Source organism: Lethenteron reissneri, chromosome 50, assembly GCF_015708825.2.
Source record: "Lethenteron reissneri isolate LAM-NWPU_2019-01 chromosome 50, ASM1570882v1, whole genome shotgun sequence".
NCBI lineage: Eukaryota > Metazoa > Chordata > Hyperoartia > Petromyzontiformes > Petromyzontidae > Lethenteron > Lethenteron reissneri.
This window is the reverse complement of record NC_083828.1, coordinates 5,969,451-6,113,629: the sequence shown is the minus strand read 5'-3', so window position 1 is coordinate 6,113,629 and position 144,179 is coordinate 5,969,451. Positions and strand designations below refer to the sequence as shown.

The 144,179-nt window shown below is 46.6% G+C and overlaps 2 protein-coding genes across 3 annotated transcripts; both read right to left on the bottom strand.

Moving 5' to 3' along the window:
• Positions 1-32,770: 32,770 nt before the first annotated feature.
• On the bottom strand, positions 32,771-46,672 carry LOC133355152 (actinia tenebrosa protease inhibitors-like). Of its 2 annotated transcripts, none has more exons than XM_061572483.1 (6): positions 46,539-46,672; positions 40,583-40,831; positions 37,553-37,741; positions 36,815-36,853; positions 35,497-35,575; positions 32,771-34,226 (listed from the first exon to the last, which is right to left on the bottom strand). In XM_061572483.1, exons 1-6 carry the CDS (start codon positions 46,624-46,626, stop codon positions 34,157-34,159), a joined length of 714 nt encoding a protein of 237 aa, XP_061428467.1. In that variant the 5' UTR covers positions 46,627-46,672; the 3' UTR covers positions 32,771-34,156. The 2 variants fall into 2 exon arrangements, with proteins under 2 accessions (XP_061428467.1, XP_061428468.1); XM_061572484.1 differs by lacking the exon at positions 46,539-46,672 and adding an exon at positions 42,319-42,750.
• A 435-nt stretch (positions 46,673-47,107) lies between these two features.
• On the bottom strand, positions 47,108-111,144 carry PIK3C3 (phosphatidylinositol 3-kinase catalytic subunit type 3). Its single transcript, XM_061572434.1, has 25 exons — positions 110,729-111,144; positions 108,321-108,509; positions 106,467-106,610; positions 104,226-104,355; positions 94,085-94,171; positions 91,888-91,983; positions 89,296-89,367; positions 87,267-87,371; positions 84,919-85,011; positions 74,122-74,307; positions 68,135-68,292; positions 66,036-66,123; positions 65,177-65,244; positions 63,827-63,932; positions 59,999-60,115; positions 57,628-57,765; positions 56,272-56,400; positions 55,901-55,970; positions 55,362-55,426; positions 52,957-53,041; positions 52,587-52,661; positions 51,960-52,128; positions 51,484-51,574; positions 50,592-50,717; positions 47,108-50,016 (listed from the first exon to the last, which is right to left on the bottom strand). The coding sequence occupies exons 1-25, from the start codon at positions 110,794-110,796 to the stop codon at positions 50,002-50,004; spliced, it is 2,670 nt and encodes an 889-aa protein (XP_061428418.1). The 5' UTR covers positions 110,797-111,144; the 3' UTR covers positions 47,108-50,001.
• Between the last annotated feature and the right edge of the window lie 33,035 nt (positions 111,145-144,179).

Below are 144,179 nucleotides of genomic sequence, written 5' to 3'. Positions count from 1 at the left end.
TTCGCTTGCTTGCGTGCTTGCTTGCTTGCTTACGACCGTGCAAATCTTTCGGCCGTTTTTTAACCCACTTCCAGTGATCCAATCGAGCTGATATTTTGCACACAGACTCGTTGTGCGAGACAATTAATGTTCGTGAAAAAAAATTCAAAAATTTTACACTGTTTAGGGAAAACAAATTAAATATTTAATTACCAATTGCTTAATACTGGCAGACAATCATCTGACCCATAGGTGGCAGCCATCTCAAGCCAGAGGACGAGAGGACTCTAGCCGCCACGCATATAAAGGATTTATAGTGAAAAACTTTGTTTTTACGGGTTATACTTATTTAACCCACTTCCCGTGATTCAATCGAGCTGACATTTTCCACACAGACTCGTTGTGTGTGACAATTAATTTTCGTGAAATTTTTTTTCCAAAATTTTACACTGTTTAGGGAAAAATTTAAATATTTAATTACCAATTGCTTAATACTGGCAGACAATCATCTGCCCCATAGATTGCAGCCATCTCAAGCCAGAGGACGAGAAGACTCTAGCCGCCACGCATATAAAGGATTTAGAGTGAAAAACTTTGTTTTTACGGGTTTACTTGTATTAAGTTCGCTTGCTTGCTTGCTTGCGTGCTTGCGTGCTTGCTTGCTTACGACCGTGCAAATCTTTCGGTCGTTTTTTAACACACTTCCCGTGATCCAATCGAGCTGACATTTTGCACACAGACTTGTTGTGCGTGACAATTAATTTTCGTGAATTTTTTTTCTCCAAAATTTTACACTGTTTAGGGAAATTTCTTTAAATATTTAATTACCAATTGCTTAATGCTGGCAGCCATCTAAAGCCAGAGGACGAGAGGACTCTAGCCGCCACGCATATAATGGATTTAGAGTCAAAAACTTTGTTTTTACGGGTTAATTTTTTATAATCCGCCACACACCTCCCCCGATTCGCCCCGCATGATTGCGAAACGACGGTTACACAATCTTGCTTTGTAACATCAACGTTCTGTAAAAAGATGTGATACTACATTTGAAAACAACAATGCTGGCTGGCTGGTTGGAGGGACGGAGGGACGGTTACTTCCAAATAAGGGTGCGGGCTGCTCGTCTGATAATAAAATAAATAACATTGGCTACAGCACGCAATCAAATTTTTGCGGCACCTCCAATATAACATCAAATCAAATCCGTGTCGGCGGATCGATTTTAAAAACAGCGCCCGCACACGCGGCGTGATCCGGGCTGTCCCGATCGCGTTGCCTGCTCTACCCGCGAATGCCGAGGGAGCAGTGATGGGGGTCACGCATTTTCCAAAGGCCACCCCAAACCAGCCCGGGCAGAGTCAGCGGCTTCGGGGAACCTACTGTGGTGTAATTGTCAGCACACTGTGTGTGTGTGTGCTCGTATGTATATTGAACTGCTTTCGCACGTAGCGTGCTAATCGGAGGATGTGTTGGGGGAATTGACAACACTGAGCTTGTCATCCAAACGGGTCTTCAGTTCGATTTGGTCTCCGGGCATGGCAGTTGAAGCGATGGTGCAAGTTTTTTTTATATTTTATAACCCACCACCCGCTATCCATCCGGCGGTGTCAATGGTCACACCACGGTTATTCATTCCATCGGCAGGTCACGCGCGGTGGGGTAAAGTGTGGGCACTCTTGCCTCTTCCAACACGCCTGGCCTGTGCCAAAGCGAAGGCCAAACGGCCCGTGTAGAGCTCCCTCAAACGGAGGCTCTCATGCCAGGAGAGGTCGTGGGCTCGCAATTTTTGCAGGGCTGCGCCGAGCTGACGCAGACCAACCCGACCACGGCAACGTTTTCTCACTTCAGCCTCGGTCTGTCGACAGCTGCGCACTTGCCGGTCGCGCCGAAGCTTCAAAGGCAGCGCGCCGCCGCTCCCGGATCTCGGTAAACAAACGAATTCCTGACACCGGAACGCGGCTGGGAATTGCTGGACCGTCTCTGGGTCAGCCCGTGCAAGTGACCAGTGCGAGATGTACCTTTGCCACATTTTAATGTCTCTTCGGGCACGAGGCGCGGCGCGTGCACGCGCGCGATAAAGTATATTTATATAATTGGTGCTTCAAAGCGGGATTGTTCCATTACCCACAACCCCAAACGTCTTTCATTTCTTTGCGCCGCTTCAAATCACGTGTAGCAATGTACGCGCTGTCAGAAACCCAACGCGGGCAAACGTATTTTCGCGCCGGCCATCGTGGTCCAAATGTGATGAATTGTTCGCGAATTTACTAGAATTTCAAAACCACTTAGTAACATCGCCCCTCCCCTGCTGGCGAACTAAAGTCACATCCTGCAGGCAGATGCTGTGTACACCTTGTGCGGTTTAAGAGATAGCTGCCACGGGGGGGGGGGGGGGGGGGGGGGTCTGGGGGGCGTTTCCTTGCAGCAAGAGCGTTGGAATAATTGAGATGAGATTAGACATGCACGGCGCTTTGAGTTGCTGCTCAGGCATACAGATCGCGCAGTGCTTTCAGACGCGCGGCGCTTTCAGAGGCGCAATGCAGCCGTCTGGAACGCTCTTCCTTCCGATATTCGGAAGCCCACTGGAGCTTGGCACTTTTAATTCATGTAGATTGAAAGCCCATTTCATTAGGACTGCTTTTTTTGTTTTTAGTTTGTTGTCCTTCCCTCCGCGCCTACGATTAGCACGGTTGGTTGCATACGGTGCAAAAGAAGTTCAACATACTCTTTGGTTCTTTAAGTAAAGTCACGTTTGTATTTTATACCTACGTGACTTTATTATATACCTACGTGACTTTACAGAAAGAACCAAAGAGTATGGATTCCTGCAGTCACGAAAGCTTCAAATAAAGAAGTTCAACATTCATACCCGTGGACAGCCTTCCGTCCTGCGCTGATTGCCAGCTTCGGCTATTACACTGGTCAACAACAAAAAAACATTTTTTTCTGGCCTGGACTTTTGCAGCTGTTTTAGACTAATTTTAGGGTGCTGATTCCAAATCTGATCTCAGATTTGCTCTATCACATCTCATTTTTATGCTATCGGCATACCCCATTTTCATTGATTTTACCCGAAATTAACTCTGTCACTTATGATTGCAAGTTGTTGCGAGTCAGTGACTGCTTTAGTGTTAAAATATGGTGCTGTATTTTTAGGATAGTGTGTTTATAATATAATTTTATGTAGATATCCACATTTATTTAATATTTTTCTTCTGCAGTTTTCTATTGAAAATGCAATATTTGATATCTCAAACAGCTGATGTGATAGACACAAACTGATGCTAGATTTGGATTCAGCACCCCAAAATTACATTAAAACCGTTGGAATACCTTATTCCAGAACAAGTGTGTTGACCAGTGTTATCAGTAGCGAGTGGACCGGCTCTGTCTCTCTCTTCACCGGCCCACACTGACTGGCGTGGCGAAATGTAGTTAAGCATATCCTCATCCCTTATCCCACGGTGGTGACATTGAGAATAGCGTCGGGGAAGCTATCGTCGAGGGAGTGAATGATGGTGGGTAATTATGGGAGGGGAATGGCTAGTAAGGAGATGGATGGATGATATGTGGTGGTCTGTGTGTGTGATAGATGGCTGAGAACGAGCCGCAGAGTGTTCGCGACTAACGAAGGGTCGAGAAGTCTTCTCACGTTTTTCTCATCTCTCACAATGTCACCATTATTCAGATGCGAACAAATTGATCCAACGTAAGTCACATTTCTGGTATTTAAATGGCACCCACAGATTAGCAACCGAGGGGAAACACCATTTCAAATGCAGTGTTTTTAATAAAAAAAAACTTTCCTCCCAATTACATTGCAAATGTGCTAAATTACCCTCGACGTATGTATGCTGAACTCCTTTAGAGGATTTAACACGTTGGCTTTCGCGACCAATTTCTATAATACAGGTTTTTTCCGTTAGATCGCGTAATAATATAAATGTGTCGTTAAACCCGCCACCACCCGACACAGCCAATTAGTGAGGTTTGTCACGTAAACAGAACGTGCCAACTCGTCACTAGTGTAGTGACTACATCGAAGAGAGTAAGACTTGGAGTCACTTCTGCTATTTAACGAGCACCATCGGGATAATACCCAACGTGGGTGCACACTCTCCAGTCGCTCGCCTCTACACAACTCTAACCGTCTAACACCGACCGACAGCGCTGATGGAGACAGCCAAGGCCGTAATTATAATATATATTGGGGGGGGGGGGCACATCCCCCCCCCCCCCAATATTCAAATATGCTCAAAATGTCCCCCCCAATATATTGCTATAAAATAGATTTCTGTTGAAATGATTGTGGTTATGGTTGTACTTTATTAATCCCTAACCTCTGCCATTACACACAATGAAACAAGAAAAGGTAACAAAGAAAAAACCAGAGCAATGTAATACAATAAACTATTAGACATTTGTTGCACACTCGAAATGAAGGACGTGGGCAGGTGCTCCAAATCGAGGGCAAGCACATTTATTGTGGTTAATATTAATCTTGTGAATAACAGCACCGTCACTCTGTAAAATGCAACAGCACGTGTTACACGCAGCAATTCTTTCGAGTCGCAATTAACCACGTGGCTGGTTTGCACGTGCAGTTATTCATTAACCCTGCCAGCCGCCTACAGGCCCGACTCAGTCATCACATGCTGCTGTACACACATGCTGCTGTACACACATGCTGCTGTACACACATGCTGCTGTACACACATGCATTGATGCACTGCACAGCACACAAGGACCTTCAACAGAACCACACTTTACTCCCTTGCTGCACAAGGATATAATTAAAAGAGGGATCCATTCCTAATGTGCCACACATTATTGTAAAAAATACAAAAGTCCATCCGATGTGTTAGTGATTTTTTTTATATTTTAGGCAACAAATTGCAGGAAATTCGTTTTAAAATTTAGATTTTTTTTTCTGTCGGGGGGACCCCCAGACCCCCTGGAAGATTTGATCCCCCCCAATGTTGACTCCTTGGCTACGGCCTTGGAGACAGCCAACGACCATCTAGCAGCGCAATATCGAGCGAAGACGGCAGCAGCAACGATGGCGACGAGACGACAGCAACGATGGCGACGAGACGGTAACGACGACGATCTTGAACAGCACAACGGGGATCCCACTTCCAGCGACAGCCACGTGGTCCCCCACAGGGGCCCCTCGCACACTCCCAGCGTGGCCTCGCTCCGCCCCCTACCACGCCCCCTCTCTGGAACCTACTAGCGGGCTCCCGCGGCTTCCCGATGGGCCCCCTCTGTGACCTTTCCCCTTTAGATGTCCCCCTCTCGTGTCTCTCATGGCCTGCTGATGTCAGTACTGATGTACACCGCTGATCCCCCTTTTCGCCAGCAGCCAACGCTATGCCACTACACTAGTGCAGTACAACCGGTGTGTTGGAGAGGTCAAGCCACAACATTTACAATCTGAGTTTCGATGTTTCGACAGTGATTACAACTAGCATCATCAGGCGACAGCCAGATTTGTGGAGAAGTCCACCCATTTCGTTCCTTAAATAGAGGGGTAGATGTGATGACGTCACTTGTGAGCTCTTCTTGCGCGAAGTGGGGGGAGGGGGGGATTAATGAATGCATAGAAATAGCTATGGGTATCCATTGCCGTTTTGGTTATTTATATGGCAATCCTTATTGAAGTATGGTGACCTGTTTCGGCATGCATTTAGGGGGGGGGGGTTGTCCAGAGTTTCCCCCGAATCTCCGGAGGCTCCTCCGTCGTTGCAGCCGGAGCGAGCAATTTCAGGGGCTGCATCTTCACGATTTTTTTTCACCCTCTGAATGTGCCAGCAGTTAAATTAAAACCCTTTTTACATCCTTTATATTAAGTTCGCGTGCTTGCGTGCTTGCTTGCTTGCTTAGGACCGTGCAAATCTTTCGGTCGTTTTTTAACCCACTTCCCGTGATCCAATCGAGCTGACATTTTCCACACAGACTCGTTGTGCTAGACAATTATCGTTCGTGAAAAAAGAATTCCCAAAATTTTACACTTTTTAGGCAAAAAAAAATTATTTTACATATATTCAAATAGAACGCATTCATGGCTTTGGCTGAACGTCAGAGTGTAAGAGCCCAGAGCGTAACCCCTCCACAGGCCGTGGTGGAGTAGCGCAGTTGGTAGCGCCCTCGCTTCCCATGCCAAAGGTCGCGGGATCGATCCCCGCGTCCTCCACAGGCGAATATATTTTTATATCCTTTATATTAAGTTCGCTTGCTTGCTTAGGACCGTGCAAATCTTTCGCTCGTTTTTAAATCCTTTATATTAAGTTCGCTTGCTTGCTTGCTTATGAAGTATTGGAAATGACGGCAGGAAACTCCTTGACGGGTAACACACTTTTTATTAAATCTTGACGTGTCACGATACAACGTGTGGTCTCTATTCTTCTGACTATACACTTCACTTAACTCGTGTAGACTCTATGCCTCTGGCTACACACACTTCACTTAACTCGTGTAGACTCTATGCCTCTGGCTACACACACTTCACTTGACTCGTGTAGACCCTATGCCTCTGGCTACACACACTTCACTTGACTTGTGTAGACCCTATGCCTCTGGCTACACACACTGCATTCCGCCTCTGGGTTACACAGAGTCCCTGGTCCCTTCAGGACAGCGGGACTAGGTACCGCAGGGCCCTATCTCTTCCTCCCCGTCTTCAGTCTTCGCTGGTTACACACTGCCCGTGCGCCTGTGTGCATCCCCTTATATAGCCCCCGCTCACGGGAGACGGAGCGGATGCGGACCTCGACGTGAGCATCACTCCTTAGTTAACCAATGATGACGCGCTGTTCCTACGATCCGTTTTCCCCAGCGCGTGTTACCACTACCCAACCAATCACGCCGCGCTGCCACCCGATCACTCCCTCTCAAGCGCGTCACCGGCACACAGCCAATCAGCACCACATAACCCACGACCCCGCGCTGACCCCTGATCTTTCACCGTCAGCGCGCGTCACCACCCACACAGCCATTCACTACGCGCTGACACACGATCCCTACGCCAGCGCGTATCACCACTACATCACCCCCTCCCACATAGCTCGCAGCCGGCCCGGCTGCTAACCAACAACACAACACAACGTCAACACAACAAAAACCCCACCCCCCAGTGTGCCCCGTAACGCAACAACAACAACACAACAGCAACACTTAAATAAGAAGCAATGTACAGCCCGGCGAACAACACAATAAAAGCGAACTCTAGAAAACGAACGCGCCAAGTGTCTCTGTGACTAAACGCAGTGACGAGGCGCTCCGGCTGCCTCGACTCCTCACGTGGTAGGTCATAAAAAGTAGCGCGACCTAGCGCGAGTCCGTCTGGCCGGTCCGTCGTATGGGACGGGACGCTGACGACCGTCCGGTGGCTCCGACTGCTCTAGTCGGCGCGGATCGGGCCCGGAAGGACCGGCCCCGCCGCGAAGATCCGGCCGCCGGTGGTCGGCAGCTGTCAGTTCCGAGACACCTGGGAGCGGATCAGGCGGAGACATGTGAGGATCAGGCAAAGACATTTCCCCCTTTGGGTCGTCGGTCACGTCACATGCTCGGCCCTCACGACACAAGGGGAGGCCATATGGAGGCGAGAACGGTTTCAGTCGGGAGGGGTGGACGTACCAACGGCGCTTTCCCCATTTTATCTGAACGCACTGGGGGCGTGCAACCCGCACAACCTCCACGGGTCCCCGCCATGGCTTCAACAATTTAGGCGACGTAGCCAAAGGTGCCTGAGGGCAATGCAGCCAGGCCCTGTCACCTTGTTTCCAGTTGTGCACGGACACCTTCCGTGCACGCAACCGCTCGTTTGCAATTTGGCGAGCCCGCGAATTAAGCCGTGCGGCCTCACTTGCCTCTGTCAGCTTATGAATATTAAATTTAATATGCTCTGCCAATTTTGAATTAGTTCGTGGTGCGGACAGGCCCAGCTGCGTTTCCATGGGCGGGTCGGCTTCCCGACCGTACATCAGATAGAATGGGGAAAATCCCGTTGCTGCATGGGGGGCCATTCTATACGCGGCGAGGACCCCCGGCACCTGCAGGTCCCAATCAACATGTGCCTCACACACCTGCTGACACAGCATAGAAGTCAAAGTCCTGTGGAGTCTCTCCACCATCCCGTCCGTCTGCGGGTGGTACGGGGAGGTACGCACCTTCTTAGTACCCAACAGATCGCACACCTCTTGCAGCAATTTACTTGAAAATTTTTTCCCTTGGTCGGTCAGCAAGCGTTCGGGAGCCCCCTTGTCCAGGACGTAGCCCTGGACAAAGGCGTCCGTCACAGCCGCCGCCGACTGGTTGGAGAGTGGCCACGCCATAGGCCACCGGGTAAAATATTCGACCCCCACCAACAGGTACTTATTACCCCTAGGCGTGACTGGAAAAGGCCCCAGAATATCGAGCGCAACGAGCTCGTTAGTGCGCAAGACCTGAATAGATTGCAGCGGTGGATTAGCTGGCACGGGCGGCAGGGTTGCGATTTCCGCACCAATTTCCGCAAACATGCTGTTTTCGACCGCATTTCGCGGTAGTTTCTGTGACCCTCTTCCGCACAAATTTCCGCAATTTGCGGTGATTCCTGGGAAGACTTCCGCAAATCGTGACTTCGATTCCCGCCTATACCGGTGCCGTACTCGCGCGCAGGGTTGCGATTTCCGCATGGAAAATGCGGAAGGAGGGTTCAAATTTTCCCGCATTTTTGCTAAAGTCAACCGCAAACGGTGGAAAGACTACTCCTATGACCGCGCGCTTTTAACAACACGTTAATGCGTTCTATTGGAAAGGATATATGCAAGTCCCAACATCACGCAGGGCTTTGAGCTACTGATTGCAATGAATATATGATTTCCGCATTTCCGCACAAGAACCACATACTTTATTCAAATGCAGAGCCGTGATTACGAGCAAATGTACTTTATTCAAAGGCAGAGCGTGATTACGAGCAAATGTACTTTCTTCTTCTTGGTTCTTTCGGTAAAGTCACGTAGAAGGGAAGTAATAAAATAATAAAAATAAAACATAATTAAACAATTCTCACGACGTTTCGGCCACAACGCAAGCAGCCGTCCTCAGGTGAAGAATGAGACAATGCCAAGCTAGGAGCTTATATATAAGCTGCGTTGGAGGTGGAAGAAAGAGCGCCTTAACAAAATAATGTGCATATGAAGAGGAATTTAGCATATACATGGAAAATGCGTAGGAGGTGGGCGGGGGGGTTTCAAAGTCATATTATGCTCATGCATTATGCAGGATCAACAGCACCAAGGGTGGGTGCAGGGATTAGCAGTAACAAAGGAAAGGAATGTTAATGATGTGTAGCTGCAGTTACTCAACAACCACGTAGAAAACTAAAGTATAAACTACATAAAAAAACTTTAGTTTTCTACGTGGTTGTTGAGTAACTGCAGCTACATATCATTAACATTCCTTTCCTTTGTTACTGCTAATCCCTGCACCCCCCCTTGGTGCTGTTGATCCTGCATAATGCATGAGCATAATATGACTTTGAAACCCCCCCGCCCACCTCCTACGCATTTTCCATGTATATGCTAAATTCCTCTTCATATGCACATTCTTTTGTTAAGGCGCTCTTTCTTCCACCTCCAACGCAGCTTATATATAAGCTCCTAGCTTGGCATTGTCTCATTCTTCACCTGAGGACGGCTGCTTGCGTTGTGGCCGAAACGTCGTGAGAATTGTTTAATTATGTTTTATTTTTATTATTTTATTACTTCCCTTCTACGTGACTTTACCGAAAGAACCAAGAAGAAGAAAGTACATTTGCTCGTAATCACGCTCTGCCTTTGAATAAAGTACATTTGCTCGTAATCACGGCTCTACATTTGAATAAAGTATGTGGTTCTTGTGCGGAAATGCGGAAATCATATATTCATTGCAATCAGTAGCTCAAAGCCCTGCGTGATGTTGGGACTTGCATATATCCTTTCCAATAGAACGCATTAACGTGTTGTTAAAAGCGCGCGGTCATAGGAGTAGTCTTTCCACCGTTTGCGGTTGACTTTAGCAAAAATGCGGGAAAATTTGAACCCTCCTTCCGCATTTTCCATGCGGAAATCGCAACCCTGACGGGCGGTGGTTTCCGTCTGGCGCACTCAACACATCCCTTCAGAATATTCACCACGTCACTCCCCATCCCCGGCCAATAATAGTCACGCTGAAGCAGGGCAAGCGTTTTGTTTACTCCCAAATGCAAGAGGCGTTCGTGTGCGGCCAAGACAACTTTCCCCCTCACAGCGGAAGGCACCACAAGTGCGTGCCGCCGAGACAAACTGTCCCATCTCATTAACAGGCCTTGCTTAAGTACGTAGGAGCCAGTCCGCTCCTGGTCCTCTTCGGAACCCCCCACCCTGCGGCGCAATGCTAGCAGGGAGCTGTCCGCCATTTGGAGACGGCCCCACTCAATCAGCGACAGTGAGAGCAGCGAGTCCTGACCCCCTGGGGTAGCGGGAACATCCCCAATTGGTGCGCCCGCGGTCGCAACCAATGCCCCCATACCTTCTGTAACTGGCGGTTTACAGCGCGCCGATCCCGATAAGCACGCACATTTGTGACAAGGCAACAATCGCGACAGTGCATCGGCATTTGTGTGTCGCAACCCCTTACGGTATGTAGTCGTGAACTGATAGTCCTGGAGGACTTCCAACCACCGTGACAATTGGCCCGAGGGTTGGGCGACCCTCAATGAATACTGGAGCGCCGCGTGGTCCGTCCGGACCGTAAAGTGACGACCATAGAGATACGGTCTGAATTGTTGTACAAAAAAAACAATGGCAAGCAGCTCGCGACGGGTGACGCAGTAGCGCTGCTCCGCCGGCGACAACACCCTGCTACCATAGGCGACCACCCTTTCGACTCCCCCAACGACTTGGGATAGCACCCCCCCAATGCCCGTGTTGCTAGCATCCGTGTCTAGCAAGAAGGGACTCGCAAAGTCAGGATAGCGCAAGGGTGGGGCACCCACCATGGCGTCCCGGAGGGAGCAGAACGCGGCCTCCTCCTCCGGTCCCCATCGGAACTTCACTCCTTTCGCCGTTAGAGCGTGCAAGGGTTTTGCAATGGTGGCAAAGTGCTCAACGAATCGGCGGTAATAAGAAGCAAAACCGATGAAACTGCGCACGTCCGAAACTGACGTGGGCGTCGGCCATGAACTGACACAGTCCGTCTTCGCGGGATCGGTAGAAATCCCCGAAGAGTCGACAATGTGACCCAAGTATCTAACGGACTTACGAAGAAGGTGGCATTTGGCCGGTTTAAACTTTAATTTAGCCGATCGCATTCGCAAGAACACCCCTCTCAATCGCTGGAGGTGTTCCTCAAACGTTTTACTGAAAACAATGACATCGTCAAGGTAAATCAAGCACGTATCCCATTGCAAGCCCGACAAAACCAACTCCATAAGGCGCTGAAACGTCGCAGGAGAGGAGTGAAGTCCCATGGGTAACCGGTTAAACTGAAACAGGCCCCCTGGAGTCTGAAATGCTGTCTTAGGTTTAGACTCTTCGTCGAGTGGCAACTGCCAGAATCCCGATAATAAATCAAGAGTCGAAAAATATTGCGCACCAGACAATGCATCGAGGGACTCGTCCATCCTGGGGAGCGGATACGCGTCAGCCACAGAGATCTTATTCAGGCGACGGAAATCTACGCAAAATCGCAAGGACCCGTCCTGCTTTTTAACCAGCACAATAGGTGCTCCCCAAGGACTGGAAGAAGGCGAAATAATGTCGGCTTCTAGCATATCGTTGACGGCCGACTGAACATGTTCCTTCTCAGCAGGACTCAGTCGGAAGGGATTTAGCCTGACCGGTGCCGCATCGCCCGTTTCAATGTGGTGGCGTAACAGGTCCTTGCACCCAATGTCATACTTATGTTTACTGAACACATCAGAAAATTCTATCAGCAACCCGCGCAGCGCACCCAACTGTACCGCTGACAAATCGTCAGAGTCCGCGCACAGCGAATCGACCCATTCAAGGTCCTCCTTCGGTTTAATGTTCTGCGTGGGGCTCGGATCAGCCTGCGCAACCAGCCGCTCTTCCGCAGGGACCCGTGCCGCGTGAGCTAGCACGGTGCCCTGCTGAATGACGGCCGGCCGCGACCCAGCGTTTAAAACCATCACAAACGGATCCCTGTCAGCCCTAACCAAAGTGTGAGCCACCGACAAATCGAGACCTCCGACAGCCCTATTAGAAGGACCCAAAAGCATGCCTTGTTCCGAGGTCTCCCTCACCCATGGTTTCCGCAACCGGAGGGGAATTAACATCTGTGAACCCGGGGGCACGTGCATGGTCTGTGTCGCCAACACTTGTATCGTAGCGCACGCCGTCCGAATTTCAGTAGGGTTCGTCAAAAATGAAATACGGCGACCCGATGGTAGTTCAATGCAACGCTGATCGATGAGAATTTTAATGGGCATTTTAGCCAAAAAATCAGTGCCCAATAGACAAGGAACCGCCAAGGAGGACGAAACGAAAACGGGTCCTGACAATTTGATATCTCCAATGCAAATGGACGCCCTAATCTGACCGATAATGCCCAACGATCCCCCATTAGCGGCGTAAAATGGCACATCCACTGGAAGCAGCGGACGACATTGGACGGGGAGAATGTTGTAAATGAGGTCCGATATAATAGTCGCCGACGCCCCCGTGTCCACTAACACCCTGACCTCGACCCCATCAATAGATCCCGTAACGACGGATGAACCCGCTGAGGCAGCCACTATTCTGTGCCCCAACTCCGACCATTTAATGTCTCCCCGGTCCCGGCCGAACCCCCCTCGCCGAACCGAATCCCCGAACCCTAACCGGCTCTCCTCCGCCGCAACGCGACGGCCCATGCGTGTCGAGCATGCAGGCCGAGCATGTGAGGTGCCGCGACTTGCCGGGGTTAGTAGGGATGACTTGGGGCCTTGGTCGTCGTCCAGCCGAGGTCCCATGGCGCGCTGACGTGGGGCGCGGCAACCGGACGCCACGTGGCCCCGGAGGCCGCAGTTATAACACGTGATGAGGGTCGTCGGAGATCTCGGTTGCTCCAGCTTGCGGGCCGATCGCAGAGGCGAACGACCCCCCGACCTCCAGTCCCCCGGTCGTCCCGCGGTGAACGCCTCCTCTCGTGGGCTGACGACTTGGGGTTCGGTGACTACCGGGCCCGGAGCTGAGGCCACGGCAGCATTGCAGACGACCCCCTGTTTACGTTGAAGGACCTCGTGCGCTTGTATACTTGTAGCGACCCGCAAGGAAGAAATATCGATCTCGTCGGCCGTGTTGATGGGGACCCCCAGGTCCTGCGCCAACTTGAGCAGTTGCTCCAAAACCATCGCATCTTGGCCCTCCTCGTCCATACGAGGGAACGCGGCGTCAGGCGAGAGCCAGCAACGCCATGCGATAGGCGAGCGCGGTCTCCGTGTCCGCCTTCCCCAGCGCGTGTTACCACTACCCAACCAATCACGCCGCGCTGCCACCCGATCACTCCCTCTCAAGCGCGTCACCGGCACACAGCCAATCAACACCACATAACCCACGACCCCGCGCTGACCCCTGATCTTTCACCGTCAGCGCGCGTCACCACCCACACAGCCAATCACTACGCGCTGACACACGATCCCTACGCCAGCGCGTATCACCACTACACTTACGACCGTGCAAATCTTTCGGGCGTTTTTTAACCCACTTCCCGTGATCCAATCGAGCTGACATTTTGCACACAGACTCGTTGTGCGAGACAATTAATGTTCGTGGAAAACAAATTCCAAAATTTTACACTGTTTAGGGAAAACAAATTAAATATTTAATTACCAATTGCTTAATACTGGCAGACAATCATCTGACCCATAGGTGACAGCCATCTCAAACCAGAGGACGAGAGGACTCTAGCCGCCACGCCTATGGAGTTATAGTGAAAAACTTTGTTTATACGGGTTATACTTATTTTCACCCGGTTAGCGCCGACTGAGATATGGCGTTCTTTTTTTCGTGTCAGAAGAGACCTGACTTTTACAACGGATAGCCCAAGCGAAGTGGCTTATTTTGTGGAAATGTATAGCGGCCATTCATTTTAAATGCTGAGCGGAAAAAAGAAAACTCAGGACCCGGAGTAAAATGCACGTGACCACGGGGAGAGAAAGAGACACGCAAACTCAAAATATAGTTTGCAGGCGTCAGGGTCAGGATCGAACCAACGTCCTATAAACTATTTTTATTTTTTTATTTTTACCAGGCAAGGCCCACTGAGCGATATATCTCTTTGTCATAAGCGACCTGGACACAATTGAGAGCTTATGATCACGTGGAAATGCATTTATGGCAGCCAAACACTCCGAACGCACGTTGATTAGTAAATACACACGCGAACAACCTGTATACCAGGCGAGGTAGTTAACATCTCCTAGCCACCGCGGCGCGCCACACTCGCTCGCCATCCTCCTCATTTCGGAGGCACTCCGCGTGCAGCCAACGAGGCTTTGAAGCCGCCGCCGTTGCGTCGTGTACCCTTTCGACGCGGCGATTGATGGCGAATTGCTTAATAGCATCGTCGCCTCGTGGAACGGGGCGGTTCATCAAACGGGGGGGAGGGGGGAGGGGGCCACAGCGTCGCTTCGGAGAATGGGGGCGGAATGCGCCGATAAGTGGACATTAAAGAGAGCGCGTACCGAGCGCGTCCATTCATCTTCAAAGTTCGAATTTCGGCGAGGAAGGAACGACGGACAGCGACGGTGTGCACCTGTTGATTTTTCTCCCTCCCTTTTAAAGCCCCACGCACGCTTGCACCCACGCATCACGATCGTCGCGGGCCACAATCTACGACATAATCACCGCTGAACCAAAGCATGATGTCACCATCCCCAGCAGTCTTGATGCCACCCTTCCTATTTAAAACTACTATTTTACTTTTTATTTTACCAGGTAAGGCCCGCTGAGCTATGCAGCTCTTTCTCAGAAGCAATGATGGCCACAGATGATTGCTCAACGAAAGTGGCTTATCACGTGGATATTTTACAGCAACCAAATACCCTAAACGCATGTTTCTACATGTGGAGGGGAAAAACCGGAGGACCCGGAGAAAAATCGAGGCGACCGTGGGGAGAGAGAGACGTGCAAACTTCAAATATACAGGGATCAGGGTCGGGATGGAAGCAGCGGCTTCCTGTATACCAGGCGAGGTAGTTAACATCTCTGTCACGGACGTTCTCTGTGGCGCGTGTCCTTCTTGCGGCTGCTAGGCCATCATCAATCTCGACCATCGGCCGTCACCCCCTCCTGTCTTGCCCAAGCCCAATTATTCTTTTTTTTACAGATTTTTATTTAACTCACTTTTCGTCTGTTGTATCCTCAAAAAAGAAATCTTGTAACTAAAATTGTACACACTTCCCAATGTGCTATCGACTGCAAACTTCGTATAGGTATGTCAAACTGATGACAACACGATATTCTATCTTAAAAAAATCCAAAACATATATTTTAAAACTTTTTACACGCTTTTATTTAACTTACTCTGTGTGTTGTCGTATCCAAAAATCTTTAAAATATATTTCAACCGTATTCCCAATGTCGTATCGACAGCAAACTTCGTATAGCTATGTCATACTGATGACAACATGATATTCTATCATTGAAAATAAAAAAGATAAATATCTTTTTAACAATCTGTTTAACGGCTCTAATTGTCCACGCTCAACTCACGTTGCCTGTAAATCATTACGTGGTCCCTGATGTCACGGCAAGCCACGGGGAGCCACGCCCAGGGGCGGGGGATGTGGAAGGAGGGGCGATGGGGGAAGGGGGAAGGGGGAGGGGCAGCTCGGATAGTAACATTTCATTAAAGCGTGTTTTTTTGTAAGTATTTAAAAAAAATGTAACACTCAACCACGATGCCTCCAAATTCCGCGAATGAGAGAGTGAGTGATGATCATGATGAGAGGAGAGAAAGGAAGAGAGGGAGAACAGAGGAGCAAGCAGGCGTGAGTCGCACGGAGGAGCGGCGTCTGTTTTCACACAGGGCGGGGATTCGGAGTGGGAGTGGCCACGCACGTGTCACGTGGTTTACGGGATGCTTGAGCTGATGGAGACAGATCACGCAGCACGCACTCGCACCCCCCACTCACTCACAGCCCCCACCCACTCGCACCCCCCACCCACTCGCACCCCCACCCACTCGCACCCCCCAACCACTCGCACCCCCCATCCACTCGCACCCCTCCCACTCACTCGCACCCCCCCCCCCACTCACTCGCACCCCCACCCACTCGCACCCCCACCCACTCGCACCCCCACCCACTCGCACCCCCCACCCACTCGCACCCCCCCACTCACTCGCACCCCCACCCACTCGCACCCCCCCCCACTCACTCGCACCCCCACCAACTCGCACCCCCCACTCACTCGCACCCCCCACCCACTCGCACCCCCCATCCACTCGCACCCCTCCCACTCACTCGCACCCCCCCCCCACTCACTCGCACCCCCACCCACTCGCACCCCCACCCACTCGCACCCCCACCCACTCGCACCCCCCACCCACTCGCACCCCCACCCACTCGGTTCTCTGGCTCACGTGCTTTTCTGTTTCCGTGTGTTAATGTCAAACCTTCGTCTCTTGCCGCTTCTTTACATACGCACGCGTGCGGCGAATGTGGTAATACGATTATGAAAATAAGATTATGTTTTACCCTTTCTGGCAATAAAACAGGTGTTAAGATGTTCAAAGACCAAATAGAAACCTGCTGATTAAAAGGTCCAATGATATAGCTTTTGATATTGCCTTGTCTTCTCTGGTCTGACACTGGTGAGACAAGGTAATAAATAAAGCTGTCTCTCATGTAGGCCAATCAGTTTTAAAGACAATGCATATATTACCAGAACATGTTGGTTTGCATGTCCACGAAAAAGTACGTGTGGTTAATGTTGACTTGATTCCTTGACTTGACACCTTTTGTATTGCCAGGAAGGGTAGAATCTATTATCATTATTTTCCATGCATTGATATTGGCAAGAAGACGTCCCATGATATAAACTCTGATAATATATGCACTGTCTTTGAAACTGACTGGCTTACACCACAAAGGGCGAACACCTCATGTTTCATACTTTGATCCTGGCAAAAAGGTTCCCATACTCATAGTTCTTTCAGTAAAGTCACGTAGGTAAAAAATGAAATTAAAATTAATAAAAATAAAATTACAATCACGACGTTTCGAAGGCAACACAAGTCTCCGTCATCAGGTGGGACCGTCACAGCCAGATTTGCTGCATCGGTCCCACCTGATGACGGAGACTTGTGTTGCCTCCGAAACGTCGTGATTTTTATTTTATTTTTATTTTTATTAATTTAAATTTCATTTTTTACCTACGTGACTTTACCGAAAGAACTAAGAATATGAATCCTTGCAGTCACGAAAGCTTCAAATCTAGAAAAAAGGTCCCATTGTATCGTGGTAATAATAATAAAACTCACGGACCGCCCTTTGTCGATCACCTGGTGTCAGTCACGACTCATCACGACCTTCCCATCGGGCCAGCCGAGCTGACGTGAACCAATGCCGGTGAGATGCCAGGTCGATGTATGAACATCTGGCAGTTCACATGCATTGGTTCAAAAACAAGACGAATGTCATAAGGGTTTTGCTTGCGTTGATCCAATGCTGCTGATATTCTGCACTCCCAGGAAGACAGTGCGACTGACGGTATTTGCGTCAATTATATCGATATATCTTCTTGGTTCTTTCGGTAAAATCACGTAGAATGGAAATAATAAAATAAAAAAATAAAACATAATAAAATAATTCTCACGACGTTTCGGCCACAACGCAAGCAGCCGTCCTCAGGTGAAGACCAAGAAGATGAATCCCTGCAGTCATGAAAGCTTTAAATCGAAATATATCGATATAGTTTGTTTTTTTACGTGGAGGGACGCGATATAGGAAGGATGCGCACTGTCTATTTATTTTGTAACTTATTTATTGCGACGGAGAAATCTCTATTTTTTAAAATATGGTTTGTATTTATCTCTCTCTCTTTTGAGGGCAGCGCTATTGAATAATGCCGTCGTATCGCTGTGATGGGCGGCTGAAACCCATCATTTCAAACCAGGGATCCGAACGGTGGCAGCCGGAAGCTGTGGCATGATAGGAGACCCCCCGGCTCACGCGGCCACATTCAGTAGCAGGTGGACTGTCGCTCAGTAGATTGATTGCCTCAGCCTGGCTATCGGCGATTGCGGCAAAACATGGTACAACACATTATATATATACAACCTCACCTCAATACCCCTCATCATTGTAACTGTCTTCTAGGATAACCCATGTATAGCGAGATGCTGTTTTGAACAGTGGAAATCCCTCCAAAGTTATTTCTCCGAAACACGAAACTGGCGTAGACTTTCGATTTAAAGCTTTCGTGACTGCAGGGATTCATCTTCTTGGTTCTTTTTTATAATAAAACATAATAAAACAATAATTTTTTTTATTATGTTAAATTTTTATTATTTTATTATTTCCATTCTACGTGACTTTACAGAATTTTGTTTTATTATGTTTTATTTTCATTATTTTATTATTTCCATTCTACATGACTTTACCGAAAGAACCAAGAAGATGGCGTAGACTTTTTTTGTTTGTTTTACGAGGTCGCGTCAGTTATGAAATGTGGAGCACTGATTTTGCTCCGTGAGCGTACAACCATCACCACCACCACCACCAACAACCACAACAACAACAACAACAACGGCGTCCCTTCTGCTTCGTCCTAGCTGAATATGCAACACATTTGTGTAATTTAGTTTCCCCCCAATCCCATTTAATTCGATTTAGCTAAATTATGAATGCTAAAATATATCATTAGTGTGCAGCGTATTGGCAGGATCGTGACTAAATTGCATTACACGCACTGGATTTAATAACAATAATGAAATAAAGAAAACCCCAACACATTCGCCAATAGCATAATCCATCAAGATCACCATATAATGTGTTGGATTTAATCGTATATATTTTTTCAAGCTCGTGCTGGAATGGGTATTCTGGGCCTCGGAGACGTCGCGTGACGTGACGGGGCTGCCAGGCGGCCAGGAGTTGTCAGCACCAGACATTTATTGAATCCATCCGTGTGGAACTTCGAGCGACCACATTACGCGTCGGGGTTTCTCTGCAGGTGCAATACTCCGGTTTCCTGAGTACGACGTTTCGCCAGTAATTACAACTAGCTTCATCAGGCGTCAGCCAGATTTGTGGAGAAGTCCACCTGTTTCGTTCCTTATATAGACGCGAAGATGTGGTGACCACACTTCTGCGCTTTTGCGCAAAGTGGGGGATGGGGGATTAATGAGTCATCTGATGATTTATTAAGCGACCAATTCTGGCAATCTGCCTGACGATGCTGGTTGTAACCAGGGCCGGATTAAGACACGTGGCTTTAAGGGCTGCAGCCCAGGGGCCTCCGCCAGCTGGAGGGCCTCCAGAGATTAAGTGAAAAGTTATTTAATTCGTGAATGCTGAATTTTATTTGTTGTTAGCCTTTAAATTTTTATTTTTATTCAACTTTTGAAAATATTACTGGGGGCCCTCACAGTGCCTGTAGCCCCAGGGGGCCTACACAATCTTAATCCTGCTCTGGTTGTAACCATGGGCGACACGTCGCACCCATTGGTTGTAATACGTTGTGACGTCGCTCCGCAACGCCGCCATTGGTTGTGTAATATTGTCAATTACGGCGGGAGACCACTTGACATGCAGCACACTTTATTAACACTTTCCTTAGCCACAATAACACGTGTGGACAACTACAGCTCTTCCTTAGCCACAATAACACGTGTGGACAACTACAGCTCTTCCTTAGCCACAATAACACGTGTGGACAACTACAGCTCACGCTACACGTTCCACCCGGCTACACACACACGGGCTCTCCAGCCCCGTAGCTTCCAGGGGAACTCACAGACCCACCTCAGCTGGGGTATGGATCACGACCACTGGGTCCCGCAGCCCGGCCCTCACAAGGACGTCCGGCCGCGGGTCCCAAGGTCCCGCCTCTGAGCCACACAGGGTCCCGGCCCTTACAAGGACAGCGGGGCTAGGGGTCTCAGGGCCCTATCTCTTCCTCCTCCGTCTTCCGTCTTCACTGGTTACCAACTCCCCGAGCGCCCGCGCGCATCGCCTTTTATAGTCCTCCGCTCCCGAGGGGGCGGAGCCTATGCGGACCGCGATGTGAGCACCCACTCTAGTTGACCAATCACCACACGCTGCCACACGATCCCTTTTGCCAGCGCGTGTCACCCCCACATAACCAATCACCACGCGCTGCCACACGATCCCTCACTGTCAGCGCGTATCACCACTACAGTTGTAATACGTTGTGTAGTGTTGGTGTACGGCGCTTTTTCGGCAATATTTTGCCGTCTTTTCTTGGATTTTCTGTTTGCACTTAGTCACTTTAAGATGTTTTCTTGTTCATGTTTTTAGTTTTTGTTTGTTGCGGTTGCACCCGATTCAAGAGCCGAATGGCTCACAGGGCTATGCCTAATAAATCAACTTGAACTTGAACGTCGCCCCCCAACGCCGCGATTGGTTGTAATACGTTGTGACGTCGCTCCCCAAAGCCGCCCCCGCAGGTGCTGCTTGAGGCGGCGTACAATTGGTCGCGCTTTGTCCGTCACGTGACGGCGGTGTCAATTGTCCGTGTCGGGTGGAGGCGGGTTTACGACACAGCGTTGTTGTGATATTGGGGTGGCGAAAGCCTTGACGTCTTAGCTTAGCGTCTCTCATCTCCCTCTCTCTATATTGTATCCTCGTTCCCTTGCCTGTTGCCACTGCCTGCCCATGCGTGAAATAACCTCCATCTGCCCGCCCTGTTGCAAATGCTCATTAATAATTTCATGCACCGATAGGACTTTTAATAGTTTAGTTTTTATATTTATTCCGGGGACCTGTTCGTTTAAAATACGACAGGTGCTTTTTTGGGGGGCAATTTATTTATAACACCTGCTTGCAATTGCAATTACGCCTAAACGAGTGGGTAGATCTTCTTGAATAGTGGAGGGTCTTAGCAATTTCGCTGTGTCCCTTAATGATTGTTATTCTTCGTGGAAAATCTGTGTGCAAGTACGTGCGCCTCTTTAATGAACATCTTCGGCGTAGGATAATTGCGAAGCGAGCGTCCCAGTGCCCCCGCATAATGATGCGGACACTTGTTACTTTCCATTTGTGAAGATTAAAAAACAAACACCTGTGAGCTTTGTTTTTCATCGTTAAAGAAATGGCATTGCACTTCCCCGCCTCCCAACTTCAGCTAACATCGCGTGGGGATGGGTGTTAGTGGGGGCGACTGGGGGAGGATATGTGGGTGGGTGTCGGCAGGTGGGGACGTTGGAGGCTGGAGGAAGACTGTCGTTCATTGACGTGGCACTTTCCCTAGATGATACAACAACAACAAAGTTTTGCCGGCTGGCTGGCTGACTGGACGGACGGTCACGTGCATGTTGCTAGTGGGTGGGTGGGGGGGGTATTCAGGTGGTTTACACAACTGTGTAGGTGATCGCGGTTGTGCTGTATGTGTTGTTGGCGTTGTGCCACGCGTTTTTTGATTTGACGTCCGACGTTTCGCTCCACGTGCTGGGAGCTTATTGAGGAACTGAATGGAGCGTCTGAATTTCTCCCTCGACTATACAGCGTTGCCAGCTGCTACTGATGCTGCCGATGCTGCCGATGCTGGTGGCGGTGTTATCGGTTCTTAGGGGCCGTCCATAAATGACGTCACGCACCTAGGGGGGGGGGGGGCGGTCAGACATTTGTGACGATGTGTGACGATGGGGGGGGGGAGGGGTTTGAGAAACGTGACGTCACATCAAAATGCGCAACTTTATATGAACATAGACAACACGTTCTACTTAATTAGATCGACGTTTTAATAAATGTTTTCTCTTACAACATCAGAGTGCAGCGCCACATTAAATACGCGCTACAATGACAATAGTTTAAAGCGATTTGAAGCATGTTTTGTTTTTTGGGAGGGGGCAGAGCTTTGTGACGTCATATTTGAGGGGGGTCTGACTTTTTGTGACGCCGTGAGACGAATGGCGGGGGGGGGGGATGTAAAAATTCGTCCAAAATCGCGTGACGTCATTTATGGACGGCCCCTTAGTACGTCAAGGCAGTGGAACCCAATGTGAGCTAGGAACCAGCAGGAGCAGCAGCAGTCTACCTACTAGCTGTAGGTAGACTACTGCTGCTTAATCCATCCAGAGCCATGCTGAGCCGTGTGACGCTTTTTCAGAAGGGTCCTGCCCCATTGCATTTGGCGAGGTACGGTGCGAAAGAAGTTAATCGCACATTCGACTCGCGTGCTTGGCTACGTACGGTGCAACAGAAGTTCAACATACATACGTTGCTTTTTTTTTAAAGATGTCTTTTTAACCAATTAACGTTATTATTACACGCGGGAGGAAACCGGGGCACCCTGGGAAAATCCACGCGCCCGAGGTGGCAACGTCACTGTATCCCGTATAGATGGAAACAGACGGTGATGAGTCCATTTGCAGAACTGCATTCCCCTTGCGAGCCAGGCAGAGTAAATGGACTTCCTCGACGCCTACGCGGAAGGGATTATTCCACAATGTCTATCTGTGCTCCACCAACCTTCACCGCTACTGCCCGAGGTTACCACGGCGGGGGGGGGGGGGGGGTGGCAAAACGTCGGACGTCACACCGAACAACACGCGGTGGCACAACCTGGAAAGGCAGCGGAGAGTGTTGCGCACGGATTCAATGCCGCGCGTGTGTCGCACGGATCTCCATCGCCGCCACCGCAATTGTCTACAGCCACGTGATGAATTGTGATGCACGGGCACACAGCTGACGAATGCCACGCTCAGCAGAAACGTGGCCGTATCCTTGCCAACACCTGCTTTCAAGGCAGTCATGTTGGCGATAATTGCTTCCTTGATTTCGTTCGTGTCCCTAATTCAAGAGAATTAAGGGCACTTTCGACGTTCCCGGAGCAAGAAATTACTATTCTCTCTTATTTTTTCTCCTTCGCTGCATATTTTTTTCTCTCTCTCTCTCACACACACAGACTCTCACACTCTGCATCTCCCCTCCTCTCTCTCTCTCGTTCTGAATCTGGTTAATAGGGCGCTGGTCGGGCAGATTTCGCCAAACGGAATTCTTCAACCGTCCACGGACGTTTTGCAACGAGCGGCGCCTGTGCAATCGAAATTGCGTTTTACGGTGGCCGTGAGAGATACGCCGTGGTCAAAGGAGCGCGGTTTTCTTCAAATCGCATCTTGAGTTAATGAGAGAGAGAAAAACACCCCCCCCCCCACACACACGGTGAATGTATTGTGAAGGGGCCTTCCCCTCTGCTCTTTTAAACAGGATCCCAGCCACCCGTGTCTAAGCTGCCGATCACGTACAAATAAAATGGGCGCCCTGTGGATATGTTCTTTAAAGTCGCCTGTTTGTAAAGTGGTCTTCCGTGCGTGTCTGTACGCATGCGTGTCTGTCAGTGTGCCTGTGCGTCTGTGTGCGGGGGCGGTCAAGCTGGGGTTCAGCGGTGAGCGCGCTGCGCTATGAACCCCAGAGACCCGGGTTCGATTCTCGCTCACGGTCAACACCTGTAACGAATATCTGAACTGGTCCATGGCCTCCCCTAGGTCGACTCAGCCTCAAATTAGTGGTGTGATGTGTAAACATCGCCGCGAGGGAGACAAAGGCGGCTGGGCATGGTGCTGGCCACCAAACCCCTTGTGTGCCGTGCCGGCCTTTATAGGTGCTACTCGCTAACAGCACTTGCCCCAACAGTCTGTTAAAGGCTACATGTGGGATCTTTGTTTGTTGTAGTGTAGGAGGGAGCGGTGGTTCAGTGGTTAGCGCGCTGCACCATGAACCCCGGAGGGCAGAGTTCGATTCCCGCTTTTGAACCGGTCCTGGGCCTCCCCTAGGTCGACTCAGCTGTAGATAAGTACCTCATTCTGCGTGTAAATATCAGCACTCGGGCTGTCTAAGGCGGAGCTGGGCAAGGTGATGGCCGCTACACCACAATTCATGCTCACGGCCTGGTATGCAGGAGACCCGTGGGTTCGTTCCCGGACCGTGACGATGCCTGTTATTGTACATTTGGAGTCCGCGTGTTCTCTCTCTCCGTGGTGCTCGCATGGATTTTTCTCCGGGACTCTCTGGGGTTTTGCCCTCTACGTTTAAAATCAACGCGCGTTTAGACGATTTGGCTGCAATTTAGAAATTCCACTGTGCGACGATATCAGTCACTTCGATGAGTTAGCAGGTATGGCCAGGTCGCCTTTGAAAAATAGCTAATAGCTCAGTGGGTTTTATTTGACGTTTTTGTTTTCATTGATATCATCTATTCGGCTAAAAAGGAGATCGTGTTCTTTATACTCAGTAACCCGCACATCGATACAGGAGTTCAGTGGAATAACAAATGTTCCAGGAGCTAAATGACAATCATGCACACATTGTTACAAAATTCTCAATTGAAAAAAAAAACATTCACTTTGCATTGATTGCAACTCTTATCGCCCAGAGGGACATTCCTTTGGGGTCGTAACAAGGGATTTTAACATATCAGAGTGAAATATAAATTCTATGATGAAAGTATTGAATGCACAAAGTGGGGGTTGTGAGATTTGCAGGGGCGGTAGGGGGGAAGTTTCGAGTTATAGAACAGAGTGGGCAAGCCGAGAGGGAGGGAGGGTAGAGAAGATGATGCCTTGGGTAAACAAAGAAAGGAAGAAAAAAGTTAACAATGGTAAGGGCTTCCAATGCACGCAGCGTCAAGCCTACACATGGTATTAAACGATGCTGCCAGAGTCATAGCAAAGTGAAAGAAATGTGATAATTGTTTTTTTACCCTTCTATCTGGCAACAAAACTGACACCTTTTTTTACAAGGAGTCATGTTTACATAGACCACAATACCTGCAGTCATAATGCAAACAAAAAACATAACTCTGATAATGTGCACTGTCCTTGAAGTTGATTGGTCCACACCAGAGATAGCTTTCCTTAAAGCCTAGTCTCACATGGGTTGGACCAGATGACGTCATGTTTACATAGACCACAAGGTATTGTGGTCTATGTTAACATGACTCCTTGTAAAAAAAGGTGTCAGTTTTGTTGCCAGATAGAAGGGTAAAAAATACTATTATCATATTTTTACTGGCAAATGAGGTTCCAATGGTGAAAGAAATGTGTTCACCACAGACCAGTTCTAACCTCGCAAGGTTTCCCTCTTTTTAGTTGAATAAAAAAACACAATTCGGATGTTACCAGCCAAGCTTGGAGCTTATATATAAGCTGGGTTGGAGGTGGAAGAAGAAACATGTCAATGAGAGCGGTGGCATGTTTCATTGCTTCTACATACTATTAACATTTCCTCCCTTTGTTAATGCTACCCCTACCCCCTCCCTTTGATGCTGCTAATCCTGCATAATGCATGGGCATAAAATTACTTTGACCCCCCCGCCCACCTCCTACACATTTCCCATGAATATGCAAAATTCCTCTTGATATGCATATTCTTTTGTTAAGGCGCTCTTCTTCCACCTCCAACCCAGCTTATATATAAGCTCCAAGCTTGGCAGTGTCTCATTCTTCACCTGAAGACGGCTGCTTGCGTTGTAGCCGAAACGTCGTGAGAATTATTTTATTATGTTTTATTTTTATTATTTTATTACTTCCCTTCTACGTGACTTTACCGAAAGAACCAAGAAGAGGAACACATCTTTCACTAACTGGACATCTGATTAAAAACCAGCATCGTAGCGCATCGGATCCCTCCAGTGTGGATAAAGATTCTGAATCAATATTTGATTGAATAAGGCATTTGCTGTGCTTAGTATTTACCCAAGCAGCAATGAGCTGGGGTTGAAATATCCGACAGCAACATCGTAGTTGGTTGTTTTTTGAAATAACGTCATGTAACAGTTGGATCGGCCAATTCACCTGAGATTTGAGTTGACTTAGAGAAGGCCACGCGATGCGCTGTCAGGGTGTGGCCCTGTCGTGGGCCTGCATCAATCAGTGGGGCCGCACGGAATCTCAAGGGGGGGGGGGGTCGCTGTCAATGTTAAACACGCTTTAAACAAATGTTAAAACCCTTAGAATGACGATTCGCATTTGTCCATCGTGAATTCCCCTGTACGCGAAAATGTACGTTGAACTTCGTTTGCACTATATGTAGCCAAACTGTGCTAATCGGAGGTGTTGGGGAAGGACAACAAACTAAACATAAAAACAGTTTTTCAAGAAATACGTTTTAAATCGAGATTATTTAAAAGTGCATAGTTTCGGTGGTTTCCTAATATCGTTCCAGACGGCCGCAGAAGCACATCTGAAAGAGCGCGATGCGTTGTGTGAGTCCATGGGTCTCTGTGTGATGAGTCTACGGGTTTCTGTGTGAGTCTATTGGTCTCTATGTTTGTTGAACTTCTTTCGCACCGTACGTAGCCAAACCGGTGCTGATGGGAGGTGCAGCAGACTAAAGCACGCACAGAGAGCAGTTCTAAAGAAGTGAGCCTTCAACTCGCCTACCGCGCCCGGAGGAAAAGCTGCTCATCGTCCTCTGAATCGCACGAATTTCTGTTACCAACGTTTTGAGCTGGTGGGGGGCTGCTGTGGAAGGGGGGGAGTGCTGAGCCCTCAGCAAGGGGTGGCCCCCCTCTCTACCTCCAGCCCCCCCTCCCTCCACCCCCCCCCCACCACTGAATTACGGAGAACGTCTCGTCGCTGCTGTTGGAGGAAGGCGATCTCGCGGTGGCTGTGACGGAAGGGCGCTGGCAATGTTGGCGAGCGTTCGTTTTGTCAGCATGTGAATGGTATTATTAATACTGCAGGAGGAATCCGATGTCCAGTGGAGGGACACGGGGTCAGAACGTTACAATAACAAACAAGTACAAACAATAAAAATAACAAAAACACGAACGGAGCGCAAAGTATAAGAGAGGTAAACAGGAGGATTCATCCACAAATCTGGTTGTCGCCTGATGAAGCTCGTTTTAATTATTGGCAAAACGTCGAAACTCAGATTGTAAATGTTGTGGCTTGGCTCTCCAACACACAACCGGTGTGCTGTACTAGTATACTACACTATACACTACACTATACACTACACTATACACTAGTGCTGTACTAGTGACGAATTGGCCACGTTCTGTTCACGTGACAACCCTTACTAGTTGGCTGTGGCGGGTGGTGGCGGATTTAACGACACATACATTTACGAGATCTAACCCAAAACAAACTGTATTATCGGTAAACACATCATTAAAAAATAGAGTAAACAAATAAAACTAAATTAGTTTGTATCTTACCCGGTAAAGCCCACTGAGCCATTTGCTTTTTTTTTATCAGAAGCAACCTGGCCACACATGATAACTCAACGAAGTGGCTTACTACGTCTTAAACATTTTTATCGCAGCAAAATAATAACACATTTGGCTTCCCGCTGAAACACATTGTCAAGCCCACGGTGACGATGAATAGATGATTGATTACGAAGGCAATTACAAGACCGTGATAATTGTTCCGCAGAAACAAATCGATCCCAACAGACGTCCTTGTCAAAGGAAGTCACGGACGTCCGCCCGCTTAAAAAAATAAAATAAAAATAATAAATGTTGTTTGTGAGCCTCGTTTGATTGTGCAGCGCTGTATTTTCAGTAATTGAAAAGTGATATCGACTTTACAAACTCGGGAGAGTGCGCGCTGTTGTCAATGGCTCCGTGTCCATCTCCCATCGGGCTAAGGCTCCGGACCGCTGGCAAAACGCCGCATTAATATTGATTGCAAACGCAACACCACAGCGCGGATTTACACAGCGTTCAAATACCACCGCATCTACTCTTTTTTGTTTAAAATCTTTACCAGGTAACGCTCCTGGCAGATCACAAATGATAGCTCGACGAAGTGTGGACTTCTCATCGCGTGGACAATTTATAGGAGCAGTCAAATACTCGAAACGCGCGATGTTGATTCTAAAAGTCGAGGGAATAATAAGAAAAATCCGCGCGACTATGGGGAGTGAGAGATATGCAAACTCCAAATCTCAAGACGCTGTCGAGAATCAGAAGGCATGTCTAGGTTTTATATGGAGAGGCAATCACTCATATCTTGCAGTCATGCGAATGCCCAAACTGATACGTGCATTTTATTTCTGTAAATTCACCCAATTAAGTCAAAATCTAATTTAAAACAATACGTTTTGTGCATATGTGTGGTTATTGGCGTGGGGAACGCGAGCATAGCGGTTAGCGCATTTCGCCCAGAACCCGGCCAACACCAGTGACGATTATCTCAACCGGTCCTGGGCCTCCCCTAGGTCGACTCAGCCTCAAGTGAGTACCTGGTGTGATGTGTAAACATCGCTAATAGGGAGACAAAGGCGGACGGGTGTGGTGCTAACGACCCACCCCCTCGTGTGCCGTTCTGGCCTTCAAAGGTATTCAATAGCAGCACTTGCCCCAATAATATATTAAGGCCATACGGGGGATCTTTGTCTTTGCAGTTATTGGTGAGCGGGTTGAAACCATCATCAACGCACTGCACTTGGGAATCAAACGTAAACACAGGAGGCTGAAACCCAACATGGAACCCAGGCTCAGTTATCTCCGACCCCTGGGCAACTCAGCTGTTGTGGTCCCAGACTCCGACACACAATGATCTCCTCTCCACAATGACGGGACTCGACGCGATTCAATCTCATGATTCGCAATTGATTTTACGAGTGAGAACACGCGTGTGCAATGCCAATGTGTGTTGAAAGCGCCCTCCTCCACCCGAAGAAGTAAAAAAAAAACGAAGCCGTCACGCAGAGCAAACGTGCACGTTTATAATTGCTTCAGCGCACCGGTAAGTGGGTGAGCAATCAAAAAATATTGAACATCTTCTTGGTTCTTTCGGTAAAGTCACGTAGAAGGGAAATAAAAAAAATACAAAAAAATAATTCTCACGTTTCGGCCACAACGCAAGCAGCCGTCTTCAGCTGAAGGCCAGGTCTGTCGGGAAGACAGCGTCTGGTCTTCACCTGAGGACGGCTGCTTGCATTGTGGCCGAAACGTCGCGAGAATTATTTTATTATTTCTAATTATTTTATTTTTTCCCTTCTACGTGACTTTACCGAAAGAACCAGGAAGAATATTGAACACGTTTGGAACGTAAACACATCAATTTCGAATCAACTCAAACAGAGTCTCTGTCTCCCATTCGTTGGTAGGTGGCACGCTCTGGCGGATTTCCAAATGCCACATTCTGCAATTGGCATTGAAACTGTGGCCTCGATGGCAACGTGCCCCATTATATTTTGATTTAAAGCTTTCGCGACTGCAGGGATTCATATTCTTGGTTCTTTCGGTAAAGTCACGTAGAAGGGAAACAATAAAATAATAAACATATAAAACAATAAGATTCTCACGACGTTTCGACTGCACTTATTTGGACCATCTTATTTGACAGACAACTATTCTTGAGTTACTGTACAGGTTACTGATAGACAGCCAGTTTTGTTTACCAGGTTTAGCTTCTTTTTTCACACACTGGTTTCCTGCTATAAGTTTTACCCACCAAACAACATAGCAGGAGGCTGTTTCTTCCTGACCTGCTTTTGTGCTTTTACCATATACATGGCAGAGACTCGGTCTCATTTGCAGCATTTTGTTATGTAGGCTAGCGGTAGTCACAAGCCGCACCTCTCCATAATAAAGGCTCAGTCATTTGTTATGTAGTCTAGCCGTAGTCTCAAGCCGCACCTTACCATAATAATAAAAGTGGGCCGTTCCTGGCCCACCCCCCCCCCCTCAACCATTATATATACGGAGTGGTATCTCTTGTAATCTCTCATTTACTTGACACAGCAAGCGTGCTGTGACGGTTCCACCTGAAGACGGAAGCTTGTGTTGCCTCCGAAACGTCGTGATTTTTATTTTAATTTTATTTTTATAAAAAATGTTTTACCTACGTGACTTTATCGAAAAAAACCTAAGAATAAGGCTAATGGTGTCATTAATTTGTATTTATATATATTTGTGGGGGGTAAAAGAGCAGTCCCGTGTTTGTAGTGGGGGGGGGGGGGTCTGCCACGAACAGGTGACAAGCGTGCACCAAGGAGAGGTCAAAAAGTTCCGAACCGATCTGGCCTCTTGTTGATTTCACATCGTCCCTGTGACTCCAAAATGCCATCAGTCGATTTGTTTTTCACGAATACTAATTCCGTTAAACAAAACACAGCGTGGTGGAAGTCTCGAGCGATGGGTAACGGTGGTTCTCGCATTGCGCTGTGAACCCGGCCCACCTGAGCCCACCAGAGCCACGACTCCCGATTGCTGCTTGCATCGGCTCGCAAAGTGATGTATCCCAACCGGTTCTGCGTCTCCCACGTTGGCCAAAGCAACCTCTCGAATCGCACGATCAAACGTGCACAGTAAAAGCTTGGATTGCGAGCATAATTCGTTCCGGAAACGTGTTTGTAATCCAAAGCACTCGTATATCAGTTGTGATCACGTGACACTCGGCAGACAAAGCGTATACACGTACTACTCGTATTGCAAGGCCTCGCTCGTTTATCAAATTAATATTTATTTAAAAAGATTGCTCGTCTTGCAAAACACTCGCAGACCAGGTTACTCGCAATCCAAGGTTTTACTGTATTTGGAGGTGATGGAGGGAGGCCTTTGCGACAAACGTGTCTTTCGTCGACTGTGCTCCCAATGAAATTCACACAACCACCTGTCCACCTTGAGCATCTCCGCCGACCTCATCTAGACAGCTGATAATGATTGTTATTTAGTTAATGTATTCGAGCCGGGGAGATCGGCAAACATACGAGGGTAAACATTCGCCTGCCTCCCACTTTATTAAGTGGATCGTGCGCGAGAGAGCCAGTGTTATATCCATGATTTCGAAGCCAACATCTACCTTTGATTAGGCTGTTTCTGTGCGCGTAGAGGTTCCGCTTGCATTCTAATTAAGTTACCCGCCCCGCGATCAGCGAATGTACCGGTCCGCATGTAATTCTGTGCTCCCGCTGAACACTTAATCAGCGCCCGGGCAAAATCCGTGGCTCTCACTTAGCCTGGGTGTAATTTCTCCCATGCCCCCGAGGAGAGCATCATTTATTCTCAGAGTTGGCTGTGTGGATTGTAAAGTGGAAGGGGGGGGTGGGTCATAATTGACGTGTTAAAGTAACCAAGCCAGCCCACTGAGATCCCGGGCTAAGTAAGAAATGAGACACACTTTAATAGATAAACTATATTGTCTAACGTCTAAGTGACCTCAGTCCGATGACACAACTATTTGATCCAAATAGTTTTGAATTGTACAATGTGTTCAGGCATTTGTGATTGTACGAGTCATTTATGCGGACGGTGTGATGTGACACGTGACACTCACCTGACCGTTGTCAGACACTCACCTCGCACTCCACCACGGCCCGAGTTTATATGACAACACAGACAGACGATTAGTGCTGGGTACAACTGCATTTGCCAATGTGATTTGTAACTGTCTTCTTTACCCGTGTATCGATAGTTCAATGTCAATGTGCAATTTATTACAGGCAGTAAAAACTACGCGAACTCTCTCGCTCCTAAAGCCCTCTCGCGGCCAGCAGACATCGGCATTGAGCTCAGAGGGCGCCGCAGTGGCGAGATGTTAACTACCTCGCCTGGTATACAGGAGGTCGTGGGTTCGATCCCGACCCTGACGCCTGCTGTATATTTGGAGTTTGTGTGTCTCTCTTATCATCATCACGGTGGCTAGGAGATGTCAACTACCTCGCCTGGTATACAGGAGGTTGTGGGTTCGATTCCTAACCCTGAACGCCTGCTGTATATTTCATCACGGTGGCTAGGAGATGTTAACTACCTCGGCTGATCTACAGGATGGTCGTGGGTTTGATCCCCAACCCTGACGCCTGCTGTATATTGTATATTTGGAGTTTGTGTGTCTCTCTCATCATCATTACGGTGTGTCTCTCTCATCATCATCACGGTGGCTAGGAGATGTCAACTACCTCGCCTGGTATACAGGAGGTTGTGGGTTCGATTCCTAACCCTGAACGCCTGCTGTATATTTGGAGTTTGTGTCGCACTCATCATCATCACGGTGGCTAGGAGATGTTAACTACCTCGGCTTATCTACAGGATGGTCGTGGGTTCGATCCCTGACGCCTGCTGTATATTTGGACTTTGTCTCTCTCTCATCATCATCACGGTGGCTAGGAGATGTTAACTACATCGCTTGGTATACAGGAGGTCGTGGGTTCGATCCCGACCTTGACGCCTGCTGTATATTTGGAGTTTGCGTCTCTCCACGTGGTCGCGTGGATTTTTGTCTCCGGATTATCCGTTTTTTTCCCACTCCACGTTTAAAAACGTGCGTTTAGAAACGTGCGTTTAGAGCATTTGGCTGCTATGAATTTCCACGCGACGATAAGCCACTTCAGTGGGCTATAATTTGTGGCCAGATCGCTTCTCGAAAAAAAGAGCCTTACCTGGTAAATAAAAAACAAAAATCTTTAGTTTTTAGTTTCAATCGCAGGGCCGCCATCTTTTCGTGAGTGTTGGCGCCCCGAAGGTGGTGTTCCCTATCGTGCGGTGCTACCGACCTCTGCTGTCTGCCTTGCGAATAGTCCAGCCAGTGAAGGGAGGCTTTGGGGAGCGAAGTGCGCTGTTTGTTTCATTACAACAGGGCCGACGCTTAGAGGGGGGGTGGTGGGGGGTGGGGGTCCCGTGGCGTGTGAAGGCAATTGCAGGGCTACGCCTTTGTCGGTTTATTACGAACCAGCAGCGGCAACAAACAAAAAAATTTGCGACTCAGATTTCAACCGACTTAAAATGTTTTACATCAATACACGGAGAGAGCACGCACACTCGCGCACGTCACACATGTACGTCACACATACGTCACACACACACACGTCACAATACGTTTTGTTATTGTAAAAAAATCAGTCTCCCTGCTGACTTTCATGACAACATTTGACTGCACGTAAAACAATGACAATTGCATTGGATATTTCGAAAAATACGGGCAAACCCTAAAGAGTTCGAGACTAAAAAACATGGCAATTTTTAACGTTGCATTCGCCGCCTGAAACAGATTCAACAATCGATGGAGTACAGCACTGTACTGAAGATGAAGATTGTCTCAGAAAATCCATCGTTATCTTTCCCCGAATGCTATTTATTTAGGCTGGGATGTTCAGACGCGGTGGGTTGAGGTTGCCCGAGCACTTCTGTTGGAGAGATGGCGGCAGCTTCGAGGCCTTCATCCAGCAGTGGGTTGACCATGACTTCGGACGATTAAAACCAAAGTTATTTTAAAACACGGTTGCCATTTGCTCGGCATTTAAATCAGCTCGTGTGGAGGTGCTGGATGGATTTGTGCTTTACAGGACCGAGAGATGGAGACAACAAGGAAAAGCCTTCATCCAGCAGTGGATTGATAATGGCTGACGACAATGTTGATGATGATGATGAAGTGCTCCACCTTGGCAAAGCTAATGGGACAATTCATAGGCAAAATGTACAGCGACACTAAAGAGAAGAACATTGGCAATATTGTGCCCACAACGTAAATTAAATTACTGCATAATAATGACGCCCTTAATCCAAGAAAGCCTCAGAGTCTAAAACACTCTATACCAATTATCGGTTTGATTAAGTGGCGAATCTGATCACACGAACATATTTCTGGTAAGAAAAGTCTCACCTCTGTTCCCACGCATGTTCCCGGAATGAGAGGTGATGGGACGGGCGTGGCTTAGTGACCTTATCGGCATCACTGGCCATGTCACGCTGACCGTCGCTTGTCTGGGGTTTCCAGCCTTCGGCAGGCAGGAAGTCTGGGTGGCCGTCATGTATAAAATATCCCGGGTAATCGACCGCAAATAAAGCAGTCGATTATAATCATTCGTCGATGAATGAGCTTAATCGATTCATCTTCCCAGCTCGAAACTGACTGCGCACGTTCCATTTTTAACGCTTATTCAACACCTCGGGGACAATTTTCATGCCAACTTCCTCAAGTGCATTTTAGCAACCCATCGATCCGTTGCGATTACAACGACAATCACTCGATATAACCCCCATACATCATGTACGTCATTTTAGGAAAACAATTCGTAGAATTTTTTTCATCTTTAAAACGATTCCTCCTTGAGTCCATAGTCGTGAGGGCTTGAGTACACCTTAGTTTTGACGTTACGTTTTCTGAAAACAACACAGCAAAACACAATAAATTCCATTACTTGCAAATCCTCCAACCGCAGACACGCAAAGACAAATATCCTCTGTGTAGCACGGTTGGCTACGCGCGGTGTGCAAGAACTTCAACATATATAAATATATAGGCTGTAGAAGCAACTGCAGTGAGGTCGGCAAGGCACACGAGAGGGTGGGTGGCAAACGCCACTTCCAGCCGCCTTTGTATCCCCAGTAGCGATGTGTACGCACCGCACCTGGGTGCTCACTTAAGGCGGAGTTGGTAGCCATGGTCGGCAATTGAAATAGGTCACACGCTCGCACGCATCACGATATGTGCGCCCAACTCCGATATCAAAAGAACGATACCATCAGCGCCAGCAATATCACTCCTGCTCTCTTTCTCCCTCGCTCTCAACTCCTTCGCTCGTACGAGTGCACTTTGTGTTCTTTAGCCGGCGCTGGTGTCAGCTTTGTTCCAGACAGACGCCGAGAGATGTCAGAAGGGCAATGTGTCATTCTGTTCGGCTAAAACCCGGCCGTGGCGAGGCTCGGTGTTAGGGTGCCATGGTGGCTAGGAGATGTTAACTGCCTCGCTTGGTATACAGGAGGTCGTGGGTTCGATCCCGACCATGACGCCTGCCGTATATTTGGAGTTTTCGTGTCTCTCTCATCATCATCATCACGGTGGCTAGATGTTAACTACCTCGCCTGGTATGCAGGAGGTCGTGGGTTCGATCCCGACCATGACGCCTGCCGTATATTTGGAGTTTTCGTGTCTCTCTCATCATCATCATCACGGTGGCTAGATGTTAACTACCTCGCCTGGTATGCAGGAGGTCGTGGGTTCGATCCCGACCATGACGCCTGCCGTATATTTGGAGTTTTCGTGTCTCTCTCTCATCATCATCATCACGGTGGCTAGGAGATGTTAACTACCTCGCCTGGTATACAGGAGGTCGTGGGATCGATTCCGATCCCGACCCTGACGCCTGTTGTATATTTGGAATTCGCGTATCCTCCTTATGGGTGCGTGGATTTTTCTCCGGGTCCTCCGGTTCCCCCCCCCAACATTTAGAATCAACATCACGCGTTTAGAGAATTTGACTGCATTTACATTTCCACACGATGATAAGCCACTTCGTGGAGCTATCAGTTGTGATAGCCAGGTCACATCTGAAAAAGAGCGAAACAGCTAAGTGGGCCTTGTCTGGTAAAATAAAAAAAGATTACAAATTTCTTTCCATCGGGGGGGGTGGGGGGGGGGACGGGACCTCACCTTTTTATGGCAAACACGACCAAGATGACGGTGACGGTGACGCCAAACAGGGCGCCGAACACGGCCGCAGCTACCGCACCTGGGCCGGAAGGACAAGCGGTGGTGACGAGGTGGTTCGCGGTTCCAGCTCAGCGGACGCCCTGGTTAATGCGGCGCGATGAACTGCGCGCCGTCTGCTTCGTGGTGGACGTTAAAGATGTGAGAGCTCGTGATACGATTGGAGGGTGGGATCGGTGATAGGGTTATGGTTAGTGATACGATCGAAGGTTCGGGTTAGTGGTAAGGTTAGGGGTTGAACGGTGGCGAGAAAAAAGTCAGCGTGGGCTTGGGTTGGACAAAGTGACGCCATGGTGGCTAGATGTTAACTCACTCGCCGAGTATACAGGAGGGCGTGGGTTCGATCACGACCCTGACACCTGCTGCTGTATATTTGGAGTGTTCGTGTTCTCCCTGTGGTCTCGTAGATATTTTTTTCTCCGCGTCCTCCGGTGTTTCCCCCCGCATTTAGAATAAACGTGCGTTTACATGATTTAGCTGCTCGAAATTTCCACGTGATAAGCCACTTCGCTGAGCTGTCATTTGTGACCAGGTCGCTTCTGAAAAATAAGCTGATAGTTCCAGTGGGCCTTACCTGGCAAGATACGAATAGTTTAGTTCTATCTATATATTTAAAAAAGTGATTTGTTTACCTTTCCTATACTTTGCACTCCTATCGTGTTTTTTTTTCAAATTTTTGTTGCTGTGTAACGTTCTGACGAGCCCCTACTGGACATCTGTGAAAAAGAGCTTCATAGCTCTTCGGATTCTTCCAGTAGAAATAAACACATTCCTGCGGAGGGAGCTGGTAGGAACGTTGGGTTGCTCGGTCAATGGCCAGGGTCAACGGCGGCGTGGTATATTCCGCAAATATGCCCGACTGTGAGGGTGGGCATAAGCCGGCGTGAGTAGGTTAAACGTTGAGTTTTATAAGGGCACCACGGTGACCAGCCCCTCCCCACCCAGCCCCACCCCTCCCACCCTCCCCACCCAGCCCCACCCTCCCCACCCAGCCCCTCCCCATCCAGCCCCTCCCATCCCTCCCCTCCCCTCCCCACCCAGCCCCACCCTCCCCAGCCCCTCCCCACCCAGCCCCTCCCTGCACGATGGACGGACGGACACAATAATCCCCTGTGGCCTGGTGTAACCAGGAGGTTCCTACCAGTAATATTCTGATTCTGAACGAGTGATGGTACTTTGCAAAATTGAGGAGCTGACGAACCCGATGCGGCAAATGCGTGCCGAATTTGTGACGGCTTTCGGGTCGGTGTTGTTCCCTTACCTTCTCTGTAATGGTCATCACGATCTCCAACAGCTCTGTCTGTGAACAACAAACGCCACACGCGGTTCAAGAGCAGCGATTAATTTTTTGTTTCATTAATGAAAGCCACGGAGAGTCTTAAAACTCTATTTCAGGATTGTCCCGTTAGTTGGCATTCGTTCGGGTTCAGGCTGGGCGCAAGACATTGGAGCATGGTACAGTACAACGGCATATTTTACTGCATTGCCCCCCAATAACAACGAAGCCACAGGGTGGCCCGTCGGCCCTTTTCCATTGGCACATCCAAGCCGAGCCAGTGCAGGGCCCTTCTGGCACGGGTGATTTTCCACTGCCGATATGCCATGCCGAGCCAAAACATAACCACCCCACGCTGGCCTCACGAGATATGTGAACGTGGCCCGGGACCAAGCAGAGCTATGGGCCCGGCGATAGATGCGTTTGTTGCGCGTGACATCGGTCGCCTACTGACACACCGCGTCATCTACAGACGTTTGGAAACGTTCACATTTTGTGGGTGACGTCAGCGGCTCGGCACGGCTCAGCTCGGCTTCGGCAGTGGAGGAAAATAAAACCAACAATGGCACCTCCCAGAGGCGCGCCATGCCGGGTTGGCTCGGCACTGGCCCTGGCTCGCGGCTCCGTTGTGCCCGCAGGAAAAAGAGAGCCGAGTCTCCGCATCGCAGCTATCGCCGCTGCCGTAGGAGCGAGCGAAGAGGCGGGCCGGCGCGCGCGCACAACCTTGGATCTCAGGGTCGATGAGGTGCTGGCAGACGTTGGCGCACGTCTTCTGCTCGACGAATCGATTGCCGTTGCCCCGGCAGCCACCGTAGGTGAAGTTCTCGCAGCGCCGCCGCTCCACGTTGAAGAACCACAGGCGGAAGTGGGCCCTGCAGGAACCCGTGTCCTTCGGCAGCAAGCACACCTCGGCTATGCACACAGAGACGACGCGCTGTTAGCGAGCGCCTACGAAGCCTTCCCGTTCCGATGACGTACCCGCACGTCAGCAGTTTATCTTCCCAATGCATTCCGATGACGTCATCGAAACGGAATCAGAAGAAAAACTAAAATAACTTGATCGGTATCGAGGCTCCCACAATGCCATGCGGGAGGCAGTGTGGCACAGTTTGGCGCCAGCTATCATAGAGTGCGGTCGTGTCGCTACGGTTCTCTGCGGTGAGTATAATGTCTTTAAAACATTGGTGCTACGCCTCTCTAAATAAAATTTACGTGAACCGCGCTCCGAGATTCAGCGGTAAACGGGACACCCACCTTGCAACTTGCAGACGTCTCAGAACAGGAAAAGGGTTAAGGCCAGCGCGGGCAGGTAAATCATAGTTGTCTAGTGACATCACTGTGAAATCATTAACCATACGTTGCAATGCAATGCCAATGCAGTGATACCACCGGAGTGCAATTGAAGCACACTAGAACTTCATTGTGAAGTCTATTTTTGTCAGCAACACAGATTTCAAACTCGCGGACGAGTTAAACTCACAAGAAGAGAAAAATGCAATTATACCGGGCTCCAGACATTAAACTTCACAACCTGAAACTTTCTCAAAGTTTTCGTCATCGACTACCGTTGTCGCCCGAACAAAAATAGAAGTTAGCAAAGCCGTGGAGTCATTTTTTTTCATCCCACGCCTCCTCCTTCAGGTCCATATCTCCGTGACCGAGGTCTCCGCTTCCCACCCCCACCACCACCACCCTTCCGATCAAAGAAAAAAAAAATACTGCCAATACTCATATCTCCAGTCGAAATTTCTGATGCCAAAAAAAAGTTTCAACTCTGCAGTTCATCTCGAGCTGACTGTTGGCAATGCCGGTCCTCTCCTACTGCAATATGTGAGAGGGCAGTGTATCCCTGGTGATACACTGCACCGAGTGCCACTGCTTGTCAGAGCTTTAATGAAATCTCAGAAATCCGTCCACACTCTTCCAATTCTGGGCTCATTATATTGGCTGTCAGTTCTGTTTTAAGTGCGTATATTTTAACGCCCTGTTTTTTTTCTACTCATAAGACACTAAGTGGCCCTGCACCCTCTTTACCAGACTCAACTCCTGTCCCTTGACGACACAAATCTCCTCTTTACAAATGTTCGACACGAAGAAAAGACTAATTTGGTACAAAATGTACTCGAGGAGTGATAGAACACTTCACAGTATACGCCTAACCGTGATGGTTCTTAGCAATCAAAACCAGTTGTGCGGTGGTGAGCTCTCTGTCCGCAGATCCCCAGTAACCTGACCACTGCACCCGGGTGGCCGAGTAGGGCCGTCCATAAATGACGTCATGCGATTTTGGACGATTTTTGACCCCCCCCCCCCTCGTCACACGGCGTCACAAAAAGTCAGACCCCCCTCAAATATGACACCACAAAGCTCTGCCCCCCCCAACCATATTTACAATTTGAAAATAAAACATGCTTCAAATCGCTTAAACTATTGTCATTGTAGTGCGTATTTAATGTGGCGCTGCACTCTGATGTCGTAGGAGTGTTCTTCTTGGTTCGACAGACCTGTTCTCCACCTGAGGACGGCTACTTGCGTTGTGGCCGAAACGTCGTGAGAAGTATTTTATTATGTTATATTTTTATTATTTCCATTCTACGCGACTTTACCGAAAGAACCAAGAAGATGAATCCCTGCAGTCACGAAAGCTTTAAATCGAAATGTAGGAGTGTTGTTATAACAATTAGTGTTGTTATAACAATTCTATATTTATTTAAAGTTGCGCATTTTGATGTGACGTCACATTTCTCAAACCCGTCACAAATGTCTGACCCCCCCCCCCTAGTTGCGTGACGTCATTTATGGACGACCCCGTAGGCCAAAATACCATCTGGAAGGGCTCTTTAGAGCTCCCTCCAGCTGAGCAGTGGCGCGAGTGAAAAATTGCAGGGCTGCACCTTTAGCGTGAGCACCTGAACGTGCCTCCAGAATTAACTCTCGAAGCAACGGCGCAGTAGGAACTATGGGCACTTGTAGTCAGTCCTTCTCGTCTACCCAGCGGCGGTACAAGACTATAGAGCAATATTTGTTCGTGAGACTAGCAAGCCCGCACGTGCGTTGGACGTGGCCGTCCATCCATCCATTCCTCTAGCCGCGCAGCCAGCAAAACTTAAAACATATATCGTACAATAACATCACGTGTGGCGAGAATAGAGATGGAGACAACAGCGTACAAGTAGCAACATAAATAGGGATATAATTCGCCTCCTACGCTTTAAAAAAGTTGTTTAACACATCCCATGAGCCGTACGGCCTTCTGGGAGTGCATACCCTCAGTAGGACTGGCTCAACACACGCAAGACTCTTCCACCCGGCAGGGCAGGCCACACGCGACACGGACACCAGGATCGGGTGCCGGATCAGGCGTTCGGGCAGGCCAACCACCACCCACGGGCAGTGCCGGATTAAGCTCGTGCGGGGCCTGCAGCATTTGTTATAAAGGGGCCCTAAATAAAAAAAAACACTTAAATATTAAAAACATAAAAATTTTACTTGCATAGTAATTTTTTTTTTCATTTGACATACAGCCAGGTAATACGATCAATCGCGAACCTTAAACACCCACTCTTTCGTAAAAGTTGAAGGCAGTATAGTACTATTGTAATAGAGCAAGCGCAAAATCACTGAACCGAAATTGATAGCTTGAAAGCATTTAGCGCGGCGGTCCCTTGAAAGTGCGGGGCCCGTAGCAACATACGTAGCTACTTTTTGCTCCTCCGATAATACGATCGGGCACTGACCCCCGGGGGTCCTCACCTCCCGTCGGGTAGAGAACGGAGCCCTTGCGCGAGCAGCTGCGCATGCACGCGCGGTCCGACGTGAAGAGAGACGCGTTGTCCCGCGGCGGAGCGGAGGCGGTGGTCAACATCGTCAACGTCGCCTCCGCCGCGACCCACACGAGCGTGCACGAGTCTCTCGAGCCGTCGTAGGCGAAACGCAGGGAGCTCCTCGCGCTGTCCGTCACACGGGGGTGCTGCTCGCGGGGCAGCCTGCACTCGGCGACTTCTGCGTAAGTATAAATGTGTCCGTAACCTATCTTAATTTTGCGTACCGTACCACGTTGTTGTCCACTCATTGACATGCTAATTTTTTCTCTGCCCCCTCCCTCTCTCCGCCCCTGCCCCCTCTATATTTAAGGCCCCGTCACAGAGACGACCTCTCTCTTTGTGCCGATACGTGTTCTCTCTCTGTGTATCTTCATGATGTCTGTCTGCTTATATGTCTGTCTATAGTTTTCTGGTTATATTTTTGTTGCTATTTCTTTTATACCTGATGATGATGATTGCTCGTGTTGCAATCGAAACGTCGTAGTATGCTATTATTTAATGTATTATTTTATCTTTATACGTGACTTTACCGAAAGAACCAAAGAATGTGTTCGTAACCCTCCACCACCCGACACCAGCCAGCGAGGCTTGTAAACGTTGTGGATTTACTCGCCAAACACAACTGCGGTGCCACGCGCGCGCGCGACCGACCAACGGCGATTGTTGGTTTGCAATTCTAATGATAAATTAAGGTTTGTCGGTTATATCGTGTAAGTATAAATGTGTCCGTAACCCTCCACCACCCGACGCAGCCAGCGATGCTTGTAAAGCGTTGTGGATTTACTCGCCAGCACACCGGTGAGCTGAAGTCATAACTAATTGGCGCGTTGGTTAGGTGACAAACCTTCCTGGCTGTGTCGGGTGGTGTAGGGTTACGACACATTTGTACTTACGCGATCTAACCCAAAAAACCTTTATTATGAATAATATTAGACGCGAAAGCGTGCTACGTGTTAAACTGCAATTCTATTGTTTTCAGATGATATATCTCGTGATCTAATTTTATATTTATAGAACGCTCACGCCGAAGGTGCTTTACATAGAACGAATGGTGGCAGGCTGATTTAGATGGTAAGGGGCGTGCAAGTGTCGAGCAATGAGTGACCGCGATGGATGGTACTTAGGGGTCACGAAAGGGTAGGGGAGGGACGGGATGGAGTGGAGGGGTGGCGAGATTTTTTCATCCTCGCAACGGCTTTTGGCTGAAAGCCATCGAGCAAAGGCGGTCACCTCATCGCACGCTTTCAGGTGCGCTTCTGCGGCCGTCTGGAACGCTCTTCAGATATTACGAAGCCATTGGAGCCATGCACTTTTAAATCAACTAGATTGTAAACTAATTTATTTAGAAATACTTTGGGGTGTGTGTTAGTTTGTTGTCCTTCCCCCGCACCTCCGATTAGCACGGTTGGCTAAGTACGGTGCGAAAGAGGTTCAATATAAGTACATTTTCGTTCCTGCCCCTGTAAAAAATAAAAACACTGAAACCGGTTCTTGGAACAAAATTACGACCGTGAATCGTGATAATTCTTGGAATCGCCAAGGCTGAGGGGGGGGGGGGCGAATCAGCCCACTCTGAAGTGTGAATGTCTTTGCTGTTAAAGCGGAAGTCAATGCCATGTGATAATTGTTCGCCGTTTGATAGTATTGTGCAATGTTCCTTCGGACCTTGTACTCGACTTGGGGACTGTTCATCGTTTTTTCTCGTCGCCTTTTGTTTGTGTTGCTGCTGGCGCTGTGCTCACGTTCCCACGGATCTCCCGTGCAACATATAGCTGGGAAGCGAGCTAAAACCAGATCATCCCTGTAACTGTAATACATCAAATAAGACATCTCGGATAGGACATCTACTCGACATTTGCGAAACTACTGGATATCTGTGAAAAATAGTGAACATCTGTGAAGATGAGCTGCATAGCTCATCGGATTCCTCCAGTTAGAAATAATTCTGATTCTGAATAGGATTTTAAACTCAACATTCAAAAGTGTCGTGACAGTGTTGAGCCAAGAGGTGGCAGTGTTGTACGGCAGATGTGTACGCAATTGGCACAAAGTCAAATCTTGACTTAAAGCTTTCGTGACTGCAGGAATTCATATTCTTTGGGTCTTTCGGTAAAGCCACGTAGATATAAAATAATAAAAATATCACGATGTTTCGATCGCAACACAAGTAATCGTCTTCAGGTGAAAAAAAATATAACAATTGCTTGTGTTGCGATCGAAACGTCGTGATATTATTATTATTTTTTCTATCTACGTGGCTTTACGGAAAGACCAAAGAATATTAATAATTATACAAAGAAAAAAATTTTCGGCTCAATTAATTGGGGGCCGGAGGGGGTCACGAGACCACCCTGTCAAGTGGGTTACTGCAGAGGGCAGTGTCATTGGCAAGTGTTTTAACATCACATCGGCCGAAATGTTAAAGCACACAAATGTTATGAACAAGGACCATTGCCCGAAACGTCGCCTATTATGTGTTCCTATTAAGGCCAAAGTTCTTGACCAATGTGTTGAGCTGATCCGAATCAGATTGATAATAGGTTTTTCTCTTTTTTTTTCTGGCCACAAAACAGGTGTTAAGATGTGAAAACACCAAACACATGTTTTGTTGCCAGAAAAAAGGGGAAAACCCTATTATCATATTTTGGTACTGGCAAAGGAGATCCCATGATGCGGAATCAGAATGTTCATGCGGGAGGAATCCGATGAGCTATGAAGCTCGTTTTCACAGTTGTCGAGTAGGAGCACGGGGTGACAAAGTTACGAAAAAACAAGCAGTAAAAAAAAATAGAACGATGGCTAATTGTGCGTGTGCACCGCTGCCAACACAACAGCAGTGTCGCCAAATAATGCGTTTAATAATCCAAGAGATCACGAAAGCGTGCAAAAAACACGCGCGCGGCAACTGTTCAAGGATAAGCCACACAACAACGCGCCAGCACATCATGAATATGATTATCAGGCGAGTGCAAAGTTTAAACGTGTGAAAATGTTACGCTTTAAGTTCCTCGTATGTGCACCTCCCTTGCGTTGCCGTGATTGCGAAACCCCCCGTGGCAGCACGCACATTCCTTGTGCACGAGCGTGGCGCAAACTCAGAAATCAATTAAAACAAGGGCAGCCACGCGGAACGGCTTCGTTGGACCACTTCTCCCACTGGAATCTTTGATGAGTTGCATTTAGTGTAGTTTGGCTGCTGGGGAACATTTTTCTTGCCACTTACACTCCCAATTGTAAGACGTCGTCTGCTTCGAGTTGGGCAACTCTCATCGACCCAACAGTCGCCCTTCGATACGCTGGATTTGAAGGTATTTCTTGGATTGGTTTTCTTTAAACGTCGTATTATCAGTCGGGTGATACAGGAACTCTTCTGCTTACGAACATTCGAATTACGAACTTTCAGAGATACGAACAAACCTGTCAATTTCTAGTTCCCCGTTCGGATCCAAGCGTCGTAAGTTCAACCACCGCGCAATAGATCACTGTGGTGGGATCTGAATCTGTAGAACATGAAGAACCAGTGCCATCTACATCTGCAGGAGATTATACATACACATTTTAAAGCCATTCCCCGTGTTTAGCGTACACGCCGTACAAAGTTTGGAATCGACAGGAGTAAAGTTGGACTTATGAACAAATCTACTTGCTAACAGACTTCTGGAATCGAGCTAATTCGTGAGCAGAGGAGTCCCTGTAGAGGCAACAACGCTGTATCAACGAGAGAAGAAAATGGGACGCAGAAACAAAACAAATCCAGACAGAAGGAAAAAATACCCCGACTGGAATTGACTTTTTGATTCAAATCAATTCTAAGACGATTCATCAAATCGCTGGAAGAGTGAAAATCATTGCCTCTATCATCCAGCCACTAAACCTCTCACTGTTGGGATCTGTGGGGAGGATCTGTTAGGCATGAGATTGGCGATGTCGGAGACAACCCTCGGGAAGGGTAAAACGGTCTTCCTTCAGATGTTACGAAGCCATTGGAGCTATGCACTTTTAAATCATCTAGATTGAAAACTCATTTCTTTGAGAACTGCTTTTTGGCGTTTCGTTGTCCTTCCCCCCGCACCTCCAATTAGCACGGTTTGGCTACGTACGGTGGTGTGAAAGTTCAACATAGATAGTACACTATACATTACACACACTACACCACTGTACTAAGTTAATTTCTTTAGAAATGCTTTTTGTGTTTAGTTTGTTGTCCTTCGCCCTCGTACGGTGGTGCGAAAGAAGTTAAACGTGCAGTACATTCAAGCGGAGAGGCTTTATTTTCCAAATATTTTCGAGTTATCCAAATTACGCCAAATAATCGAATCGATAATACTCGGTAGGGTGAGCGACTATTTAAAATAATCACGCAAGTCCAGCTCTACGGCAGATTGGCAAAACATTTTTATTTCTACTGATGGGGACGGGGGGAGGGAGTGGATTTTTGTTACATCGAAATATATATTTTTTTTCTAAAAGAAAACAGCCTAACGAATTGACGTTCTTACATGCCACTATTTGATATAAACGTTACACCCCCCCCACCTCCTCGAAGATAATGTAAGGAATGAAGATTGGGGATACAGATATATATTGTAATGTAATGCCCGAACGGGATATATAATAAGCATTCCTCTGCGAGAGAAACTACAAATAGAGACCACAAACGCAAGGGCACTTCAATGGCCGCGAACATCAGAGGGCAGCAACATTCATGTGGTCAGGAGTCAAAATAAAGGAGGTAATGTGTAATAATGAAACCACAGTTACAGATTGCCGTCAGACTGGACATATGCATTTCCTTGCGAGCGGTGCGGCTCTGGATTGAACACAGATGGCAGACGGCTGGAGGCACCACGGGGCCAGGGGAGGGCGCCCGGAGGGGGAGAGTTTAAGGAGCCGCAGAGGCTCTAAATGAGCGTGTCGACAGTGGGATGATGATGATGACTGGGTCGCACAGAACCGTGTCCACCACTTTCACAGCTTATTACCATGTCCCCCCCCTCCCTCCCCTTCATAATCCTACTTCGGTAAGAATTTAGCGGTCGTAAAGGGCTTTGCGGGTGGAAATTCGCTGCGGAGTTTTTTTTTGTACACGAACGCTTCTGCGGAGAATACTTCAACAGTAAACTCGCGTAATTTTTTTTTATCTTTATGGGGAATTCTAAAATAAAAAGTCGATGTTCTTGGGCTTCTATAAATAGTGCAGTGAAGTCGATCGGCGGCGGATCGTGTGCGAGTGCGGAAAAGTGTGGGTACTCCTACTCCACGATGTCTGGCGAGTGTGGAAGAGTAGGCCAACTACCCTCTAGAGCTCCCTCTAGCGTGGAGGCCCTTCTGCCAGCGGTGGCATGGACAAGAAATTGCAGGGCTCCACCTTGACAATAACACCAGCATAACGCTCAGCCGGCCGATATATAAATGTTTTAAACTGGAAAACTAAAAGCCGAAATAACTGAAACGCAGCGTGCGCGCGTGCGTCAAAACAAAGCCAGTCGATTGAAGACCCCCCCCCTCCAAAAAACCCCCGATCATCACGCACATGTGGCGAGAGAAATATCGACACGACTCAGTCGAGGCTGGAGAGAGATAGAGGAGACCTCTCAGGCTTACACGTTGCGCGTCGGAGCAGACTTGCAACGTGTCACATGAAGCCCCGTGCCATCACATATATAACAATATGACAATAGCCGACAACGCAGATTGAGAGTCGGCGGACCATGAAATATACATCGGCCCTCGATTTGAAATTTCAAAGGTGACCCTGGGCGCCGGTCCATTTAGGCAACGAATGACAGTCGCCTGTATACGGCTGTCACAAACTGTAACGCAAGAGCTTTGACTTGCACACACCGTACGAAACGCACAAGCGAGATACGTGCGCCAGTACTCACTTGCATCTTGTCCCCAGATAGGTGTCACGCAGCAGCAAAGTGCCCAGAGAAACACACGCCAACACCACGCCACCTTGTGCGGCATCATCCCCTCCCCCCCCGAAAGAAATACAATAAAAACGGTCTTAAGAATTGCTCGCAAAGAGTGATTATTGTGCGAAGATAAAATTACAACGGTTAAACGCGAGGCGTTATAAGAAGGGCGCAGAACAGGAGAGTTGGTAAAGTCATCGCCAAAAACCCTCCTCCGCCCACCCCAAGCACTTTACGATAATAAAAGAATAATTACCTCCCCACCCCATATGAATTCGCAGGTTAAATTTTAGCTACCCGTTTGCACAAGTTATGCGCACGCGCATTTATGTCACAAGTTGACAGTAGCCATTATTTTATTGAGGCCCAGGTACCGCAGCTATTGGCAAAAGTCCACTGGGTCAGGGCAAAGGTATTTGTATTTTATTAGCGCAGTTGGTAAGACATCTAATTTATTGACATGTACTTACAACTATCAACTTTGTTCTCACTTGAGTTTTTTTTTTTAACCACTCAACTAAGAAGTTCCTTTCCCCCCCCCCTTTCTAGGCCAGCTGTATTTGACGCCTTTAAAATAGCCGGCCTCGAGAACATGAAGACATTCTCACGGGTGGATATTTTTTTAACAACCGCATTAGGCGAGTTTCCGCAGGCCCCGTGTTAACCAATTGGTTCGCGATTCAAAAAGTAACAAAGAAAAAAAAAGTCTCAACGGAGCTGAGACAAACACTTTAAAACCAAGCAAGGAAGCAAGCGAGAAGACGAAGAATCAAGAGACAAGGAGGCAGTAAAAACCGCCTGTTCAAACGGAACCTGCCATGGAAACACGTTGGATCGCCGCTACTTTGGAGACGGCACAATAAAACACGAAGTTTTTATCGCAGGGGGCAGAGTCCCCCCCCCCCCCCCACACAGAGGCGAAGAAAAGGCACAACCAATTTGAATGTTTGCGTAACTTGCTAGGACACCGTGTTCACAACGACAGCATTGCTGAAACGGCATCAAGGCCCTTTATTGATGCTGGACAAATAAGGATGTAACTTACACACGCGCAAGCACGCACGCGCACACATGTGGCAGATGTCAGCTGTGCGATGACCTTGCTGTAAATTACGAATTAAATTATGCTTCATAATTCAATTATGTTGGACCTATTTAGTGATTAGCAGATCTCAAATTCGCAATCTGAATGATGAAATCGTTATATGAAAGCGTTCACATTGCTGTACAGTTTTTTAGATTTTAAAACCACGTAATTTGTAAGTTAACTTTAGCAAAATGTCGATTTCCGCTTGCTGCAAATACGATGTCCACCGACATGAAAGCTGCAGGGTGGGTCCCGTTCACCTACAAATCTCGGAACACACAAGCGACTCAACATTATATTTTTTTAGAGGCATAGCGCCGCTGTTTGTAAAGACACTGTACTCACACCACAGATAACTGTTGCAACACGACCGCACTTTTCACAACTGGTGCTAAACTACGCCACTCGCCCTCCCGCATGGCCTTGTAGGAGCATCGATACCGGTAGTTTTTTTTCTCTTCGTTTTGATGACGTACACGTACGCATACGTATGTCATCGGAACGGGAAAGGATTCAAAGGAGCGACCCTCCATTTGCTCGCTCGTGCTACTGCTGGCAGAAGCGCTAGAGGAATCGCTTTAGGAATCTTCAGAGGGCTACCTCCCCCCCCCCCCGTCGAAGAGTATTTTTGGCCTACTCTACCACGCTGGCCAGACGTCGCAGATTATTACGGTTGGCGATGTACGGTACGAAAGAAGTTCAAAGAGATGGGGAGTATCCACGCTTTACCCCACCACACGCGCCCCGCGGATCGACTAACTGTGGTTGCACCCGTTAACACTGCCGGGTGGACGAAGGCAGTGGAGGGATTTAAGAAGCTTGCCCCGTCATTTCAACTGCCAAGCCGGGAGATGGAACCGAACCAGTGGACCTTTGGGTTTCAAGTCTAGAGCGTGAACCATTGCACAGCTGTAGCATCTTATTGATGCAAAATATAAAAGAGCCACTCGAGATAATAACTAACGACTTTTTTCCCGATGTCTGGAACACACGCAAACCATTGTTTACGGGCATGCGCACTGTTTACCACTGTAGTCCAGCCGCGGTAACAATTGCACTCGATGTGGCAATGTGTCATTTAAACGCTACATAATGACAAGTTTGGCCACGTGTAATCTCTGATAAAGATAATACTATGTTTACATGAAATTAACTAAAACTAAGATTTTAATACTTCACGTTAACTATGCTGTTTTTAATAAGTGGTTGCCAAACACCCGCGGGACGTAGACATTAGAACACCATTCCAGTGACCGGCACCATGGGGACCTCAACTTAATGCCAGAATTTTTTTTTGCAAATGCATTTCGCTGAGCTGACAAAAAGTTCCCGTCGCATTGAACAGTGATCTTAAAACACCGAAGAACGTGGCCACGGGGAGGTCACATGGGTGGGGGTAAGGGGATTGGGTGAGGGCAGCTGCTACCCCTAAAGTACGGTAAGTCCTCGCTTAACGCGTGACATTCACACAACGCGTTTTTTCCATAACGTGGCTCTTCCAAAAGAGATCACTTTTCGCCCAACTCGGAAAGCGCCAGCTGTTGTAACGCAGAAAGCGCACCGTTATAACAAGTTACACGCCGTTGTGATCATACGGAACGTGCACTGTTACAACTCAGTTTCTGAGCGGTCGACGACGAACTTTCTTGAGCTGTGCAGCCGAGCGGTACAGTGATACAGTACGCGGAATTATACAGTAACGTGGCGGCGTACCCTCAGTTATTCGTCCTGCCGTCTCACTACGTGTGCGTAGTCGTACGTCGCTATCTCGCCAAACTCTACCATGACATTGTTCATGGAGAAATAGTTTTCGCTGAATGCATTTTTCGTTTAATGCAGCACTTTTCAGGAATGCATCTAGCGCATAAAAACGAGGACTTAAGTGGTGGTGATAAAATCAATATGCAAAGTAAATAAAGATGCATGAGGTGAGTTTCCTGCCTGCTGGCCACTGGAACGGTATTCCAACGTCGACCTCCAGAGCGCGTCGGTGACGACTATATGAATAACTTGAGAGTACCTATCGTAGATACGGGAGTTAATTCAAACACTCTTGAACATAAAAAATGACAATATAAAAACAAACAACGGATGGCAAATGTACAGTGAGTCATCGGATGCAATTCCTGCCAGTTTAACATGCTAACTTTTAAACCATTTTCCCAGCGTAGAAAAATTGTGGAGCAATTTCACGCTCCCGTGGGCCCGAGTGGCATGGCTTGGAGTAAATTAAAGCGAACCGGTGAAGTACTTTTTAAATCAGCATGGGGTGTGATTATTAAATTGGCCTGGAAATGCAGCGTGGATGTGTCCCGCGAAGATAGCGTTGTTCCAGGTAACGTTTTACCTCCGCCAATACTGCAAAAAAGTTAAAGGAGATAAAGACAAGGAATTAGCGGACACTGGATTTTCGTAATTAATGTCACAAACAGCTGCTACTGCGGATTAACAATCCAAGTGACATTGTGATCGTCAACACAGCTACTGCAACAACAAAAACCTAACTGTTAAACGATTTCTATTTTATCAAGTAAGGCCCCACTGAGCTTTTGTCTCTTTTTCAGAAGTGACCTGGCCACAAATGATAGCTCAACGAAGTGGCTTATCACGTGAAAATTTATAGCAGCCAAATTATCTCAATGCATTTCTCTAAATGTGGATGGAAAAACCAGAGGATCCGGAGAGAATCCACTTGACCATGGGAACAGCATGCAAACCTTAAAGCTACAGATGTCAGGGTCAAGATCAAACCCATGACCTCCTGTATTCCAGGCGAGATGGTTAACATCTCGCCACCGCAGCGCCCCTGGAGTGTTTGCCAGGGTGGACGTGAGCCCAGTGGGGGGGGGGGGGGGGGGTGTCGGTGGGGGAGGGACGGGTGGGGGGGTTGCGGGACGATGGGGGATTGGGGGTGGGGCGGGGTGGGTTCTCACCTGAGCAAACTTGTGAATTTGCTCGACAACGGCAGCAAACAGAGCCCCAACACTCTCGTCGATCAGACTCTGCATGTAGTGGACGGCCTCCTCGTCAGAGAGGTCCAGACGGAACTTGTCTTGCACCTGCACGCACGAGCGCCACACGTAGTCACGGCAAGGGGCAGATTGGTGTGATATTTTTTTACTTTCGCATCAGCAAAAATGAGTTAAGACAATTGCCGACCACACAGAAGAACGTCCCGGTTTTGATCCATCTCACAAACAGCCACCTGTGTTGAACCATATCAGAACATCGCACAGTAGAAGAGGAGGCTATCCCCTACAACGGTGAACAAATTAGGAATGGGCCACCGCGGGTCAGCAGTCTCACACCGCATACCGACATAGCACGCCACTGCTTCTGTACGACGTCGTGAGATGCAGTCGCATTTTAGAAGTGAGTGGGCTATGTAGCTCTTTTTCAGAAGCGACCTGGCCACAAATGATAGCTCAACGAAGTGGCTTAGAACAGCGAGATACTCTAAACGCATGGCGATTCTAAATGTGGAGAGAAAAACCGGAGGACCCGGAGAAAAATCCACGCGACCATGGGAAGACAGACATGCACAATCCAAATATACAGCAGCAGGCGTCGGGGTCGGAATCGAACCCACGAGCTTCTGTACACCACGCGATGTAATTAACATCTCTCAGCCACCGTAATGATGATGATGAGAGAGAGGCATGCAAACTCCAAATATACAGCAGGCATCAGGGTTGGGATCGAACCCACGACCTCCTGTATACCGAGCGAGGTAGTTAACGTTTCCTCGCCACCGTGGCGCCCTGGGTTCGCGTTGTGTTGCGCGATCGACGTGCGGAGCTCTCGGCGGCACGTCGGTCACCTCACCTTTTTCACGGTCTTGTCGGGCTCCAGGGCGATGTCGGGGATGTTGGCGTCCACCATGAGCGTGAAGAGGTTCAGAATCAAGTTCGCGTACCTGCGCGACAAACGACACCGCAGCGGAGGGGCGTGAAACATTCGCTTTTCCGCAACGTAGAGATCTGTTAAAATGTAAAAAAAAAAAGCAGGAAACTGATTGTGTTTCGTTTGTTGTCATTCAACCTCGGCCCCACCTCTGATGAGCATGGTTGGCTGCGGAAGGTACGAAAGAAGTTAAACTTACATACATATGAATGGGCTAAATTTGGTCTTCCTGGAAATAATGTTGTTTTGTCAAGGAGTCGGGTTGATTCCGGGGCACTCCACCCCTGAATGTACCTGGTACGGCGGGGGGGGGGGTGATGATGATGATGGGCACTGCACGGTGTTTGGTATGGGGGCAGGGCAGAGGCAGGTGGGGGATGACTGTGGGAACGGCGTACCTGCGCAGGTGCAGGAAAGCCGTGTAGCACTGCTTGCGAAACTCCTGGTACTGCTCGCTCTGCATGCCTCCCATGCCCTCCACCATCTCCTTGCTGAGCTTCATCGGGGGCGGCAGCGGCTTGGGGTCGCGGCCCAGGATGTAGCCGAAGTCGATGTGAAAAAGCTTTCCTGCACGCACGACGCACGCACGGCTCCGATGAGCCCGTTGCTTTGGGCCCCGGGTGGGCTCCCATCAATCAACGAAGCGAGCTCTTTCAACTCCTGACAACGCACGATGATGCTGCGCCATCAGCGCCATCGGCTGTATTTACAAAGAGAATTTGACTTGTCTGGTAAAATGAAAAAAATGGTTAAGTTTGGTTTACGTTGGAGCTTGGATCACGAGGGATCAGAGTGAGCGTGCGAGCAGAGCAAATGTGCCGAAGTGCAATTTGTAATGCGGCTGCTGCCACCGCTGATTAGATTTAAATGCCCTAATGGTATCGAGTTTGGAACACGTTGGGGATTATTTTTTGGGGCGGACATTCTGCCACTTGAGCGTGAAAATGACAGGTAGTGGGTGACTTTGTGACTGAATGTCAACGTTGGAATCAAATATTTCAAGGTTTCAACAGAGTTTACATTACCTGTTTTGGTGAGTAGCAAATTATCCAGGTGTCTGTCGCCAACGCCAAGTATGTAAGTTATGACACAATAGCCAGCTGTCGAGGGCAGAACAAACGTCGTAAAATACCCCATTAACACAACGTTCACTTGGTACGATGATTCACTTTTATACGTAACAAGCTGTCCTATGAACGAGTTTGAAAGGTTTCCTAAAGTATAACCCTACAAAAAAACTACCCTAAATAAAACTGAAAATGTGCCACTATGGCTGTCAGCAATGACACGGCTGACTTCCAGTGGCCGTCGACACGACAACAAAAGGCATTTCACAGAAACAGAAAAAAGTGGCCTTCCCACGTGCTTTGGTTGAATGCAGGAGCAAGAACCTACCGCAGCTCTTCACGTACGTATCCATCACTTCGGCACTGATCCCGTAAGGGCCCTTCTCACTCGGAGCGTGCTTCCTGAAGAAATTCTGCAGGGCAGTCAACGTGGGGGGGTTGCGGGTGGGGGGGCGGGAGTGTAAAGGAACGAACGTGAGCGATCGAGGTGCTAGTACTATTGCGTAGATTTTCACGGCTGCACCGTATAGGTACCCCTGTGCATTTGCGTAGCACGTGTCGCTTGGCACGATGTTCGACGTTTCGGTTCGAAACGCCGAACAACACGCGGCGCTACTTGAAAAAAGCACTGGAGACCGATGGGGGCTTCTGTCCCTTTGGCGAACAAGAAGACTGTACAGCAATAATTTGCACATTCAAGCCTCAGGGTTTGTGCTTACCCTCGTGCCCGTCTTTAGGGCACAATTTACGTCCAGGCATATGCTTCGTGTCACTTTGGAGCACGCCTGAAAATGGATATCGACCTACGCTTTGTTATTACAAAACAGCTGCAGTTAGAAATGAATAAATAAAAAACTCGGTAATCATAATTAAAGCAAAAAAAATGCGGCGCAATTCAATAAGCGCTCGCCAGCGGACACGTCATGCAAGTCGTAGCCACCGTAAATGTGTCCTTATGCAGTTCAGGTGGTTCGGGCACCTGGTAAAGATGCCTCCCCATAGACTCACCCTGGAACTCTACCGGGCACGTCCCACTGGGCAAAGACCCCGGGGGGCCGATCCAGGACAAGCTGGTGAGACTACGTCGCTCGGAAAGAGCTGAAGTCTGTGTATACTAGTGTAGTGTACAGTATAGTGTAGTATATAGTAGTGTAGTATATAGTAGTGTAGTGTATAGTGGTGTATAGTGTAGTGTATAGTGGTGGATAGTGTAGTGTATAGTGTAGTAGAGCTCGAGTCTGTCGCAAGGGAAAGGGAGGTGTGGACCAACACTACTCACTGCTGCCGCGACCCTCACTAGGACAAGCGGATTTAGCAACGATTTAGCAACGAACGAACGAGCATTCCTGAAGTTGAAACTGTAACTAATAAACAGCTCTACGTCAAAGCGATGCATATGAATTGCTCACTTAATTGCCCACTTGAGTACAACATCTGAGGCTCTACAAAAGACATCGGTCGCAGCGATTGACAACAACGTTCTGTCGGCAACACCGCTGCGCGCGGCATTCTGATACGTTCCTGCTTAAGCGCAGTGGGTCTCAACCTTTTCAGTATGGCGGCACAGCCCCCCAATCCAGACAACTCGTCCCTGTGCCCCCCATCCCACCCTCCGCTACCCCCTCAAGCCCCCCACTGATGTCAATTAAACATTTTCGATTGGTGTGCGCGAGTTGCTCGAACACAGCGATCTCGGAGGGGGTGGGCATTCTCTTTGGGCGCTTTCCAAAATTTGGTTACCGCTCCGTTGCTTGTCCTGACCACTGGCCATCACCCATCCTTTCGGGCAATGTGGTCCTCCTACCCGAAGCCCACCTATTTTTCTTCCTAAGTTTAACTTTTTTTTTTACCATGTAAGGTCCACCGAGCTGAAGAGCTCTTTATCAGAAGCGACCTGGCCACAAATGATAGCTCGTCCAAGTAGGTTATCATCACGTGGAAATCTATAGCAGACAAATTAACCGTATGGCGGGACCCCGGGGTCCCGAATAATTAATTTATTTTTGGCGACTCCATCCCGCCGCGCACATAAACGCCGCGACCCACCGGGCGCAGATTATTCTGTTGTCATGTCGTAGTCGTTGTCATGCCGTAGTCACAAACTTTTATTAGCACATCGTGTCGAGCTCGTCGAGACAGACATAAAATGATGTCGCAACGCAGTTTATGCGAGAGCCGGGGGGCTAATGGGACCCTGGGGGTCCCGCCCCATAAGGTTCAAATACTCAAAACGCATGTTGATTCTAAATGTGGAGGGGAAAAACTGGACCACCCGGAGAAAAATTCACGCGACCACGGGGAGAGAGAGACATGCAAACTCCAAATATACAGCAGTCGTCAGGGTCGGGATCGAAGCCACGTCCTTTTGTATACCAGGCGAGGTAGTTAACATCTCCTAGCCACCGTGATGATGATGAGAGAGAGACACGTAAACTCCAAATACACAGCAGTCGTCAGGGTCGGGATCGAAGCCACGTCCTTTTGTATACCAGGCGAGGTAGTTAACATCTCCTCGCCACGATGGCACCACTGTCTCAACACAGTGGCGCCCTTGAAAACTTGGGCTACCAAGCCCTTTATTCGTAACTCCTCCTGCACGGTATCCACGCCGCAGCCTGCGCCCACCTACAAGGCCAAGGAGGGCGCGCGACCCAGGAGGGGGGGTGGGGGGGTGGAGGTACGCGCCGATTTGGCGCCACTCGATGCGAAACTACCTGGGTGCCGTGAACAAACCTGAATGCATCCTTCTGAAGCCAGGACCTCTGCCACTGCGACCGACTCCACGAACTGCATGAAACCTGCCCGGGGGAATGAAACGTCGGCAGAATCGGCGACGACACTCACGAGGGCCCGGATAACGTTGGCGGTCACGAAGGCGGTGGCGCTTTTCATGTCGCTCATTTTATATTTTCACTCGTTGCTCGTTTACGCGAGGAACGCTGCAATCGCGCCACGCACGTCGTATGTTTTCATAATTTGATATGGCAACACACGTTAGACAGCGCATGCAAGTGCAGTAATTTTATATTTTGTACGCGGTACGTCTATGCTCGCGTGTCTACGCCCTCCGCGTTCGCAAATCCGCACGGAACGACAGATAGGGTCAAGCATCCCAACCACGACCCGCTCGGTGTAGGGGAGGCCCTCATCCAGCAGTGGATTCACAGAAGGCTGTACGTGCAAAACGGAACACGATTCGTGGCGACGAGGTGTGTATACGGATGCCAGTTCAACAAGAGTTTTGAACTGTTGCGATGCCGCTAAGCGTTTACCGTGTTTGGTGCTGCTGGCAAGGACCTTGTATGGCGTCAGCTTCAGGTCCAGGTTCTCTTTACGCAGGAGCTGTTGGCGACGCGTGGGTGAAAATCGCATTGCCGTTACGCGCGTAATATCACACGGAGGCTCAGAGAAGAGTGTAAAAGTGGAAAGGTGCCAAGGAGAAAAGAGGAGTGACAACAAAGGAAGAAAGTTGGGGTGAGAAAGGGAAGGAAGGAGGCGGTAACGAATGGCGGGGGAGAGAACAAGAGGGGGAGGAAAGGGTGAGGGAGGGAAGGAGCAAAGGATAATAATTTCAAGGAAGCTGAGAAAGAAGGAAGGAGGAAGATGAGGAGGTGAGGAACGGAAAGAGAACGGGGGTGGGTACCTTGTCCATGAGAGAGATGATCTGCAGGATGAGCTGATCCTGTCGCAGGTCGTCTCCGTGCTTGAAGATCACGGGGTACTCGGCGCCGTCCGTCGTGCGGAAGATGAGCTTGGCGGGCATCAGCGCGCTCTTAACGGGCGCGCGACGGGATGGGGAGGAGGGCACAGGTCACAAGATACTGGAACGTAATTTTCAGACGTTATGTACGTTGATTAACTGTGAATAACCCAACTAATAATAGACATCCATTGTAAATTATGGGACGGCATTAACCCCCGACCCTCTGGTATTCGCACCTGAGTGGCTCAAAGTGATGACATCACATTTACCCGCCCCCTCTATTGAAGACTGAAATAGGTTTTACCCACAATTCTAGGCTGTCGCCTGATGAGGCTGGTTGTAATTACCGGCGAAATATCATACTCGAATTGTGAATGTTGTGGGTTTACTCTCAAACACACCGGTGTGCTGAACTAGTAACTCATTTTATTATTTCCCTTCTACATTACTTTACCGAAAGAACCAAGAATATTAATCCCTGCAGTCACGAAAGCTTTAAATCGAAATTTAGTAACTCATTGGTATGTTTTGTTTACGTGACAAACCTTACTAGTAAACACACACGCGTCCATTTAAAAATGTACAAAAAAATCAAACAGCAATGTGGTCAATTAATCTACGGACCTACTTTGGATAAATTTGACTGCAAACACAATGTTCCAGTCAAAGCTGTTTACTTTGACACAAGGTAAACATTTGCATGGTGTGTATAATTCGTGGATTTTTTTTGGTGGACAGTACGTTTTACTCCTGTCAATTCGCACATTGCGTGCGCAGATTAAATCCCCATCTTTGCGTTCCGCTTTGGGACGAAGAATTGAACTATGTTGACAACGGAGCTGTTAGATGTTTTCAGAAATGAATGGCTTAAATAAATCAATAAACCATGCAGGGGTCCCTTGCAACACCAGGTTCATTACGACAGCACAAGGGTCTAAGGGCATAACGAGTGCCACGATGTGAACATGGCTACAGAAACAAAACGGGTGGCACCAGGCGCAAAAGTGCTCAAAGTTGTTCAACGGGAGTTCACTAAGAATGCCACAGCACGAGAAAAGCAACAAAGGGCTGTGTCAAGGCAGAAGGGGATACCCAGCCGATGACGAATTCACTGAGCGGAGATTGGAAAACATTTCTCTCTCTCAATACACACACTCACTCGAGGGTAGGTAGACAGAGAACATCCCAAAAATTTTCATTAAATTTTAATTCGCACGCCGAGACATTTGTGGCCGAGTGAGAGCACCCGGAGGGGAACTGCCGTGCCGTCTCAGCGTGAGCTCCCCAGCGCCGCACCTTGAAGAGCGTGGCTTTCTCCGGGATGACGCCATTGGTTTTGACCTCCGGCTCCAGGGGTAGAGGGATGGGGTCAAAGGTGAGGAAGCTGCCCCTTCCGGCCTCGGCTTCGCCCAGCAGGGACTGCAGCCGCTCGATCTGAAGTCACGACGCAAACACGCGCACAATCGCACGCACACCCAAACACGCGCACACAAACATGTGTATGTAGGCATGCATACACACGCACACAGACACATGTGCACGCGCCACGCGAATGAACGCACGCACGAATAGTTTTCCTGCCCCCCCCCCTTTTTTTTGTAAACGTAATTTGATACCGCGGAAGGATACGAAAAAAAAGTGAATGTTACAATTTGGAGCGACGTCTGTGCCCAATTCGCGATTTGAATGCCTTCAGCAGCCTTGTGAATAAGGATTTGCGAGCGTCGTTGGCAAGCGGCTACTAAGACCGGCACGGCACATGAAGGGGCGGTGTGGGCCAGCACCATGACCAGCGGTTGTGGCCTTTGTCTCCCCAGTGCCGATGCTTACACCTTGTACCAGGCATTCATGTCACAGCCAACTCGACCTAGGAGATTCCCAATATGAGTAGACTTACCCTATGCCACTGAAACATATACGTGCACATGCAAACATGCACACATGTGCTTTTATTTCTCCAGTGCTGATGTTTATACGCTGTACGAGGAACTTTTTGAAGGCTGAGTCAATCTAAGTGAGACTCACGAAAGTTTGAGGCACCACTTGCGACGAATGTTATCCATGACTGCGAATAACACCCAGGTTGCAGGATTCGTAATGTAGTGTGTGAATCAACAAACCACCGCACGCACAGCTTTAACAGACTGTCCGGGCAAGTGCTGTTAGCGAACACCTATTCAAATCAGCACAGCGCACGAGGGGGTGGGTGGCCAGCGCTAAGCCCAGCAGCCTTTGTTTCCCCATAGGCGATGTTTACACATCGCACCAGTAACTTATCAAAGGCCGAGTCAACCAAGGGGAGGCCCAGGACCGGTTCAGATAATCGTTACTGGTATATGCCGTGAATCGGAATCGAACTCGGGTCACCGGATTTGTAGTACAGTACGCTAACCACTGCGCCACCGCTCCCCACCACACCTACAAACACATGCTTCTGATCATTGCCTTCTGCTCACCAAAGGATGCGTCTTGCTCCGATTGTCGATGTGTTAAAATTGTTCACTTATAAAATGTTTAACTTCTATCTCATTTAATTTAGGAATTCATTTGTGACATGTTGCACTCTCCCGCATGCATGTTTTTCAGGATCTGCTTTTCTATTTGCTTTTGCAACAAAGGACTCCCTTGTAAAAGAGATGTGTAGTCTCAATGGACTCTCACCTGGTTATAAATATCTTATATGTGACATAAGACACACATATTAACAAAAACAAACTTCAATAACAAGACAAGGGTTTCAAAGACGATAACGGTGCACATTATAGATCAAGTAAGTAAACGTAACGTACAGTTTAAACAAATTTAAGCTTGAAACACTTTTGATCGTTATTCTTAGAAATAGCTGTTATGGACCAATTCCTAACGGGGATAAAATCCGAACCGGCGAGCCTCAGACACCAATCACTCGATTTTGAGAAGCAGCGCGCGTCGATCCCAGAAGAGTTTTTCTGACACCTTCGCGATTAAAAAAAGACGGAATCCGCTCTCGGGGCCCTGCCCTCTGCTCCAAAGACAAAGATCACCGCCCCCCATCATTTAGCCTTCAACAGACTGTTGGGGCAAGTGCTGTTAACGAGCATCTATGAAGGCCGGCAAGGCATCGGCCACACCTTGCGGTCAACGGCCATCTGGCCGCGTGGCTTTGCTAGCGCACGTGGTCGCTTCACGTGAGCGGTGACGACGACGGCGGCGGCAGGCTACCAAGTGCGTCGGCGGTGCAACTTGAATCGGGGCTACGGCGCCCGGCTTGCTAAGAAGGAATTTGGAGAAGCGGGGATGGAAGGCAAAGTGTGATGTGTTTCCAGCCTCTTTACGAGACATCTGGCCAGCGCTGGAAGAGTAGGCGAAACATAGCATCTCGAGGCGCTCTTCGTAACTCCCTTTGAGTGGAGGCCTATTTGCCAGCAGTCACACGTGAGCAAGCAATTGCAGGGCTGCAGGTCTACGCCCCGCTCCCCCAGCAGGATCCAAAAGGGTTTTTGGTGGCAGGTAGGGGGTCTATCATTTGCCCCCAACAAGTACGCCAAGCCAAGGAGCTATGTCCCTCCCCCCCTTCTCCCCGCCATAGAATCATAATCTTTTTTTTTTATCCTGGAGAAATCCGATGAGCTATGAAGCTCTTTTTCACATGGCCCCCCCCCCCCTCCCCCACGCGCCACGAGCAAACCTTCTTCTTGCGATTGCCGCTCTCGCGTTGCACGGCCTTCATGAGCTGCACCATGCGGTCCACGAACGTCTGCTGAGCGGCCAGCAGCGTACGCCGGGTGCGTGCGTCTTTCCCACCCTGTGGAACAACAACAACGACAGCGCAGCGTTTTCACCACCGCCAAGCGACATTCACAGCTGATCTTCTTGGTTCTTTCGGTAAAGTCACGTAGAATGGAAATGATAAAATAATTCTCACGACGTTTCGGCCACAACGCAAGCAGCCGTCCTCAGCCGTCCTCAGGTGAAGAACAGGTCTGTCGAGAAGACAGACCTGTTCTTCTGTCTTCTCGACATACCTGTTCTCCACCTGAGGACGGCTGCTTGCGTTGTGGCCGAAACGTCGTGAGAATTATTTTATTATGTTTTATTTTTATTATTTTATTATTTCCATTCTACGTGACTTTACCGAAAGAACCAAGAAGATGAATCGCTGCAGTCACGAAAGCTTTAAATCGAAAAATTCACAGCTGACTTTTTTGGTTTATTTGTTGACGCTTTCCAACCTAGTCCGAGGGGCGCTTGTTGACGCTTTATGCGTTAGCGCTGTCTGTCGATCTGTATGTACGTATGTAGCGGCGGGGAGAAATGTAGCATTCACAATGATGATCTAGCGTGAATGAAACTTTAGCGTAAAGTTGCATTCCTATTCGGGAATCCCCCGATTGAAGACTGGCCACATTGATCAAAGGGTTGTTGGATAAATTGTGGCGACACCTGCAAAAGCACTCGAATGGACTCTTTGCAAACAGGCATGTGTATCTTGCGCCATTAGCTACCCGCCGAGCTTCCATACTGATAATTATTTGTTGAAAAGCATTACACAATTAATGCGAAAGCAACATTTTCCTAGTGTTAAAATATGCTTGAAATGTATCAATAGAATGTTTGGAATGTGCGGGCGCGATCGAAAGGTGAAAATAAACTGGACGGGAGAAAAAAATAGTCATAAGGAAGTGGCTAGAATGGGTTCAGGATGAGATAAGTTTCATTGTAACAACTCTGGATAGGATAAAATATTCGAGTTAGGTATATTATTATCATCATCAGAAGGACGGTCTTGTGCTGAAGGAAGCTCTAGAGCAGTGTTTTCTTCACTAATTTTCAGAGAGGGGTCACTTTCACCAATAAGACATCAGTGTGAGGGCCACCACACCACCCTGCAAGGAGTCTCGTCATATTTATGTATCGTTAGGGGCCACACATCAGGTGCCACCAGTGCCCCCACGAGCCTTGCAGTGAAGAGCACTGCTCCAGAAGGAAGTTGGGGTGAAGCGCAAGAGGTAGAAAACGAAAAGGTGCTGGCGGTGGTACGCACAGGAAGATGATAGAGGCACAATGTCGGAGAGTGTGGAGGGAACTGGAGAGCCATGAACCTGCCCGTCGGCATGGAAGAATGAATCGCAAAATACCAGGCCAAGCCAACCTGTGTCCAAAGTGCTGGATTAGAAATGTTAAAAGTTGAATATTCAAATTCTGGTCAAGGGTTGGCTCAGCCCATCACTGCTCCAGGATTGATATAATTGGTATCACATTGTGGGAAGGAAAATGTGGCCACACCCTATACAGAGAGATTGGCTCCTGTTACGGGAATAAGGAATATCTATAAATACTGAAGGCTGCACACAAAAGGATCGCGAATCCTTACAAAGGTCTCTCTCCCTACAAGTGTGTGTGTCTTCCGTCACGATTACAACTCTGAATGCGAGGGTGGCTTTTATTAATCTGCAACTGTTTGTACTCTCTGACTTTCTCCAAAAATGTTATACACTTATTTTCTTTTGTCGAAAATGTTGTTGTTACTTGAGCACCATTGTCCCTGTGTGACAGAAGTTAAACACTCCTACCCTATGCGGACCTCAATTTCAGATGAGCCACCAAAAACTCTGCAGGTTTTTTTTAAGGCCTGCATATAGTCTTAAATCGATGGCAAATGATTGCGCGTATCGATCACAAGCAAATGCAATTGATTGCGGGCGCATCAACACAAATTCTGGCAATTCTAAATAGATCCTGACGGATTATAGTTGAACCCAGAGTAATGGGACACAATCAAAGTGAACATGTGCAGACAATCGCACAAAGCCTGATTTTCCCTATCTCCAATTACCTTTTACCTCAATTGCACCAAATGTTTTCGAAGTCAAATAATGACGTTTGGGAAATATTACAATTGTCGAAACGTCGTGAGAATTTTATTGTTTTATTTTTATTATTTTATTATTTCCCTTCTACGTGACTTTACCGAAAGAACGAAGAATATGAATCCCTGCAGTCACGAAAGCTTTCAATCGAAATTTAACATTACAATTGTTTGGAGAATTTCGATTTTTCTTCTTTCAGATAAAGCAATGGGCCAGTATTTTTTTTATCGAAAAATAAAATATAAACCACCGTGGCAGTGTAGCTGAAAATCTAGAGGATGCACCGTCTACATTGAACTGTCAATGGCAATAAAGCATTTTGCTCAATCTCCCACCGCAAGACATTCCGTGAAGGTGCAACATTTCCTTCGTATATTCATGTGCTCCCAGAACAAGATGGAATTAACTCAAGATAGAGTTTTTTGTGGGTTAATGTAACTATGTCGTACACCCACCTTGACCCGACACAGCCAATGAGTAAGGTTTGTCTCGTGAACAAAATGTGCCAATGTTTGACTAATTAAAGAATTAAAGCACCACCGCTTGCGTGTGTGTTAAGAGAGCAAACCCAAAATATTTACAACCGAGTATGACATTTCGCTGGTGATTACAGCCAAGGTCATCAGGCGTTCTACTAGAAGTGTTGAAATTTACGTAAGAACAGTGCAGAGGTTATGTTCGTTATTGTCAACCATGGCGGTATCGTGTTCGTCGGGACAGATTGTGAAACTTTATTTCACTCTTATTAGTTGTACCTTGAGTTTCGCGTGTGGAAAATCCAGAAATAGATTTCAGCAATTGCCTTTTTTATCTCCCAATTTCACTCCCGCTATTTAATATTTTAATATTTATACAAAATGTGCACTCACTGCATTAGAATGCAAATTCAAACAAGTGGATTAAGGCTCGTAATTTTTACACGCTTTTATTAACTCACTGTTGTTGTCGTCGTTGTTGTTGTCGTCGTTGTTGTTTCCTCAAATCTTGTAACTAAATTTGTACCCACTTCCCAAGGTGGTATCGACTGCAAACTTGGTATACTTATGTCATACTGATGGAAATACAATATTCTATCATAAAAAATAGATATATTTTAAACATTATTTTTTATGTTATGTTTCGGCTTGCGTCTAATTGTCCACGCTCAACTGACGTTGGCTGTAAATCACTACAGTCCCTTACGTTATGGCAAGCCTCGGGGCCACTTCCTGGAGTCATAGAGTTCTGCCATTACTAGTACGGTACATTTCATTAAAGCGTTTTTTCCAAAAAGTATTTTAAAATGCTACTTATTATTATTATGACTGTTACGCTTTTTTTCTACCAAATATAGCCGGAGTGCCAAGTTGCGCAAGCAGGGAGCAATGTTGCTATGTGCAGTCTCTGTAGGCGTGTGGGTGGTAAGTGCTGCCCCGCCCTATCACATGGACCAGAAGTTACTTGAAAGTATCTCCTTGAAGTTTCACCGATATCCGTTTCCAAGAGCCATTCTCTAACAAGGGGGAAGGGTTAATGACGGGATTCTTCGTCTCATGACGTGGTACCGAGAGCGCAAGCGGGAGAAGATTGGCGAAAGAAGCAAAAACAATTGTGAGACAGACAAAGAAAAGAGTGGCGGCCATTCCACCCCCCAAAGTGGCTCTGACCTTGAGCAGGGCCTGGCTGAACCGGCGCATGACGCTGATGTACATGTCGTGCGTCTTCGGGTCTCTCTGTATTGTGTCCTGGTCCTCGCATTCCACAATCAGGTACCTGTGGGGCAGCCATGGTACATTATTAACCCACTGGGTTTGGGGGCAGCCACGTCGGTCAGAATCTTTATTTAGACTCCAGCAGGAGGAATCCGAGGAGCTATTAAGTTATGTTTCAAAGATGTACAGTAGGGGCGGGTCGGCAAGTTATTTACGTGCAGAGGTCATCCAAGTTCAGGCTGGCACAACAAATCAATCCACCGGCTGGTTTGAGGAATATTATATTAATTGAACTGCTACCAAGAACAAATCCAATGGGACCAATTGGTCAATTCAGAAGTTGTCGGGTGGCCCAGAGCTCACATCACGCCAGAGCACCGAGCCAGCACTACCGACATCCTGGATTCAAATCCAAGTTTGAGCCGCCTGTGATGAAATCGGGTCTCTCTCCCTGTGCAATCATGGGAGACCCGGGATGGACCCATAAACTAGCTACACTTGAGAATAGGCTTTAACCACGGGTGGCTGACTGGAATTGAACCTGGGTTTTCTCAGCAGCTGTCTGCTCAGAGCTTCTGACTTGAAGAGACCCGGCCACCACTACAAATGGAAATGTATTCCTCGCATGATTTGATATCAATTGGACAACTTTAATTGAGGAAAAAAACAAACAAAAAACAGGTTGAGGCCTCATCAATCAAACAATTAATCGCACCAGCTGGCTGCAGACATGTTTTATTGAATTTCTGCCGAGTGGAAATCCAATGGGGACAAACGAGTGACTTTATTTACGAAAAAAACAAAATACATTCTGTGCAATATTTTTTAAACAATGCACAGCGTTGAAATAATTAAAGTCCTCTTTTCCACCACTCCCAGTTGTCTCATTAAAAAAAATCAATGTCCCAAAACAAATATACGTCGACCCCTCTAGAGGCTGTGTACAGGAACAGGTTATTTACACTGCGACTCGATTAACGAGCAGAAGCTCACAAGTACTGGAGGACTGCCAACAATCATTCACTGGTACCCAGGAGCTCCAGTTAAGCCACTTCGCTTGGTGATAACCGCTTTAATTAACGGTCATTCTTATTCATTCCTTGAAAGAGCACTCGTGAACAGTCAACTTCTCCCAAACAGATGAGCCGCACAGAAGTCACAAATGATTCTCTCTGCAGCGTCGAGCGAAAGGGATTTCAAGACGCTCGTTCTGCAGAGTTGACCATTGGCTGTGAATGTCCAGCCAGTGGCCCTCGCTGCAGAGGTCGAGGAGCAGATGTGGCCACGTGTACCGCAGGTACTTACCAGTACAGGTAGTTGGCGAGCATGCCGTTTCTGCATGCCCGTGACACCAGAAAGGTGCAGAGATCACACTGGAAAAAAAAAAACATTTTTGTTCACAGTCAAAAAGTAAAAGTGTCATTGAGCAGTGCTCACTGCTGATGATAACCATGAACCACAGATGCAAATTCTACATTTCTCTGGCCGGGAACAGGTCAGTCCATAGTACAACCACATCATCAGCAGTAATGTCCACTAGCTGGCGCTCATGTTATGGACTGCAGAGGATTGGTCGAGAAAACTATGGCCAGGATTCGAATTCATCCTTTCCATAATTGGGATCGTTACTGCTATATCAATGGCAGCCCAGAAATGATAATCACTGTGCGCCAATTATAACTGCGTGCCCGTTAATGTGAACGTGTTACAATATAACGTAACACTGTTTGCACGTTTATGGCTTGTCACAAAGGCAGCCCCTATTTTTAGTTCGTTATGTCACGGGGCGCACGCTTGCTAATGCATTTTAGACTACCGCTAAATCGTACATGGATTTTACAGCAAAAACTTCCTTGTAAAGTCCATCTCTGACTGAGTGTTCACGACTTCTCCCTTGTGCCGAGCGAAGGCGCCCAGCGCGAAAGCCCTGTGTACGCGGAGGAATCCTTTATCAGCAAAATTTCAGCAGGCAAGGCGGTACTTTGCGACGATAAGCTTAGGAAACAAGCCGAGAGCGAGGGTAAGCAAGCTCCTTCTGGTTAACCTCCGTTTCCCTAAAACAGCCGAGAAAATTGTGCGTTTCTTTTTTCCTTCGCTAAAAATCTCCGAGTGTAAAATTGCTAAATTACAGCGGTGTTCAACATGGCTAACAGCCGGGGCACACCTCCAGGTTTTCATTGTCAGGCACGTCTTTGCTTTTCGTCGATGACAGCGAAGAGCCGGAAGGAGGCTGGCCCGCAGCGGGCTGTGAACTGCGAGCCACACGCAGAGCGAAGACGACGTCAGCGCGGGGGAAGCGAGAAAACATAAGTGTCGATTTAAAGCTTTCGTGACTGCAGAGATTCATCTTCTCGGTTCTTTCGGATAAAGTCATGTAGAAGGGAAATAATACAATTAATAAAAATAAAACATAATAAAATCATTCTCACGACGTTTCGGCCACAACGCAAGCAGCCGTCCTCAGGTGAAGAACAGGTCTGTCGGAAAGACACTGTCTTTCCGACAGACCTGTTCTTCACCTGAGGTCTGTCTTTCCGACAGACCTGTTCTTCACCTGAGGACGGCTGCTTGCGTTGTGGCCGAAACGTCGTGAGAATTATTTTATTATGTTTTATTTTATTATTTTATTATTTCCCTTCTACGTGACTTTACCGAAAGAACCAAGAAGAAAAAAACACAAGTGCTTTAATTTGAACCAACACTGCCGGTGTGTCTACTACGGTTTGATGAGAGAAAGGACACTGTTGACTTGACAATATGAAAGAGTGAAACCCACCCACCCACCCCCCTCAATGTAAACATGATAACATTTCAGACGCAATTGACTTGCTTAAAGGAAAGGGGCTTTGCTCTTTGATTTAACGCCTCAATATAAACATAATTAGAAATGCTTTTTTCTTCTCCAAACCAATATAATTGGGTCAACGCTCAGCTGGGTGCAACCAGAGATTTAATTTGGTTCTGTGTGCATAACTAGGCAAAGGTGCAGTCCTGCAATTTCTTGCTTACATTGCTGTGACAGATGGCCTCCACTAGGGGAGCCCCTCCACAGCAAAATTACAATATCCAGCTGTAAATACAATGTCCACCAAATCAAATAAGCCTCTTCCACTGATTAAAAGGATCAGTCCTGCATTTTATTCTTGCTCACACCATTGCTGGTGCAACGGGCCTCCAAGAGAGCAGACTCTTAAGAGTGTATGTGGCCTACTCTTCCACGTGGACCAGGTGCGGTTGGAAACGGTGGCCGTACCCACGCACCACTGCCCCAACACAAACGACCTGCTGATCAACTTACCCTGGTGAACCCATTTACACCACCGGCTGTACAAAGGCGGAGGGCTTTGAGAAACTCGCCCCCCCCCCCATCATTTCAAGTGCCGCACCAGGAGATGGAATCGAACCCGGCCACCTCCAGATTGCAAGTTCAGCTGTGCTGCTAACCACTACACCGCGGCCCGCATGTGTACAGTGCCTTAAAAATAATGACAATTACGACGAGGCTAATGTCTCTGTCGCTCGATGCGTTAAATATTGCAACATTGAAAAAAATAAAACGCACATACACACAATTTGGTATTTAATGATTTATCAGAAAAATGTTGAGCCCTGTCGTGGAATCATCTCTGAAATGTTAAATAATGCACGTGTTCATTTACACCGCACTAAAGCATCGCAACAATGACTGTCTCGGCTGTTGCAATTATCTGGAGAGAGCGCTCTTAAGTGGGAGCGCGATTTATTGCTCAAATATCCGTTCTAAATTAAAGCGGCGTTGAGAACTACTTAGGCATCGGCGCTTTAGGTTACACCAGCAGTTATTTACAAGCCTTTTGGAATAAACAGCATGCGGCACTTACAAGCTTACCGTTAGCCGGTGACAGTATGATGTGTGCATGCGCCCACGGCAGTTCTTTAACACTCGCTACAAATCACAATGACGCTGATCTCCAAACTCCAAGGAAGGCTTGCGTAACAAAAGTGTATATTTTTTATTCCTATAATCATTGAAAATTCCCTTAATCGTGTCGATGCGTCGCAAATGTACTAGATTTTAACAGTTACATCATTTAATATTGACTTCTTACATTCTGAAATCATGAATTTGGCCAATATGGGCACAACAAGCGATCCACGAGGCAACGGCACGTACATTCTTGAAAAAGTGCGAGAGTTCAGAACCAAAAATATCGCCCGGTATGGCTTGAGCCCCATTTGTAATGGTCGTGTAAACGCAGAAATATGAGAGGGTGCTGGGCTCACCCGTCCGGCTCCGTTTCCTTGGCTGGAGGGGCCAGGGTGCTTTCGGACATCACCATCTGCCCGGTCTCCTTCTTGCTGGGCTCCAAGCCGGCCTTTATCTCCTCGAAGTTCTCGTATTTGAGGGCCTGCACGAGCTGCAGGAGGTACATCAGCAGGTCCTGCACATGCAGCCACAACAAACGTACGGTCAGCTGGGCACGTTGCGTCCCGGCAGTTTAGTCTCTCTGTGGGGCGCCAAGGTGGCGAGATGTTCACGACCTCGCCTGATATGCAGGATGTCGTGGGTTCGATCCTGACCTTGACTATGCCTGTATATTTGGAGTTTGCATGTTCTTCCCGTGGTCATGTGGATTTTTTTGTCCGGGCCCTCCGGTTTTTGGCTGATATAAATTCCCATGTGATAAGCCACTTCGTTGAGCTATAATTTGTGGCCAGGTCGCTTCTGAAGAAGAGCTACATAGCTCAGTGGGCCTTACTTGGTGAAATAAAAGTTTAGTTTTTATCGAACTCACAGTATATTTGAAGCAGCATCTGATTTAGACGACAGGAATCCGATGAGCCATGAACCTCTTTTTAACAGATGGTCAGTTTAGGCGGGTCAACAAACAATACAAGAAAACCCAAATAGAGAAAATGGTAAACAAGTCAATAAATGTCGATAAACAATAAATACATTTGAGAATAGGTTTTCCTCATTTTTCTGGCAACTAAACAGGTGTTAAGATGTTAATACACCAAACTGAAAACCTTTTACAAGGAATCATGCCTGCAGTAACCACAATACTTGTGGTCAGAATGCAAACAAAAAAATACCCTGATAATATATGCATTGTCTTTGAAACTGATTGGTCTACACCGGAGGCAGCTTTCTTTTGAGCCTAGTCTCAAAACAGTGTTAGACCAGAAGACGCCAAAAGGCGTAGAGTGTCTTAACTTGTTCTGCAGTTCTGCTGCTGTATCTTTCTACCTGATGACGATTGCTTGTGTTGCGATCGAAACGTCGCGATTCATTATTTATTTTTTCTACCTACGTGACTTTACCGAAAGAACCTGCAGTCACGAAAACTTCAAATCAACATTGACCTTTAATTCTCCGAAGCAAACCTAACGCGTTTTCAGCGGTCGGCAATCTGCATCGTAGACCTGGTAACCCGAGTTCAATTCCTGGCCACAGCTAACAACACATCAGCGGTGAGCGATATCTGGATTAGTTCTGGGCAAACGCTTCACCGGCCTGCAACCGGTCAGCGTGGTAACAAACATTCCCCCGTGACCGAGAGGCGTAGGGAGGCCCTCATCCAGCAGTGGATTAAGCTGTAAAAAGTAGGCATGTCACACCGCCCCCCCACATCACGATTCGATGAGTTGACGTGATTCAAGAAGTGAAGTTGCTTTTTCATTTGTACCATCTCATTTATACGGTATCTTGTTTGCATCTGCCTTGTTCGCTTTCATTTCCACCGTTTCTATACATTAAAGGAAATATCTCAGGTACAATGTGCACGCTTCACGCGTAGAATTGGACGAGGTCGCAATGAATAAAACTCAACGCTTTGTACAAGCAAGCTCAACATAAGCGTCGCGAGCAAGGGGATTGCCAGGACACAGCAAGCCAACATCACATGGAGCCCTTTCCAAATTTACCATCTGTCTGTTTGGTGGAGGTTATTTTTTTCTCAGTTTGAATCCTGACTTTAATAAGGGATAATTGCGTGAGCATCCGTTCGCTCATTTGCGCACTTTAATTAAACAATGTTCCTTCACTTCGATAATTTGGAACCTTGTATAGATAAATTCGTATTTAATCACTCTATTGCATTTGTTAACACTGAATACTGTGTGTAGAGGTGTGCATTAGTAATACGTTGGTACTCATTTTAACAACCCACCATTTAGCTATTTTACTGAGCATTTATGGCAACAATTGAATAGGTTAATCTAACAATTAAAGAGTTCTTATGCAAGTATTTGTAAACTTTCGATTGAAAGCTTTCATGACTGCAGGGATTCATCTTCTTGGTTCTTTTGGTAAAGTCACGTATAAGGGAAATAATAAAATAATACAAATAAAACATAATAAAATAATTCTCACGACGTTTCGGCCACAACGCAAGCAGCCGTCCTCAGGTGAAGAACAGGTCTGTCGGGAAGACAGAATTATTTTATTATGTTGTATTTTTATTATTTTATTATTTCCCTTCTACGTGACTTTACCGAAAAAACCAAGAAGATATTTGTAAACTATGCATCAATAAAAGTATTGTTACTATACATTTATTAATCCAGTATTCAGGATTCATCTCGATGACATTGTATTGTGCACACACTTTTTAATTATTTATTCGTGAGTGCAACATGCAAAGAAAGGATTGTAGGTTTGACGCGGCAGGGAGCGCACGGAGATTGTAGGCCACCACCTCGAGTTCGATTCTCAACTATGGTCAACAGGGGTGGCGCGTGGAATCTGAAACGCTCTTGGCCTCCCTTCCTTAAAAGTCTTAAAGTCTTAAAGTCACTTTATTGTCAAGTGTGTTACATGCATGACATACAACACAGATGAAATTACAGTCCTCTCTCTTGGTCCCACGGTGCAACCAAGCAATTAAAAAATTAATCACAATTAACAGACATAAATAAACAATAAACAATCGGCGATCAACTCAAGATAAATAATCAAAAATGTAATAAACTTAAAATAAACAACAGTCAAGAATTTTTAAAATATAAAATATTATTTAAATAAAGTATTTAAAGAAATAAGATATTTAAACCAGTGTGGTAGTGCGATGTAGTGCAATGTGCAGTCCAGAGATCAGGATGTACGAGTGAATGTGTGTGTGACCAGTGTGGTGAAATATGGTCAAACAACCACCATGTATGGAGTTCCTTAGCCAGAGACTATAATTGGGCAATGCTACTGCATCATTACGCGTACATATATCTTTGAAAAAAATGAAAATGGGGGTGAAATACATTTCTTTGAATTCATCAGAGAAATTCTTTTTTTTTCCGGTGAATCTCTCAACTTGTGACTCCCCAACACCCAGAGCAAATCCACTCAATGTGGGCAGTCATACCGAGAGGCAGCTGTAGGGATGTCGCGAGAATTCAAAAAATGTGTCGGGGAGATGGGAATGCGCGTTTAATTTACTCCATGCTGCGTCGTTTGAAATTCAGGCATGTCCTCGCGATCCCAACTTTCCTCCCCCCTCGCGCCCCCGCCCCGAAGCAAAAAAAAGAAGTTTCAGCAGATGTGGAAAACTGTTGAAATCTTTTCAAATATTTTGAACATTCCTACTCGCTGTCCAGTCAAAACCGATCTCGATCTATGCACGGAGCTCCTTCGTGATTTGCGCCGCCGAAGATTTAAAAAAAACTATTTTTCTTCCACTCGCTTTCTTCTGAGCAATGAAAACCACAGTCGGAACAGTCAACAGCGGTGGCCAGACGGACGGAAAGCCTCGGTTACTCAACGCAAGTGCGTTTTAAAACGTTCCGCGTTTTGCTTAGTCGAAAAAGGGGGAGGCGGGGGTGGGAAGGAAATAGCGCAGTGCACATCAGGCAGGTGCAGTCGTCATAGGTGGTGCGAGGCACGAACAAATTAAACAAAATCTCAGGGATCCAAACAGCTCAGAAGGTCCCAGATTAGTGGAAAAAATAAGGGAATAACTGAATATCAGCCCGAATTCAGATCCTCGTGAATATAACATACAAATCCAATTAATCTCTCTTATCCTGTCTGAATCTCGTTTTTAATCTTGCTCTTGAATTTTTTTGTCGCTCTCGTTTCATGACATAACTCACCAACCTCAAATAGAACATCTAATTGTTGCTCGCTATCAGCCATTTGAAAAGTCTGTACTCCATAACCGTCTCATCTGCCTATCTCTTCTCTCATCTCAATACATCTATATATCTCTTACGTCACATCTCTGCCTCATCTGTATCTCTCGCCCCTCATTTCAATACATCTCTATCACTATTCTAAATCTCGATTTAAAGCTTTCGTGACTGCAGGGATTCAAGCAATTTTCTTGCGTGCTGTGGTTTTTTCTTGCTTGCTGTGGTTTTCACACCGGATGATGATTGTCTGTATTGCAATCGAAACGTCGTGAGAATTTAATTGTTTTATTCGTATTATTTAATTAGTTCCATTCTACGCGAATTTACTGAAAGAACCAAGAATATTTTAAATCTCTTATGTCATCCCAATAGAAGTTTCTAAGTTGAAAAGAGAGCTGCCCCCCCCCCTCCCCCCAACAATAAATGAAAAAAACCTCCTACTTAGGGGGCCCCCTTCTATGGACCGGGCACTACCAGCGGCCATCGCGAATGGAAGGGCGGTGCACAAAGCCCTTCCATCAGGGGGGCCACGTGCGGAGGCACGGTGAGCCACGCGGTCGGTACGGAGCCGCACCCCCCCATGCTTGCCTCGTGGAACCAAACCCCCCCCATACACAACTGAGCTATAATAAACAAATACTGAGACAGTAGACACTTTAAAAAGCTCAGACGCCTGTGCATATGGAAACAACTGCCCAGGCCAAGGTGCCTCAAGGTGTTTGTGCAGGTTACTTGCTCAGCAGTCCTCTAATGATTCACAACCTTCCACCCTCCCACAACCTTCCCCCCCCCCCCCAACATCCACAACCCATCGCCTCACAATTCCAGAGTGCCAAGATCGGGGGAAGGGGGGGGGGTCATGATACGATTCTCCCATTTTTTGTTTTCTCCACTGTGGTGACTTTAGCGCCTCTGGTGGCTGCGTGGGGGGCTGGGGGGGGGGGGGTGCCGTCACGCGAACCGATTGCCAATTGCGCGCAACGTACTGTACGAGGAGCAGTGGCGCGTTAACGACGAACTCAACCCCTTGGTCAATAACACCGTGTGTGGCCTTACAGGGCAACATAATAAATAAATATTAATGTATGTAATAGGCAACGTGTCGGGCCAATGGCCCTTCTTCACAGCACATGAAGGGATAAGGGCCCAAAGTATCGCCTAGTGTACAGTAGTTTATAACACGTAGGCTTTCGCGATCAATCCTATCCATAATAGAAGTTTTTTGGGTGAGCTCGCGTAAATATGAATGTGTCGTGAAACCCGCCACCACCCGACAGCCAATCAGTAAAGGTTTTTCACCCGAGCATGTTTAAGTGACAAACCTTACGAATTGGCCGTGTCAGGTGGTGGCGGGTTTAGCGGCACATTTATATTCAATGCGATCTAACCAAAAGAAAACCTCTATTATGGAAATTATACCGTAGTTAGCGCTCCGCGGCTATGAACCCGGCAAGTCGAATTTGGTTCCCGGCAACGAGCGACACTGGCGTCGAGTGACCTCTGAACTGGCGCGCAAGCCCTCGCGCGTCAGGTGGCGTTCCCTCTATCCCCCCCGGCATTCCCTCATCAAAATAAGAATATTCATTCATACTGGAGGAATCCGATGAGCTATGAAGTTCTTTTTCACAGATGTCCAGTAAGGGGGCACTGGGTCAGAACGTTACAACAACAACGCAAAAACACGATCGGAATGAAAAGTATAGGAAAGGCAAGCAAATCACTAAAAATAGACAAATAAAACTAAACAATGTTCGTCTCTCCACGTAAAGCCCACTCAGCTATTAGCTTCTTTTCAGAAGCGACCTGGCCACAAATGATAGCTCAGGGGTTAGCAACCAAAACAACAAGAAGAGCCATATTTGTTTAAATTCGGTAAAAAAAAAACCCAAAAATAATTCAACAGCCGCAATGCACGTTACACGAGACGGTGGTCCTCCATCAACAACGCGTCACGAAGCAGCCTTGAATGAGCCACACTGCCGCAAGCTGCCGACCCCCGTGACAGCTCAACGAAGCGGCCTATCACGTGGAGATTAATAGCAGCCGCTCACCCCACCCCTGCACCCCCCCCCCCCCGTCGTCGTCATCATCGTCAACTCTCCGCGGCACCAAGCCGGGCACGGACACACGGACGGTGGGGTCACCTCGTCGTCGGCCTGCTGCAGGCGGGTGACGGAGTAGCGGCGCACGGTGGGGTTGGTGAACTGCGGCGAGAGCAGCTCCAGCGAATCCTCCACATCCATTGGCTTCCAGCGCCCGAGCAACTCCAGCGCCTGCTTGGCTTCCTGCGCCAGGGACCAGTTGACGCACTTGAGGAACTTGGTCAGCGCCTGTTGGCAGGAGGAGGGGGCGGGGGGGCAAAGGGATGCAGTCACGAGCGCCGTCACAGTGATATCGCTGCTCTTTACCGATCCGCTGCTGGATGAGAGTCTCCCCAAGCCGTGGACGTTATGTATGTACGTATGTTGAACTTCTTTCGCACCCGTACGTTGCCAACTGTGCTAATCGGATGTGCGGGGAGAGGGACAAACTAAAAGGCAAAAAGCAGTTCTAAAACTCAAAAAAATTCGTTTCAAGCTACAGTAGAACCTCGGAGATCGAACGCACCAGAACTCGAACAAATCGGTTTGAACGATATTTCCGAACATTTTTTGCCCCGGAAACCGAACGAAATTCGGAGGTCGAACGGGGCAATCGCGATCTTGAAAGAACCTGTATGGCTGAGAAGCGTATGGCCAGCGTGCATGAGGCTTGCCCAGATAAAGGGGACTCCCCTTCCAAACAATAACACCACCACGTCCTCCTCCTCCTCCTCACCACCTTCCAATCAAGCAATCAACTCTCCTTACTACAGGTAAAGTGAAGTTCAATGTCCATTTATCTCATTTATTCCAGACATTTATTCTATTTATTTATTGTTTCTTGTTTTTTTGTATGATTTTATGCATGTAATTACTGTAAACTTCGTGTAAAAATGCTTTATAATGAGAGATGTCTTGTGTCTGGAACCAATTAATGTCTATTACATTAATTCTTATGGGGAAAATTAATTCGGTGTTCGAACAAATCGGTGTTCGAATGGCCTTCTGGAATGAATTAAGTTCGATCTCCGGGGTACCACTGTATATTGAAAAGTGATCAGCTCCAGTGGCTTCAAAATATCGGAAGGATGAGTGTTACAGACGGCCGCAGAAGGGTTTTTGGCTCATACTTCAGGTTGGAGCTCAGGGCCGGTTCAGATATTACTTTCTCACCAATGTTAGCCATGGCCGGGAATCGAACTCAGGCTGTCGGGTTCACAAAGCAGCGGTGGCTTACCCCACCGCAACGCCGCTCCACCTGTAAACTTTGCTGCCCCGCCCATACTGGACATTTGTGAAAAAGAGCTTCATAGCTTATCGGATTCGTACAGTCTAAATAAAGATTCTGATTCTGAACTTGTTTGTTAATAAGTGTTCATAATGATGAACACTGCATTAAAAGTAAATGCAGTAGGGCTTAATAATGTACTCTTAGGTATTTTCGGTAAAGTCACGTAGGGAGAAATAAATAAATACAATTTATTATATAAATAAAATAATGAATCACGACGTTTCGGAGGCAACACAAGCTTCCTTCATCTGGTGTAAAAAGGCACAGCAAAATAACTAATCTACAGTTATAACTAATCTACAGTTATTTTGCTGTGCCTTTCTACACCTGATGAAGGAAGCTTGTATTGCCTTCTAAACGTCGTGATTCATTATTTTATTGGTATTATAATAAAATAGTTATTTAGTTATTTATTTTTTCCTACGTGGCTTTACCAAAAAAACCTAAGAGTATGAATCCTTGCAGTCACGAAAGCTTCAAATCTAGCTTAATAATGTGTCTATGAATGTCCCTTCTATGACAATCATAACACTGTGGAATGTCCCGTGTTATGTAACAAAGCAAATAGCTTTGGTGGCGTGGTAGCAATGGATTCTGTTTCTGGCCAATCCTTGTCATTTTGCTCAAACCTAGGTTTGTCCCATGACCACTAACATGTTATGAAGCTTTTTCCACTTCAGAGTGACTTGCTGTGCACGAAACTTGGCACAAGGCACGATGGTAACATCATAAACCATTTCAAATTATTATTATTCGTGATGGTTGTGTTGTGTTCCATTCCATAGGGGCATCTGCACTTGTGTGCCGAATTTGAATGCGCCTTGTAATTGTACTTTACAATAATACATTTTATGTAAGTGGTTTCGGCAATGGAACAGGAAATAAATAAAATATCACAAGTCTCATTGTCTCGTCCATGAACACATTATCTGTAGTTATAATGCTCATATTCAGCCAACATCTTTAGTGCTACGGATTTAATAAAATATGTCTCTGAATCCACGTACACATCTATAATAAAAAAGCAAACAGTGCAGTGGAAAGACCAATGCATCAAAAATCAGCCAAACTAAATCACCTTTCCAAAAGTGCTCTCGTCGAGAAGGCAACACCTGACCTGGACAGCGTGGAGGGGGTGTGCATTCAATTTCGTGGAACAACTTTGGCGAAACTCTGCCTCGGCAATACCACGCAACGGTGAGCAACACCGCACGTTCTGGACAAGGTGAAGAGAGCAAGAGATAGTGGGGATCGCACAACCATTCGCCATCCGTCCCAACGCGGCGGACGATGGACGGGCCCGTGGCCGCCGATACGTCCGCGGGGTGGCATCGACGGAGCCGAAATTGCCGACGAAGCGACTTTCAAATTGAAAGCGTGGCATTTAAATGCAAGGCACCGTGCCTGTGTTGATTTCGCTTTGTGCAGAGCGTTTCGTTTCTACGAGCGGTCGATAGCTGCCAACTGCGGCGAAACAAACGTGGGTTATTTAATGGGCAGCTTTTTTACGGTATTTAATGCGCGTTTCGACTGTGGTGGTGGTGGGGGTGGGGGGGGGTAAGATCGTTACAAACTCAAAATAAGAGTTTGATGTACGCATACATTCATGCGTGATCTCCTGCGTAATCAGCGGTAGGGGGAAACAAGAAAAATGCCAAGACTGCCGCTGCTGCAGACAAAAAAAAAATCGGTGAAAAATTTCCACGGGCATTTTTGCGTTGAGGGGTTTCTAAACAATCTATGCACAGGTTGTGAGTGTTTTGTTTTTTTGTGTTTTCTGCCTGCCCGCTTCGTTTAATGCGCTATATTTTTTATTCCACCAATGGTGCCAAATAAGGCTGCGTGTGGCCCTTGACGATTTGATTGGGTCCACTGCACCTCGGTGTAAGCCACTTGGTAATATTTTTTTCTTTCATATAGGTCGCACTCTGTCCTATCACATTTTGATTTGGTTTAGGAAATCCACTGTAAATCCGTTTGCCGTTGTTCTGCCTGCTACATGTGCTCTCATTAAGCCTGTACGAATACCACATGGGATTTGACAAGAGTGGCATGAAGTATCATAAAGGATTGTGGAGAAAAGGAGGCTTGTTTTTGGACAATGCCTATATATTTTTTTACTGGGTTTTAACTTTTTGTTTCCAACGAGGTGACAGAGGCCTTTTTGACGACACATCAGTTTTTGTTCAAGGGATGCCTGGGAAACAAAAGGAAAATGCAGGAATCACACAACAGGACACTTATGTATATAATGAAGGATCCCTGAAAATTCTAATTCACGACAACTACCAGAGGTGAACAAAATGAACATAGGAAAAAAACAAAAACATTCGGATGAGGTGAGAAAGAACATCGTTGAAGTGTGGATGCACTCAATGTTCCCAAGCAGTTGTAGCAGGGAAGACCGGGTAAGTGGGAACAAACACTCATTGTAAAGGAGAACCCAAATTCATATTCTTGGTTCTTTCGGTAAAGTCACGTAGAAGGGAAATAATAATATAATAATACAAATTTGTTAGAAAACATTGCATTTGTCCTTTGAATGGATTTAAAAATGGGTATTTGAGGAACAATCGCAACATTTTTTACACTTCACATTAGAACCGCCACCATTCGAACAAAATCCCCCGAAATAGGTCATTAAGACCTCGTTTAAACTTTCCGCCGTGAAATTGTTCCGGCGGTACCATCGGCGAGTGGCCATATTTTTTAATTTTCAATCCACAAATTTTGTCCCACTTGGATGCATACACAAACGGAAGGAAATTGCTTTACTCTCAGATTAATGACATTAAACTGGCCATGACATTAACACGGTGGCCCTAATCCCATGCAGGGGGTTGGCGTGCCGGGGACTTTTAAAGTTTGAGAGCAAATGGGCCTCGGAGCTTAATGATGGCGGCCCGTCTCCTCAAAACCCCAAGAAGCTGCTGCCTATAACCCGTCATAGGGGACTGCGATTGGGCTTTGATCTACCAAACTTCTACCTTTGATATTACCCTCTTCACCCCCCTCCCACACGCCCCCCCCTCACCGCCCCCACGAACTCCCCCCCCCCCCCCCAAGCGCCTGCCCGAAAATCATAACTTATTCATATTGCATGCACAAATAGATAGTGGCACTGCCACACACATGCAAATGAGATAACTCCTTGAAGCAGAAATCACAAGAAAGGAAACCTTCAACGTTTTATCAAATTAATGGGCGACTTGATTGACAAACCAATCGCGGGAGACGCGCGGTTGAAACAAAACGTCGCATTAAAATGTAACTATGTTAAAAATCCAAGCACCCAAACTTAAGTGGTGGTCTCAGTGTATGCAGAGTTGCGGGGGGGGGGGGGGGGGGAGAAATATCAGAGCCTTGATCTGAGCGGCAATCAGGAAATATCAAGGGTGCTGAGAAACGCTGATGAAAAGTTCAATTTGGATAACCGCGCAATAAAATTTCGCCTTCCGTTTTTTAGTCTTCTCTTCTAAGAGCGATCGTGATGAATAATTCACAAGGTTAAAGGCAAAAGAGTCAAGTTCAAGTACAAAGTTGACATGAAAGATGAACGGTTAATTTCTAAAACTTAAAATTAAGTCCAATGCTAATAGTATTTAGCTGCACAATTCAAATACACACGGTGTATATAATTGGGCCAGAATGATTTGCCACCCTTAAAATTTGACAAATTATCAAAAATGCACGGTTGAGAATTGATTTGAAAATAGATTTTTTGTTAAAATCCTGTGGTGCATTACATTTGTCACATGAACCAACTACAATCATATGAATATTAATGAGACTGACTCTTACACGCATGAGCTTAACAATCGATTTCAACAGATGAATCCACGTAGGCCTAGCGTGTAACTGTTCGGACGTAACGTGGAGGTAATTTGGCCATACGTCACACTCATCAGTGTGGGTTAATGAAGGTGGGCAGCATGACACATGTGGATGGAGAAATATAGTACAACAATGGATTATGCTGCACTGCCTTCTGCTACCCACCAGATAGCCCAGCAGCCCATAGCACCTGTTACGCATGGTTGTCACCCATCAAAACAATGGCCAGGCTCAAACCTGCTTAGCTTATGGAATCTGATGGTAATTTATCACAAATCAGCAACCGTATCGAATTTAATTCTGGCCGCACGCACAATCGCAACTCACTCGTATGAATTCAAGCACCAACGTTGGACAGGTGACGCTCCCCCCTATCTATTTACACAGGCAAGCATTTTGGTTCCAGTGTTCGCCGATCGAAAGCCATAAAAAAGCCGGGTGGCATTCTGAGCATTACTCATGAATGAGCATTAACAAATAGCGCCGAGGTGCGGACTCTCGCGAGCAACTTGGAAAGAGAGGAAATCAACACGACCTTCGGCCCCGCAGGGACACACGCGTACAGAATGTCCTTCGCGTGGCATGAACGGCCGTGCAGTGAAATGTCGGGCAACCTTTTCCCAGCTTTTGTGTAAATGGAAACACATGGTGCCGAGTGCGAAAATGCCACCTTTTCCACGTCCCGTTTTTTTTTTTTCAAATGGAGAGATATTTTTAAGGGGATTAATTTAAAGCGTGCCGAGTAGAAATACTCATAAGACAGCCAACAAAGCGGAACAAAGTGGATCGTCATCCGCATTCCATGGGCGGACGCCATGGTAATGTGGAATTTCAAACCGTTGGCTAAGGGCTGAAAATAGAAATTAAGCACCGCTGCATTGCTAATTTGGGCTTATACAGAAATATACAAAGATCCACATATAGCCTACATAAGCTGTAGGGCTAAGTGCTGTTGGAGAGCTCCTACGAAGCCTGCAATGGCACACGAGGGGGGTGGCGTCGCCAGAACCGCGCTCGGCCGCCTTTGTCTCCGTCGTGCGGATGCTTTACGCACTGCGCAGAGGCACAATGCCTAAGGCTGAGTAGACGCATGGGAATCAGAATGAGAATATTTGTTCATACTGTTCATGCTGGCCAGGCGTCTTGAAAGAGGTGGGAACATCTAAACCAGGGGTCGGCAAACCTGCTGCTCCGGAGCCGCATGCGGCTCTTTTAAGGAACTGCTTCGTGATGTTATTTATTAAGGACCACCATCTCGTACGCACATGCATTGCCAATCTTGAAATGTAGAGTTTTAAAAAAATCAAATTCGAAAAAAAATGGCTCTTAAATGTTATTTTGTTTGCTGACCCCGTTGCGATATTCGCCACCGACGTTAGCTGGGGGTCCGAGAATCAAACTCGGGCCTTCGCGTTTCGTAGCTAAGTGGATTTGCTGCAGATTAACCGCTTGGCAACCGCTGTCCGTACGTAAACGCACACGCGCCCGTGTTCAATGTCGTCTTAAACTAGCGCAACTTTCAGATTGCGATATTCGTTTGGGTATAAATTATTAATCCATTCGGCCAGACCCACTTAAAACCGAAATGGTTCCCTCCCGCCCCCCCCCCCCCCCCCCCGGCTTGTTATTGTTGGATGACAACGCCACCAAGAGGGGTAAAGGAAAACAAACAGGAGAGCATGAGGAAGTCGGGAAGGAAAGGAAGGCCATCTCCGTAAGCAGGACGCCACCACAAGAAAGGTTTTTTTCTCTCTCTCTCTCGCTATAACAGGATACCAAAGCAAACACAGACACAAAGACAGCAAAGACACTGCATCCGCATACCAGTCATCCAAACTGCCCATCTTTGTTGTGAAGACGGGAGCACTGGCCACCCAGCCCGCAAGACGACAAGCTGCCACCACCGCCGCCACCACCTTTGTCAAACGCGAGCGAAGTGTGTGGGCCGTTTGCGCCAAGGGCCTCGCGGGAAAGCCCAACGTCTAAATACGTCGAGAGCACGTCCCACCAGGGAGACCGAGTGAGAAGGTTGGTTCGCACGCAGGTGCTGGGTGGGCCGTTGCACGGTGAGATGGTGAGAGGTAGCGGAGGCCTGGGGAGGCCCCGTCATCCAGCAGTGGATTGACCATGGATGATGAAGATGATGGTGAAAAGGTGTGATATACACCGCAAAAGTCCGTGACATCATTGGGATTTTTTCTTCTTCTAAAAGTAACATAGAATGCAAAACATTTTTTTAATCGAAATAACGGGAGAAAATAAACATCTACGTATTTTTCATTTAACAAAATTCGCAACGACAGCGGCGAGTGTAAGATTTTTTAAAATAGCTTCTCTAAAATCTCATCAATCTTTTGATTTTAGAGAAAAAGATAACAACATAAAAGCGAGACAGAGAAAAAAAACTAAAACAAATTAAAGTTGACAAAAATCAGCAAACTTGGTCAGAACGAAAACACAATGAATCCTATATCCTTCTTACCCCTCCCTTCTCTCTTACGTTCCTCTTTGATGCTGGACACGGCTAACACTGCAGGAATGCACGCAATGTCCTGCGCAAAGCTTCGCGGTCACAACAAGTGGAATATTTACATCCTCGAGGGAACGCTGACCAGACAGGGGGGATCCGGATTACATATTCAATGTTGCACGCGTCGGATAAACACACTCTCTTACGAGGGCACCGTGGGGCTGAGCGGGCGATGAGAGTAGTGGGTTTACGAGGTGTCCTTTAACATTTGCATTTAAATTTCCCATTTAATAAAAAAAAACTAAACTGAACGTTTTCTTTTAGTAGGAAAGGTTCACAAAGCTATATAGATATTTTTTCAGAAGTAACCTGTCCACAAATGATAGCTCAACTTTGTGGCTGGCAAGGCAGCCCCGCAAAAGCCTACAAAACCCGTAAACTGACCGGCTTTTATATTAACCCCGATCCTAAAAGCAATATAAGTGGTCAAAAAAAACAACCCCCCCCCCCACCATTGCAACCAACAAGAATTACAAGAAAATTCAAGAACAGCCCAATGGAAATGCTATCCAGTCCGGTACTAAATTTGGCCTGCATGGCACACGAAACTCCTGCTCGGGGTGGCGAACAATGCAGCCCTCTTCTTGGTTCTTTCGATAAAGTCACGTAGAAGGGAAATAATAAAATAATAAAAATAAAACATAATCAAATAATTCTCACGACGTTTCGGCCACAATGCAAGCAGCCGTCCTCAGGTAAAGACCAGGTCTGTCGGGGAGACAGCGTCTGAGGACGGCTGCTTGCGTTGTGGCCGAAACGTCGTGAGAATTATTTTATTATGTTTTATTTTTATTATTTTATTATTTCCCTTCTACGTGACTTTACCGAAAGAACCAAGAAGATGAATCCCTGCAGTCACGAAAGCTTTAAATCGAGATGCAGCCCTCCTCCAGGAGTTCTCACCACGTCATACGAGGTAAAGTCCACATGGCTTTGGCGTTGCGACTTTAAAAAAAAAATTGTCTCCAATATCTTGCAGTGATTTTCTTTTTCTTCCCAAAAGTATTGTACTCAACAAACGATTCACAGTGCAAACACGAAGGGCAAGTGTATGGGAATTGACACCAGTAGACACAATGATAATTGGTTTTTCCCTTTTTTTGGCAACAAAACAGGTACTGAGATGTTAAAAAACCAAACTGAAACCTTTTACAAGGAATCATGTCTGCATTAACCACAATGCTTGTGGTCAGAATGCAAACAAAAAACATACTCTGATAATTTATGCATTGTCCTTGAAACTGATTGGTCCACACCAGAGACAGCTTTATTTTGAGCCTCGTCTAACACCGTTTGAGACGAGGCTCAAAAGAAAGCTGTCACAGTGGACCGAGTTCTCTGTGGGGAGGAACAACGTCAAGTGGGAGCCACTGGTAGACCCCCGGAAGGTGCCGATGCCACCACTACACATTAAATTGGGCCTTAAGAAACAACTTGTTAGAGCTGTAGATAAGGAGTGGGCAGCCTTCAAGTACCTTCAAGACTTCTTTCCTAAGCTGTCTGAGGCAAAGGTCAAAGCCGGTGTCTTGGTTGGACCACAGATAAAGAAGATCCTGGAGTGCAATGAATTCCCCAAGGAGAAAGCAGCTTGGAACAGCTTTGTCGCAGTGGTTCGTGGCTTCCTGGGCAATCACATGGTCGAAAACTATGTGGAGCTGGTTGAGACTGGTGAAGAACTACGGCACAATGGGCTGTAGGATGTCCGTCAAAGTCAATATCCTTGATAAATTCAAGGAGAACATGGGAGCGTACTCGGAGGAGCAAGACGAGCGCTTCCACCAGGATATACTGGACTTTGAACGCAGCTACCAAGGACAGTATAACGAGAACATGATGGGAGACTACATTTGGGGGCTGATTTACAGTATAATCGTAAGACTCGAAAAACTACCCACTTCTAAATCTTTTGTAGTACTTTTTGTATTACTTTAGTATAAACGAAAAGACACAAATTATCCCGTTTTCTCAATGAAAATAGTTACGTAAAAAAAAAGTTTGTGGGGAATAATAGCTATTTTCTCTACTTTTTAGGCAAAAGCAATTACGAAATAACACCAGCTAACCTGGAACAAAAATTGTGTTACATAGTGAATTATTAGCAACGTCTTGTATTTTTAACGATGCAGCTCTCTTCGTCTCCTCACTGCGTCAAACAAGATCAACGTGGCATTTGACCGAACGATGAGTCCACACACGGCCTTGCGCGTTGCGACTTTCAATTTTTTCTCTCAAACATTTCCCCAGTGGTGTTTTTTTCTTGCATTGGACAAGCGATTCACAGTACACACAGAGGGCACGTGTATAGGAATTGATACCAGTGTGGACACACAGTGCGACGTACGATGATTATTACCAACATTTTATATGGTGAACCCGTCAACGTCTTTCAATAAACTCTACATCCCTGGTGTCCACTTCCTTAGCTCGGATAACCCTCTTGGGCAAGGACGGGATGGGGGGAGAGGGGGAGGAGAAGGAAAAAGAAAAGGGAACGGGTGTGAAGGAGAGGGGTAGGTGGGGGGGGGCGTAAATGCCCGAATGAATGATCTTAAAAATCAATGCCCACTGGAGAAGAGGCTGTAAAAGGGTCCTCAAAAGTTTGGTGATGTATACTTCTTCTCTGTCCCTTGATTTTGGCACTTAGATGTTTTACAGCAGTTCTTTTTTGACAATTTATTGACCCAGACTTGCAGTGATGGGGGGAGGGGACGTGCTCTTTCCAGTTGGCAATAAAGTTGCGTTTTGCTATTTCCAAGTGTTTAAATAGGGCGTCAGGGAGTGGGGTGGGGTCCAAAAAATCATCCGTTTTATGTAGGAAACCATATAACCACCACGGTGGCGAGATGTTAACCACTTCGCCTGGTATACAGGAGTTCGTGGGTTCGATCCCGACTCTAGACGCCTGCTGTATTATTTGGAGTTTGCATGTCTCTCTCTCCGTGGTCGAATGGATTTTTCTCCGGGTCCTCCGGGATTCCCCTCCACATTTAGAAATGTGCGTTTAGAGTATTGGGCTGCTATACATTTCCACATGACAAGCCACTTTGTTGAGCTATCATCCGTGGTCAGGTCACTTCTGAAAAAGAGCTATATATTGCTCAGTGGGCCTTACCTGAAAAAAAATAGTTTTTATAGTTCTTTGGAGGACACTGCTGCACTTATGAGAACACCCTGTGGCATGGCACGTAACGCAACCCATACTTACTTTCTCCTGATTGGTCAGATAGTAGCGGAATTTCCACACCAAGTCTTGCTCCTCGGAGGTCAGCTGTTTGGTCGGTGGGTAGCCCACGATGATCTGAGGCGAGAAATGTTTTTGTTTGAAAAATTTCACAGGCATTTTGATCACCTGACAGTCGGGGGGGGGGAGGGTGGCAAGCAGGCAGGTTTGTAACGCAGCTATTCTAAATTACAGGGACTTCTCTACTTACAAACATCTCGACTTACCAACTTCAGAAATACAAACCTGTCCGTACGTCCGGTTGCCTGTTCCGACCGAGAGTCGTAAGTTCAACCGCCGCGCAATCGATGGAGGTGGTGGCATCTACATCTGCAAGAACATTAGGAACCAGTCCCATCTATACCTACCGAATATTCTACAACTTTTAAAGCCATTTCTCGTGTTTAGCATACATGCCGTACAGCATGTTTGGAATCGAAAGGCGTAATGTTGGACTTACGAACAAATCGACTTACGAATAGACCTCTAGAACCTAACTCGTTCGTAAGTAGAGGCGTCCCTGTAACTATCTTATAATTAATGCGACACGAGAAATGTAGGAGAGAAATGTTTTATTTCAACAGTTTGCCCTAATTGGTAATAAAGCGAGCCACGTACTCCCCATTTAATAATAGGTCTCTGACAAGTTGCTGCAATTATGTGCCAAAACACATGGGGGATAGGCAGATGTGGTGTGTGTTAAATTGTAGCAGGTATCATAGCAACCTTGCTTACGTCATCTACATTTTTAACAGTAAAACACACACGCTCACGTAACTGTTTGTTTAAGTGGCCGCCTGCTTGAAGCAGCAATTTTAATTTCTTTATTGTTTTAATTGTTTACTCCTGAACTTCAAAGAGCTATTGGCAATCTGTGCTTTTTTAGCTGCGATACACATTGGGACTGTGTTTATAAACACACCCTCTTTGAAGTTATCGAATGTGGCCACACAGAACTTGTGAGGCTAAAAACCCACATTAGTAACACTCCTGACTCCTCTTCCTAAAGCCCCAAGTCAATGCCTTCCCTAATCTTTCTTGAACATAACCACTCCATCAATATGTTTCACAATGTCAGCCTATTCCCCCAAACGCCGTTTGTTTTTCACAGCACGAAACAACAAATGTCTCTTATCTCGTAAGACAGCACACCCAGGCTCAACGTACCGGTTTGCCAAATGTGTTTTTTTGTTGTTAATGAAACAAATAACATTTTATTATTTTTCAAGCATATCATTACGGCAGAGCAGAAATTTTCACTCCCAATACGTTTTACTGAAACGTCAATCGAGCGATGGTACCTAAAGCCATAAAACTCACAATGTCCGACTCTGATGACGCTTAAAACTTTTATCGTGCAGCTTGGGTCGCACAGCCTTGGCTATGTGAAAACATACAAAGGAGCATAGAAGTATAGTACAACAGACCGATACAAGTGCTGTCGACCCTGCTTGGATAGTGTGATCTGATGTGGTTGGGCATACTCTGGGTGATTGATCGTAGGCATCTTCAACCAAATTACTGCATTGGCTGTAAGTGATCATAGGTGACAGGCATTTATAATGCACACTCTACTCAAACTGTGTGTAAGATGACGTTTCAAGAAGTAAAGAAACTGCGAACATTATTCTGTGAACTAAATTATTTCAGTGCAATTGTGCCGTATTTTTCTTTCAATGCTAATCCACCAGGTGGCAGACGTATCTCGGCAACAAATAGAGCGTCACCCTTGCATACGTGCACATTAGAAGAGCGGCGAGACGTTTGTTTTCGTTTGATGAGGTTGTGAGGACAAATTAAATACATATTTAAGAAGCGCTGTACCCTGCTCGAAAGGTGTTGTATGTGTAGAGGAGTTGTGGGTGACGTCACGTCACGCTCGCCCTCGGAGAAAGTGGCGTCGCAGAACGTGACGTCAGGCGGACCTTGGGGGAGACGGTGACGTCATGTCCCCCGGGGGGTATTTAAAGAGCGACCCGGGATGTAACCGGGGTTCGTCGGGGGTAGGAGTGGGGACTCGAGGTAGGCGATCCTCACACGAGGCAACGGGAGGCTACTTCGCCCGACCGGCCGAGGTTGGGGTAGTCCCGGGCCAAGAGAGCCGAGTTAGCCGGGGTTGTAGGATTCCCAGTTCCCTGTCCCCTGGGGAGTTATAGGCTAGGGTGGTTTGGTTAGGCGTAAGCCCTTAATAAACTCGGCGTGAGCCCCTAACAGAACCTGCCTTTGAGTCGTAACTAGCGCTGCAACATATGTATGAATGTTGAACTTCTCTCGCACCGTACGTAGCCAACCGTGCTAATCGGAGGTGCGGGGGAACGACAAGGTGTTCTCACGTTGAGTTGGTCTCGTGTGGCAGCGTTTGGTTTGAGGTCACGGTCAGATGGACCGGAGCGGAGGCTGCGCGCCAGCTTGTGGTGCTTGCTCTCCACCAAGTTCTCCTGCAGAATCACAAAATAACCACCGGTTAGCACGGCTGGCTCCGCATGGTGTGAAAGAAGTTCAACACACATATATACATCTCCATTGCCTCCAACAGCAGCGTGAAGAGCAGCTGCATCAAACTGCACCAATACCACCACCATCACCCAACACTAAAGACAAAGATCCCCCATACTGATGGGGCAAGTGCTGTTAGCGAGCACCTATGAAGGCCGGCACTGTACACGAGGGGGTGGTTGGTCAGCACCATAACTGACCACCTTTGTCTCCCGAGTGGAGATGTTTTACACATCGCACCAGGTACTAATTTTAAGCTGAATCGGCCTAGGGGAGGCCGAGGACAAGTTCAGATAAACGTCATTGGTGTTGGCCATGAGCGGGAATCGAACCATCATTAGCACCATCACCACCACCAGCAGCACCCCCACCAAAAGCACCACCAGCAATGACATCGGTACCACTACCACCAGCAAAACAGATGTTTGTGGATCAGATAAATTCTACCCAGAAGAACACACTATCAACTACATTTTCCTAAACATCGTCTAGAAATCAACAAATTCCACCACATGTTCAGGGCCAATCCGGTGGGGCCTTCTCACTGTGGAAAGGATGAGGCCAAATAAATTGAAAGTCAAAGCCAATTCAAAAGTCAACGACAAGCAACGAGGCTACTTAGGGGGCCAAGCAATCGCACCCAAAGGCACTCAGCCCGAACCAGGCTTCATGTCTGTATTAGCATAATTGGCCAGAATACAATGTAATTAAGATTCATGATAGATTTTTGTGTCAGATGGCGCGAGTTAAAATGTGAGACACAATCATAATATTGGTCTCGAAAAACTTACATGTGCAATGTAATTAACTCTGCTGAATTACATAAAACAAAGAAGAACGTTTTTAACGCGTTTTTTTTATAACTTTCATTATTCGGTAGAACATGTGACACAGCAGGTGTACGAGTTAAAAGAGTGGGGGGTTTTTGCTTTGGCTCGTGTCGAGTGCAACTCTTTTGAGTGTGTGTGTGTGCGACTGGGTGGATTGGGGAGGGTGCTCTAATGATGGGAAGTGTTGCGGTAGGGGTGCAAGATGCAGGCAGAGGGCGAACTCTATGGCTAGCGGGTGAGTGGGACGCACGTGCGTAGACAGACCGGAATTGGACGGAGGGGGGCGAATGAAGCATGTTTCAAATGTTTTATAGGCATCACCTCTAAACCGGGGCACTTTAGTCACTGACCGCACACTATCTGTGTATGTATGTTGAACTTCTTTCACACCGTATGCAGCCAATTCTGCTAATTGGAGGTGCGGAAGAACAAAAGAAACCTCCCCGGTGTCAATTGACCCCGTAACTAACGTTCTTGTCCTGAATCGTATCAGAACATTGTGTGGTGGACCTGGCCATCACCTACACCGATGAACATTTAACATATTCACCTGGTTCTAGATTTGAAGTTTTCGTGACTGCAAGGATCCATACTCTTTGGTTCTTTCGGTAAAGTCACGTAGATGAAAAATTAAAATTTTCGATATTTTCATTTTATTATTTTCATCTACGTGACTTTACCGAAAGAACCAAAGAGTATAATCACCTGGCTACTGCTGAAGCCGTCCGCTGGCTGACCAACCTCGACATGAGTGCATAAAAAAATGTCGATGTGTCAACTCGGGTCTCTATGTCGGTCTACGAGTCTCCATTGCAAGTCGATACCCCGAACCATGGACTGCAGAGTACATCGTCGCTGCCCGCTTCCATCATTTGGCGGCTGCGTTTCAGAGATTTACCAGGCAGCTTCCTGAAGCCATTCCACTGGCTCATCAATGTTGACATGAAGAAATCCACATTGGAGATCAGCTGCAATGACAGACGAAGACCTCCAAGCACTCCACAATGAGGATGTACTGCATGCTTAGGTTGCTTACCAGAGACATCTGCGGATCAGGAACTTTGACAATCTCCGGGTTCAGCAAAACCTCGTCCACCTCGTCACCCTCCTACATTTAACAGAAAACAAAAGACACGTTTGAAGCCAGCTGGAGCCGAACAATAAAATGGGTTATCAAGCAAACAGCCAGCTTGCACAAGTCCAATCAGGGAGGTCAGCGACCAAAATAACAAGTAGAGGCATTTTTTTTACGAATTCAATAAAAAAACCCCTCAATATTGCAAGAGCCGCAATGCACGGGATGACGAGACGGTGGTGGTCTCTAATAAATAACTTCACGAAGAGGGCCTTGAAGAGCCGTGTGTGGCTCCGAAGTAGCATGTTGCCGACCTCCGAGTTAGATGGACGACCCTCTGCTGCCGCCCGGAAAATTACTTTGGATATTACCAGAGCGCTAAACGTTGTCGGAAATTTGAATGTATTAACAAAAAATATATAGACGAATTAGCCACTGTTATGGAGTATTCCAGATTGTTGAAATATATAAATCATTCTCAGCTATTTATGTACTGTTCCTAATGCTCCACAACAGTTCGGAGGACGTTTTTTTTGTACAATGTATATTATTGATTCGACAGTAGAGTAGTAGTCCCCGAACCACTGGCGATGTTCAACGCCGTTGGAAGTGGTCCATGGAACTGTTGCAGAATTGTTTAAATTTCGAAGTGTACATTATTGTATGTATGTATGTAATGTTGAACTTCTTTCGCACCGTACGTAGCCAACCGTGCTAATCGGAGGTGCGTGAGAATGAGGGTTTGGCGGTGGTCTGTGGGTCCAAAAATGTTGGGAAACATTCATGCTTTAATGGGAGTGTTCCTCCGTATAATATGTGGCAAACCAGGTGTATTTGTTTAACATACCACACTCTACTGATGAGACCCAGAAGTCGACACCAGCCCAGTTTGCATAACTCTCTCAAGCACCATATCCACTGCGGTGTATATATTATTTAATGGAATTTAGCTCCTGAACTTATTGCCATATACGTATAAGAATGTATATAATTGCTAAAAAACGATATTAAACATCTGAACATGTTTATTAATGAGTGTTAAGTAAATTAATTCAAATCAAGAAGGCGAATAGGTCAAGAGATGAACAATATTTAATTCTAAAAGAGAGGTACAAAATGAAGATCAATTTATTTAATTTTACATAGTTGATCGCGAGCAAAATCTACACTGTGCAAACTTTTTCTCCACAATTGCCAATTTAGAAATTAAACAATACTACCTCCCAAAATTAGTTTTCTTCTAAATTAAATGCACGCACATCCGGAGATCTATCCGCTATTTGTTTGAAATAATTAACTACAAAGTTGTACGCCATCTAAAAAAGAACGGGTATTGGTAAAAAGCCAACGGAGTGTCCACTCAAGCGCAGTGAATCGTGACTCTGTGTCTGACTCTGTGGCCCAAATTTGGTTTTCTGTTATTGACCTGATCGACACATTACTCTTAGCTACAAGGAGGATGACATCGCATGGATAACCACGATACCTCGCTGATCTTGCCAAGGAGCATAAACCATCACGCGAACTCCGGTCATCCTGGCATTAGCAGCAGCTTTTAGCTGGCCGTCAAAGATGGTCACTGCATTGCGCGCTTTCAGATGCGCTTCTGTGGCCGTCTGGAACGCTCTTCCTTTCAATGTCATCTAGCCACTGGAGCTATGCACTTTTAAATCTATGCTGAAACTAATTTCTTTAGAACTGCTTTTTGTGTTTAGTTTATTGTCCTTTCCCCGCACCTCCGATTAGGGCAGTTGGCTTACGTGCGGTGCGAAAGAAGTTCAACATACATACATACATAGCCTTTTTCGTATTGCAAAGCAAACTGATTTGTGTAAATCTACTGCAGACCAAGAATGTGCCCATCTAATGCTAATGAGTTCGGAATAAACAATCCATGGTATTAGCTGCGTGGGTGCAATGCTGTCTTAAAAAATCTCTTGTGAACTCATGCAAGATCACGTTACAAAAAAAATCCAGTCAAAAAAAGAATGTCAAAATTCCCTCCGAGCTCATGTGGTTCAGAGCATACCACTGGCTTATATTTCTTGTTTAGTGCCATGATTTAGAAATCATGTTTAAAGTATTACTCCTAAATTTAAACACATTTTGAAATGTACAAAAAACAGTTACATTCCTTCCTGTTACCCTCGATGTTAAATTTCTACAACTGACATGCAGACACTTAACACTAGAGCACATTTCACAGCCTCGCACATTCCCCCCGTGGACCAATTGACTCGCTGACCCACTCAATTCATACGGGTGCCAAGTACCGTTGTCACTTTCCGACCGAACCACCTGATGATTGATGCAAAACCAATGACTCACTTCACAACTGATTGCTGTGACTCGCAATTACAGTTTTCATTAACCCGCAGCAGTTGTATTTCACAGGAACAGGCAATGCAGCTATTGTCACCGTTGAAAGCTCTCATCAATCAGCCTCTCAATTTGCTGTATTTAACAAGGTGACAGGGCCCAGCCCCACCACCCCCCCACCACTGCCGCTCCCCCCATCTCTCTGTGACAGGAGGCCGGAATTAGCCATCTCACCTTCTCGTAGTACACAACAGCGTACTCCGTGTCTTCGAACACCACTCGAGGAAACTCCACCATCAGGTACATGAAGTTCGAGTTCCTTTTCTCCTTCTGCCGATGAACAACGCACATCAGAAACGTAATCAGGTCACATGCACTGCAATGCCATGCTATAGTGGATGGCGGCAACAATAGCAAATAATTACAGGGTACGGCTGGACAGCCGATGATCTTAGAAGCGAAGCACGACGGAGCCTCGGTAGAGCTCGGATGTGGGAGACCAACGTGCATAACAGGTAGTATAGGCTATGGATCTACATTGTGGGCAACAAAGGCAAGGGCAGCCAAATCAACTGTTGTGCTCTACTTGCTATGGCTCCCATATCAAAGCTCCCCAACCAGCGCTGGCCAGCACCTTGGCATGGTCAAATAACCTGTACGACCCGCACGGCATGGGGAGGCCCTCATCCAGCAGTGGATTGACAAAATGGGCTGGACATGTACATAGTTGCGTGGTTGTGAGATCCTGAGGTCATGTTAAACATGGCTCAACGTCTCAAGATTAGCACCACCTTGGCATCTCCAACAAAGGGTTGTGGCAAGAGAGTCATGAGGATGCTGGTGAAATGAACAATGATGGCGAGAACCGATGTGATCCTTGTGTGACGTTAAACCGAATCCCAGCGACGGTGTCACCTAAAAATAAATACATGGCTCAGGAGGGAACACCACCTCAACCTCCCATCGTCATGGCTCAGGAGGGGACAGCATCTCAACCACCTCAACCTTCCATCGTCACAGCTCAGGAGGGGACAGCATCTCAACCACCTCAACCTCCCATCGTCACAGCTCAGGGGGGGACAGCATCTCAACCACCTCAACCTTCCTTCGTCACAGCTCAGGATGGGACTGCACCTCAGCCACCTCAACCTTCCATTGCCATGGCTCAGGAGGGAACACCACCTCAACCACCTCAACCTTCCATCGTTACAGCTCAGGAGGGGACATCGCCTTAACCACCTCAACCTCCCATCATCTTGGCTCAGGAACCTAGTGTGGAGTGCGGTGTTGCGAGGTGTAGGGTGAAGGTTCACAAGCGGGGGTCCCGTGGGATGGAGAGAGGTTGGGCAGAGAACTTAAGAAGAGCGCTCTTTGGTGATACTCTGCTTTGGCAGTGGTGCACAAGAACAATTAAGAACAAGCCTGATTGACAACCGCGGAAATCTAGGAGGTGATTTGTTTTTAATGTTGTTTTCCCAATTCTATTCCATTTATGCCATCCGCGTCATGTCGTACGACAAAGCATCCATTCAGAGCTCTTGCATAGCAGCGCATCACCCATGGTAGGGAATGGTCCATGCCAGTAGATAGCAGAACGACTTATCGCAGAGCCCTTCAAGTGACGTTCGTGATCTCCATTCGCAAGCTCCGTCCCACATGACACAAACATCGAGATACGTTTGTTACATGGCAGTAAAACTGGTCAACGAAATTATTCTCACGAGCTGGAATCTGCAGTCAACTCGCTACACTTGAGAATCCGGTTTAATCGTCAGCTGGGCTGGTTGAAAGCCAGATAAGAACCCAGTACAGCAATCCTTCGCCACTTCGCGGTTCAAGTTTCGCGGCCTCAGTGCATCGCGGATTTTTCGAATTGATTTAAAGGCCTCATTATACCTGTGCAGTAACACCATCATCATCATCATTCATCATCACATTCATCGACTGCACAGGTCTGTCATCGTCGTCATTGTCATCGTCGTCGTCGTCATTACTGGAGTCAAGTCTCAAGATACTATTGTCATTGGTGAGTGTAGAACACCATAATACGTATCGTATGAGAGAGTGAATGTATAATATTAAGGTTTTATAATTAAATTGATTTAAGTAAAAAATATATATAAAGTATAAATATACATATTTTAAACATTCTGGTACCCACACACACATATACGGAACGGAAATTCCTAGGGGGCCAATCCTACTTCGCGGATTTTCACCTATCGCGAGGGGTTCCGGTCCCCATTAACCGCGATAAACGAGGGATCACTGTACATCTGCAGTGCCGGCTCTGCTCCTTGACCTGAGCCACCTGGCCACCTCGGCGAAGGTGACCGACGGGATGAGTAACGGTGGCGCTGAAAATGAAAGTCATGACAACGACGAAAATGAGACCGATGACAACAACGATGTTGGGGTGGTGATAAAATACCTCATTAATCATCTCAATTTCACGGAAAGTAAGGCGGTCCAGCCAGTCCACCTTGACCATGTGTCCCTGCCGATGAGCTTTGGTCAGCTGCAAGAGGACACAGCAGGAAGACAGAATAAGTAACGTCCCGAGCCGGAGGACGTGTGTAATTTTGTAATGGTATTTTCGCCTAAACCGTAATTTTAATTAAATTGTAAATGTAACAGACTGATCATCTTGGCATACGGCATGGCATTAAAAGCTTAACTGGTTTAAAATGTCAGTCCTCGTTAAAGTTAAACACATTTCATATTCTGCATAGCATGATATGGTTCAGCATGCAGACTGCACATGGATGAGCATAACTTGCCTGATTCAGAACAATGACTGTCTTCACACCATGTCATTGTAATGGTAACATAACACATTATTACTACACCCATCAGTGTCATTTTCAGAGCTAACCGCTATGGTTATCAGCAAACCCTGCGGAAATAACCAAAAACGGCACGAGATATTAAGTACTGTATTGTATATTGTGAGGTGGGGAGGTCATCCCATTAATTTGAGTATCATTACATCTCTTGACCAAGACCAGTGAAGAGTTATGTCTGAACCAGTCCTGGGCCTTCCCTTTTAAGTATGGTAGAATAACTGCCACACACTCACAGGGCACGGGCAAGACCTTGTCTAGCAGTGAACTGACATAGAGCTGTACCTAAAAACAGCAGTCAGTATGATCGCATGCAAGCCATTATTAATTCCACACACTGGCTAATCATTGACTCTGGTTGTCTATGGCATCGTCCTTTTCTCCGTCGTCCAGGGAAGACAATGAGTTTTCAGTGTTAACTTTTTAGAAAATTGTTTACATTATTCGAACATTTCCTGCAATGACTGAAAATGACGATTCTGGAATTTTGCCGCTATAAATTTCCACACGATAAGCCACTTCATTGAGCGATCATTTGTGGTCAGGTCTTTTCTGAAAAAGAAGCTAATAGCTCAGTGAGCTGAACCTGGTAAAAGAAAATTTCGTTTTATTTGTATATTATTTTAGTGATTTTCTTACATTTCCTATACTTTGAACTTCTATAGAATTTGTGCACTGTTTATTGTTGTAACATTCTGACCAGCCCCTACTGGACATCTGTCCAAAAGAGCTTTATAGCTCATCAGATTCCTCCAGGAAAATAAAGATTCCGATAACTGATCTGTACTCGTGACTCTGGTACTGTCATGGCCGACGTTCTGACTGCCAAGGCTGGTGTTGTCCTGCTGTGTATGTGGGCGGCCCTTGTCCAGAAGCCACTGAGACCATTCTAGATTTGAAGCTTTCGTGACTGCAAGGATTCATATTCTTAGGTTTTTTCGGTAAAGTCACGTAGGTAAAACATTAAAATTAATAAAAGTAAAATAAAATAAAAATCACGACGTTTCGGAGGCAACACAAGCTTCCGTCTTCAGGTGGAACCGTCACAGCCACGACAGCTGTATCAATACGGAAGCTTGTGTTGCCTCCGAAACGTCGTGATTTTTATTTTATTTTACTTTTATTAATTTTAATGTTTTACCTACGTGACTTTACCGAAAAAACCTAAGAATATGAACCACTGAGACCATCTCACGTCGCAGTTCCAACCGCATACCCAGAGTCTGCTGCGGCCAGTTTCCACTGTGTCTTGCCAGAGATTCCCACTCATCGACGGTGGTTTTTAAAGCATTTGAGATCACACTTGCAGATGTCCTTGAAAAGTTTCTTGAGTTTACCTAAGTCTCTTGACTTCAATTATATGAGCTGTATGATTTGCTTTCAAGATTACTTCACGTTTGAAAAATGTAGTGCTTGGTTCAGATTTTGTGACATGACTACAAATTAAACAAAATAATAAATGTCAAATATATCAAATTCAACTGCCTGTCTTGAATCAGAAACATTCGTTTTTTGTTACAAGCACTGATGCACATCGCATTGAAAATGTTTTTTTTTATCTATGCATATAAAATGTCACCGACAATAAAACTTGCAAAACCTTTAACTATTTAAACATGAATCTTGTTATTGATTTTAAACGGCCAAAATTAATGTTATTCTCAGATGTAATGAAATATTTTGGGGGAAGTGCGACTGGTGTAGTTTTGATTACAGTATTCCACGTGCGCTCATTATGTAATGTAACCAGATACCATAAGAATTGTAATAACCACAGCAACACAATTCACCTCCTTGCTTGTTTTTTTTTGCCAAACTCGAGCACACATTCGAAAGCAAATTGAATTAGTTTCTGGGGGGGGGGGGGGAACCATTTACACATTGAAAAACACAAGACCTCATTTTTTATGCCAACAGTGCAAAAGCCCATGCATTCGAATGAACACCGTGCCATCTTAAAACAAGGCCACCGCGTAGCACGGCTTGATATATTTCTCCCCATGCTTGCAGGATATTCGACGAGTTTCTTTACTTTGGCAGACTTGATGTAAATGCCAAGGGAAATGACATTGAAGCGTACATTTTTAACACGGTCTGGTTTGACTTAGGCAACTCGCAGCGATTCTTGACCACGACCAACATCAGTGGCGGGTGGTATCGGGAACCGATCCTGATATCGGAGTAATGTGGACCAACCCACACTGATCAGTATTGAGAAGGCATTTGCATTTGTCAAGGCGCCCTTCCTCCCCTAACCCAGCTTAAATATACGCTGCCAAGCTTGGTGTTCATTCAGACGCTGTCTTTCCGACAGACCTGTTCTTCACCTGAGGACGGCTGCTTGCGTTGTGGCCGAAACGTCGGGAGAATTGTATTTTATTATGTTAAATTATTATTATTTTATTATTTCCCTTCTACGTGACTTTACCGAAAGAACCAAGGAAATTAATCCCTGCAGTCACGAAAGCTTTAAATAGAAAAAGGTGTAAACATTTCCCTGCCCTCCTCTATATGAAGCGGATCGTGCATGGGAGCCATGGTTATTTCCATCATTTAGAAGCCAAGCTGCCTTTGATTGATATTACGCGACTGCGTCTGGGCTCCGCTGCATTCTAATCAAGTCACCTGCCCTATATCAGTGGGTGTACCCGTGCTGCATGTGATGTTATACATTATTACTGCATTTATTATACATATATACACAGGACAGTTTTGTTTTTATATGAACAGAGTGTAGATACATAATATACACACATACGATAAATAAAAATACGCAGTGTTTACATGTTCTTGGTTCTTTCGGGTAAAGTCACGTACCGAAAGAACCAAGAATATGAATCTCTGCAGTCACAAAGCTTTAAATCAAAAAGTGTTTACATGCTCAAACGAAGAATGACTGTCAAATAAACTATAAACTTTTTTTTACCAGATAAGGCCCCCTGACTAATATAGCTATTTTTCAGAAGTGACCTGGACACAAAACATAACTCAACGAAGTGGCCTATCATGATTGAAATGTATTGCAGCTAAACATTCTAAATGTGGCGGGTAAAAACCGTAGGAACCGGAGAAAAAAATTAACCCGTAAAAACAAAGTTTTTCACTATAAATCCTTTATATGCATGGCATCGGGGCGGCTATAGTCCTCTCGTCCTTGAGATGGCTGCCACCTATGGGTCAGATGATTGTCTGCCACCATTAAGGAATTTGGTAATTAAATATTTATTTATTTTTCCATAAACAGTGTAAAATTTAGGAAAAAAAAATTCACGAAAATTAATTGTCACGCACAACGAGTCTGTGTGCAAAATGTCAGCTCGATTGGATCACGGGAAGTGGGTTAAAAAACGACCGAAAGATTTGCACGGTCGTAAGCAAGCAAGCAAGTAAACTTAATATAAAGGATTTAAAAATCAATACGATCACAGGGAGAGAGACATGCAAACTCCAAATATACAGCAGGCGTCAGGGTCGGGATCGAACCCAGGACCTCCTGTATGCCAGGCGAGGAAGTGAACATCTCGCCTCCGTGGCCTAACATGTGTCGACGATGGCAGTGCAGGTCATCCAAGCTCTCACAAACCAAGGCCTAACATCAACGAAGATCTTTACAATATATTTTACAAACATGGAACAGCTGCACTGAGATTGCAGGAAGTAGCCAATTTTATGTCAGAAGGAGATTTAAGGAGACGCACTTTCAGCAAAGTTACCAATTATACAAGGATAAATATATATAGACATATAGTTGACACATGAAGTACATTAGCATATTAGTTAAATGCATATTCACATATATATACACACAATTTATGGATGTATTGGTGGTACACCGGTGCAGCATAACACAGCGGTCCTCATCAACAGCCTACAATCAAAATTTGAATGGACAATCGCCTTCCGACTGCTTTGACATCGCGAGAAGTGATTTTGACGCACCACCACCCCCACAAGATTTTCTGACCGGTGGTTGCAAATCGCAGGAAAATAAAAAATGATTGCGAAATTTGTATATTTTTTATACCGCACACCCGTGTACCACCAATCCGTTCATATACGCATACACAATACACACATTGAATCATACACACACACACAAGTACACACTCAAATAAAAGACGGTATATGGCCATATGCGTACAAGTTAAAATAAAAAAACACATCTTTCCGTATATACTCTCTCAAAAACGTACAACATATACGTGAACTCCACCTGCTCCGGCTTTGCAAAGGGGTTGTGGGGGGGGGGTAGGTGAGCGTTACCGTATTCTCTGTGGTACAAGACACTCTTTCCCCAGTGTTTCAAAGAAGAATTTGGAAGCGCCTCTCATAATCCAGCATGTTGCGTGCCATGCCAAAAACATGGTTGACGATGTAAAATGTGAAAGAAGTTTAACACGAGACAAAGATCCCCCATATAGCCTTAACAGACTGTTGGGGCAAGTGCTGTTAGTAAGCACCTATGTAGGCCGGTACGGCACATTAGGGGGTGAGTGGTCAGCACCACGCCCGGCTGCCTTTGTCGCCCTAATGGCGATGTTTACACATCGCAACAGGTACTCATTTAAGGCCGATTCGACCTAGGGGAGGCCCAGGAGCGGTTCACATAATCGTCACTGGTGTTGGTCGTGAGCAGGAATCGAACCCGGGACGCCTGGTTCGTAGCGCAGCGCGCTAACAGCTACACTACCTCTCCCCACACATACATACATACGTGCGTGACCACATATGTATAACTTACTTGGCACCGGGCACAATTTCTGGGTGCGTCGTAATTTCTGGAGTGTGTCATAGCCTTGGAGAATACGGTACGTAAAGTTACGCTTCGTCAGGTTTAACGATTAATTTACGAGCAAATGTGTGTGTTACCATCTCTTCAGCAGACGTATTTTTTAATTGTTTTATGGGAGAATAAAAAAAAAACTACAAACGTTTGAAAGTAAATAATAATTCCATTTATATAGCGCTTTTCATAAAGAATCACAGCAGCACTCAGCATAAAAATGTATATTATAAATACATTATTTTTTTTACTACAATTTAAAAAGCGGAAGCGTATAAATAGGTTTTAAGACGCATTTTAAAAATGCCCACAGACTCAGAGGGATCCTTATATCTCGCGGTTCAGTGTTCCATAGCCTGGGGGCTACAGGGGGAAAATCTCGGTCACCCATAAGCTGAAACCTCGACCTGGGAATGCAGAGAGGATCTGCATCCCCACATCTTCGGGACCTTGAGGGGACATATGGGTGCAGCATGTTAATGATGTAGGCTGGGACAAGATGGTTCACTGCTTTGGAAGTTAGCAATAGGATTTTCAAGTGAAAACAATTACGTGGTTCTAGAGAACAGTTTTAACTTTAATTTGATGCCAAGATTGTGGGAGCTTAAATAATTAAATATTAAACGGCTCTCATCTTCCAGTTCTTCGAGACAAATAGAAGGAATGAGTGCGGCGTAAAATGTCGACCACTTTTGTTAAAAAAAAAATCAATTTTCACAACCGCAAATGGCAGCACAAAGTGGACAGTCGATGTTATCTCACGCTGTGAAAAACACTTTTTTTAGAAAAAATTGCGGTATTCATTTAGAGTGCCGATTAGTGAAGTCAAAACCACTGTTGATCATTTCTGTCTTGATTTGTGACTGCCACTGTGAAGGCCCTTTAATTCAAGAGTTCTATTAATGGGGAAGCAAACGATGTCGTGAAGGCCACAATCAAAATTCCTTTGAAATATAGATGAGAACAAAATATCACCTGAGCTGAAAATCAATTACACAGCCATTGTGAGTAGCACACACACTTGAGGGGTAAGAACAGTCATTAGCATACGCGTGTATTCATTTGATGTCGTTTGCGTGGAATTTAATTGCATAATTTCCTTTGAAACAAGAAAAACCTTTCGCTGAAAATTATGATCAAGAGCCGTGATTACATGTAAGAGCGCGCATATGCTTTATCCTCTGCAAAGGTTTGGATAATTATAAAGTTCACACAAAGACTTGTTACAATATCCCTCGACGGGTGAACCTCAACAGCATTTTATTTTTAAAAAAAGCTCTCTTAAATTAAAAGCGGATGAATGTATGTACGTTGAACTTCTTTCGCATCGTATGTAGGCAACCGTGCTAATCGGAGGTGCGGAGAAAGGACAACAAACTAAGCGCAAAAAGCGGTTCGAAAGAAATGAGTGTTCAATCTCGATGATTTAAAAGTGCATAGCTGCAGTGGTTTCCTAATGAGAAGGAAGAGCGTTCCAGACGGCCGCAGAATCGCATCTGAAAGCGCGGCGATGCAGTGACCATCTCTGATCGAGGGTTAGCCAAAAGCCGCTGTTGCAAGGATGAGCGGAGTTTGCTTGATGGTTTATGCTCCTTGACGAGAGGAGCTCCTGGTTCCCATTCCACACACATCTATCTTTGCTTTGTATTCTTTGGCTCCCACCTTTCTTTTGGCGCGGCGAACACCGAGACAATCACACAACGGCGTATTGTGACCGCGGCAAAAATGCGCGTGCACTGTACGCGCCGAGCAGCGATGAAAGCGAAGATCTCCGCTTCATCCGTCGTTATTTGGTGTCACGATTTGATTCGGCCTAATTTTTTCGTCGTGCGGACATTCCTTAAGACGCTGCAGGCCGTTCTCTCTGCAACGTTAATGCCGTTGTCTTTGTTTTGCCGATGCGCTCACGGAGCGGCACGGATCTCCCGTGTAAAATAGCCGGGAAACTGGCCAAACGGGACCACCATCCGTGTAACAAATCAAATAAACTCGAGATGAAAGCAATATTTTGTCATCTCATTTGTATTCTCCCGCTTGTATGGTACGCCTCAGATGCACCGCCTTGTTTGTGTTGCCTGTGCCGTCCGTACCGTCAACTTTGTATTGTCTGTTGTTCTTTCTGTCCCGTTGTTCTATTTGTATCGTCTTTCTTGTTTGGATAGTCCCATCTCATCTCGACCATTCTTTTCGTAGTCTGTCACTTTGTTTGTATTGTAGTATTTGTTCTGTCACGTACATTCCTTAAGGAATCATTTGGATGAAATGTGCATAATCGGAAAATAATGCATTCCCTTATCTAAAATGCAACACATGTACTAGGAGTCTGAGAATACACCTTTTAATCACTGGATCATTAAATGCCGACTATTAATAGCAGCATTTAAAAGTGATTGTTACCGCCCATACATTTTAATTATTCTAATTAGTTTCTTGTGCCAATTGCAATATGTTAGTCTTTAAAATCGTTTGACAAGCAATACACGGGATTCTTTACTTTAAACAATTTGAAACTCATTTAGTAATCAATAAAATCTAAACAAATTAACGAGTGCACTCGGCTATAAACATATCGCATTCGCTGCATAGCAGTTAGTATGACGCAGCCCTGTTAATGATGCAAGAACCTCAAGTGTCTCACGCAGTTCTGTATTTCACAATGCTGTTAGCGACGTGAAATGAAGAAAAATGCCAGAGGTATATATCACTTACTTCCATCATTCTCTCTTCCTCCTGAGTTAAGAAAACAATTGGCCATTTCAAGTTGACATATATGTATATGAAATACAGAATTGAATTTTACAACCAGATTTGATCAAAAAGTTGTTACAGGGTTATTCCTGGTAGTATTCACACACACACACGTGTGGACTGAAGTAGAACAAACACACACGGTGCAGTACTGCGCCACACATCCGACCATCAGTCACATATCCGCCCTGACCAATTAACCGCCCACCCCAGTGCAGTATTTTTTGCACGATGTAACTGTCGTTCAACATAGATATTCACATACACAACATTTTCACATGTCCGCCTGTACCTCAGTCCATGGCTAGTCAGATATGCGACGTTGTACTGGATTTGCATTCAATTGCCTGCACAGAAAAATGTGGTATTAGGCCTCGGCAAGGTAAGGTAATTTACCCTTTTTGCCGGGTAAAAGGGTAAAGGTGTCGACATGCCAAGGGGTAAGGTAAAGGGTAGGGTAAAGGTAGCGTGAAGTATTACCCGGTAAATATCTTGTTTACCGCTCGCTAAAAGCTCCGTGGCGCAGTCTGTGGCCTCCATGTAAAATTGTATCATCGAGAGCATTCGATATGAATAAAGCGTTCTACCTAGCATTTACCTGTTATAAACCTTTTCATGTGTAGTACCCCAGTAATTACCCTGCAATCAGGTATTTTGTATTAGGTTAGGGTAAAAGGTAGGGTAAACGTAGGCTCGTTGTTTTTACCTTTTACCTTACCTTGCCGAGGCCTATGCGGCATACATCGAAACGTATTTTGGTGAGCCAACAGGCAGTTGGAAAATATTTACAAATTACAGGCCAAGCGAGGCATATCGAAATGGAAAGACAGACAATAACGGGTCTCTTTGCCTTTGTCTTACTAGTGCTCGTGTCCCATATTTAAAACGGGATCTAATTTTAGTCTGACTCGACCGAGAGGAAGGATCAGATATTGACTGCTGTGAGCCATTTGAAACGAAGCTAGGTTAAGGAGACTGTAGCATCTCTGAATAAGAACTTCATAGCTCATCGGATTTCTCCAGTATGAATCAATATTCTGATTCTGATTAACTTCAGGTGGGGGTTTTCACAAACGGTCAGAGCACTGTGCTGAGCTTGGGATACCCGCGTTTGATTACCACGGCTAATATCAGTGGTGAGTAATATCTTACCTGCTCCTGGTCACCGCTTCCATTAACCCGCACTGACCAGTGTGGTGAAGTATGGTTAAAACAAACCTCATTACCGACACAGCACAGGTGGACTGACAAACTGCAATTATTAAAAAAAATGAAACTCATCATGCCGATAGTTGAATTAAAACTCTTCATGCGTGTAAATAAAATATCATAAATACAACATGTGTGTGTGTGCATATATATAGTTAAACAAAAGATTTGAGGATTCACCAATACTACACATTTATAATAATCTATGCACTAGCACGTTCCCTTTATAATGCATGCCAATAGTTACTGTGGCCAACGTATTCCAAACCGGTTAAGTCAGCACACTCAAAACATTGCTAAATCGAAGAATATGAGCAGTGAGTATAGAAACACACTCGTAATAAGTTGCATGTGTGCATCGAACGCGCATGTCCTTCTATATGAGCAGAGACGTCTCATAATCGCACGCTATATTGCGCGCAAGCCGAGAGTACAGGGCCGTGTGCGCATGCTAGAAAACAGGAAAGCTACATCCACATGTGCAAAGGAAAAGGTCTGCCAAGGAGCAATTTTACCACTACTATGGGCAAGCCACAGCTGACTGTTATTATTATGCACCTGGCAAATAAAGTTCTGTCTCTTTGTGCAAATAAATAATGATATGGGTTTAACAAAAAAAACTGCAAATGTCAATTGAGTTGTCTGCAAAATGCTACAATGTTCTGTTGCATTTGCTGTTTGATGTTTGCTCGAGTATTTCGCCGAATTAAAATGGTTCAATCTTTCCACGCTGCATAATGGAAATGTTACGCGGCGCTCGATAATTGCCTGTGTAGACACAACGGGATGAACAACACATTTTCCCTTCTCAGCTTAATCTCATCTGCAACCCCTCCCCACCCCACACCCCCACCTCCCTCTCTCCTTATTACTGATTTTAAAAGCTCAGGCGATTTCAGCTGTCAAGTTGACAACATTGGCCTGCAGCTGCGGAAGAAAAAAAATCAAAAACTTGTCACTGAGCACGAACTCGGTTCGGTTGTGTGTACCTTAGCGAGCCGACTCATTTGATCGTCCCCTTGCGAGCTGCCCGCCTTGCCAGGAGTTGTGGACGGATTAGAACCATCTGCCTCCACTCCTGGCCACACACGCAGGTCGTGCATGCCCTGTCGGAACAGCCTGCCGTCGCGACGGCGTTAAGCGAGTCATTTACGGAGCACCCCAGTACAGTACTCACTTTAAACGAGTGGTTGTCAAACTTTCGGTAGGGTGGCGCGCTGCCTCCTCCCCCCACCCCCAATTAAGACCACTAATCGCCACGTTGTGCACGTGCATGGTTTGCCACCAGAACGTGGCACTAACGATCCCTGCGTACGTTCCAACATTTCTCGAGTACGTTATCCATAGCGCAGCCTCTGCCCACCAACCCCCTTCCACAAAAAGACTTTCATGCCTTCTGCCGAAATGCAAAGCATGAGGGAAGGACCGCTCTTGTGGTTAAAATGGCACCTTTTGTGGTCGAAAAATCACCTTTTGCCTGTATTATTCTTATTACGAGTACTCACTTTGGTTTGGAAGAGCCAAGCGGCAACGCTTCATCCAACGTATGCAGTGTGTCAAATGTCTTAATATTCTTTTCATCTTATTTTTGCTCAGTATATATTACTCTGACCTTTACACATACCATGCTATGACAACCTGTCAGAGTAACCTGTACATTTCAATTTGTTATCATAACAGCATACAATGTTTACTCTTTGGTTCTTTCGGTAAAGTGATGTAGGTAGACAAAATAATAGATCACAACGTTTCGATCGCAACGCAAGCGACCGTGAACTCTCACCTGAAAACGGTCGCTTGCGTTGCGATCGAAACGTCATGATCTATTATTTTGTCGACCTATGTGGCTTTACCGAAAGAACCAAAGAGTATGGATTCCTGCAGTCACGAAAGCTTCAACTCAAGATTCAATGTTGTTATGACGCTGTACAATCCAATTTTTATGCGCATAAACCAATGGCAACCCACGGACACGTGTGAATATGTTCAAAGATTTACAAGCAATTTCGTGTAATTTTCATATCTGCAAAGCCCACTGATATTTTATGTACTATTGGCTTAATAACGTCACGAATGCACACAGGGAATATATGTTAGACGTGTTTCAATACAAACACATTCTGTCATCGTTATTATGACAAAACTAGAACATCTGGCAACCCAGCAGCGTTTTTTTTCATTAGGCCACACTCAAGTAAAAAAAACAGAAAAACCAGTCCAAAGTTTGGCTGCTTGAATAAATATCTGAATATTCCATGGGCTTTCACTGATGCTGGTTTTCTAACGACTATTAGTGCCCTCATTAGAGTCCACTCTTGTCAGGTCTACGGAAGACAAGCAGGGTTGAGCCTGGGTATGGATAAATACATTCCTGCGGAGGGAGCTGGTAGGAACGTTGGGTTGCTCGGTCAATGGCCAGGGTCAACGGAGGCGTGGTGTATTCCGCAAATATGGCTGACTGTGAGGGCGGGCACAAGCCGGTGTGAGTAGGTTAAACGTTGAGTTTTATAAGGGCACCACGGGGTGACCAGCCCCTCCCCACCCAGCCCCTCCCCACCCAGCCCCTCCCACCCAGCCCCTCCCCACCCAGCCCCTCCCCACCCAGCCCCTCCCCACCCAGCCCCTCCCCACCTAACCCCAAACCTCCCATTTTTGGATTCACGACGGACGGATGGACACAATAATCCCCTGTGGGCTGGTGGAACCAGGTGGTTCCTACTAGTATTATTCAATAGGTTGACCACCATGCATAAAACAGGTGTTGTAGGCCGCTGTAGAGCTATGTTGGTAGCAAAGGGAAGTGTGGCAAAATCCACTGTTGTGCTGTACTTTCTATGCTCCCACATCTAACATCCTCCCCCCGCCTTCACCAACCTTGCATTGACCAGAGTGGTAAAGCATTGTCAAGATACCCCCTACAACCTGCACAGCACGGAAAAGCCGAGTGGTGGATTGACAATAGGGGCCGCACCTGTAAATGTGAGTAAAGTTAACACTCGTTTTGTGGATTATCTGGCTCGTGAAATTTTGTATTTATTTGTGGCTCCATACTTATCGCGGGTCAGCGACTCAGCAGCCACGTGACGACGATCTCGTCAGCACGTCAGCCGGTACAACATCAAGAAACAATGAAAACGGACGGCACATTCATAAGCAGTACTGTCGCAGTGCCATGTCGCAGTGCCATATCGCGACGAAACCGACTGCACGCATCAATTAAGGGGCGGTACCCGTGCTTGCCGAACAGCGACACCGTGGTTCCTCCAACCGGCACGGCGCGGCCCGGTCCGTACATGTCCCACACGGTGAGTGCAAGCACCGCGTTCCTCGGCAGATCAGCAAACTTCACGGGCAGCTGCAGCCACTGGTTCCAACTTGCACCACAACACACGCGCACAGGACACGCGCGAGGGTCACGGGTTAGGTAGGGCAAGGACAAACAACAAACCTGAAATGCTTTTCCAGAGTAATATATGGCATGTCGACGACATGCCAAACAGTCAATTTACAGAAAAATTGTATAGAATAGAAACTAGATTCGAAGCATTCGTGACTGCAGGAATTACTCTTTGGTTCTTTCGGTAAAGTTACGTAGGTAGACAAAATAATAGATCACGACGTTGAGGCCGCAACGCAAGCGACCGTTGTGAACTCTCACTGAAGACGGTCGCTTGCGTTGCGATCGAAACGTCGTGATCTATTATTTTGTCGACCTACATGACTTTACCGAAAGAACCAAAGAGTATGGATTCCTGCAGTCACGAAAGCTTCAAATCAAGATTCATACAATGTTGTTATAACGCTTTAGATTCTAATTTTATGGGCATAAACCAATGGCAACCCACTGACACGTGTGAATATGTTCAAAGATTTACAAGCAATTTCGGGAAACTCCGATTAGTACACTTGGCTACGTACGGTGCGAAAGAAGTTCAGCGTACATACATACATATGCTTACCCTCTACTGGCATTAAATTCCTCGCATTTTATTAATACATTTATAAAAAGATGATGAACTTATAATAACATTATCCTTACATGACAATGGCTAAAATAAACCATCTCATACAAAACATTCAAGACAACCAGAATAAAAAGGGTGATTGGCAATAGGCAAATGCACCAATGGCCCTGGTTAGAATATGAACAATTGAGTGCGCTTGTTTAATAAATGACATGACTCACGGAGAGTAACCCCATTGCCCTGTCATGTGCCTCCATGTTACGCTGAATGTTCCGCATGCATCAAGCGAGTCTGTATTTTTACAGACGTGTAACAACCACTAATTTCAGGCTGCTTTAATGGGAACGAAGCTCGTGATTGTGTGGCTCACTACATTGCAAGCATATGACAACTCCAGATTAGCACCTCCGATTCGCACAGTTGGCTAAGTACGGTGCGAAAGGAGTTCAACGTACATACATTCAACTGTGTTTTAACTTCACTTTGATGTTCATCAATATCATCCAATCCACTGCGGGATGAAGGCCTCCACAAACTATTACGATCTCTCCTTCGGTGCCTAAATTTACATACCTGCTATACGAGCTGAATTCAGCTTGTGTTTTAATTGTCTTATATCTGTATTGGACAAACTTTTAAACTGAAATGGATGGTGGATTTCACACCACATCCAGTATGGCTGTGGCTGCTAGCCGCTTGCCTACTCTGGTCTAGCAGCGACACAGGAATTATTCAATGAAAATTTTAACCGTGGCTGGCAGGATTCACAACTCAAACGAGTAAAACATGGGTTTTGGGATAGTAATAGTAATACGGCCAGCCAAACGGTAGCACTCTTGCGAGTTGTTGTATTGGTTCACAATTCAAACCAAGCAGGGGTTGATACTGCAGGTTCACTGATTTTGGTCCAATTAAAAAATAAATTGAGAATCGCTTGCAAATTACTTATTTGGGTAAACCCACACAACAACCTCCGTCCCCTACCGTCAAACTTCCGCAGGCTATGTTCATCTGTAAAACATAGCGCCTCGGCGATAACCTTGCACTCTAAAGAATTGCGCGAATACCAAAAGTGCAATTAATTTGCATTGATTCCAGGGCTGCAGGTTCTACACGTACTTCCAGCGCGTGCTGAAGGGCTTGTAGGCGGTGCGTGTAGGTAGAGCCAGCGGCCTTCCGTCTCCCAACACCTGGCTTGTGACGTACAGGTGTGAACATGACTCCTGGTTCAGCCCGGAGAACTTGAGCATGGGGTCATCCAGTAGGTCCTTGTAGCTCTTCTGCTCCCGCTTGCCCTCCAGGCTACCTCTGAGAGGTAACCCCACAAGGAGACAAAATAATTAGCAATGATAAGTTATATTCTTGGTTCTTTCGGTAAAGTCACATAGAAGGGAAATAATACAATAATATAAATATAAAACAATAAAAATTCTCACGACGTTTCGACTGCAACACAAGCAATCATCATCAGGTGTGGATTTCACACCTGATGCTGATTGCTTGTGTTGCAGTCGAAACGTCGTGAGAATTTCTATTGTTTTATATTTATTTTATTATTTCCCTTCTACGTGACTTTACCGAAAGAACCAAGAATATGAATCCCTGCAGTCACGAAAGCTTTAAATCAAATTGGTAAGTTACTAATAATATAACCCTTTTTAGCGGTGGCCAGATGGCTCATTGATCAGAGAGGTGAGCCGGCACCGCTGAGATCATGGGTTCAATTCCGGGCTTCAGCCACCTGTGATAAATCCGGGTTCGCAAGCCACAGTGAGTTGATCGTCTCAGCCAGGTCACTCACCAAGTACTGCACACAAAAAAAACAATTAAATTTGGCTCCCCCCTTAATTGGGACTGAATTCGAGCTCTGAGAGTTAAAATATCGGTGTGGCTGCCATGTGACGGACATTACCCTAATATAGCAGACCAAGTGGGAAAGTCCTAAGCCTCTAATTTTTGGAACAGGTCACTTGAAGGGTTGTCAGAAGTAGCTCTTTGATATCATCTTATATAGGCCATTCTCTAAAGTCAAAAAAGTGCATTGCTCTGTGAGCAATCAAAATACTTTTTTCTCAAAATACTCTGCCACATAGTGCAGTGGCACAAACGACTATGCCGCCATTTCCTATTTCACTCAAATAAAGGATCAGATCAACTGTAATTTTGAATAAAACCTCAAGTCAAAGTGGTTTCCCATTCAAATGAATATTGGGGGAAGCACATCCGTTCACAGCCTTGAGTAAGTGGCGTAAATTAAATTCCACATTCATATGGCAGGGGACCTGTCCATCTGCAGGACATCATGTTCACTTCGCACAATGGGGCGCTCATTTGATCGCCCACAAAGAGATGAAGCGTTGAATCCACAAATCAGTGATTTGAACCCGCATCTCTCCTTCTGACACCTTCATCTGAATACATGCCAATCCACTGCTGGATTGGTGCCTCCGCACACCGCATGGGTCGTGGGTCTTATTTGACCATACTTCACCATGCTGGTCAACGCAGGTTGAACATAGACGTGGGAGCTTATAACTGCAGGACGAGTGTTTTTGCTGCACTATTCTTTGCGGCCCTCCACGTAGCTCCTGCAGCCTATAACACCTGTTGTGCATTGTGGTCACCGATGCAATCACTCTCTCGGCTCAAAAATCCTGCTAAGACTGCTAGATCTGACACATGAAACTGCGTTGGCAGTGGCGCACAGGCACAATGAACAAAACAACACTCTCGTCAATAACACTCTAGCTTTAAAAAATATATATCATAGGCAACGTTTCGGGTAACGGCCCTGGCATTCCGGGATGGATCTGACTTGCAGGAAATCATTATTTCGAATACGCCGTGCAAAGACAGAAGTATGCAAATGGCCACCCTTTATTTGACCACGTTAAATCCCAAAGCGGTCAAGTCGCAGTGCTTCTCAAACTTGTTTTTTAAGTTCCACACGGTACAGCGCATTCGAGCTGCCTCCTATCTGCGCGGATCACCGAAATATAAAATGCCAAACTGCGCATCAAGCGCGACCGTGAGAGTGGGGGGGGTCAAGGAGGTCAGTTAGATGGGTGGTGGTGGGGGGGATCGGCCACTGAACGGCACGGAGAGTTCGTCTACCCTAGCTTGCTAACGTTGAGGCTCTTTGATATCCTATAATTCCTAAAAAATATATACATACCGCGGCACTTGATTAAGACACAACACACGTGTTACAGCCGCTTTGTACGCTGGCCATCGAACACAGACGGTCACCTGCTTAGCGCGCTTTCAGATGCGCTTCTGTGGCCGTCTGGAACGCTCTCCCCTTCAGATATTAGGAAGCCCAGTGGAGCTAGGCACGTGAAGGTAATCTCGATTGAAAACTAATTTTCTCTTGAACAGCTTCTGGGTGTGTTTAGTTTGCTGTCATTCCACACCCCCCGCTCCTCCGTCGAGCGCGGTTGGCTACGTACGGCGCGAAAGAAGTTCAACGTACAGTGAGTGTACAGACGTATCCTAAACATCGACGGAGGCGGATTTGGTCGTCTTACATTTTGAGTTGAACGTTCAACTCCAGGTCGCAACTGTAGATGTAGAAAAACTTGTCCGCGTCGCCCATGACTGTAGCTTCGCGCGACGTAAAAAACGATTTAAATGTTTAATTTGTTTTTAAAAAAACAAAGGGGGGGGGGGGGGGAGGGAATCAACGCCGATGTCTCGGGGTCGCGAGAGGCCGGCCCGCCTCGGCTGCCCGACAGCGGACACAGAAAGCCGAGCGGCAGCTGCATGCAAACATTATCGCGACCTACGAACACTCGCGGATGCTTGCTAATCGTAAATGTCCATTCGAGGTGAGTTTAAACAAGACGTCTCGTCGTCTAGACGAAGTCCGTGAGGGAGAGTGCGGCGGCAGGAGACACTCTTTTAGCGCTCGACTGTTTACCACTCTCGCGAGGGGGGGGGCGGCGGCGACGCACGTGACGCGGAAGCGCGGATGGAGCACGTGCTACCACGAGCGCGCCGCCGATTGGCCGAGGCGCTCCCCCCCCCCCGCCGCCAGGCTGACGTCATCGCGCACGACGCTTCGGGGCAACGTGATGACGTCGTTACGTAACGGGTGGGGGGGAGGGAGGGGGAGGGGCATCTTCTTGGTTCTTTTGGTAAAAGTCACGTAGAAGGAAAATAATGAAAATAAAACATAAAAAAATAATTCTCACGACGTTTCGGCCACAACGCAAACAGCCGTCTTCAGGTGGAGAACAGGTCTGTCGAGAAGGCAGAGTCTGAATGGCACGCTCCAGGCTTGGAGCGACTATTTATGCGGGGATGGAGGGGGGGCGAAGAGCGTCTTGACAAAATAATTTGCATATCAAGAGGAATTTAGCATATTTATGGGAAATGCAGGTGTGTGATTAGTACTACTTGTGAAATGCGTAGGAGGTTTGGGGGAGGGGCATGTTTAGGAAGATTGACGGCAAAGCAGAGGAAGCGAATTCTGTTCATCCGTTCAATCTTTAGGATTTCTTGGGGCAAGTGTGAGTTTATCCATGAACAATCCATACCTTTCGATTTAAAGCTTTCGTGACTGCAGGGATTCATCTTCTTGGTTCTTTCGGTAAAGTCACGTAGAAGGAAATAATAAAATAATAAAAATTTCACATACAAAAAATAATTCTCACGACGTTTCGGCCACAACGCAAACAGCCGTCTGCAGGTGGAGAACAGGTCTGTCGAGAAGGCAGAAGGCAGAGTCTTCTCGACATCACAATTCAGACTCTGCCTTCTCGACAGACCTGTTCTCCACCTGAAGACGGCTGCTTGTGCTGTGGCCGAAACGTCGTGAGAATTATTTGATTATGTTTTATTTGTATTATTTTATTATTTCCTTCTACGTGACTTTACCGAAAGAACCAAGAAGATCACTCCATACCTGTCAACCCACACGGTTTAACCGTTTTTTTTCTCGTACGGTGAAATTGAGTTTTCAGGTCAATACTGCGTATAGCCGTTTCAATACGAGCAATTAGTATTTTTTGTCTTTTTGTTTGTGTTTAGGGGCCGTCCATAAATGACGTCACGCACCTGGGGGGGGGTCAGACATTTGTAACGATGTGTGACGAGGGGGGGGGGGGTTGAGAAATGTGATGTCACATCAAAATGCGCAACTTTAAATAAATATAGACAACACGTTCTATTTAATGAAATAGACTTTTAAATAAATGTTTTCACCTACAACATCAGAGTGCAGCGCCACATTAAATACGCACTACAATGACAATAGTTTAAAGCGATTTGAAGCATGTTTTATTTTCAAAATGGAAATATGGTTTTGGGGGGGAGGGCAGAGCTTTGTGACGTTGTGTTTCTTATAATTATTTCACTTATCATTGTGTATTGAAATTTTTACCCCCCACTGAATTCGCAAGTGTCACAAAATACGCCTAACCGTCAATTACAATTCTCATTAAAATGTGACAATCGTACGGAACAAAGTTGTGCTTCCCGTAACGTATTTCTATGGCACGGACTGCAATTGCTAAATATTTAGCGCGCAAATCAATATTCCTTGCGCATCTCATTTTATTCTAGATTTGAAGTTTTAGTGACTGCGAGGATCTATACTCTTTGGTTCTTTCGGTAAAGTCACGTAGGTAAAAAATAAAAAATAGAAATAAAAAATAAATAAAAGTGAATTAAATCACGACGTTTCGATTGCAACACAAGCACTCATCATCAGGTGTGAAAATCACAGCTAGGAGTTGTTTTACTAAAGTGGGAGAAATGCCGGGGTTAAGGAGTTTATACAAGTGTGGACGTCAGGGACTGGGACGTGAGACCCCAGGGACTGGGACACTTATATAAACTCCTTAGCCCTGGCATTTCTCCCACTTTAGTAAAAAAAATTATAGCTGGGATTTCACACCTGATGATCATTGCTTGTGTTGCAATCGAAACGTCGTGCTTTAATTTACTTTTATTTATTTTTTATTTCTATATTTTTATTTTTTACCTACGTGACTTTACCGAAAGAACCAAAGAGTACATCTCATTTTAATGCGTTGTGCGAACACACCGTACACGACAGACGACTGCTTGTGTTGCGACAGTGGGAGAGTGAGCTGCATACGCGCACGTGTATATAGCGACATTACATTTTGATTTAAAACTTTTCATGACCCCAGGAATTCATATTCTATGGTCGCTTGTGTTGAGATCGAATCGTCGTGATATTTTTAATCACTTTATTTTTTATTTATTTTTATTCTTTCTTCTATCTACGCGACTTTACCGAAAGAACCATAGAATATAGCGACATTGTTTGAAATTGTGCATTCTTCTGTAATTGCTTCAGCAACTTTACCTCGAGTCTTACCACATCTCTGCTTGGCCTTGTGCTGTGAAAGCTTTTTGTCAACGCACTGGAAATCCATAATTTGTCAAGATGAAAATGGCTCGTGTCCGTTCGATTCCACTCTTTGTTGCTTCCCGCTCACATTCGAGCGAATACTTTATGATATGAAGGCATTTGCGACACCTGTAGGCAGGGCCGTCCATATGGGGGGGAGGGAGATGCGGGGCCCGGGGCAAACCCCCAACGTGTGTGGGACCCCCCCCCCCAACTCTCCCCCATCACGACGCCTTCAAACTAAAGCGAAAGTCAGTTTAACACGTAGGCTTTCGCGACCAATATTATTCATAATCAACGTTTTTGGGTTAGATCGCGTTTTTTTATAAATGCTGCTGCTCTATTTAAGACCGGGAGCAAGAGCAGAACCTCACCATTCTGGCGAATTGCCCGATGATGCTGGATGCAATTACCAGCGGAACGTCGTACAACTCAAAAATGGTAAATGTTGTGGTTTCACGGTTCAACACACCGGTGGGCTAAAGCAGTGTACTATTTGTCTTTTGTCAACGTGACACTTTTTTTGTTGATTTGGCCGTGTCGGGTGGTGGAGGGTTACGACACATTTATAAATACATCGATATAACCCAAAAACGTTGATTATAAATAAAGCGAAAGTGTTGCATCTAACACCGTGACGTCGAGGCGTGAGACCCCCCCCCCCCCCCCAAGCGTGGTGCCCGGGGCGGTCGTATACAATGTGCTTCAAAAAATGTTAACACTTCTCTGGGACTATCGTTTTTAATGGGAAGAGAGCGGATAATTCACTGTAACATGATAGCAAATGTATGTTAGTAGCTTCAAAAAGGCAAAGGGTCTCCACTTGTTTCGCCATCATTGTCAACACGTGCCTGGAATCTTCTCCAGGTGGTCTCCAGAGCAGTGGCGGCTCCTGCAAAATCTCTCAGGGGGGGGGGGGGGGGCAAATGTCTGGATGATTGATAAGGATAAGGTCCACCCATGCAATGGATACATTAACAGCTTAAGCATGTAAAGGCAACTTCACTTCTTTAATATTAATGAAAAATAAAGTGACTCTTACAATACATCTTGTTTGTTTCTATACTCACTATTAATACAATCCACTCAAGTTTCTTTTATTAAAGATTCCACTAGGTGGCGACAAATTATATTGTTGGATGAAACGTGCTTACGTATGATGACGTAAGCACGTTAGGGCGAGCCCTCCCGGAAGCCATAGAGAATGCATTGCAGCGCCCCCCGGTCGAAAAAAAAACATATTTGAATGTAAGTCTATGGGGCCACTCGGTGCGATTCTCAGCCGGAGTGAAATCGCCCAAAAAGAGGCGGTACTCCACAGAACGTGACATGACGCTGCTTGGACTATATCCAGAGGCACAGTGACGGCTAGCGTGACTCTGTGGTTGAATGACATTGGTGGTGCGTCGCCCAATCGCCCTAATGAAGAAACCGCCCCTTCTCCAGAGCCCGGAGGCACATTTCTTGTGGTATTGTTGCCAATTCTCTGAAGTGTTAACATTTTTTTGAAGCACCCTGTATTACGGGGGGGGGGGTGGGATATCGTTCCCGGCTCGTTCGACGAGATGTGCGGCTATTCTCGCCACGGTGCTGGGAGCTCTCTCTTGGAAGAGAAAATATTACGCCGAACAATATGCGAAAGTACAATAATTATGATTTAAAAAACAACAACAACGATGTTTATTTAATGAACTCGTTTGGTTGAAGACCGAAATAATGCCCTTGCATCGCCTCTGACGATGAAGCGATCGCTCTCCGGAGCAAAGGATGATGAAGTACGCCTTCTCGTAAGACCTTTGTTGTATTGCAGGGGCAGAGATATTTCACTTTAGTCTGCACTGAAGTCGGGCTCGTGCCTGTTTAGGATAAATGCCGCTGATAATTGTGGTAGAGTTGTTTGTTGCTGGGCATTTTACGAAGGTTAGTCAAATGTTCAGTTAGCTAATGACTGTTGCATCTATATGGTGTGTTACAGTTTTACAAAGTGATGGATAATTCACCACTCTACTGTGATAAAGATCCTGCCCATTACATGCGGACCATTTCAAGTGACCCTGGGTTTCGACCGTGTTCATGAACCAGGGTTCAGGGTCTGAATAGGTGCGCTCAGACAAGGTCTCCAATGAGTGTTTGGCCTGCGCCACACAAAGTGCTTGCCACAAATTAACCACAACACAGTTTTCAGTTTCAGTTTCATTTATTAGGTATAGTCCTGTGAGCCATTCGGCTCTTGAATCGGGTGCAACCGCAACAAACAAAAACATGAACAAGAAAACATCTTAAAGTGACTATGCGCAAACAGAAAAATCCAGGAAAAAACTGCTAAGTCTTCCAGAAAAAAAAGCACCGTACACCAACGCTGTGCAAAAATCTCAGTGGGATGCAACACTTGGAATGAACCACAATTCCTCGCTGATATCGTCAAGCATCATAAAAAATCACGTGAACTCCGGTCATCCTTGTAGCAGCAGCGGCTTTTGACTGGCCACCGAACAAAGACGGTCCCCGCATCGCGTGCTTTCAGATGCGCTTCAGCGACCGTCTGGAACGCTATTCCCTTCCGATATTCGGAAGCCACTGGAGCTACGCATTTTTAAATCTCGATTGAAAACTCTTTAATTCAGAAACTGCTTTGTGTGTTTAGTTTGTTGTCCTTCCACCGCACCTCCAATGAACACGGTTGGCTACATACGGTGCGAACACAATTCAACATACATACGTACATATTTGCCGTGATGCCAAAACATGCTCTCCCCTCCACCCCATTCCGGACTCAGCCCATGCATAGTACGACCCGAAAACACATTGGAGAGCGATAAATCGGCGAAAGCTTATCCAGCAGAGTGCGTAAGGGTCCGTTTTATCTCGACAAAACCCCTTCACTTTTCGTTTGCTTCAAACGACAAAGGCAAAACAAAGACAAAGATTCCCCGCATAGCCTTAACAGCCTGGTGGGAAAAGTGCTGTCATCGAGCAGAAACCTATGACGGCCTGCACGGCACACGAGAGTGTGGACGGCCATACACCACGCCAACCCGGCCGCCTTTGTCTCCCCACTGCTTATGTTTATACACACACACACAAACCGTACCAGGCACTCATTTGAGGCCGTTCGCGAGCAACACTTTGCTCAAGCAGCTGGAGGGCTTCTCCGTTTTCATGCGGAGTTTCGCATTCTCATCGTCCGCCCGGAGAGACTTGACTTTCCCTCCCCCCGCCCGCCCCAACCCATTCCACCGACTTGGCCGCCGTGTTTCATGTTCTGCTCGCGGGCAATTGAGTCTGCCAAAAGAGGCGATTTCTCTTCGGCCCTGAGTGCGTCACTGCCAGGGCACTGCGCGCACGGCTCAAGACGGTTTTATATTATGAGCCTTCACTCAGTGACGGACCTCTGACATTTAAGTGTTTCCTGAGAAGGCTCTGGGTATTTTCTTAGGCGGTATCAGGCCCCCTGTCGAGATGCCAGCATATCGATATGGAAACACTTACACTCGCGTGGGGAAGATTAGATACGCAGCCTTCTGCAACACGTGTTGTGCCTTTCATTATTTTGCTTCTCAGTTTCCATCAGTGCTTTTTATTTATTTTTGTCAACTGAGAGTGAATTGTGTATCCATACAAAACGAAAGAGACAAAGATCCCCCGTGTAGGCTAAACAGAGTTTGGGGCAATTTATGTTTGCGAGCACCAATTGAAGGCCGGCATGGCACGTATATGTATGTACGTATGTTGAACTTCTTTCGCACCCTACGTATCCAATCGTGCTAATCGAATGTACGGGGGAAGGACGATAAACTAAACACAAAAAGCACTTCTAAAGAAATGAGCTTTCAATGTAGTGTAGTGTTGTAGTAGTGTATAGTGTAGTGTATAGTATGTAATATGTATGTTGAACTTCTTTTGCATCGTACATAGCCAACCTTGCTAATCGGAGGTGCGGGGGAAGGACAAGAAACGACTGTAAACACTAAAAAGGGAGTGGATGGCCATGCACCACGTCTGGCCACCTTTGTTTCCCTCGTGTATTGATCATGGTTGATCATTTACGACGATGATATGTACACTGGTGGAGAGCGGTGGCACAGCGGTTAGCGTGTTTCGCTACGCCAACGGCACATCGACTGTGTTGGTCAAGGTAAGATGGAGGAGTCACAAAGGTGGTCCCAACGTGGCCGTGTAGGACGTGAGGCCTGCATGCCGGCAATTCTCAGAACTCCCAGCGCAGATTCCCGGTACTTCTCAGGTCACTTTATCTTCCGTATGCTGCGAAGTTTCAGCAGAGAGGGGACGGAATTGAGGATGGGGTGATGCTGCGGATGCTGCTGCTGCTGCTGGACTTTGAATACGTTTCAACACGGCAGCTGCTACATTCCCATTTCGACCACTGAGCAATAATAATAACGCAATACTCTTGGTTCTTTCGGTAAAGTCACGTAGAAGGGAAAAAAAAATAAAACAATAAAATTCTCACGGCGTTTCGATTGCAATACAAGAAATCATCATCAGGTGTGAAAACCACAGCTGATGATGATTGCTTGTGTTGCAATCGAGAATTTTATTGTTATATTTTTATTATTGTATTATTTCCCTTCTATGTGACTTTACCAAAAGAACCAAGAATATGAATCCCTGCAGTCACGAAAGCTTTAAATCGAAATGCAATACTCTTTTTTTTAACGACCTTTCTCGATAGATACAATAACTCTGCGTGGTTAATTCTTAATGCAATTGCAGCGAGTGTGTTTTTTTGAGAAAATAGACTGACACACGAGGGCTTTGTTTATTGCACGTTCTCTCGAAGTCATGGATCCATAAAAACAAACTGCCGAATTATGCAATGTTTGACAAACTCATTTTTTTGGGGGAGGGGGTGTCATCGCTTCTGAGGTTAGGTACCTCACAAAAAATGTTAATTGAATTAGGCGGGGGGGGGAGGGGGAACAATTTGGAGAAGTGAATCCGAGCCACTGGAATTTCCATACCGCATCGTGAAATCAAGTTGAAGTGGCGATGAAGTGATTAGCGCCATTCACTATGAACCTGGCAACGTGAGTTTGGATCCCATGCGTGACTAATCGTCGCATTGACTCTCTTTTGCTCCACCTTTTTGCTCCGCGTGCCGAGAGCTTCTTTCAGCACGTGCTGGGAGAGAAACGTCGGACATCATGACCAAAGCAGTGGCGTGGCCTAGCAGTGGCGTGTTCACCACTTGTTACAGACGCCCACGGTTCGAATACAGCGGACACCAACTGTGCATCGTTTGTTGTCCTTCCCCGGCACCTCCGATTAGCAAGGTTGGCTACGTACGGTGCGAAAGAAGTTCAACATCGGGATCAAAATCTTTTTTCAGGCTGGAGGAATCTTTTTCACAGACGTCAGAAAGTTACAACAACAATATACAGTAAAACCTTGGATTGCGAGCATAATTCGTTCCGGAAACGTGTTTGTAGTCCAAAGCACTCGTATATCAAAGCACTCATATATCAGTTGTGATCACGTGATGCTCGGCAGACAAAGCGTATACACGTACTACTCGTATTGCAAGACCTCGCTCGTTTATCAAATTAATATTTATTTAAAAATGTTGCTCGTCTTGCAAAACGCTCCCAGACCAAGTTACTCGTAATCCAAGGTTTTACTGTATATGTGTGCGTACGTACCCCGCTAATTACAGCCGGTGTAGTGACCGTAATAAAATACGCGCCACCTACTTCACAGTGAACGCGAAAGATCTCCCTGGCGTCATTCGCAGGAGCAGTGCCATTGTGTGCCGGTGTCAACGCACCAAATTTGCCAAATTATAAAATTACACCGCAAATTACTCAATTGGGATCGAAGACAAATTATCCCCCGTATAACCTTAACAGGCTGTTGGGGCAAGTGCTGTTAGCGAGCACCTATGAAGGCCGGCACGGCACAGGAGGAGATGGGTGGCCAGCACCACGCCCGACCGACTTTGTCTCCCCAGTGGCGATGTTTACACACCGCACCAGGTACTCATTTGAGGCTGAGTCGACCTCGGGGAGGCCCAATACCGGTTTACCTAATCGTCACTGTTGTTGGCCATGAGCGGGAATCAAGCTCGTGTCGCCGGGTCTGTAATGCAGCGCGCTAACCCCTACACTACCGCTCCCTCTTTGTCAATCGGGATCACACACAGCAGCAGCAGCAGCGGTGCCAATCACCACCAGACTAGCGTCCCAGAGTCACTCTTGTAAAATGAGACTCATATCCCAGTCTCTTGAGTTCTTACCCCCCACCCAACCCCACTCCCCAGTTGAACTAAATCAACTCGATGCCAAACGGCAAAAGCGGTAGGGCGCAACGTACGGGCACAACCCCAAAATAAGTAATATTTAAAACAAGTTTTTTTAAACACGCTTTTGTGAAACGTACTAGTAATGGAAGAACTACACGACTCCAGGAAGTGGCTCCGAAGCTTGCCACAACGAAAGGGACCGTGGACAATTACAGCCAACGTCAGTTGACCGTGGACAATTAGACCCAAGCCGAAACATAACATAAAAAAGAATGTTTAAAAATATAAAATTTTTATGATAGAATATAGTATTGTCATCAGTATGACATAAGTATACTAAGTTTGCAGTCGATACCACATTGGGAAATGGGTTAAAATTTAGTTACAATATTTGAGGATACAACAACGATAACAACAACAGAGTGAGTTAAATGAAAGCGTGTAATAAAAACACAACGGTGAGCCAAGCAGCACAACCGCAGAAACGTCCGCGGCGGTTAGCGGCGAGTGATATCGCAACCGGTTCAGGGGCCCTTACCCCCTTCACAAACCCACACTGCCCAGCGTGGTGAAGTACGGTTAGAAAAAAACTAAACAAAACCCTTGACAACCACAATATTATGAAGGCCGTTATCTTCATCTGGCAGTAGGCTGACAAAGGGGTGTTATTTATTTTAAAGTTTACTTTATAATTACTTTTTGTTTTTTTTCTTAATAATGTCAACTCAGCATCATTGACATTTTGCTCCCGGCCAATACACAGTCTTGTATCAGTGCAATGAACTGTGTGGTTTTACCTGGGGGAGGCAGCAAGGTAGTGGTGGTGCAAGGCCCAAGAAAATCAAGCAAAAGCGTAGGGCCCAAAGTAGCTAAAGGGGCCCTAGGTTCATGAAAAAAAAACGTGGTGAATCAAATATCAACTTAGATTCAAATCACTAACAAACAAGCTCAAATTAAAATTCCAATTGGGCTATCATCATTATTTTTAGGAAACTCTGTTTTCTCATCTAACTTTGTCGGCGGTCTCGCGACATCTCTGCTTCTTTGTTGATATTATCTCCTTGCTTATCTCACTCGGAGCTTATACGTTGAAAGAAGGCTGCATCCCCAAGTATATATTCTCCTTTGGGCCCCCAATGGATGATCACCACCCCCTTGGGGTGCTACGGTGGCGAGATGTTAACTACCTCGCCTGTTATACAGGAGGTAGTAGGATCGACCCTGACCCTGACGCCTGCTCTATATTTAGAGTTTGCATGTTCTCTTCGTGGTCGCGTGGATTTTTCTCCGGATCCTCCAGTTTCCCCCTCCACATTTAGAAACACGCGTTTACAGTATTTGGCTGCGATACATTTCCACACGATAACCCACTTCGTTGAGCTATCATTTGTGGCCAGGTCGCTTTTGCAAAATAGCTTTATAGCTCAGTGGGCGCTCATCATCACGACCCGCGTGCAGATAGTCCGTCGGTGTCCACTGCACATTTCGTCAATTGTTCTCACTTTCCTCTGTCTTGTGCCAATATGCTCACTTAGTGTGCATGCACATATCTTTCTGGCACCAAACTCTTACGTCGTCGTCATCAAGCTATTCTCTGTTAGGTATTCCTCTCTTTCCGGTTTCTTCCATACTTCCCAAAACAAACACACAATGTTTCATTTCCTGTTGTTGTCCAACCAACATATGTGTGTCCAAAATAGTGCCGGTTGGCCTTTACCTGTTCAAAACTTTTTTGAAAAGTTTCGTTCACCGCGACTACGGCAAGGTCAGAAAACCCACGTGCCTTTGAGCGAGCCACGGCTATCTCAGACAGGCCCTCCCTCGTTGGCGTCAGCCGTCGCGCGCGTTGGCCTATCGTAGTGGCTCGTGAAATGAGGCAAGACAGCCGGGTTTCCAGGGTTAACTGCCGCCCTCGCTACTCACGATAACAACCAGGGCAGGGCGGCGGGGTGGGGGTGAACAAAAATCGGAGCGTGACGTTAACCATCGCGCTCCGCACACTCGCTCCTCGCTGCCCCGTCGCAGATAATCGCAAGACGGCGACTTGGAAAATAAAATAAATCCAGCTTCTTTTTTTTTCTTTCCGAAAACAAGTTGGATAAATTTCGTGCATTTTAAAAGTAACCAATTATTTTTTTTGTTTCAGTCGGAAATACTTTTTGATCATTGAAAGGTTTGGTCTGTGACCGAATAGCTACTATTAAGTACTTATTCATGTTCTTACTCTTAGGTTTTTTCCGGTAAAGTCACGTAGGTGAAAATAAATAATTAAAATAATAGAAATAATAGAATTAAAATAATAAACCACCTATTCATGTGCCTATTAAAAAATACTGGTAATTCGAAATCTTACAAAAATGTATTCTCATCATGCTCCATGGTGCTAAGTGCAGTATCCAACGTTTATCCGATGCCTTTCTGATGTCTCTGTTTATATTATTTTAATGCCGCTGTGTTATTGACATGTGTTGAGTTTTTGTTTTGTTACATTTTACGTTATTTTTGTTTTGTAATGAGAGCAAATGAAAATATTAATTATCAGCATACATGTTCTTCGCTAGAACCTTTCTTACCTGTGATTACTCAATTGTTATGAGAGGAAATCAGAGTACCCGGAGGAACCCCATGCAGAACAGGGGGAAAATATTTAAATTCAACGTGGAAAAACGCCTTAGTTCGGAATCTAACCCAGGTCTTCTTGCTGGGTTACCACCGTGCCACCCAATGCAACACATGCATGTATTGCTGCTATTAGAACTGTGTTCACACGAGGTATAATGTTATTCAACATCTACCATGTATATGTATATGTCCCCAGAAACCCGATCAGAATTAAAATACGGACAAATGCACGCGTGCATCTTTTGCATTTCTCTTCGGAGCTCATAAAATGCCACCACGTCGCTAAGAACATGCAATCGCTGATATTCCTAATTGGCACTCCGCTGTGTGCGCACTCACGAATTAACGAGAGCGTTGCCAGCGTACGTTTCTCCAGCTGTGCTCCATAGCTCTTTATTGTTGTACCGTACCGCCGTACGACATGACTTTATTATTATTACTAGTACACTTAAATCTTGACTAAAAGACACAAAGAGTATGTACTGCTGCACTTGATTTAAAGCTTTCGTGACTGCAGGGATTCACCTGTTCTTCACCTGACTGAAGACGGTTGCTTGCGTTGTGGCCGAAACGTCGTGAGAATTATTTAATTTTATTATGTTTTATTTTTATTATTTTATTATTTCCCTTCTACGTGACTTTACCGAAAGAACCAAGAAGATACTACTACACTTGTTTACCCAGGAAAGCCTCACCGAGTCTCATGACCCTTTTTTTTTGCAGGAGGGTCCCGCCAAGTTGTCGGCAGTAAATGCTGTCAACGATTGCAACGTGCGTGCGGCATTTCACCGGGACCTTCGATAACGTCTCTCGTCATCACTTGAAGTCACGCAAAGTCCCTTTTTGGACCCCATGCGCTTTAGCCTTCGGACAATGCGAGTTCGACCCCCCCCCCCCCCCGATGACGCTTGGAGTTCAAAAGAACTCGCAACCGTACGCTTCGTTGTGAAAGACTCAACGCAGAAGATTCCTGGGGTTTGATCTTCCACGAAGTTCATGGTTCACCATAAGCCGCATCCACTGCACAAACCATGGCGAGTAGATGCGGATACCTGATGCACAAATGGACAATTTAAAAACTGTCCAGTGTGTGACTGCGGTCATCCAGAACAGAGACCGTACAACGTAGAACGACGCAATGCCCGATCCACAAATACGAAAGAGAGACATCGCTAGCGATACACTCCGGTGCTCCGGATAAGGTTATCTCGGCTTGACCACCTGCATATTTATTTGTAGTTGCTGTTCTGCATCCACATCAGCAGCCGTACGAAAAAAAAACGAAGAAGAAGAATCCTGTGGTGTAATTTTTCAAATTTGGCAAATTTGGACCATTACTCTTGGCACACAATGGCCGCCTCTTGCGAATGACGTCACGGGGTATTTAACGTCCGCTGTGAAGCAGATGGCGCGAAGTATTTGAGACCGAAACAGGAGGATTTCTCCACAACTCTGGCTGTCGCCTCATGAGGGTGGTTGTAATTAGTGGCAAAAAGGCATAGTCGATTGGTAAATGTTGCGAGTTTACTCCCCAATACACCGGTGTGATGTTCGTTCCGCGTGGTGGCGGCCGTGGTGGGCGAGTGTCTTTTGACGCGCGGTGACACCTCGAGGCCTCTAGCGGTGGCCGTCGCCGTGGGAGAGCGTGCGAGGAGAAGACAAAAACGTCGCCCGCCGCCGCCACGGAGAGAGACTTTGACTTTGAAACAACTTTCATTGCCGCCAGCAGCAACAGCACTGGAGGCGATTCCGATATGAAATACACAGTCACCAGTAAACAAATAAATAATCGCTATAAATCCACGCGCTGTGGCGCTAAATGCAGCGCGTACAACACGAAAGAAAAGTGGTGGTGGTGGTCATCGCGCACGCCACGGTGACGAGCGAGCGCTTCAGAAGGTGAACACGAGGTTGCCGTCCACGCTGGTACAGAGAGGGGCTTGTCCGGCTCCCCAGCGTTCGAAGAAGACGTGCACATCACCGGCATGTGTGTGGTACATGGCGTGCTCCAGCCGGAGCCGCGTGGGTTGGCAGGCCCTTTGGTCGCTCAGAATTGGCGCCGGCTTTGGAGCGAAGAGACGCGGCTGAAGTATTCAGAATTTGTCAGTCGGGCGCCGTGATTTCCCAATGTGGAACGCCCAGGCCCTCTTAGAAAAAGGGGGTCATTAGTTGCTTCGGCGACTGTGGGAGAACCATCTTTGCTGCACAAGAACAAGAAAACACAACCACGGCAGCGGGCCGCAGATGGAGAGCCAAAAAAAAAACCAGAACCATTTGTTTTGAATGCGATATTTGGCCGAGCTGATAAAAAGTCATGACGTACACGCACTGATTGAAACATTAACTTGTAAGTGGCTTTCAAATGTAAGTATTCGTTCCTTGTTGCTGCGGACGTGAAATAATGATTGTGATTGATTTCGGTTCGATTGTTTGTACATTTCACTAGCTTATATCAGCGTATGATCACTTTGTAAAATCACTTTACTGCGAAAGTTATAATTCGTTGTTTTGCGTAAAATCTTTGCCTTCACGTTGCAGGAAATATTACTCTACTGCCACCGGAGTGAATTGTTGACGAGGCTTGCTAACTCATACTCTTTGGTTTTTTCGGTAAAGTCACGTAGGTAAAAAATTAAAATAAATTAAATTACGACGTTTCGGAGGCAACACAAGCCACCTGAAAACGGAAGCTTGTGTTGCCTCAGAAACGTCGTGATTTAATTTATTTTAACTTTTTTTACCTACATTATAATGATTAAAGCTATTACCCAGTAAATTATAAAACTAAACTATTTTTTATTTTACCAGGTAAGGCCCATTTACCAGGTAAGGCCCATTTATACGTAGGTAAAACATTTAATAAATGAAATAAAATGGAATGAAAACAACTAAAATAAAATTGCTTTAATTTCATTTTATTTAATTTATTAAATGTTTTACCTACGTGAATTTACCGAAAAAACCAAAGAGAATGAATCCTTGCAGTCACGAAAACTTCAAATCTAGAATTGAGGCTTTGCTAAATTTGTCAGGGGAGTAATTAATGAGTCACCCACGACTCTTTTTGTTTTTTCTACATCAGGGTTGCTGCCACATTGGGATGTTTGGTCGATTTGGACGACGAGAAGAGTTTGGTGAGCCCGGAAAGCAGAGAGAGAGAGACTTGACTTTTAAACAACTTTTATTGCCGCCAGCAGCAAAAGCACTGGAGGCGTTTCGATATGAAACACACAAAATCACCAGCAAACAAGTGAAAATAAACGCTACAAATTCACGCGCTGTGGCGCTAAAAGCACCGCGCACAATACGAAAGAAAAGTCACGTGGTGGTCATCGCGCACGCCACGGTGACGAGCGAGCGCTTCAGAAGGTGAACATGAGGATTCCGTCCACGCTGGTACAGAGGAGCCCGGAGAAAACCCACCACGCAAAAACAATCGTCTGTTGGGGGGGGGGGGGGGGGGCAAGGACACTCGGCACTGCCATCTCCTGGGCGATACCTTGAAGACAGAGCCTATAACACCTGACAAACCCTGGTGGTGGTCGCCTATGAATGGGCGACGTTTGCCGCGGGGGCGGGGGCGCACGGGGGGGGGGCAAAGCCCCTCCCAAACTGGACACCTTTAATAATTTATTTTCAGTAGTTTACAATTAAGATATTTAAAACGTAATTCTATGCACCCGCGATTCCTAATGCGAGGGACAAAGCGAACCCCTGGCTGCCCCTTCCCCCCAAATCTAGAAGTCAAACTCCGCTTATGCGTCCGTGCAAGTACTAAGCAGGCCCAACCATACTTTGGCTTCCAGAATACAATGGGATCAGGGTGAATTAGGGGTGATTTTTTTGTAGGATTCGTCACGATTCAAAACTCTCCCCCCCCCCCCAGTATTTCGATAGAAATTCTTGCCAGAAAGAACGGCCGATGGAATGTTCCATTTATATGTTTGAGCGTTGAAGTGCTCCTTGTCAATTCCATGCGTGATATAAACATGTTGCCGACACTTTAGCTTTTTTTCAAATTGAGATTTAAAAAATCCTGCGATGCACGTGGCTTAAAGCGGCGAAACATTCCCCCTAACGTTTCTGGATGACCTTCGGCCTCCTGCATTTCCCCCAGAGTTCACACTCAAGCGAAACACATCAGCAGCGTTGATTTTGCACGGACGCATTTTAATATTTATATCTAGACGACTGGCAGTGCAAATTAATGTGGATATGACTTGTCCTTCCTCGGGTGACCCGTCGACCCTCTTCTCGAACGATCTGCTTCGGTTTCATATTCCGGACATAAATCGGGACAACGAGCATACCATACCGTACACACGAAATGCTACCAGTGTATTTTGTTCAACAGATGGCAGCAGTGACTAAAATGAAACAGTCCTTCCTTACGCAAAATGTAAAAAGGTGGCATCTGTTGCCCGCGATCTGAGCAATTATGGAGCCATGATCATGAAGCCTTGGTCAATCCACTGCTGGACGAAGGCATCTCCAAGCCGCCAACCATCTTCCGCGATTACCGCGATGTAACGGTCCACCCAGCACCTTGCACACGTGGCGATTTTTTTAAAAAAATCGCTCCTTCTCCTCCGGTGGCTACCCTCTCCGACGGCTTTACATTTCTTGGCTGTCGCTCCATCGCTCTCTTTGACCATCGGGACGTCGTCTCGTGTGGCGACGTGATTCTGCCCAAACCCCGCATACATTTCTTAACGGTATATATATATACACAGGGACTCATCTACTTACGAAGCTTCTATTTACGAACTTTCAGAGATACGAACAAACCTGTCCGTACGTCATGTAGATGCCACACGAAGAACCAGTGGCATCTACATTTGCAAATCACGAAGAACCAATGGCACATTCATCTACAGGAGATTATAAAACACTTTAAAGCAATTCCCCGTGTTTTAGTGTACATGCACGTGCAACATGTTTGGAATCGACGGGAGTAAAGTTGGACTTACAAACAAATCGACTTATGAACAGACCTCTCGAACCTAACTCGTTCGTAAGTAAAGGAGTCTCTGTATACATATGTACATAAAATATTGTAAACATTCACCTTTAAAATAAATTTCAACGCCATGACTGACCATCACAACTTGTCATCATTGCTCAAACGATGCGATCACGACGAAGAGGAATCAAAGTGGTGTTCTGCTCCATTCATGGATGGTGTCCTGCTCGAATGAACGTGGAGTGGTGCGCATGTCCTCATGTGTTGACTGTTTGAGCCAGGCTGGGCCAGGATTGGCGAAGATGTCCTTCCAGGAATACATCTTGATTTGAAGCTTTCGTGACTGCAGGAATCCATACTCTTTGGTTCTTTCGGTAAAGTCACGTAGGTATAAAATAAAATAAATCACGACGTTTAGGACGCAACACAAGCGTCCATCATCAGGTGGTAAGTGGCCGGGGCTAGTGATGTTAATGTGAGAAATTAGCATGTAACTAATTTCTCACGTTAACATCACTAGCCCCGGCCACTTCTTTATAACCCTTGCGCTACACCCATTTCAAACCTTTTAAAACAGTCTGCGTCAGCAGCAGACCATGCTTTCCCACCTGATGATCGACGCTTGTGTTGCGCCCGAAACGTCGTGATTTATTTTATTTTATTTTTACCTACGTGACTTTACCGAAAGAACCAAAGAGTTTGTCCTACAGGAAATCTGTGAAAAAGAACTTCAGAGCTCATTGAATTCCTCCAGTATAAATATATATTCTGATCCCGTATAGCCCCAGCACTTTTCACCCAGACAACTGGAGGGCGCAGTTAGATAATTGGATATTTCGTGACTAATCGCAAGAACAACAAACATTTACGTATATTTAGGAACGCACGATTTAAAATGAATATTTAACAAATACAGAATCAAGAATGAGAATTGAAATTAAAAAAACTACATTTTCGCTGAAAATCTGTTTACAGCTGTGAGTCAGTGTCCTATGCAGGGCCTCGTCTGTCCTTCTTGATGCAGATTTTCAGAGCCACTTAATGAATTATAAATGCAAAGCCAGACAGAAATGACAACGTGAATTTAGCCTTGGTACTTTGAGACGAGCGCAACTGATGGAACAAATAAAAAATGTGATTATAATAATAATATTACTATGCACACCGCCTGACTGTGCAATAGGCTGGCTTTAAACCATAATTTATTTTGAGAAAGTACCAAAGCATCCCATTTTTATTCACGTTATCTAACAACAAAAACATAATTATGGATTGTAATATTGCTAGCGCGAGCCGAAGTACCCCCCCCCCCCTTCCCATTTTAAGTTTATTCAATGTGTTACTCGGTTGAGCCGATCAGCACGTGTTGGCTACGTACGGTGCAAAAGAAGTTCAACACACAGTACGTAATACAACGTACCGACATGCATCTCGTTCAGCCAGTTGCCCGCCTATTCTACGTGGGAGATCCGTGATGGTGTATGAGCACAGCAGCATACGACAACAACAACACAAAAACAGCAAATCAACATTTCAGAAAACTGACTACATCATGGTCCTTAATAAATGGACAATGAGCAACCCCCCACCCCAAAAAAAAAATATATAAAAAACAGTCTGCAATAATGTGGCTGTTCAAGCAGCCGATGGATTGTCTGTGGCGCGCTCGGGCAAGTATTGCCAGCAGAGCTGTGATCATGCGGGAGTTTGTAACCCTGACAGAATCGAGCGGCCCTCTGCTGTGCCTTTGTTGTTAGGGGGGGGGGGGGGAGAATGTTTCACACGAGGGTTTAGGCCACATGCCTCGCCATGGGCAAGCACCCTGGACCCAGGGAAACGGGATAAACATTGTGCCAATAAAACGAAAATCGCTCTTGCGCGCAACGAAATAAAAAAGAGGGATTAAGGCCTCATTAAAGCGCCGATAGAAAAGTGCGAAGCAAACGGATAGACGTTGCCACGCACCCCACTGCGACGTGTCGATTGTTGCCGATGTTTTTCTTCGCAGGTCGATGCTGTTTCGCCGACGCATTTCGTAATCATCTACGGCGCGTTCGTGTCAATGCACCGCAGCGAGACGGAGGCCTCCAAAGGACGCGTTGGCTTGTGGCGGGTTGTTTGACCATACTTCACCGCGCTGGTCGCTGCAGGTTCGTGAGCAAGAGGCAACCAAGACCCGCTTTGGATTCATGTCACTCGCCGCTGATGTTGTCGTTCCCGAGGAAGCCTAACTCAGGTCGGCGGGTTAGTAGGGCAGTGCACTGCCATATTTTAGTATTGTTCGCTGTCGTAACCTGCTGACCCGCCCATACTGGACACTTGTGACTAAATAACTTCATAGCTCATCTGATTCCTCCCGTCTAAATAAAGATTCTCATTCACCGACCACTGTGCTATCATTCCACCCACAGAAATGGCAAAAACTCTCATGAAAGAAATCGGCCAGACATCCCAATGCTGAACCCTCCTGAAAATGAATTTCGAGCTTAAGCAGTGAGGCTTTCCCCGGTAAACAAATGGAATTCGTATTATTATATATACAGAATAGTATCAGTGTGATCGACTCCGTACAGCATTTTTACATCCGTTAACGCTTGATCATTCTGTACACGCGGTAGAAATGGATGTCCTACGATGACATTTTGAGCTCAGGGCAATACGCTACATTGATCGTTACCCAGGTCGTCTGATTCGAAGTGAGATGCAGGTACATCATCATTATCATCCTCAGCCATGATCGATCCACTGCTGGTGAAGGCCCTCCCCGAAGCCACTGCCACCTTTCGCAGTGCCGCGACGCTACGGTGCGTCTCGCACCCACAGCAGAGGAGGTTTGTTTTTAAATCCTTTATATTAAGTTCACTTGCTTGCTTGCTTGCGCGCTTACGACCGTGCAAATCTTTCGGTCGTGTTTTAACCCACTTCCCGCGATCCAATCGAGCTGACATTTTGCACACAGACTCGTTGTGCGTGAAAATTTATTTTCGTGAAAATTTTTTTCCAAAACTTTACACTGTTTAGGGAATTTTTTAAAAATATTTAATTACCAATTGCTTAATGCTGGCAGACAATCATCTGACCCATAGGTGGCAGCCATCTCAAGCCAGAGGACGAGAGGACTCTAGCCGCCACGCATATAAAGGATTTACAGTGAAAAACTTTGTTTTTGCGGGTTAATTTATTTTTATGGCTCTATCCACGCAATGGATTTTTCTCTCGGGCGCATCATCTCCTTCGGCCGTCACTCCATCCTTAGGTTAGACCACCGGCCGTGATCCTTTCGAAAGACGTGTACTGTCCAAGCCCCCCCACCCACTTCACCCCGCCTCTCCCGAAAGGTCAATAAGACACCGTTAATGCGCGCACACTCTCTCGGCCACGTGCGACTCTTCCCGTCTCTCTCTCTGTGTGCGCGTCCCGAGCGTGCCATAGAAAAAGTTGGTGGGAAACTAAATTAATTTTAATTGGCAATCTGCTGCTCAAACTTAACTGGGGTGCAAAGGGGGTTTTTAGGCGAATGCGGCAGTCATCAAAATTAACATTAACATTAGCGGCTAAGTGATTTTGTGCCTTGGCTGGCGAACCGTGTCTTATTGACGGAAGGGCTACAGGACCCATAAAGTGAGGATTTGCTGACTAATCTGTCTTCCGCAGGGCCTTGTGGGCGTTCTTGGGTTTTATGACACGTTTATGTTCTAGGGTTTTTATTACCTTCGATCTCTCAAGCTTTTACTGACAAATGTGTATTTTTTTTGAAACCTAAAATTGGCTTCCCGTGAAATATGCTCGGCTGCGCTGTATTCGGGGCGTTGTGCAAAAGTATAATTCACATTTTTAGTGTCGGGTAATGAAAATAGCAGGCCGCGTTTGGCGGACATCAAACACTCTTGGAAGTGCGAAGCTTTTCATGATGCCCTTTCTACGAGGTAGAGTATTCTGGTTCTGATTAAGTCAACGTTTGGGCCAATAACAAGGCAAATTTATTTCTCAGGGAGACCTCTCAAGCGAGCGTGCCTTTGATGGATTTTTGTGATACAGGATCACAAGCACCGAAGCCCACAACGTTGCTCCTTTAAAGAAATGTCAATGTTGCCACGGTAACAAGGCCTGCTCGTAGGCATTCAGATTTTGAGTACGAACCTGCTGCTCGGGGCAGCCTACGTGTCTTCATTGTTTTGTTCTTTGTCGCAATGTTGTGCACAGATGACAGAATGTCCAAGGCATCTTGGAAATAAAATATGAAAATTGCACGCGAAATCGTTATCGTTCTACATTTATACAATCGTTGCAATGTGTTTCATTACCTCAAAGACACGTTTGTAATTACTGTAGTGATCTATTATTAGGTTGAATGATAGGCAGCCAAAACAAATGATTGAAAGACTGAATCGGTAATTACGTACTTTCACAGTATATTTGTAACTTGCGCTCAGAATATTTTCACAACTCACCTACCGCACTGGAATTATTATATATGTTTTTTATATTGCACTAATGACATTATAATGATTAAAGCTATTACCCAGTAAATTATAAAACTAAACTATTTTTTTTATTTTACCAGGTAAGGCCCATTTACCAGGTAAGTCCCATTTATACGTAGGTAAAACATTTAATAAATGAAATAAAATGGAATGAAAACAACTAAAATAAATTGTTTTCATTCCATTTTATGTAATTCATTTAAATTTTTACCTACGTGACTTTACCGAAAAAACCAAAGAGTATGAATCCTTGCAGTCACGCAAACTTCAAATCTAGAATTATGGCCCATTGAACTATATAGCTGTTTTCCAGAAGCGACCTTGCCACACGTGATAATACCTCAACAAAGTGGCTTATCACGTGGAAATGTATAGCAGCTAAATACTCTCAACGCGTGATTCTGAATGTGGAGAGAAAGACCGGAGGATCCATAGAAAAATCCACGCGACCACGAGGAGAGACACGCAAACTCCAAGTATTTCAGGCGTCAGAGTCGGGATCAAACCCACGACCTCCTGCATACCAGGCGAGGGAGTTAACATCTCGCCACTGTGGCGCCCCAAAACATGGAACGTCGGACCGACATCGGGCCAACGTTGGTCCATCGGTTGTCAATTCTCTGCTGAATGAAGGCCTCCCCACACCATGTCGGTAAACGGTCGATGTTTAACCATATTTCACCGCACTTTTCAGTGCCGGTTTTGTCAAGGAGGTCCGGATGTGAAGATGCAAGAACCGTTTCAGAGGTCACCCGCCACTGTCATTCGTCGTGAGCGGGAATCCAACTCAGGCCACCGGGTCGATAGTGCAGTGCAATAACTACCAAGGTGCCACCATATTAACTACACTATAACACCATTTCATTTCATTCACATCATGATTTTCTATAAAAAAACATATTTTTGCATTCACTAGTGACCCAGTGTTCACCCTCCTTGGTGATATATTCATCACGTACACGTTTTCACTTATGAACTCGCCACTGACTTGGGACAAATACGGCAGTCACAGGTGTTATAGGTTGGGCAACAGCTGGGGGGCAAGGGTGGGCGGGCAATGCAGCTGAACAGAGTATCGTTTTGGCCCGCGACACGATGGTTGACTACAGCGTGGAAGGTGATGTCACCTCGATTTGGTGATGTCACCTCCGACGATTTCTCGGAGGCTAACGGCTAACACACACACACACACGCTTAGACTGCCATTGCTTTTAACATTCCTCAAACAAGCAGCTGCCCAAAGATGCGCGGAACACTTAAAGGAGGCTCAATATTCAAGTAAAACAAAATTGGTGGCGGTAAAGACAGAGGGGAAATGGAAACAAATGACGAAATGTGCATTGGACACCGAGAGGCTATCTGCCCCATGGATCGTGTTGATGGTGATGATGATGGTGGTGAAAGGTGCAGTGCCTGAAATGTCCTGCTCGTGCCACCGCTGGCGGAAGGGATTTCACGTCTGTTGTCATTTATTAAATCCTTTATATTAAGTTCGCTTGCTTGCTTGGGTGCTTGCTTGCTTGCTTACGACCGTGCAAATCTTTCGGTCGTTTTTTAACCCACTTCCCGTGATCCAATCGAGCTGACATTTTCCACACAGACTCGTTGTGTGTGACAATTAATTTTCGTGAAAAAAAAATCCAAAATTTTACACTGTTTAGGGAAAAAAATTAAATATTTAATTACCAATTGCTTAATGGTGGCAGACAATCATCTGACCCATAGGTGGCAGCCATCTCAAGCCAGAGGACGAGAGGACTCTAGCCGCCACGCATATAAAGGATTTATAGTGATAAACTTTGTTTTTACGGGTTTACTTGTTTTTTTAGTGACCCAAGTCGTCGCTCATGCAAATGAGACTCGAATGCACATATCCTGCCCTGTGTCGTGAGTTTTATCACGTGGCTACATAAAACATCAACTTTGAAAACAACTTGAAGGGCCTAAACGAGAGGGGGATGGGGGGGGGAACTCTGGAGAGCTTAACAGAGGTCACGTTGACCTCCTCTTCCGTGCTGACAGTACCCACGTTTTACCCCACCACACGCAACCTCGTGATTAATTGGTGGTGAATGATCATTTATGCTTCTGGGTGGACAGAGGCAGCGGGGGGTGGTGGTGGTGGGGGATTTAAGAAACTCTCGCACCCATTGTTCCAACTGCCGTGCCAAAGATGAAATCGAACCGGTGACCTCTGATATTCAGGTTGCCAAGTGTGCAGCTAAACATTACACCACCGCTCTGACAGCCATTCAAGTAAAAAAAGTTAACAAAAAGTAACTAATATTTCTTACAATTTTTTTTACGGAAAACATTTGCAGCAATGGGGATTCTATTCTGAGACAGCTGAAGTCTGGATCTTGCACAGCCGTTGTGTTCAACCACTTGAGGCTCGGAGCACTGCCTAATGAGGTGCCAGAGCATGTAGAGATACTATGAAGATGTGAATGTAGTTAGGTCGGCACGGTTGGCGTGAAAGAAGTTCAACATACAGTCCGTTCTGCCATGACGCGTGATTTCATAACGCAATGAATGTATTAGGGAACACATTTTTTTCTATAACGTGGATGCATATTGGATAACACATTCCTGCGGAGGGAGCTGGTGAGAACGTTGGGTTGCTCGGTCAATGGCCAGGGTCAACGGCGGCGTGGTGTATTCCGCAAATATGCCCAACTGTGAGGGCGGGTACAAGCCGGCGTGAGTAGGTTAAACGTTGAGTTTTATAAGGACACCACGGGCTGACCAGCCCCTCCCCACCCAGCCCCACCCCTCCCACCCCCCACCCAGCCCCACCCTCCCCACCCAGCCCCTCCCCACCCTCCCCACCCAGCCCCTCCCCACCCTCCCCTCTCCACCCAGCCCCACCCCTCCCATTTCTGGATTCACGACGGACGGACGAACACAATAATCCCCTGTGGGCTGGTGGAACCAGGTGGTTCCTACCAGTATCACGCGATCGAGTGCACAAAACTACGTCGTGCGAGTAGGAATACGCGGTTTGTACGACTGCCTCGCGTACACAGAACACAACGAGGCACTGGGACGCTTCTGGATGCTGCTTCTCGATGCCACCAAAGCGTCTCAGTCTTTGTTCAACCTGCGTACGCATCTCACGTGCTTTCGCGGACTGTGCTTTGCCAAATAGTTATTATCAGGCTATTTTTCCAAAACACCGCATTATATACACATCCATCCTGCTCACGGCCGGCAAATGCTGACACCTCTGGTCACCATGGCGTCGTTTGCGCTTTTACCTAAAACAATAATCACTTTAAAAAAAAGACGAAACACCACGGCGCCTGATTCACATCTTCCTTCACAAAAGGCCCCTTTCACGACGAAATGTTCTCACCAAAAAAAATACCACGGCATTCTTAGATAACGTGGATGTTTAAAAAAAAGAAGTTTTTTCGTTGCTTTTTGCCAAAGAGCAAAAACCCCCGTTGTTGTGTTTGAGGATGATGTTCTCACAGGAAGTCAGTAACAAGCGTTGCACGAGGTCCCTGTTCGGTTAAAGATGAAGGCGCAGCCCTGCAATTGCCCACTCATGCCAAGGCTGGCGGAAGGGCCTCCGCAAGAGAGAAAGAAAGAGCGAGGGCGCTCGCTCTAAGGGAGCTCCTCTACAGGGTGTTTGGTCTACTCTTCCACGCTGGGCAGACGTCTCGGTGGACGAGTTGGGGAATGCTCACATTTAACCTCGCCACATTGCGACCTGCTAATCGATTGCGGTGCACCCATTTATACTGCTGGGTGAATAGAGGTGGGGGGTTGTGGGGGGACGGGGGGGGGAGGCGCGGGGGGAGGGGCAGGGGGCGCGGTGGGGTGGTGGCTGCTAGTTAATAAACTTACAGATTGTTTCAGCGGTAGATCAAATCGAACCGGTGACCTCTGCAATGCAAAGTCGAGTGTGGCTACCCCAGTCAGGGCCACCAACAAGGGAAGGGGGGTGCGGGGCCCGGGGCAAACCCCACCGTGTGGGCCCTTTTACGCCATCGAACCGAACGCATCACAACTGACACCATGACATCGAAGCGCGGGCTCCGTTCTCCCACCCCTCCCCCCAAAGTGCAGGGCCCGGGGCTGTCGCTCTGCCCCCAGTACACCACAGCGGAATCTGCCCTCACCCCCACCAAATCTGCTCCCTCCATCCACCGCACCCACCACGTCCGCACACTCGCGCAGGCTAAAAGAGGATGCGGCTTTTCGCTTTTTTGAAGACGGCCAGGCATGTCTCTCTTCGGAGAGACGCATCTTAAAAATGACCCCCAAGTGATTCTTATTTCTTTTGTCTTTTCCCTCGCCGTGTCCACGAGCTCTTCAGGCAAGGCGCGTGCCACCAGTTCCGTGCGGCGGTGCCACTCGATTTGCCCGTCATCATTCGAGAGCGTGGGTGCTCGGAGGGGCGTTAATTAAACGTGACAGCAGCTTATGAGAGAAATGACACGCTGGGGGGTGGGTGGGGGGAGATTTGCAAATTGCACGGAGAGATTTAAACTTTGGGGCAATGCTGCTGACAAAATCTGTTTCGTCTCGTCACGAAACTGCCACCACAGGTGTTCCCCACAACACATGACGACAAATTATATCCGATCATTGATGGCCTCTGTCGCCTTACGCAACACGTGGATCTCCATGTGATGCCTCATTCTCCGGATTGTTAGACGTTCCGGAAAGTAAGACGCGAGCCCGAAAACGTGTGACCGGTGTCAATAAAGTTATGCACGTGTGACCTCAAAGACAAAGATCCACCGTGTAGCCTCAACAGACTGTTGGGGCAGGTGCCGTTAACGCGAAACCTGTGAAGGCCGTCACGGCACGCGAGGGGGGTGGGTGGCCAGCACCACGCCCGTCCGTCTTCGTCTCCCCAGTGGCGATGTTTACACACCGCACCAGGTACTCATTTGAGGCTGAGTCGACCTAGGGGACACACGCGCGCAGCTACTGGATTATAAGATGCACCCCCAACTGTTTCTATGAAATATAGGGGGACAGTACGACTTATAAGCTGGAGGATAGCGTGCATTTCCCAGCCTGTTTACCGAATAATGCAACTATGACCTCTTCACACGGTGTTCAACCATACTTCACCACGCAGTTTAGAGTGGGTTGGTGGGGGGGGGGGCAATCCTGGCCCATTTCAGACATCAATCGGCACCGATGTCGTTCACGGCTGGGGAATCGCACTCAGGTTTCCGAGTTAACGGCACAGCGTGACGGAAAATGGGAGCACGTGCATGGAGCAATCAGAAACACAAACGAGGCGAAAAAAGCCAGGAGCAAAGCGGCATGGGCGTGAATATTTGGGCGATGTCAAATTAAGTTGCAGCCAGTTCCCACTAGAAAGCCCCTGACATCTCATTACATCACCCATCATTTGGCGAAAATGGAATCTTGATGGGATTTTGCCGTTTCCAGGTCTCCGTGTCGTACCCCATCACACTCCACACTCGCGTCTCGCATCTCGTTCACAAATTGTGCCCGCGTCCGTGGCGCGGCTGAAAGCGGCGGGGCCATTAGCGAGTCCATTCCGATCGCGCTCGCTCGAAAAATGACCCGGGCCACGCTCCGTTTTCTTTTAGCCTAATTTTTTATATATATGTACACATCTCTCTAAAACAGGGGATAACGCAAAGGAGAATCGCTTGGCCGTGAGTTATTACGGGGGCGAATCACCCTAAATGCTCTCGGTCCCACCAGGCCTCGGAAGCCAAGCGGGTTTGAGACTGGTGACCGCATGAATGGGTTCACGCTCGGCCTTGCACGTTATTGTAGACTTGGGGCTGTGCAGAAGATAAAACTAAGCTATAAACTAAACTATATCATTTTTTTTATTTCACCAGGTGAAGCCCACTGAGCTGTATAGCTCTTTTTTCAGAAACGACCTGGCCACAAACGATAGCTCAACGAAGTGGCTTGTCATGTGGAAATTTATAGCAGCAGCCGAATACTCTCAGTGCAATGTTTCCAAATGTGGAGAAAAAATCCACGCGACCACGGGGAGATGAACACGCAAACTACAAATACAGCAGCAGGCGTCATGGTCGGGATCGAACCCACAACCTCCTGTATACCATGCGAGGTAGCTAGCATTTCGGCACCACGGCGAGATGTAAACATAGACGCCCGGTGTTGTCCCCGTCGGATGTATAGTGGCTTTTCTCTTGGGCTCCCCGGTTTGCTTCCACGTGAAACCAAACTCTCGTTGGCAGAATTGACCAAAATGTCCCACTCTAGAAGGACGCTCCAAAAAAAAACCAAAGGAGTCCTGAGACTCATTTGAGGCTCTCATGGATAAATAATTGGCTTTATTTAAGAAAAAATATATTACACAGCTAAAACGCTTATTGAAAATCGTGTTGCAACACAGTAGCCGAAGACCAAATAACGCGGAATGCACAAAATCCCATCACATCTAGGAAGCTCAGCAGGTCTGAGCCTGGATTTGAGCCGGCCAGAGGGCTGGTGTACACCGCCTGCGTTTCAACATCTATGCACCGCACCTACAGCAAACTGCAGTGGCCAACGGTGGCCATGCGCGGTCAACTCATAACCCCGGCACGACGAGCCCCCCCCCCCCCTCCCCAGAGGTCGCAAACGGGTTTTGATTCCTTACCCATACCCGGCCGTACCCGTACCCGGCCGCACCAGGGTCGCAAACGGGTACCCGTACCCGTACCCGGCCGTACCCGTACCCTACCCGTACCCGGCTAGGGTACGGGTATCGGGTACCTGATTGCGACCTCTGGGATGAAGCCATGTTGCAGGCGCGGGTGGGTTGATTCTAGGAACTTGAATTGTGAGAAGAGACAAGACGTTGGGAAATGAGTGACAAACGGTTACTCACTGGTGACTCACGGTCTACCCGTACCCGTACCCGGCCGCACCAGGATCGCAAACGGGTACCCGTACTCGTACCCGGCCGGATACGGGTAGCCGGGTATCGGGTAGGGTACGGGTATCGGGTACCCGGTTGCGACCTCTGCCCTTTCCCCAATCCAGCAGTGGACTGCCGAGTGAGAAGCCTGCCGCGTGCATTGGCAGTGCGTGCACACTCCCCAACAGAGACAAATCCATAACAGGGTTCATGGACCTGGGGCTTTATGTCTGTCCGGCCCAGCAACAGTGCTGTCAAGTGCCGTTGGAGGGCTTCACCATGACAACAGCAAATGACCGGAGAAGAAAGCAAAATCCCCCGTTCTGCAACATTTTTTTTCCCCCTTCATCTTCTCCTGCTGTCCCGATAGGGGGTTAGAGGCGCAGCCCCGCAAATTGCTCGCTCACGGCAATGCTGACGGAAGGGCCTCGCGACCGTCGAGAGCTCCAGGAAGCTCGTCGCACGGAGGGCATTTTGGCCTCCTCTTCTACGCCGGCCAGACGTCTCGGGAATGGGGCCGGGAGTAGCAACACTTCTCACCCGCCGCACGCGACCCGCAAGATCGACTAACTCTGGTCGAACCCATTTCTCTACTGCCGAGCGGACAGATGCGGTGGTGGGGGAGGCGGAGGAGCGGGGTGGGGGGTGGTTTCAGAAACTTGTTGCAATGTTTCAATTGCCGCGTCGCGAGATAGACGAGAACTGGTGATCTCTGGATTGCAAGTCCGGCGTGCTGACCATCCCTGTGAAACAAAAAAAAAACACGAGAATTTGGGGGTGCGATGGCACATTGGTTCACACGGAGGATGAGTTTATTTTTTTTTAACGTGGAGATACAAACCTGGGTTTATTTACCCACGACTCTCCACAGCAGTGGGGAGGGGGGGCACACACACCTTTTTTCCCGCACCTCCGATTGGCACGGTTGGCTACGTACGGCGCGAAAGAAGTTCGACGGACGTTCACCCAGGAGATGGAGCGATGACATGAACCCGTGCGAATGGCGCGACCTTAGGAAGGCCTTCATCCAGCAGCGGATTGATCGTGGCTGCTGTTGATGATGTTAGCAATGTTTCACAACGGTGCACAATGGGTCGGCATATACCTATGTAACAACCGACTATGTGTTTCGTAATGCGCGCATGTGTGAGGATGTGTGGCTTACAATCTGCTAAGGCTATACGGGTGATCTTTGTCTTTGTATGTCTTAGCTTTAGCGCAGCGTGTTAGCGTGCTGCGCTATACATCGAGCGCCCCGAGTTCGATTCTGCTCACGACCAACACCAGTGAGGATTATTTGACCCAGTCGTGGGCCTCTCCTAGGTCGACTCAGCCTCAAATGTGTACCTCGCAAACCAAGTCTAAAAACATCCACCCCCCATCGTGTGCGGTGCCGGCCTTCATAGGTGTCTCGCTAACAGCCCTTGCCCCAACAGTCTGTTAAGGCTGTACGGGGTGAATCTTTGTCGTGTCTAAGCCAAGAGCGCACACCGCAGCAGAGTTGATGATGTTCAGCAAACATGGGCGAGAGACTATTAATCTTGGAAGTGGCTACGCGAGGCAGAGCTTAAACGGAGTCTATAACGGAGCCTTTAAAAGCATATCAAAAGGACAGTGGATTATATGCACTGATAGTCCACAATGGGATTTGCATTTCAATATTTAATCATCTCATTTAAATTCACCTGCTCGGTTTTTCATCTTTGAGGTTCTTCCGGTTACCATGGTTGCGTTTTTTTTTATCATCCCACATGTCAAGAAAGCTGTTCGAGACTGACGTCTCCTACAAAAATACAAATTAAAAAGAATATATATTCGATTTTACTCGGGAAAACCCACTGAGCTATGTAGCTCTTTTGCAGAAGCGACCCGGCCACAAACTGTAGTTCAACGAAGTGGCTTATCACGTGGAAATTTATAGCAGCCAAATACTCCAAACCACATGTTTCTAAATGTGGAGGGAAAACCCGGAGGACCCGGAGAAAAATCCACACGACCACGTGGGAGAGAGACATGCAAATGTACGGGCGACAGAACCCACGAACCTCCTGTATACCAGGCGAGGTTGTAAACATCTCGCCACCGAGGCGTCCCAAATATTGATATTCTCAACTTCTTTTTTAAAAAACCTGTGCACTTCATATCATTGTTATTATCATTTCGTTGCGTTGCAAATTTAAGCAAAGTTTATTTCTTTTTAAATTTGTTAATCATGCATATATTATTGACTATATTTTGTTGACGATGAGCTGGATTTCATGAATCGATGCATTCAAATTTACCTACTATGTTTATTGAGTGGAAATTCCTTGTATTTTGGGTGGTGCTTTGTAATACAAGTCTGGATTGTAATAAATATTAATAAATAACATTACTTTCGGTTATCGCTCAAGTTTAATTCCTGTAAAAGTAAATCATACATACATGCAAATTGTTTAATTGTATTGTATAGACTCCCATAGAGATCCATAGACTCACACCGAGATCCAGAAGCTCGCACAGAAACCCACATACACGACTTACTCAGGGACCCATAGACTCACACATGGACGAAAAGACTCGCTTAGAGACCTGCAATTGACCGCCTCTCTATGTAAAATAAACATTACTGGTAGGAACCTCCTGGTTACACCAGCCCACAGGGGATTATTGTGTCCGTCCGTCGTGCAGGGAGAGGCTGGGTGGGGAGGGAGGGGCTGGGTGGGGAGGGGAGGGTGGTGAAGGGCTGGGTGGGGGGAGGGGCTAGGTGTGGAGGGTGGGGAGGAGCTGGGTGAGGAGGGTGGGGCTGGGTGGGGGGTGGGAGGGGTGGGGCTGGTCACCCCGTGGTGCCCTTATAAAACTCAACGTTTAACCTACTCACGCAGGCTTGTGCCCGCCATCACAGTCGGGCATATTTGCGGAATACACCACGCCGCCGTTGACCCTGGCCATTGACCGAGCAACCCAACGTTCCTACCAGATCCCTCCGCAGGAATGTGTTCCCACTGTTTCCGTGCCATCTTGAGATACCACGCTATATGAATCTAAATTGTATTGTTTCATAGCAGATTGATAAAGGGGCCGTCCATAAATGACGTCACGCGATTTTGGACAATTTTTGACCCCCCCCCCCCCGTCACACGGCGTCACAAAAAGTCAGACCCCCCCTCAAATATGACGTCACAAAGCTCTGCCCCCCCCCCCCCCACAAAACCATATTTCCGATATGAAAATAAAACATGCTTAAAATCGCTTCAAACTATTGTCATTGTAGTGCGTATTTAATATGGCGCTGCACTGATGTTGTAGGAGAAAACATGTATTAAAAAGTCTATTTAATTAGGTAGAACGTGTATATTTATTTAAAGTCGCGCATTTTGATGTTACGTCACATTTCTCAAACCCCCCCTGCCCTCGTCACAAATGACCCCCCCCCCCTAGGTGCGTGACGTCATTTATGGACAGCCCCAAAGGTCTGAAATGTTCACATGACCCAGTATACGCATTAGCAGGACTATCGCGAAAAAAAAAACAGCTTGCAGTAATAAGTTGATTAAGTGCAAAAAGTTCCTGTTTGTGTTTGCTCAAAAAGTAATCAAACACAAGAGAACTAATTAGGTGCTAATTGGCCCGATGTTTCTGCCCAGTTACGGGAGGGGGAACAGCTGGCCTCTTCGTGCCACTTACATCCCCTTCGTCTGAATTCGATAAGGAGGCCGCCTTTCCAAAACAGCAGGTCACGCAAGCCTCGCCAACTGTCGCCATCGGGATGGGTTGGACGCATTTGTTCGTCAACAAAGTGTTGTTATTGAGTTCGTGTGTTTTTTCTTTTCTCTCTCTCTCTTTAAAATCAGCGACGATGATGAGCCGATAGGAATCATCGGGCGGGACGCTGAGCACAGCTGTTGCACCCACCCCAATCCACACAGAGAGCCAAGCGCTACCGACTGTAAGATCAACTACAGGCAGTCCCCCGAGATACGAACGTCCGACTTACGAACGTCCAACTTACGAAGTTAACCGCCATAAGAGAATGTGTGGAATACATTTTTTTGCGTGTACATGTTACGTTGTGCCCGCGTGATACAATTTCATTTTTGAGCAAAATATGAATTCGCGAAACGATCATGCCAACCTTCTTGGTTCTTTCGGTAAAGTCACGTAGAATGGAAATAATAAAATAATAAGAATAAAATATAATAAAATAATTCTCACGACGTTTCGGCCACAACGCAAGCAGCCGTCCTCAGGTGGAGAGCAGGTCTGTCGAGAAGACAGAGTCTGAATGACACACTCCAGGCTTGGAGCGACTATTTAAGCTGGGATGGAGGGGGGAAGGGCGCCTTGACAAAATAATTTGCATGCCAACCTTTTCAAAATTGTTGAAGCCGGCTTTGAAATCATACTGCTGTACCACAGTCCCCAAGCTCACCCTTACAATTCTATAACCCGATTGGATTTCAATGTTTCTCGGAGGTATTTTGTCCGGGGGGTGTGGGGGGGGGGCTTTAATTTTAGTTGCAAAATATTACAAATGGCCACGGACTTTTTTGTTGTTTGCGAAATGCATCATTGTTTAGTTTATTACCCGGCGAATGGAGGTGCCCTAGCTTGTACTTGAAAATACATGTAGACAAGGTGTGTTCGGATTATCTACGTGTGTATATATTTGTTTAAGAAGATAATTGTAATACTACATGCAAGAATGCATGCAGGTGAACGAAACGATAACTGGAAATGCAAAGGCAACGTGTGGTGATGATGAATTAGTGCCGGGCACCACCAGACCGCTTCCCCTGAGAAGCGTCCGTCCCTCTGCTGGAGAATGTGCCGCTGATGATGATGGTCCCACTGCCAGCAAATTCCAGTCTCTCAGTGGGCCTCCACGTACGTCTATGCGTTGCTATGTAAGCCTATGGGTCTCTGTGTGAGTCTACGCGTTTCTATGCGAGTCTCTGGGTCTCTGTGTGAGTCTATGGTTGTCTCCGGGAGTCTATGGGCCTCTAGGTGAATTACTCTTTGGTTATTTTGGTGAAGTCACGTAGAAAGAGAAAATAATAAATTAAATAATAGCATACGACGTTTCGATTGCAACACAAGCAATCATCATCAGGTACAAATGAAAAACCTAGTAAACTTAGAAATATAATGCAATACAACACAGATAGTCGGCTATGATAACAGTCAACACCATACCTGGTTGATTACATTCTTCCAAAGATTGCTAGGTGAATGTATGGGTTTCTGTGTGAGTTCATATATCTCTGCGTCTCTTTGTGAGTCTATGTGTAAATGTATGGGTCTCCGTTGTGAGTTTCGTACTCTATGCGAGTCTTCGGTGTCTGTGTGAGCATATGGGTCTCTGTGTGAGTCTACACGTGTCTATGCGAGTCTCTGGGTCTTTGTGTGAGC

Bases quoted from the DNA above. Each gene is read 5' to 3' on its own strand.
- LOC133355152 (XM_061572483.1), bottom strand. From the start codon at position 46,626: ATGATGCCGCACAAGGTGGCGTGGTGTTGGCGTGTGTTTCTCTGGGCA. The intron at 40,832-46,538 runs GTGAGTACTGGC...ATACTTACGCAG, and splicing joins TATCTGGGGACAAGATGCAA to AAGTCGCCGAGTGCAGGCTG. The intron at 34,227-35,496 runs GTGAGGTCCCGT...TGTTGTTTTCAG, and splicing joins GTCGTGTTTGCCATAAAAAG to AAAACGTAACGTCAAAACTA.
- PIK3C3 (XM_061572434.1), bottom strand. From the start codon at position 110,796: ATGGGCGACGCGGACAAGTTTTTCTACATCTACAGTTGCGACCTGGAG. The intron at 89,368-91,887 runs GTGAGATGGCTA...TGTTAAATGTAG, and splicing joins CTGTTGTGTACTACGAGAAG to GAGGGTGACGAGGTGGACGA. The intron at 55,971-56,271 runs GTACCCACCCCC...CGTCGCCAACAG, and splicing joins TCATCTCTCTCATGGACAAG to CTCCTGCGTAAAGAGAACCT.